This window comes from Hippocampus bargibanti, linkage group LG09 (genome assembly GCF_051943395.1).
Source record: "Hippocampus bargibanti isolate YZ-2025 linkage group LG09, ASM5194339v1, whole genome shotgun sequence".
NCBI classification, from domain to species: domain Eukaryota; kingdom Metazoa; phylum Chordata; class Actinopteri; order Syngnathiformes; family Syngnathidae; genus Hippocampus; species Hippocampus bargibanti.
Window position 1 is genome coordinate 14078460 of NC_142742.1, and position 126541 is coordinate 14205000.

Below are 126541 nucleotides of genomic sequence, written 5' to 3' on the forward strand. Positions count from 1 at the left end.
CATACTTGAGGAGAGAGTGGGAATAGAGTGTACCGTGTTTAACGGTGTATAAGGTGACCCGGAGTATAAGGCGCACCTCCAATGAATGGTGTATTTTCAAACGTTTTCCATATACTGTATAAGGCACACCGGACTGTAAGGAGCACCATCAATGAATGAACAATGTTTTCCCAAATATAACATATAAATAGGTATATGAAAAATTCCCTAATATAAGACACACCACATTATAAAGTGCTACATTAGAGGCTGGGGTTATGCAATACTTCTTCTACAGGGGCAAATTGGCAGTAAGTGCGAGACCTGTTGTGTCTCAATATTACTTCACATATAAGGCACACCAGCGTATAAGGCACAGGGTCATCTTTAGAAGAAAATCAAGGCTTTTGGGTGCACCTTATACACTTCCTTATACGGTAGTTAAGGAAAGTGACACAGCTTTCAAAGTCACCATTTGGACGGGCGTCCTATTGTGCTGCGGATGCTTGTATGCCTAACCCATGGGCGGTTGGCTGGATGGATTGATGGGTGGGTGGACGGATGGATGAATGTCAGACACAGTAGCTTACTCAGCAAACAACAAACAAAAGGTGGCTCTCCTACAGGAGCCTGCATCCCTTCCCATCCAGATGAAAGTCATTATTGTTTGTGGTGGCAGCCATATTGTCTACTAAGTTTCTCATTCGGGTCATGATGGGTTTAGCTGCAGTAGGAGTAGTCACAGAGTTGAATAAAGAGTCACCCTCCCAAAGGACAAACAGGAACTAACTTCAATGTAGCCCAGATGATTAGCGTGTGCTCTTGTGACTGTTGTCTCATCATAGAATTAAATGTTGTTTTGATCGTGTTTTCAGTCAAATGTGCAGAGTGGAGAAAGAAAAAAACAAAAGTCAGACTTTTCAGTCTTTTTGTTTTTCTCACTTTTGTATGTACAACTTGTGTCCGCAACTGCAGCACAAATCACCACAGACTAAATGAGTATAGCATCTATTTTCAACTCAATTGATTTGTGCCTGTGCTTGACTTGCTTATAAGCATCTGTGCTTGTTCCCTGGGGTGCGTCGGAAATGTTCTGGGAAATGTTCACATATTGCGACCGCACAGCCATGCGACAACCTACAAATTGGCCTCTTCTAATGAATTCCTTGGAGCCCAACACACTTCTTTAGCCTTTCACGTCATATGTTAACATGCTCATGGAAAAATTTGAGTTTGACTATCACGGCCATCATGATATTTGTCATGATGAAGCACAAATATGCTAGCACCGTTTTTGGGAGGACAGCTCTGCGGTGATTGTGCTTTTTTTGTGCATGAAATTGGCAGCATTTTCACAGCCCCGCTTCCTTCAGCGGAAAGGTCGGTGCTGTTAGACAGTCTGTACCTGGATTGAGGCATTGTTTGAGGAACCTGCGATGAGAAGAAAGGAGCGTCAGCGCAGAGCGCTGATGCGAATGTGGAATTTTCGCGGCTTGGAATTGAAGCGGATTTATGTGGGACAGGAGTTGTTGTGTCACATTATTTGTTTGTTTTTTTTACTTGAAGATGGCGCAGCGAGAGTGGCTTCCTTGACAGTGGGTCTTGTATTTTGCTTTCCTCTTACTTTTATCTTTGGTGCGATATACTTTGCTGCTGTGAAATGTATATCTCGCCATCGCGACACTAATAAAGGATAGCACACTTGAATGTGTGAAAGAGCAAACAAATCGCGCAGATTCCACAATGGGCGATTTTTCCTGGTTAATCAGCTACAACTCACTCTTGTGGTAGGTTGATCATGTGACCCACACCGAAGGGAAAAACTCATAGTTTGAATTTAAAATACATTTTGTTACACGAGTCCTGTTTGCACTAAAGCGAGTGAAATTTAAAAACTATGTTGTATTGATTTTTTTAATAGAAAACAATACATGCATAGCAATAAATGAATTTCCACTCACTTCAATATTTGTTCTTGGACTAAACTGGTTATACTCCTGTCACAGAGTAAAATAGAGCTTTGAGCATAAACAAGACTTTATATAAACAAAGCCATAAAACAATCGGGTCTGCTATAAGGAAGTTCATTTTGATTCAATAAATACATTTTAAAAAATGAGATTTTTTTATAGTGAAAAGGACTGATTGCTCAATGCCCACGATGCCTGTCACTGCAGATTTTTTCTTATAAAAGCAATTTGTTAAATGTTACTAAAGTGGATTTTCTGTTTTGCCTCTTTAATGTGACAGGTTCCCAGCATAGTTCATCTTGGGGCGGCCCCAATTGACGTGCTTGGGTGAGTGCATATAGTCCCATCTGTGAATAGCAGGAGTTGGCCTGGAGGTTTTCATATCACCGCAAAGGGTACACTGCTGTTGTTGGCATACTCTACTGTTTTTTACATGTTTTGATTTTTGCTTCTTTAGCCTCTATCTTGGCTCAACAGAGAAATTTAATTCACCATCCCTGTCAATCTCGGTGTCCCCTGACGTCACATCGAACCATGGGAACATTGGTCATGACAGTTGGAGAGCCCCTGAGGGAATAGGACAGAAACTTGAGTTGACAGTAACCTAACGGAGGCCCCCAAAAAGCATGCTTTAAAATTGACATCAAATCTGTTCAAATTTCGAAACAAGTTTCTCCTAAACTACAATTAGAATGAAAATCATATTTTTGGGAGTTATTTTAACATTCTCTGTGTTGAACTTTTCTTTTCTTTTTTATTTTTTTTCTACCGCACAGTATTCGACACAACTTCTCAACCCACATTAACTCGAGAGGCGTCAAAAGTGTACCACATGAGACAGACAAATTAACAGAGCTTATTTTAAAATACAAAAGACAGAAACAACAATACTGAAGGAAGTCTCTTGTATTTACCGGTACTTATTAAAGTGTAGCTTTTGGACACAGTATTTCATTATTCATGAAGAGATTGAGGGCAGCAAGAAAACGGACTGCTGCTACAAAGTGGAGCTAAGTCCATGACAATTGTCATCTGTTGTTTTAACTGCTTGTTATCGTGGAGAAAAGCGTTTTAGAGAAGTATTTTATTCAGTGGGCAATTGAGGGCAGCAGGAAAATCAACTGCTGCGACAAAGAGGGCATTGAGAAATATAAGAAGCAAATCCAACAACAGTTTGGAGGTAATGTGTTGGTCGCTCGTTAAAATGACAGTCGTATTTTGGAGGAGAATTTTAGTGCAAAAGATAAAGGGTGACAAAAAAACAATACCAAACTAGATACTGATTAACATAAGGAGCATTTACCGATGCAGTTTCCGTCATTTTATCCGTTTACATCCGTTAACAGGCAGAAGGGTTTGGAGGAACCTTTACATAAAAAAAGGCTGGTGGTGTCCAGAAAATGGGGAGACTGGCATGACGGGAAGTATGTGCACGCGTTGCATTTGATCTTGGATATTATGGCAGTAGAATTTTGGATACTAATTTTATTTGAGCAGTGACTGAGGGCAGAAAGAAAAGGGACCACTGCAGCGGAACCTGTGCTGTATAATTCTGCATTGTCCAGCGCTTTAACACAGCAATAGCTTTTTTGTAGTTGTGTATCCTGAAAATAACGCATGACAAGCGACCTGCGGTTGCACATACTTTTCTTTCAATGTTGGGTTCTAAAGAGGAAAGCTAAACTTTGGAGATGACACTTTACTGCTGTGCTTCAACCAAAATTGAGACAAGTTTAACTTGAATTGTTCACTCCTTCAGAGTGGTAGGATGTGACACTGCTACTTAAAATAGGGACCTTGACGCAAGGAGGTGAGAACACGAGTGTTGATTAAAAGCCAGGATGTGTGTGAGACATCCTCTAATGCACAGGAATTCCCTCATTAAAGAGTGTCACGTTGAAGGCTATTAGGAATCCGGATCTGGGGTAAACACAGGGTGGTCCCTTCTGAAATCTCAAATAAACACAGGAGGTTGTGGTTTCTCAACATGGAAGAGCTTGTTTCACATATGCATTCATTAGATGAATAAATCAAAGACGCTTTTTGACCGACCACATGTATAAAAACACAATTACCTCTCATACATTTCTGAAGATTCTCAGTTCTCTGTTGTTGTGACATTTAGTTACATTCATACATCTCAACCTCAACTTTATATTCAGATGTACCAAATGAAGTCTTTGTCAAATGCATACAGGTATAGCAACACCTTAAAGTAGCAATGTTGGTGGAGTGTTTGGCGCTTAGGGAAGACCTCAGAAAGTCCATATTGCTCATATTTGAGTGTTCTGGATAATAGTTCTATGAGAATCCCAGGTGGCCGTAATTTGAGCAACCATTGCCATATCTATGCCATGTATCGTTCAGTGCATGGGCCGCATCGGGCCCTTGTTTTTGTTGTTGTTTTTCACCCTTTCCTGACTCCCATGTTTGACAAATCGTTTCCAGCTAATTTACAACTCACAAACTCTGGGAGAACAATACCCCACGGACGCAACTCGGCACAAGCTCCGCAGCATGCCCTCGAGAAGAGCGAGGTGCTCACAGGAAACACTTGCTGAGATAACAAGATAGACGGAAGGCAGGGCCATCGAAAGGCCATGCGGAGACTGCATCTGGGGAGGGTGTATATTAGAGGTGGGGGTGGGGAATCATAGAATCACGACAAGGAATCGATCACACTTAATAAAATATTATATCTGTATGTCATAATCCTCCTCCTCTTCTTTTCCTTTCGGCTTTTCCCCTCAGGGGTCGCCACAGCGAATCAATGTCCTCCATCATCTATCCCGGTTTTGTGCATCCTCTTCTCTCACACCAGCTACCTTCATGTCCCCTTTGACCACATCCATAAACCTCCTCTTCGGTCTTCCTCTCGGTCTTCTGCCTGGCCGTTCTAGGCTCAGCATCCTTCTCCCGATATAGTCACTCTCTCTCCTCTGGACGTGTCCAAACCATCTCAGTCTGGCCTCTCTGACTTTCTCTCCAAAGCCTCTAACATGAGTTGTCCCTCTAATGTACTCATTCCTGATCCTATCCAACCTGGTCACTCCCAAAGAAAACCTCAACATCTTCAGCTCTGCTACCTCCAGCTCTGCTTCCTGTCTTTTCTTCAGTGGCACTGTCTCCAGTCCAAACATCATGGCTGGCCTCACCACCGTTTTATACACTTTTCCTTTCATCCTAGCTGAAACCCTTCTATCTTCTATCACACATCACACCTGACATTTTTCTCCAGCCGCTCCAGCCTGCCTGGACACGCTTCTTCACCTCTTTTCCACACTCTCAATTGTTCTGGACAGTTGACCCCAACAGACATCCAAAAGATGAAAAAATCAGCGCGATTAAGGTGGTATATGGATTGCACTGTCAGTATATCTACGTAAAACGGTGCCTTCTCATAGAGCGTCATCAGAATCAGAATCAGAATCAGAATCATCTTTATTGCCAAGTATGTAGAACACACAAGGAATTTGTTTCCGGTAGAACACGCTGCACTAGTATCGTTGTCAAAAAAAAAAACTGCTAAGTGGCACTATACAGTTCCATTTTGGCTACTGTTGAAAGAGTTCAAAGAGTTAATGGCTTGGGGGAAGAAGCTGTTTAAATGTCTGCTGGATTTGGTGCGCATGGATCGGTAGCGCCTGCCTGAGGGGAGTAGCTGGAAAAGGTGGTGGGCAGGGTGCGGAGGGTCCAGTAGGATTTTCCGCGCCCTAGTTTGGATTCTTGCAGTGTGCAAGTCCTCGAGAGTGGGTAGGGCGGTGCCAATGATTTTTTCCGCCGTCCTAACTGTCCGTTGAAGTCGGATTTTGTCCATTTTTGTGGCGGCCCCGAACCAAACGGTGATGGAAGAACACAGGATGGATTCGATGACAGCCGTGTAGAAATGTTGCAGCACCTCCTGTGGCAGGTCATGCTTCTTTAGCAGCCTCAGGAAGTACATTCTCTGTTGGGCCTTTTTCAGGATAGAGTTGGTGTTGACCTCCCACTTCATGTCCTGGGAGACTGTGATTCCCAGGAACTTGAAGGTCTCAACGGTTGACACCAGGCAGTTGGATAGTGTGAGGGGTAGCTGTGGTGATGGATGTTTCCTGAAGTCCACGATCATCTCAACTGTCTTGAGCGTGTTCAGCTCCAGGTTGTGACGGCTGCACCAGAGCTCCAGCTGCTCCACTTGTTGTCAGTACGCAGACTCGTCACCGTCTTTGATGAGACCGATGACCGTGGTGTCGTCTGCGAACTTTATGAATTTGACAGCTGGGTGCGTTGAGGTGCAGTCGTTTGTGTAGAGAGAGAAGAGCAATGGAGAGAGGACGCATCCCTGCGGGGCTCCAGTGCTCGTGGTTCGTGTTGTGGATGATATATTTCCCAGTCTGACCTGTTGTGTCCGTCCTGTCAGGAAGCTGAGGGTCCACTGGCAGATCGTGGGGGACACACCAAGCTGGAGAAGTTTGGGGATGACATCGGTCATGCATATACTTTGATATATTTCAGTATTTGACATTGCAGATATTAAATCTAATGATTTTATTCCCAGTCTTTAAATTCTAGTGGTCTTGATAAAAATTTAGATTGAGTGCTTAACGACTTTGTGTCCATTCTCGGCCTGTTGCGGAATTGTAAAATTATTAAAAGGCCAATTGAGGTGAAGGTGTCTCTTGGCCAGAGGTATTTATTCTCTTTTTGTTGGCAATGGACGATAACCCACAAGGCAGAATACGGAGCCGGTGTCATCACCATGACTGGAAATAAGATATACAAATAAAAAGTGAAAAAGGCCAGCCAAAAACATAATCATTATTAGATGCCTGTCAGATCGATCAGAACCAATAGCAAATGTCCCATTTTGTATTTGATGAAACCATAATAGAACTGAAAAATGTCAAGATAATTAAAAGAAAAGCTTTGTTTGGACAAGCCAGAAGTGCCGACAAATGTCCACTGCAGATGCGTGATTTTAATGTGGGTGTGGTCCATTGAGTGACATCGGTAACATGGCTGCTTAGCCTTTGTTAACCTTCTGAAAGTGATTTGGGCTGCATGAGCTGCTCGGGACTGATGAACGTTAGCGGTAAAAACTGAATGGACATAGTCAAATGATTTGAGCAATGAAATGGTCAGTATGACCTTAACAGTGGCCGTGCAGGTTGCAGTTAAGAAATACAGATGTCAAGGAGAACAGCACGGTTCAGTCTATACAAGGCACGCTAATTGATGGGCCTATTTGTTTTCACTGTGTCTGGATATAGGCACGCGGAGGAAAAGGAAAGCCATCTTCAAGGCCGCCGTGTTTGTGTAGTGGGGACAGAGGTGAAATGTCCGGAAGGGCTTGAGTTTGGGCTCCCTGTTTGCCAGCAACTTCCATCATGATTAAGTGTCTCTTCGGAGGGGATCCTGGTGGGAAAATAGGAACATGTGAAACAGGGAGTCCTTGCAAGATCAATGAATGTTAAAAAGGAGTGGTCCGCGACAGCCAATAGGGCTCAGGCGAACGAGGAAATCACCTGATGTGAGCCGGCCGAGATAAATACTCCACGCGGGCAGGTGCTTCCTGGATCCTGCACGAACTGCCTTGCTTGCAGCGCTTTTCCGAAAGGCACCATTCATGGCTTACTTGCAGTTCAAGCTTCCATCACTGAATGTTTCCTCTTGATTGGCGCACAAGCAAACATGGCCCGGACAGTAAAAAAAGCAAAATGCCACAATAATGACTTAGGCGATGATGAGTAGTGTAACCTGCAGAGTAGCATTTTAGGTAGAAAGGAGAGAAAGTCTATTTTTGCCGATAAAAGGGGAAATTTTCAGAGAATGATGATTGCCAGTTATGAACACAACAAAAAGGGAAACACTTCTTCCTATTGCCCATCTCACTCGATTGCCTTTTTGTTTCCCGATCCCTATTTTCCTCCTCTTTCTTTCTTTTCGGCTTTGCTGCTCGTTGCGTGATTGTTTTGCGCTGTCCAATGAGGAAGGAAACCAGTGTGAGAAAGTGCCTGTTCTTTCAGGACCGACAGGAATTGGCTTCATCACAAGCGGTTCCTTTTTTTGCAACTGGAACAATGCACTGGCGTCACACCCCTCGACTGGACCTCTGCATTTCACATGGAAAAATGCTCACAGAATTCCGCTCCCAGGCTCGGCGTAAAAAGGCAGAGGATGGGATGAGGGTGAGAGGGCGGGAGGTTGGAGAGCGGAGGGTTTACGGCCCGCGTGGGTGAGGCGAGGTGAAGCAAAGCAGCACCCGTAGAAAAATTATGGCATGTCACAAGAAGCAAGTAAAATCCTTTATACTGCCAATGCAAACCCAACTGTCGGCCTAGCAGAGTGCAAATTGATGTCTGTGTAATCAATCCCCATCGGCTCAATCACCACATGGCGCAACCCTTTCAAGAAAAAAAAATTCTGATCAACTTCAACTGAGACTGTTTGACGGGACCATGCAGCGCCGGAACAATCCTTTCCCCAAACAAACAAACAATGGTGCTGCGAGTTAGCCCAATTCATCTCTGGGGTTATGTAAGCTCGTCATAGCAGTGTGTTTATAATTACCGTGAGAGGGGAGACATGGCAGCCGTCTCAGTCTTATCACCAATATTGAACTGAATTTGTGCGCAGTATTTATTTGTATTCGACATTTTTTAAATATACTAAATTTTGAGTATCTATTCCAAAAATATGGATATTAATATGAGTGGTCGTGGACTGATGTCCTCCTCTTTGCCAAATGACAAATATACTTTCCCTCCTTGCAAAACATCCAATGCACCATTTTTTTTATGCAGCTCTTGTTTGTGTAGCATGTAAGATCAACAATTTTGGGTCTACAGTAAAAGATCCACATGTGCACTTATACTATCACTACCATTCATAACTCAGGGTACAAAAAATATTCATGGAAATTAGAGGTAAAATTATTTTGCAAAGAGTTTGAGAGGCGTAACGGATAAAATAGACCCACTTCTGTCTGGAAGTTTTTTTTTAATTTGTGAATATTTCACAATCACTTCTGTCATTTTCTTGCACATATTGTCGAAAGATATTACCTCTGCCAAGCCCAAGAGAGAAGCAAGAAATATTTTATTTATGGCAATATTTCCCTATTTTAGCCAATATATTCAGTCAGACGCAGCCGTATCTGGTAGGTACAATATGGTTGAAAACTCTTCTTGTCATCATTGTTTTGGTGAATGATTTGTGACAAACAACCAGTTCTCCAGTCTGTTTGTGGCCTTCCACACGACATCAGGGGTGTCCACTCTCGTTTTGAAATCATAAATATTGAAGTTAACATTCATGTTTGTCTTCCTTAACAGTTTTCCAATAGATCAACTTAGAGTCTGTGTGTGGCCCGCATTATCATTCGTAGTGAACCAGATCAGACTAACATACAAATAACACAAACCCCAAAATTTGGTTTGTTAGCGGTTTTATCGTACTCCAGGTCTGTCCGCGACAGAGTGACATTTCTACTAAAATGCCACTACAGAGCAAAAGTGAGCAGGACATGTGGAAATTTTCCAGAGGTGTCAATGACTGGATATAGACAAGATACATTGCATTGCAGAGCCACATCAGACGAGTAAGAACGCAAGCAACTTGAGCGAGACGGGGTCAGGCTGGAACAACACTCCACAGCCTCTGGGCCGAGCAGAGGAGGGAACTCCACCGGAGTTACTTCAGAAACCAGGCCAAACATGTGGCTACTTCAGTCGGCTTATGGGAAACGCTCCATTGCCATCAACGTGAGGCCTTGCCGCTGAACGTTGATCCAGCATCATTGAGCCTCCACCAGACAAAAAGACTACATTCGGTCCATTCACCACAGGGCTCCCATCAGGAGGATGAACCAGGCGTCAAAGAGGGCGAACTCCGTACGTTGCTTTGTAATCATGAGCGAAATCTAACAACGCATCAAGCTTGCCAAATTCAGTATCTTCAATCACACCGACTTGAATAGCAATTACTCAGCGCAGCAGTATTTGCATGAGTTGTTTATCTTTTCCGAGTGGTGATGAGTGAATGTCCAGTATGTACATGACGCACTTGTGACGGCAATAATAGTTCAGCCTCACGAGAGGAGAGGATTACATGTTTTACTGAAAACAGATCAAATATGTCTCGGGAACAAGATGTTTGAGAGGCCCCTCAAAAAAACAAACAAACAAGGATCTAAAAGCGTAACTTTTAGACTAAAATGCAGAAATGATAAAAACCGAAGGTATGCATGTAGAGTTATTTAAACGACACTCCCTCTTGTGTGGATATGTTCCAGACCCAAACCCTACATGTGAAAATCCGTGGTATAGAAAGACCAAATAAGCAGCTTAAAAAATAATTACTTTCACAAGGCAAAAGTAAAAGAATGGTGAGCAAAAATAAAGTGATGGGAAAACAGGAATTTAAGTCGAAGCAGTTTCTCCCATGTACACATGTAAACAAACAACGTTCCAGAGGAGGACGTCACATGCTCCGGAAATGTTAGGACAACAGATAAGACATCATTAAGCCCTGATCAAGCCAAAAACACCATCATTGACTGACATGCCACGATTAAATGACGAGATACCAATCACACAGACAGTGTTCAATTTACAGTGAATTTCCTACAGTGCCAGACCTCAAAGTATTTCCATGATTAATGGAATGGAACTTTGATGATACCGTGTAATCAGATGAACTGCACGAGCAAATGTTTGGAGATACAATTAATTGAACTTTAAAGGAGACCAGTGGTTCTCTAACATGTTACACCGAATATCTCCCTTGAATTCTCCCCAAGAACCACTATCATGACCAACATTAAAAGACAGTGACACAGTATGATGAATTCAGGCATGGGCAAGTTCAACGTTGGAGTGAGTGACAAAGTTTCATTAGTGCTACTTGGGGGCACGTAGGACCATGCCATTAATCCGTTCCAGCTTTCCTCCGGTGTAGCCGCCCGCTTCATGCCAGTTTGCCCTTGTCTAAGATTGAAGCGCACCTTTCAAGGTATGATTTGAAACAGAGTGTGAAAATAAAGTGATTGAAAATTCTTTCTCTTAGTAAAATGGCATAATGTGCCAGGTAAATGACATCATTTTTGAGCTACAGTAGGAGATGTGGTGAGACCTCCGCCATGTGACAAAGGTGGAGAAGGCCTGTTGAATCAATGAAAACATTGAGGAAGTGGATGCTTCTTCTGGCCTGCATCATAAAAAACAACCTGGAACACACATACAACTCAGTGTTGTGTGAGAATTACTATATCGGAAGACCTCATATGATGATGCATTCATCCAACTGAGGCCCCAGTGATGAGTCAACATACAATCTTCCACTGACATTCGGCACTTGAAATAAGCCCGTGTTGTTAGTGGGAGTGTTAAGGGTATGGATGAGAGCTGACATTGCCATGTTGTGGCAACACACAAGCACAAGGGTGTCTGGAAAGTTCCACAATTTCCACATGGTCTTATTACAATGACAAGTGGTATGTCAGCTTTGCCAAAGCAGGTTGTTCAAATTGTAAAAGGACATTATGACGAGTGTGTTGACGAGGTGGATGATCAAGGGGAAATTTCACTCGAAATTCAAGGATCTTTTTGGGTAAATTGTATTCACAGAGGTGTTTTAATAAGATATTCATTTGTTTGAGTATTTATGTGAAGAAAAGACTGTATGTTTATTGCCCCCTTCTTTTGTCAATCAGTAATTGCATTGGAGAAACATCCTCGATGATAATACAGGGGTCGTACAGCGTTTATAATGTAAAGTGATTCTACATTATATACACCAGCTAAACTGTAGAAATTTAGTTCATATACTAAACCTGTTTGAACACTTTAATAGTGATATACAGAGGGACAGCAATGCGGTCTCACTGCAGAGCAAGCCAGCACAGTTACCCTAGTCATTGCGCAATCCATGGTGATGCTCAGCCGGCTGGTCCCTCACCGCTCGTCTCTACTTAGTATTTGAACGGTAAATGTGAAAATTCAGCGATTTAAAAAAAAAATATTGAAGTTAAATGGAAAAGAACTTTAAAGTACAAATCACTAAATACATATAACTGTTTAATTATTTTTTTCATTTGATATTTCCATGATGGCAGGTGAGGCTCTGCCTCACCTGCCTCCCCTGACTGCACGTCACTGAACGATGTCATTGCAGCTCTTTCAAAAAGAATGCCCTGACTGAGCGGCGCATGACTCTTTTTATATCTGTAACACAACAGCTTCATCTATACATTTATACATTTCAGTCTTCTGACATTTCTATTATGTAGACATGACACTTTTTTATGCTGTAGATAGCAAATTTCCTCATTGTGGGACTATTAAAGGCTTTTTGATTATGATTGAATGCTGAGAAATGCTGAATGTTATTGACATCAGTCACAAGATTATATATATATTTTTTTTTTGGTTCATTATAAGAGACAAATTGATTTTTTTGAGTTTTATTTATTGAGTTTAAGTTATGACTTTGTACATATTTAATGAGATCAATGTAAATACTTTGTTTAACAATTTATTGCTATTATTATGAGGAGGAATATTGTTTAATTTGTGTTTGATAAGGTTGATTATGGCCTATGTATTTGTCTTGAATGGCTGATTGGCAATTGTAACTTGAGTGTGTCGAAGTAGGTGGGGGGACAATTACGATGTTCAAGCTTAAATGAGTGTAGTAAGAAGCGATACAGTTTTGAGCGCTCGATTTTGCCCAGTGATGGTTCAGTGTTTGCCCAGTGACTGTCTGTTTATTGTGTGATCAACATGCCGGTAAGCCAAGCCTTTTCTTTCGATCAATGGAAGAAACGTTGGCAATTGGGAAAGTGTACAGCGTGTCTACCTAAACGTCACAACTAGGACCAAACAAAGGCCACTTTTCGGTAATAAAGCGTGCACCTTTACTTATGTTAACATGAATTTGGGTGAAAGAGCTTTTGTTTACTCTGCATTGAATATGCAAAAAAAAAAAAACAAAGCTTACGAACTGGTGTAATTTCTCTGAGTACTTTAAATACAAACTATGTTTTTTGGGATCACATTTTCTATTGGACAAGAAAAGTACAGATGACTCTGAATGAACCCTGGTAAAGTCTGACATAAATGCAACATTCGCTGCCTTTGAAAATACTTGCAATTGTTGACAGCACAGCCCAACAGCAGCTGTGAGAACAATAGCATGAGAAGCTTGGTCATCCGGGAGGGGCTCATTGGTCCTGCACATCAAAAGGAGCAAGATGAAGTGGTTTGGGCATCTGAAACTGTACACCCCTTTGGTGTTCTGTTCTGGGCATATCTCAGCGACAGGAGACCCAGAGGACAACCCATAATATGCCGGCCTGGGAGCTCATTGCATTTCCCATTGGAGAGCTTGATGAAGTGGCCGGGGAAACAGAAGCGATCCAACTTTTAATAAGCAGATGAAAATGGTTGGACAAATGAAGATTGTCTGAAAATTCGGATGAGTTGGAAACTTCGTGTTGAACTTTTCGAACATCTTGACTTTGATAGCTCCAGGATTCCATTTCTGAATGAAAGAATATTGATTGTAGACCAAACCAAACAAACTGAATGAAGTAATTTAATATCTGTAGAATGGATACAATCCATCCTACACGACACCCTTACCAACTAATATACATTTCCCTCAATCGGAATGCTGTGTTTAAGGTCTGTAAAACAGCTGAAAGGCCATGGAAAAATTGCGAGTCAGCTTTACAAAACACTGTCACAGAGAAAAATGATCTCCTATTGTGAGTACAGATGAGACCGTAACAGTTCCAAAACTGTGTTTATTCTACAGCTACACTGTCGAAATACGCTGATGAGAAGATTGTTTGCACTGGCCCAAAGTAAATAGGCCATTTTCTGAATGTACTGACATTTAGTGCTGTGTGTATGCCATTTATATTGTCCAAAATTGAAGAAATTTGAGGTGCATTAGCAAGGCACCGAAATCCCCAATTGCTCAGGGCAAAAATTTCAAAATTCTTAGGCCGGCACTAGCTTATGTTTTGGTTATCCTTTTCACAGCAAAGTTTGTACGTTGCACACGAGGAAAGAGTACAAAAGATGCAATTATTAAGAACATGCCAAAAACCGGCCCGGTAGTCGAGTGGTTAGCACACAACGGTTTCACAGTGCAGAGGTTGCCGGTTCGCGTCCCGGTACGGCCTCCCTGTGTGGACTTTGCATGTTCTCCCCGGACCCGCGTGGGTTTTCTCCGGGTCCTCCGGTTTCCTCCCACACTCCAAAAACATGCATGGCAGGCAGATTGAACACTCCAAATTGTCCCTAGCTGTGAGTGTGAGAGTGACTGTTGTTTGTCTTTATGTGGCCTGCGATTGGCTGGCAATCAATTCAGGGTGTCCCCCGCCTCGTGCCCGAAGACAGCTGGGATAGGCTCCAGCACCCTCCGCGACCCTAGTGAGGCATAAGTGGTACGGAAAATGGATGGATGGATGGATATCTATATATATAAACCACTGGAGGGAGACATTTAGAAAATACAACTCATTGGCCAATTACATCATATCTATTTATTTTAGGCTTCAGCACCCCCCGCGACCCTAATGAGGAATAAGCGGTATGGAAAATGAGATGAGATGAGATGCCAAAAACATAAATGGAGATGAAGTGTACTCGTGCCCATTTTTAAGAGCAAAGGAGATGTGCAGAGTTGTAGTAACTGCAGAGTATTAAAGTTTATGAGCCATACAATGAAACTATGAGAAAGAGTAGTTGAAGCTAGGCTAAGAGCAGAAGTGAACATTTGTGAGCAGCAGTATGGCTTCATGCCAAAAGAGAGTACGACAGATGCAGTGTTTGCTTTAAGAATGCTGAGAAGTACAGAGAAGGTCAGAAGGAATTGCATTGTGTCTTTGTAGATTTGGAGAAAGCGTATGACAGGGTACCCAGAGAAGAGCTGTGGCATTGCATGAGGAAGTCTGGAGTGACGGACAAGTATGTCAGAGCAGTACAAGACATGTATAATGACTGTAAGACAGTTGTGAGGTGTGCTGTCGGTATGACTGAGGAATTCAAGGTGGAGGTGGGACTCCACCAGGGGTCAGCTCTGAGCCCCTTCTTGTTTGCTATGGTGATGGACAGGCTGACAGACGATGTTAGACAAGAATCTCCTTGGACCATGATGTTTGCAGATGACATTGTGATCTGCAGCGAGAACGGGGAGCAGGTGGCGGAGAAACTAGAGATGTGGAGATATACCCTGGAAAGGAGAGGAATGAAGATCAGTCGCAGCAAGACGGAATATATGTCTGTGAATGAGAGGGATCCAAGTGCAAGAGTGATGCTACAGGGAAAAGAGATAAAGAAGGTGGAGGATTTTAAGTACTTGGGGTCAACTGTCCAGAGCAATGCAGAGTGTGGAAAAGAGGTGAAGAAGCGTGTCCAGGCAGGCTGGACCGGCTGCAGAAAAAATGTCAGGTGTGGTGTGTGATAGAAGGGTTTCAGCTAGGATGAAAGGAAAAGTGTATAAAACAGCGGTGAGACCAGGCATGATGTTTGGACTGGAGACAGTGCCACTAAAGAAAAGACAGGAAGCAGAGCTGGAGGTACTAGAGCTGAAGATGTTGAGGTTTTCTGTGGGAGTGACCAGGTTGGATAGGATCAGTAATGAGTACATTAGAGGGACAACTCACATTAGAGGCTTTGGAGAGAAAGTCAGAGAGGCCAGACTGAGATGATTTGGACATGTCCAGAGGAGAGAGACCGACGATATCGGGAGAAGGATGCTGAATCTTGAACTGCCAGGCAGGAGACTGAGAGGAAGACCGAAGAGGAGGTTTATGGATGTTGTCAAAGAGGACATGAAGGTAGCTGGTGTGAGAGAAGAGCACAAAACCGGCTTAGATGAAGGACACTGATTCGCTGTGGCGACCCCTGAAGGGAAAAGCCGAAAGGAAAAGAAGAAGATGCCAAAAACATAAATAAATACAAATATGTTCACAAATGTTTTGAAATGAAGGGTGCATGGAAACCCAGTACTTTTTTCGTTGTACTAAATTCATCCTGTCTACTTGATAACTAATGTTAAGCAGATTCCTTACTTACAGACAGTGTATTGAAGGCGGAAGTAGTCGCCGAAACATATCAGGTATTTGAACACCGACAATACACTGTCTGTAAGTAAGGAATCTGCTTAACACCAGTACTTTTTTGTCAGGATCTGAATAAAAGCAAAGAAAAATATACTCTCTATATTGTGATACAGACACTGTGAAAGACTACAAATCATGAACACATTTCAGGAATAAATTGGCATGTTAGAAACTGATAATTATTAGACGGACAGAAGGCGAGAGAGCTAGATGGATGGATGGATGGATGGATTTGGATTTTGGATTTGGATTTGCCTTTATTAGTCTTGCGGTGGAGAAATTACATTTCACAGCAGCAAATATAGCAGATGGACGGATAGAACATTGGCTAAAAACACATGCACTCAAAGAGTGTTTCCAGACTCCAGCCAATTCCAATGGGCTTCTGGCCATCAAATTTGGAAATGTAAGTGATTTGTCTCCTGGTCTAATGTCTTGTCCATTGAGTATTGCAACTGCATGTCTTGTGTATTTTATGAGTTCTTACTCATTTGGCTCTTATTTCTGTCATCATGTTTTTAAAGTCTCATGTGTTTGGCTGATTTGCACTGTTTATTCTTCTGTTGATGTGCATTACCCCAATTTAACTTCATTGCAGAATTTTTAATTGGTCCGAAACTCAAGGAACAAATTTACATTTTGAAATGAATTGCAGTCCCCAAGAGTCGTTGAACCATGGGTGCTATCAGCAGCCATTTTCTCTATAACACCTATTTAAACACATTGGGTGAATACTAATGAGTCATTTTCACATAACTGAGCCTGAAAATTGGGTGAAACCTCTCACTGCTATTTAAAGGCATTATGTTAATAAGACAGTCAACGTTGGGAACATCAAACGTTTCAAATTTACAGTCAATTTCTTCCACTACTTAGGCCCAAATGGTCCATTGTTTGTTCTCTACTTTGGAGTTCCCAAACTGCAAGTCACAGGTAATGAGGGTAAGCGATGAGAAGTCATTGCGACAGGAGAGCTGTGGAATCACGCTCCTTCATAGCCAGGGAACAGTGGCAAAATCCTGTTCCCTCACTCTAAATCCCGCAGGGACACGTTTACCCTGTTGCGGGAGTGATAAAGGACACAATGCTCCGTGCTCAGCATGAGCTGAGAAAAGGTGTACAGTATAAGCCATTTGAATTTGCTCAGAAAGGTTTATATACTGCTTTCTCTTCATTTTTCTCTTCCCCGTTTAGAACAATTGCTCACACTTGAAAGGAGATCAAAGTGTTCTTAAAGTGGAGTGAGTGGATGTTATGTCAAAAAACATGGTGCCCCGACACATAGCAATGACTATATATGGCCATATAGCATATACTATGCTATATAGTATATAGTATATATACCATGCCCCGACACTTTCCAATGGATACAGCGGTGTGATTATTACTGTTTATTTTGTTTCCCCAACCATAAGCAATACAGAGACATATCGTCGTGAATTTTATCAAAAGTGCAATGTCTACGTGCATACAGACCTACAATGCTGATATATATATTTGGATCAGTACCAAAGTTTACACTTCTTCTTCTTCTTTTCCTTTCGGCTTTTCCCTTCAAGGGGTCGCCACAGCAAATCAGTGTCCTCTATCCTGAGAGGTTTGATCCGCATGTTTGTTTTGGCCAAGCTTTTACATGCCCTTCCTGACATTGAAAGCAAATCACTTTCAGCGAATAGTTTTAAAGAAAATGTATGTGTGCTAATTGACTTGTATACATAATTTCATTATACATTTACTGTATTTTCCGGTGTATAAGGCGCACCGGAGTATAAGGCGCACCCCCAATGAATGGTGTATTTTTAAACTTTTTCCATATATAATGCACACCAGAGTATAACGCGCACCTTCAATGAATGACAAAAGTTTTACAAATATAATATAGAAATATATAAAAGTTTTCCAAATATAATGCACACCACATTATAAGGCACTACAGTAGAGGCTGGGGATACGCACCACTTTTTCTACAGCGGGAAATGCAGTCGGTAGTTGCTGGCAGTAGTTGCAAGACCTGTTGTGTATCAATACTACTTCACATATAAGGTGCACCTGCGTACAAGGCGCAAGGTCATCTTTTGAAAAAAATCAAGGCTTTTAGGTATGCCTTATACATCGGGAAAAAAGGTCATTAATCTTCCTATTTATATAATGTAAAAAAAAACATTTTAAAACTGGATGATATGAATTACCATGATATATTTTTCATGCATATCAACAGCAAAAAGCCATTTTAGGGGAAGGATGCTCACTTATACCACAGTTCCAGTTTGTCTCAGCACAACTCGAATTTACAAAACACATGAATATTTTGTTGTCTTGTTTTTGCATTGAGATCATTTTAATCCACTTTAAAAAAAAAGACCCACATTACAAATTGCCCACAATCCATCATTTCTTCAGTCATCATCTGTCATGACGGCCTTTTCATCGATGGACCACTCCTGTATAACTGAGAGCTTACACAGATGAATCCATAATACTGTAGTCCACTTTTGATTGATGCACACGAATTTCCTTGAATATAATGTTTGTGGGGCTTTTAGTACATCAAACATACTGTATGTTCCATGTTATCTCAAAATGGGGGTTACTTCACCAGTTGTTTTCTTAGTGCTATTCCACAGGCACTGACGCACACTCGCACTCATAACACATGAAGAAAGGAGGAGGGTTGGGGCGGGGGGCGCAGATGAGAGGGGGTGGTGTTTGTTGTTATGTTCCTGCCAGCTGGGGCGTATATAAGCTCGAGGCGAGACGCGACTGAGTCCACAGTGGGTGACACTATGCACTGATGCTCGTCCACATGCATGCACACGCATCACTTTCGGCCACCCAAGTGTCCCTCAAGCAGCAGTACAACAGCCACAAAGTAACACAAGTGACCGGCACGATGGATGGACATCACAAAGACCGCAGAATGACTCACTTGTGGATATTGACTATTTTGATATTAGTCTAACCTCTTGTTTTGCACTGGATAATTCTTCCCCCCGAGCTGGAGCTTCTACTGCAGGATTCTATTTATTTGCATTTCGGATCTTCCACCCAGCACCAGGATTTGTGGACGAGAAACTTCTAAGGATACCCACATCAAGCTCTAAAGGATGGCCGTTAGGTTCATGTCTACCCTCGCAATAGTTGTAACATGTTTTACTCAGGTACGGTGGACACTTTATATCAGAAAAGGAGGTGGTTTGTGTGAAAATGTATATTTTTTTCCCCTTGTTGAACTTTCACCTCGTGTCTAGGTCCTAGGGTCAGGTGTGTTCGAGATCGACCTACATCATTTTGATAATTCCAAAAGTTCGCTGGCCAACGGAAAGAGCTGCGGCGTGAGCGGCTGCAGGACTTTTTTTACGGTTTGTTTGAAGAATTTCCAAACGGTGGTGACTCCAGGAGGTTGTCTATTTGCCAAGGCCAGGACGCTTGTGTTGGGCACCGACTCGTTCAGCATGCAGCCGGACTCGAGGTTGCGGTTGCCCCTCAACTTTACCTGGCCGGTAAGGAATTCATACTTTCTGGCCTTTATTAGCTGACATTTATAAATAACACTTGAAGGTGAATGTGGTCTCTGGAGAGAACTATTATTTGTGGTGCAAAGTCACAAAATTACAGCTAGTATTTTTGAGGCAAGTGATAATTGCAATTTGTAGAATCCACTTAATACTGTATAATATATTACACTGAAATGATTATCAAGTCTGTATGATGTGATCTTTAATGAAACTGTACACATATATTATTCATGAAATTCTTTCTTCACCAATGTTTTAATTAGTTCTGTGATGTGACTCAGGTTTGTAATAATAGTATAATAATAATAATAATAATAATAATAATAATAATAATAATAATAATAAATCATCCTCATGATAATAATAATACAATAACATATAATACATATTGATTTATATAGTGCATTAACAAAAGCTGAAGCTGTTACAAAGCACTTAACATGGACACGGTAATAATATCCATAAAAATGTGTGATTACTGTTACAAATGGGCACTTCTAATTGCAAATGTTGTTCTAAAATGAAATGAAAATACAAACCTCTCACGATTTGCTCGAGAGACTCCCAATTTTGACCACAATACTTACTTTATTTTCCCATTGTGGGATGATTAAAGGCTTTCTGATTCTGATTCTGATTTTGATTTATAAAGCAACTATTGACATAATACAGTGTGTTCATTTGCTAGGTGAATCAAAAGAAAATGTAACAAACAAAATACACTAATTGAATGTATAAATAAACAATTATTATTATTATTTTTTTACTACTGATTTATAGTTTTGTAATGCTCATATTATTTTAACATGCCCACAGTCGCATGTCCAAAAATCTCCCGATTTATGATTTCTGAAAATTAACATGTATGACCGTGCTCAACATGTCATTCGTGGAATGAACGTGAAGGAAATGTCAATGAAATGTAAATTTCTCCACTGTGAGACTATTGTATAATGTATGTATCCACATGAATGTGTTTGCGTATATATATATATATATATATATATATATATATATATATATATATATATATATATATATATATATATATTTGGTGACATGTATTTCCCAATTTGTCCATCCCCAGGGTGCCTTCTCTCTCATTATTGAAGCTTGGCATTCATCGGCAGAGGAGCCTGGAGGTAATATTACTTTAAAAAATTATATACAGTAAAGTCTCGTTATATCGATATTCAAGGGAGTCCGAAAAAATATCGATATAACCGGGACTATCGATATATCCGACCCTGTTTGCATGTAATTTTCTCTGTGCGTGCATAGAAATAGTATCGATATAACCGGGACTATCGATATATCCGATATCGATATAACGAGACTTTACTTTTATATATATATATATATATATATATATATATATATATATATATATATATACACTAAAGGCTCGTTATATCGATGTCGGTTATATCGATAGTACCACTTATTACGATATTATTTTCATTTCCCTTGCACATTTCTAGTCTTTTTATGTATAATTAGTACCGTTTAGTACGATACCCGGTTATTATGATAATCCGGTTATTACGGTGCTCCTTTTCATCCCCCGCCGGCCATTTTTGTTGTTTATATCGATATATCCGTCGCGCCATTGGTCAACTTGGTCACGTGTCTTGTTACGTGAGCCGCCATCGGTCGCGCCATTGGTCGACTTGGTCACATGAGCCGCCATCGGTCGCGCTATTGGTCGACTTGGCCGTGTGACTTTGTCACGTGACACGCCATCGGTCGCGCCATTGGTCAACTTGGTCAGGTGACTTGGTTACGTGCCCAGCACCCGTGTAGCAGAGCCATTTTCATTTTCAGACGCTAGCTCGTGTGTAGCAGACGAGATTGAAGTGTTTGTGTTAAAAGGTAAAAATGGGAAGCAGAAGATTGATGACTTTTTTAAATTGTATACATAATAGAGTAAGATGTAAGCGTTGCAGTTTCCCTGTTGTGTTATGTACATGCCCACTGTACTGTATATGAATGCAATCGTTTTTTGCAACAATGTTTCTTGTTTTGTCTGCTGAAGCGCGATGATTTAGAAAATTATTAACATTCCATACTGTGTATTAAAGGACAGCCGATGTCACTTTTTATTCAAATGCAAATAAAAATGTCTTCACGCCAAGACGTCTTGCATTGCTTGTGAATCCAAACAATGGCTTCAGATTCGGATAATATGCTTTCTTGTTACACATCCAGTTATGAATATGTTTCAAATACACTGTAGTTCTGAAGATTAAAGCATACATGTTTACAATCATTAAAGAATTATATGTGCCATTTTGAGGCAACATTGGGGGAACATCTCACCCAAAAAAAAGGGAGCTAATGGCCAGCTCCGTTTCTTATATGGCGCTTGGCTGCCCTCTTTTGGCGGCTTTTGTTTAATGCAGTTCGGCACAGGATCGGATATATCGATAGTCCCGGTTATATCGATATTTTTTCGGACTCCCTTGGATATCGATATAACGAGACTTTACTGTATATATATATATATATATATATATATATATATATATATAAACCAATGGAGGGAGACATTTAGAAAATACAACTCATTGGCCAATTACATCATATCTATTTACCCAAAATTCAATAAGCAGTCTTCGGGCGGGAGGTCACGTGACAATTAATCCAACTGGCATTGTCTCTGCCCTGGACTTGTGTCCACTAGGATGTCTTGTGACTCATATCTCAAGCAAAGATCTCACAATACAATCGCAACTTCCTTCATTTTATTTTGACCCTGTGTGGGAAAGTGCACTGTGTTAAGTGAGCACATGCACCATTGCCAAAAAGGTTTCTCCACCCTTTCACAAAGTCTCCACAATGATCATATTGATCATGAATAATATAAATTACAGGCATGAGACAAATGCCGCTGCTCAAACTAAGAAAAACTTATTCTGTGACTTTAAAGTGTCCTTGAGGGTTTTGAAAGGTGCTTATAAATGAAATGTATTTTTGTATTCTTCTTCTTCTTCTTCTTCTTCTTCTTCTTCTTCTTCTTCTTCTTCTTCTTCTTCTTCTTCTTCTTCTTCTTATTATTATTATTATTATTATTATTATTATTATTATTATTATTATTATTATTATTATTATTATTATATAAGCACCTGTCTTCAGCCACGCCACCATCAGGTGGCCCCCAAGAGCAATTAACAAAGACTGGGCTACTGTGTAGTATTTATTATGTAAGTTAGTTAAACAAAGTAACATAACAAAATATATTTACAGGAAGAAAAAACACTTCTGGGTTTTTCTCATATTCTTAAAACCTCATTATTACGCATTTTATATATATATTTTTTAAACCTTGAAGTCACCTCATTCCAGGTCTCCCTTGTAACTGATGTATATATTTTTAAGCATTTAACTGACATTTTATGACTTGTTATATTTACTACACTGTTTTCTGCAATTTAAGTTAATTTTATATTTCCAAAGGATTTTGTTCGAGCCTGATAGAGCTTATCTTGTTGGTGCGATTTTTTTTTAGGCCTTGCTCAGTGATTCACAAACCGTTGCGCTGGTACATGCAATACTTGAAAGTAAAATGCATAAAATACATGATGTTAGAATGAATGAAAACCTCAAAGTTTTAAATAGTTCTAATTTTGAGTTTAGTAGCATGTAATTAGAACATTTTGAGCGCCTCAAAATCGAATTCTGCCGAGGGCCCGATGCAGGCTTATGAACGGTACTCTTACCATGAACAACTTCTGTATTCTTTCCTCCAGATACCACCCACCCTGAATTGTTGATTGGCTCTTTTGCCATCCAAAGACAGTTGGGAATAGGGAATGAGTGGTCCCAGGATGTGCAGAGCGGGCGGCAGACGGAGCTAAGGTACTCATACCGCTTCATCTGCAATGACAATTACTACGGGGACACTTGTTCCAAAATATGCGCTGCCAGAGACGACCTTTTTGGCCACTACACCTGCAAGCCTGACGGGCAAATAGCGTGTCTGCCAGGATGGAAGGGACAATACTGCCAAGAACGTAAGCACGAGTAAAGACACCATATGGGCACTTTTTCTTTGTTTGTCTTAGAAAGGCACAAGTCAGTGGTTTGCTTGTACGGCTTTGTAGTAGTAGACTTTCAGTTTCTGCGGTTTGTTTTTGTTTTTGCTTTAAATGTGCTGCAAAATGTATTCTGACGTGGCTAAGCCTTTGACTTAGCCAGAGATGTCCAAATGTTTTTACCAAATGCCACGTTAAAAAAAAAAGGATGGACGATGTGGTTCCGAATTATGATTAAAAAATCAATATGCTGGAGGGTTAACGTAAGTAAACAGTCAAACAAAAATATTTCAAATTCCTGCTGAACATATTTTTTAAATAATAGCGTGCAATGAATTTCATTTTTCACTTTAAAATCCAAACCTGTGATCACAGTTACATTTGGATACATTTTTAACTCATTCACTGCTAGACATGTGCAAAAATGTGTCCACTCCAGTGCCAGGGTTTTTGTCATTGTCACTCGAATTCCAGGACCCACATAATATTGACTTTTAGGAATATATAAACATCCAATGCATCGTGAGAAACCTTAGACTCTCTGATTTCAGCAGAAAAAAAGTTAATTCCTAAATTATATGGGTCTGTCTATAATCATCTGAGCTTGAATTGGGGGCGGCTGTACAAAAGGGCAATGCTGACCTCTTGTGGAAGGGAAAAAACATTGCCATAGGCCATTGCCAGAGGCCATGGCCAGCGCTTTATTGGCACCCAAACAAGAAAACAAATTTGGGAATGGCGCTCTGTCATATTTTCAATTCCCGAATACATTCGTGAATGGCAGTGAATGAGTTATTTAATGAATTGCGAGATACCTTTCAACATTTCAACTTCTTCTTGTAACCAGATGTAGTTTTATTTTCAATCAGGTTGAGTTTTAGTGTCTAAAAACACGCAGCAGCACCTGAGACAGACTTTGCCCCCCCCCCCCCTCCCTGCCCCTGAATTAGACTTAAATTGTATGCGCGAGTCCAGTGGCAGTTAAGGGGCCAATGTGAAGAATTGGCGCACTTTCTCTCCGCATTTAATCCAGTGAGATGCTCTGTGAAAAGCACACGCTGGGTTAATCGCGGCATTATAGGCCGCCACGCGCCACAAAATTGTGGCCTCTATTGTTGCCGTGGTACAGGGCAGCAGCTGCAAACGGGGCTCGAGCTGCCCACTAATAACAATGGGGCAGCTGTCACATTTTTTGTTCAGCAGAGTGTGTGTGTGTATGGGAGGGGAGGGTTAAGAACAAGCATCTGCTCTGCACCATAGCTACCGGCCATTTAACAGCATGCAAAATCAATGTCACATGTTGAACACAAGGGGCAGATTGTGCCTTTCCATTCAAACACCAGGAAGCAACTTTGACTAAGAAAACTCTATACAAGGAAAAGGTTAAGCTTTAACATCCTTCTATTATATTTTTTCCACAGCGGTCTGTCTGGATGGGTGCAATGAAAAGAATGGAAATTGCACAATACCTGGAGAATGCAAGTGAGTATTTACAAAAAAATCAGTCCGCTTTTATCGGTGCTTGTGTTTGTCACAGGAACTTTAAAGTACTGACAAAAAAAAATAGTTGATATTTAGGACAGAAAATAACTTGTCATTGAAATGGTAACAATGCAAAAGTTGGTCTTGTAGGTGTGTGTATGGTAGTGAGGGGGTTGGGAGGTCTTGACAGGTTTGTGGTAGAAGCTGTCTAAGCCTCGGGCTGGAGACTTTAGTGTTCTGCGGTGTTTTCCAAGGAGAGGGGTCAGAAAAGTGAGTATGGATATAACGAATGAACTCAATACTTGGCAAAGTTCTTCCCAGAAAAAATGCAGTGGAACATCAAAAAATTGGGATTTTGCGCCGATGGAAGAATTTACAGTATTTTAATCATGGCTCAAACTGTCCCCATTGCAAAACCTTGAAATAAACAGAACGTTTTATTATAAAGTCAACTTTTTTTCAGAGACACAGAAAGACATTTGTGTAAAAAAGTTCAAATGGAACATTCATTAAACACATTGTGATATTTTAGATATTTAGATTGAGTTAGTCCTGTTTTCGATTTTCTATTATGTTTAGGTGATAATTGCATTGATGGCAACAAAGACAGCATTGAAACATTTGGAGTTTGTCAGAAAACTTAATTTATTTCACGTTAGATTTATATGATGGAAGAGTTACAAATCTGTGGTGGTAGTATTGTATTACTCCCGCATGTCTCTGTTCTGAGTGTTGACCCAATACTAATTGTGGCCTTTTACTTGTGATTGTTGTAGATGCAGAGAAGGTTGGCAGGGTGTCTTTTGTGATGTGTGTAAACTGCACCCATCGTGTAAACATGGTACCTGCGCGGAGCCGTGGGAGTGCGCCTGTCAGGAAGGCTGGGGAGGGATCCTGTGCGACCAAGGTGGGTCGACCTTTCCTTTACGGAAGTCAAATCATTTCCAGGGCAAGCAAGCTGAATATGGAGAGTATAACGGCACCCTCTCTTCCCCAGACCTGAACTACTGCACCCATCACAAGCCGTGTGCCAATGGCGCCACATGCATGAACACGGGCCAGGGAAGCTACACCTGCGCCTGCCTACCAGGCTTCACTGGAGTCAACTGTGACTCGGAGGTCAGGGAGTGTGGCAGACGGCCCTGTCGCAACGGAGGCAACTGCTTAGTGAGTGCGGAAGTCCCTCACTCTCCTTTCCCACAACACAGACTTTCCTGTTTTTGTTGTTGCCTCTGCCTATCTGCGAGTCCAGGAGGATGCCATTGATTGTCAAGTCCTGGTTGACCCAGTTCCCAGTTTACAGTGTACTGTAAATAGGATGAAAACTAAAGGATTGATGGGGGCCTTGTTCAGGGGAGCATTTGCAAACAGGATATGAAAAGAAAACATCTGACGCTGAGCTTTTCGATATCGGTCTTTCCTTTTAGGAGTCAGAGGATGGATACAAGTGTGAATGTCCGCGAGGCTTTACCGGCCCACGCTGTGAACAACGGACGCTGACGTGTAAGGACATGCCCTGCTTGCTTGGCGGCAAGTGTAAAGAGACAGAGAACGGTCAGAGTTACATCTGCGAGTGTCCAGCAGGCTACACTGGACTAAACTGTGAGAAGAAAGTGGATAAATGCACCTCGCTGCGATGTACCAATGGTAAGGCTCCACTATGTCATTCACTTGCGGGATCAACATTTTTTTTTCGGCCTGACTCGATGCATCAAAATCCAAAGTTGAACAAGTTTCTTCATAGATGAGAAGGTTTCTTCAGCCGTCATCTGTACAAATTTGAAGGTTTCGGACGTTTCGCCTCCTATCCAAGAGGCTTTGTCAGCGAACTAAAGTCTGACTGGTCGTATCGGCCCTATTTATATATCCCTAATGTCCAGACGTGGCGACGCCGGACATAGCTATGATAGGTCCCTACTCTGCAGAGGAGCAGAGGTCAAACCCCCAACCTGAGAGTAGGGACCTATCATCGCTGTGTCCGGTGCCGCCATGGCTGGACATTAGGGATATATAAATAGGGCCGATACGACCAGTCAGACTTTAGTTCGCTGACGAAGCCTCTTGGATAGGAGGCGAAACGTCCGAAACCTTCAAATTTGTACAGATGACGGCTGAAGAAACCTTCTCATCGATGGACCACTCCTGTACGACTGAGAGCTTACACAGAAGTTTCTTCATAGTAATAATAATCGTCATACACTTAATTTCTAAGCGCCTTTCAAAACTCTCAAGGACACTTTACAGTCACTGGATTTTTTTGTGCGAGCGAGCAGTCGCAGCCGTTCGTGCCAGCGTTCACTCTACCATGAAGTAACACAGCAGCAAAGTTATGAAAGAAAGAGGAAAGGAAAGAAAGGAGAAAAAAAACGAAATAACAAATATTATGACAACACATAGTGAGGCATGACTCCTTCTTGTGACCGGCTCTAACACAGATTGATGTTCTCTGTCCATAAGGTGGCCATTGCATGACGAACGGCAACCTGCGTGCATGCAGCTGCCGCGCAGGTTTCACCGGACTGCGTTGCGAGATCAACGTCAACGAGTGCGCCGCCAATCCCTGCGCTAACGGCTCCACCTGCCAAGATCGCATCAACGACTATCTCTGCTTGTGCCCACTCGGTTACACCGGACGCCACTGCGACAGGCCCACTGACCGCTGCACCTCTTGGGTCTGTCTCAATGGCGGCACTTGCACCGTCGGCATCAAAGGCCGGCCATCCTGCCTCTGCCCCACCCATTATAGCGGCCCTCGGTGCGGGTCTTTGCACGTGCCTTCATCCAACAGCCCCAATACTGGCTGGGAGTCCAGTGACAAGCTCAACTGGGTGGCTGTCAGCTCGGGCATCAGCCTTGTGGTAGCTTTGGTGCTCTCCTGCATGGTCATCATGGTCATGAAAAAGGTGAAGAAGCAGAGAAGCAAACAGCAGGCTTCTGGAACTATGAACAACCTTTCCAAGGCGGATTTCCAGAAAGACAACCTCATATCCACGCTGGAGCTCAAGAATATCAACAAGAAGATGGACTTGGAGGTGGATTGCTCTAGCGAGAAGTTCGACCACAAGCACATCAATCACTTCCGCACGGACTATAAAACCTCCACGGGGTACAAAGATGAACAATGCCTCCTAGACAAGGATGAAAACTGTGAAAAGATGATAGAAGATAAAAAGCATCTGAGTAGAATGTACAGGTAGGTTCGTAAAGACCATAAATACAGTATGAATAAAGCCAAATCTTGACTTAATTGACACATGCATTTATTTTCTGCCCCTGTTGACAATATCCAATATTTGGCAGACTAAAATTCCAATAATGAATTGATTATCTGACTGTAAAAATAAATTAAAAATAAAAATATAAAATAAAATAAAATAACCGCAATTTCTTGATTCCTGAAACTATGAAGATATGAAATTACTCGTCTCACATTTAACTACCGGCATTTTACAAAACTTTGTAAAAATTAGCTAACAGGACAAATGACCAACCAATTAATATGTCTTTGCAGTGAAAGGCCAGAATGCAGAATATCAACAATATATTCCTCCAGAGAGTCCATGTACCAGTCGGTCTTTGTGGTAGCAGCTGAGAAACAGGAATGCATCATTGCAACGGAGGTATGTTCTCCACGGGACACATATGTATTTAATTTTTGTACAGATGACAACCCACCAAATTTCCCAGTGTGACTGCAAAGTGGAAATCAGTTCTAAATCCTTCTTGTTATAATGTATATTGCAAGTTACTGTTTACTAACGTAATACCTCTTATATAAGTAGATAGAGAATCCAAATGAAAATCATATTTATTGGCCAAGTATGTAGAACACACAAGGGATTTGTCTCTGGTAGAACACGCTGCACTAGTATCATCATAAAAATGATATGACAAATAATGTAGTGTGGAGGACACAATTAAAGGTGATTCTAATCGAATCAAATTCCTTGATGTAAGTGATACTTCTCAGGAACAACTTTGAGACAATGTACCAATGTATCAAGCAGAGCTCAAATTATTAAGTAAGTAGAGGAATTTACTCTCTTGGATGTTACGTCTGGGCGGGCCGGTAGTCGAGTGGATAGCATGCCGACTTCACAGCGCAGGGGTCGTCAGTTCAAGACCCGGTCCAGCTTCCCTGTGTGAAGTTTGCATGATCTCCCCGAGCCCACGTGGGTTTTCTCTGGGTCCTCCGGTTTCCTACCACATTCTAAAAAAAACATGCATGGCAGGCTGATTGAAAATTCCAAATTGTTCCGAGACGTGAGTGTGAGGGCGATGGTTGTTAGTCTCTGTGTGTCCTGTGATTGGCTGGCAACCAATTCAGGGTGTCCCCCGCCTTATGCCCGAAGACGACTGGGATAGGCTCCAGCACCCCCAGCAACCCTCATGAGGATTACGTGGCCTGAAAAATGGATGGATATTACTTCATGGTTCCTTTGCCTTTTATCGGTCAAACTATAAAACAAAACATTTATTTACCATGCATGTGATAGTGTTGTGGTACAGATTCATTAATTCCATCTGTTTATTCAAAATAATCCACTGAGAAAAGCGGGGCAAATCAATTTTATTTGCAGTATATATCACAAATTATAAACGAGACAACTCAAAAGTTCAAAATGTAAAAGCATTGACAAACAACTGAAGACATTTGTGAAAAAAATAGCGTTATCCTTCCATTTTCAAAACCACTTATGGGTCAACTAAAGTCTGCAGACCTCGGAGCCCTGCCGGGGTTATATTGAATGATCATTTCCTTCATTTATTTATAACCCTAACCATTCATTCATCATTTATTGATCAGTAACAAGAATTTTAAATTATCTCGCTAGATTTCTCATTTTCAAGTGCCTCTTGAAATGTCTATTAAATTGTAATCACAATATTGAGGAAAACTAATCATTTCAATTACATTATTTTCAAAATTGTTCATACATATTTTGGAATATTTGCCAATTATGTAAATCATTTTGGGGACGCCACATCGTATGTTTAGTGTTTCAATCAATTTTTCACTGTCTTTCCTCGTTTTGCCATTCAGTTCACTGATGTCACATCTTTCTCTTTTGTTTTTAGGTGTGATCAATGACAGATGTATCCACCATTTCTTGTGGACTGTTTACAAGCATGGGGAGGGACTGGGATATATTTAAATGCAAAGTTGCTGCTCTTGAAAACTTGATAACTGGACGGAGCGCAAGCGCTCAACGAATGCAATAGCACTAAAACTACTCAACTCTGGAAGAATGTAAAGACTTTGAAACTGAACGTTGTTCATCCGGATGTTTGCAATTTTATTTTGGACTCCTGTGTTCGTCTGAAGATACATATAAGACCTTGAGGCTCATAGCGTATTTGCATGTTAACGAGGGCAAGAGGACTTTGTTGATGGTGATGCCCTCCGGCTTATTGCAGCAATCAACACATTAAAGAATGTGCAACAAGGATGGAGGAGGAGTTGGCTTTTAGCCATTTGTTTTGTGGCCCCTGACGAAAACAAAAACCTGCTCGTCTTCAAGGCGGTTCATTTTTAGTGGTCAGGTTTGGAAAAAAAAAATATCACAGAATGTCCAGAATGCAGCCTCGAACGCAAAGCCTTATATATTTCAGCAAAACATTTTGCCCCCAGTTGTATCTTATCTTGACTCCTTTGCCCAGATAGGAAAAAAGATGCAAAGCGATGCAACATAAGAATTACATGCAGGGAATCAGGCCTTGATAAGGTTTTAAATTGTATGCAAAAAAAATCACACTTCAGTCAAACAAATAAATGACTATTGTACCAAGGACGCCTTCAATGGAAATTATTGAACCAATAATGTTATGCTATTTTAGTATTTGATTACTTATTTAAGAATATGACGCACTCATCTTTTCTTCCTTTTTGATAGGCTTATTTTGTAAATAGTGTATATTTTTATGTTCAGATTAAAAGTATGTTTGTGAGGTGATGCACCAACGGTGTGAATTTTCATTTTGTTAAGTGATTTTGGTGTTTAATTATTATTATGATTTGGTTGTTATTATATAGATATATAAGGCCAGAAACCTTAACACATATCTGGTACAGTGTTTATTTGTCGGTCTTCAACAGTGGAATGAACAAAGTGGTCAAATAGGGAAGTGTGATTTCATGTCAACTAGAGTCTATTTGGTAGCAGTATATGGGTTCTGTGGCGGTATTTTTAATGGCATCATTATGAGTGTGATGTGAAATCTGTGTGCTAACAATCATCATTCCATAGACTCCTCTATAATTGGCAGCAACCTAAAGATCTACTCAATGAAATATGAAAAGATAGAAAGAGATATATGCATTTTAAATATCTGTATGCAGCAATAAATAATCCTTGTGGTCTTTTAAATCCTCTTACGATATGTTTGTGTTAATTTGCAATTCATTCTAATAAATACCGAGAGATCCGAAGTTGAGACCTTCTCAGCTTCATGAGCAGCATATTTTCTGTGCTGTCACAAAATAGCCAGATAAAGTCAATTTAGCGAATTTCCACTTTTACAATGAGTGTAGTTGTAACTTTTCTTCTATACCTTGCATCTGCAGTCCATGAATATTATTTTTTTTCCTCAGTTGCAGTGGTACATTTCTTAGATCTAAATTGAATTTGAAGTATCTGTTTAACTATCACAAAATTGGCTCTAGTGCACATACAAGAAAGTTTCTCATTTTGTTCATATTCATGAAAATAATTATGAACAATTGTCTGCGGTTTCCAGCTTATGTCACGTTGATCACAATATCTGACATTGGGTGTCTGATGTCTTGTGTCACGCCCATATTTTTGTATTTGCACATTATTGAAGTCTTTAAATGCAAAATGTGAGAAAAAGTAAGCATTTCTATATATTTCCTTGCGGATTGTTTTCTGACAAAGGCAAATGAGCATAAGATCTCTCAAACTCATGGCCCTGGGTGTATTTAAAAACGAATGACCGGAATGTGGAGGGGGAAAAAATCTCGAGTTCCACGGCAACGCCACTACCCACCACTTGAGGGCACTAATTTTAACATGAGTTGTGTGAGGTGATGATTGACAACCAGAAGATGTTTGGAAATCAAGAAGTCATTATTAATTGGCAGTGGGGCTGAAGCTAATTCAGCCATATAGCTGTAAAGTAAACCTATTTGTATAATAATAATAATTATTATTATTATAAATGATATTAGCACTAGCAGGGTGGCCCGGTAGTCGAGTGGTTAGCACACTGGCTTCACAGTGCGGAGGTTGCCGTTTCGCGTCCCGGTCCGGCCTCCCTGTGTGGAGTTTGCATGTTCTCCCCGGACCCGCGTGGGTTTTCTCCGGGTCCTCCGGTTTCCTCCCACACTCAAAAAACATGCATGGTAGGCAGATTGACCACTCAAAATTGTCCCTAGGTGTGAGTGTGAGAGTGACTGTTGTACGTATGTCTTTGTGTGCCCTGCGATTGGCTGGCAACCAATTCAGGGTGTCCCCCGCCTCGTGCCCGAAGACAGCTGAGATAGGCTCCAGCAACCCCCGCGACCCTGATGAGGAATAAGCGGTACGGAAAATGCGATGAGATTAGTACTAGCAGTAGTAGTCATCGATAATTCTTATTATCATGGTTTTTGTAATCCTGAATGTATTATTTTGTCAGTTATCTAAATAGAAAAAAATAACATGCTTACACGTTATGATTTTGATATCAATATTACTTTTCATCAATTCTGGAAGGGGCTGCGAGTAGTGGTTGGTGAATTGGATTGAATTGTCACGTTGTGCAAGGTGGTGATGGCAGGTGCGGATCCCAAAAAAGCAGACAGGAGGGATCAGGAGGTGGTGTTTGACAATTTGTATTAAAATAAAATCAGCAGGTACAAAATCTAAAACATCAAAATCATCTGAAGGGAAAACATATAAAGTATCGAAAGAAAGATAAATAGTCCGCCAAGGTTAAACAAACACATGCACTGCACACAATGCATACATTTGCATACAACAGCATACAATGCGTTCAGCAGCATACAACAGGGCATCAAACAACAATGACATTCAACAATTACCCGACACCGAATGGTCGTGCGGGGAGTCCTTTTAAGTGTCATTGGTTGTAACGACCAGCACCTGTGCAGGTGCAGGCGGGGCCGACAGCGCCACCCGTTGGTCGCTAACCAGATCATGACATGAATGGGGTGTGAACAAGGAAAATAATAATAACAATAATAATAATAATAATAATAATAATAATAATAATAATAATAATAATAATAATAATAATAATAATAATACATTTCATTTATAAGCGCCTTTCAAATCTCTCAAGGTCACTTTACAGTCACAGGATAAATTTTTCTGTGGGTGAGCAGTGACAGCCACACTAGTCAGCGTTCACTCAACCCGAAAGTAACTCAAATAGATAGAAATCTAGCTAGATAGCTGGATAGCTAGATAAATAAATCAAGAAATATTCACACTAAATGCAGATTTCATACCATCGCTTTCCTGATTTATTCGACTTCCGACAAGATGTCTGGATATTGTACTTGACTATCGGCTGTGTTTTTTTTAACAGCTATAAATGAAGAGGAGTGAACCAAAGTTTCCTTGCGCTAGTGTATCTGTCTGAAACCACATTCATATGCTCCAAGCTAAATTTGGAAGTAAAAATGAAAACAAATTGTTTCAAATCTCCTGTCTTGTTTAGATTACGGGGTTAAGAGATCACAGTTACAGTACAAGTAGACTGTTTTTATATTGTATTTTTCATTTTTGGCAAAACAATCCAGAACAGGGGTCGGTAACCTATGGCTCTCGAGCCATATATGGCTCTATTGATCATTGCATCTGACTCGCAGATCAAATAATTTATTCTCGTGTTTTCACTGCTCTGGGCTGCTTTGGGCTGCAGTTGGCAATTTCGATTGGATGCTACTGACCTATGTTGGATATTGCTGTCGAAACAGGTAAACAACCCCTTTAAAAAATGGTGAAAAGAAAAAAGATGACGAGTAATGTACGCTTCAGGTGGAATGGACCGAAGGATTTGCCTTTGTGGGGAGAGCAGGTTCTGCCGTGATTCTAATTTGCAATGAAATAATATCATCGATAAAACAGTCGAACATCAGTGGCACATTCTGAAATCTGTGTGTGCGGCTTTCACAAAAAAAAACATTTCTAAATATTTTGCCTTTATGGCTCTCTTAGTCAAAAAGGTTCCAGACCCCTTTGGACAATATCCATATCGTAACAAAAAATACCTCCTGTCCTGTCCAAAAAGATACAAATTAAGTCTTAACAGAACAAACACTTTTGCTTTTCCTTTCGATTAGTGAATGAAAGTAAGAATTGTGTTTTGTTTTGAGTGATCATTGAATGGGAGAAGCATCATCACTTGGTTGTGACGGGAGCAAATCCCGCCTTCGTCGCACTACCATTGGTCGAAGTCTTCTTGATGTGACGTCACGTCGACAACAAATACACGTGTTCGCCTAAACTGGGGACGCTCTCGTCCACATGTGGCAGGAGATTTTTGAAGATCCTCGAAGTGCTTCTAATTCTTCCGTACGCTTCCAAAATGGCATTTCATTTTTAAAGTAGTTAGAAAGTAAAAAAAAACAACGACGTTTGTTTTGCTGTGAAAAGTTTAGCATATTCGCTGCCATGAAACCTCAAGAGATCTTGCAATGTAAATTAAGCCTGTGGGTTTTCGGTTATGGATCTTTAGTTTGGAAGCCTGATTTTGTCTACCAAAGGCGCATAATCGGCTACATCAAAGGCTACAAACGGCGTTTCTGGCACGGAGATGACTTTTATCGAGGAGACAAGGAGAATGTGAGACATCCGTGCCATTTTTATCATTAACATATACACTTTACATATTCTAAAACTGTAGCAACAAAGTGTACAGACATCAACTGTGCTCTGTATTTCCACAGCTAGGAAGAGTGGCGACACTCGTGGAAGATCAGGAGGTAAGCGTCTTCATACATCGAGGCACACAGATATCCAACTACAACAGTAAAACACACACACACACACACACACACACACACACACACACACACACACACACACACATATATATATATATATATATATATATATGCTATGAATAGCAAGCAGCACATCGTGTCACTTTCTCATTTTACTTTAGACACATTTCAGCCGCTCCAATGATCCCACTGGTGTGCTGTCCGACAAGGTGGAAACCTGTAAATTATTGCTCGATAATAGTTTCATATGAAATAATTATTGAGCTATACTTTTCACGAGTTTATTATGAATCCTCACCAAAGCAACGTTCATATGGAGAAATATGAAATAAGGTCTGTTATTCAATGCCAAGGTGTGGTCATTTTAATTTCCGGTTCTGGAATAGATGAATAGCATTTTCATTCATTTCAGTCAAAACTTGTTGTGTTCAAGCAAATTCGGTTCAGAAATTGAAGATTGCATTGACTCATCCAAACGAGACCCTGAAACCTGATAAGGTGGTCAGATATTTACTCTCAGCGTGTCATAGCTCAATGTTTATGTTACAAAAACAGCTGTGCATGCAAAATTATGAGCCAACTTGATAACGTTTTTTTTTGAAGACGTGAAATATTTGATCATTGGTGTAATGCCTTAAAATTCACATAGCCTAATATATTTTGAAACAATGTATTGGGATGCCACTGCTCACCCGCAGAAAAATTATCCTCTAACTGTAAAATGCCCTTGAGAGTTTTGAAAGGTGCTTATAAATGAAATGTATTATTAATAATAATATTTTATTCTTAGAGTATTTTCACTCGGATACAAGTCCAAAGAATTCAATGTGCAGCACGTTGCAATTAGCGACACTCAAATTAAATTCATAGCAAATTGCAGAACCGTTTCGAAGACATCTTAGTCGTTATACAACTACTCAAGAAAACTGAAAACTGCCAGTACTATATATATATGTATGTGTGTGTGTGTGTATGTGTGTGCAGAGGTGTAGACTGTAGAGGTTCAGCATTCGATTCCAGGCCTCGGCCTTCTTTTGTGACAATTGCATTCTTCCCGTACGTGCGTGGGTTTTCTTTGGAACCGGGTATTCCAGTTTCCACATTCCTAAAACATATATGGTAGGGTGATTTAACATTGTCCCAAGTTGTGGTTGAAAACTAGTTCAGGGTGTACCCCACAAAACCATCTGGGATCGGCTTCAGCATGTGTGAGGATAAGTAGGTCGGAATAGAATCGTCAGATTCAGCAGGATTTCAATGAAATGATGCGATCAATTTATCGTTGTTTTTTTATGGGAAAATTGTAAAAAATATAAACACTTGCGAAAATAATACATTTTCTAATATAGACTTATGGAATCACATCCCGTTGAGTATGACGTGCATAGATAAAATTATTGAATGCTAGGGTTTTTTTCACAACGTAAAAAGCCATTTCAATCTCCTTCATATTGCAACTTTCTCAAATTTGGGCAATTAGATAAAATAATTTTTTTTACTCCTGTTCAACCATTCCGTTTTAGGGATGGAGTACCTACATTTGAAATTTTTCGTAAGAAAAAGAATAGGAGCATGTCTATTCCATAGCTGGGATCGACTGCTTCAAAGCAAAAATCTTGTGACTTTCCAAGCCTCAGTGACCATTCATTTGTTTTTAATAAATGAGCTCAACAATTACATAAGGTGACTGGCATTTTTTGACATTTAATAGTAAGTTCCTGACCACTTCTTACCCGTACAGGCTCGTACATGGGGCGTGGCCTATGAAGTGGCCGATGCACAGATAAATGAGGCTTTGCAGTACCTCAACATGAGAGAAGGAGTGATTGGAGGCTACGTCACAGAGATGGTGGAGTTCATCCCTCGGGAGAAAGACATGGACACCATCCATGCCCTCGTGTACATCGCCACCTCCAACAACCCCACCTACCTGGGCCCCGCCTCCGCTGAGGAGATCGCCAACCAGATCGCCACTTGTCGGGGAAAGACGGGCCACAACATGGAATATCTGCTCCGGCTTGCCGAATTCATGCGACGGTGCTGCCCGGAGGAAGAAGACGAGCACCTCTTCTCCATTGAGGCCGCTGTTTTGAACATTTACAGAGACTGCGAAACACAAAACTCCCTCCTTGTTTGATCTGTCTAAAAGACACGAAGCACTTTATATCACCATGGAGTTTAAATGTCACATACATTAAATGTAGCAGATTGTATTTCCAGAAATATAAGCACTTCATTTTTATATTGTATTTTTGTTTAATGCATGTGATGCATTTTTTTAACGCTACTAAATGCTTTAAATTTCTTATTAAGTATAAGTGTATATGTACACTGATCAATTTTATGTAAATAATAAACATGCCTTCATTAAATGGTGCTTTGGTCCTGCCTGGAATTCCCTATTTTTCTGTCAAGCTCATGCTTACAAATCACGTGACTCAGGAATGTTCAGCTGCACCCTTCTAGGAAATGTTGACATCATCAGAAATGGTCAGAAGCAATGTGTGTGTGTGTGTGCGCGCGTGTGTTTGTGTGTGTGTGCGCGTGTGCGTGCGTGTGTGGAGTGTGTGTGTCCTAAAAAAGCTGCCAGACTTCTGCATGGACAGTCTGAAAGTTTGAACGAAGAAAAGGAGAGGAGTCAAGAGCCCAGCTTGTGTTACTCCCCCGTCATGGACTTTAATCACCAGGTCATAGCTTGAAATGTACACGTGTTGGGTGAAAAAAAAATAGGGGGGGGGCATTGCAGCCATAGATAAACAAGGCACTGGCATACAGTAGGAACAACATTTCTGTGACACGTCGCAATATTTTCTGTGTAGTCCAAGTACAAGTAGGCTAAAGTTCAGTTCTGCAAAGAAACCAATGCACATCATGTACTATAGGAGAATAAAACATTATTCATGCCTGCAAACCTTTTTCATCAAACAAAAACAATCTCAGTGTATTCACAACCAGCATTGGTACAAAGACTACAGAACATAAATGTCAGATGACTCAGAGAATGACCCATATTGCATTCACGTTGTTTTCTTGTTGCTGCTGTTGTGTACAAAATTGTACAAGAACAGCAAAACACTCATGTGGACAATATGTTGTCATATACCAGGTAATTAGCGTCATTTTTGTTAGATTTTTGAAATCAGAAATAAAATTGTCAAGACAACTTGATTAATCTTCACATCAACTAACAGTTCTGCAAATGTTCATACACGTTTCAGCCATTTCATCATGGGCCTCGAATCGTGATTTTATTGAATAGGACATGCATCGAGCAGTGTCTAGATGCGAGAAGCTATAAAATGTCGATGAGTTCCTTTTTTAGTTCTATGGTCCTCATTATGTTTGTTCGCTTTGGCTTATTTTGAACAGAACTGTTTTGGGCTGACATTTTGAACACTTCCGGATTGAGTGAACGCTGGCGCGTGTGGCTGTGTCCATCATACCCGAAATCAAGTGCTCATGGTTGGTCCATTCATACAATGGTTGTTCTTATTGTGAATCCGTACAACAGAAACATAAGATCATGTCTCCTTCATGTTAGATCAAAGGTAACATGGAGTCTGTGTACTTGAACAGCTTCCATGTCATTCAAAGTCCCATCGGTCTTTGCATTTATTGCTCTTTAATCCGCTCTTTTCTCATCCCTTGTGTTTGTATTTGTAGACATGATTCATTCACAGTGGCCTTTCTAATCAATCGGTTTGTGCTAGGACTGTGTGTGAGTGTATCTGGTTTGAGAAAATGGCAGGAGCCATCTCTTTGATCCGACTTCTCTTTCTCTGAGGAATGCCACTTAATTCCATTGTCCAGATCTCATGTAACCCAGGTATTAGTTTGAGTTGGCAATTCATTAATGTTTCTATTACTTAAAAATGCATTAATAATGCTTAAAACAATTTCACAATGTTAATGTATTGAGGATGAGAAATTAGATTACCATATTTTCCGGTGTATAAGGCGCACCCAAAAGCCTTTTTTTTTTTTTCAAAAGATGACCCTGCGCATTATATGGGGCGTGTACCTATATATGAAGTGATATTGAGCCACAACAGGTTTCACAACTACTTTACTGTCCGCAGCCACAGACTCCATTTCCCCCAGTAGAAGAAATAGTGTGCGGTCCGTGCTGGTATATAGAAAACGTAACCCCAATCTCTACTGTAGTGCCTTATAGTGTGGTGTGCCTTATATCTTTATACGTATATTATATTTGGACGACTTTTTCATTCATTCAAGGTGCGTCTTATAGTCCGGTGCGTCTTATACTGTATATGGAAAAAGCTTAAAAATACACCATTTATTGGGGGTGCACCTTACACACCGGAAAATACGGAAGATGAGTCTTTATTATTCTCACAGTGGAGAAATTTACATTTCATAGCAGAAAAAAACAAAACACAGGAGCTGCTGTAAAGGCAGCAACATTCGTGGTGCCATCTTTAAGTCAAAACAACAACAAAAAAACAAAATAACAAATAATGGGACACAACACAAAAGACACAGTCATTCAATCTTAAGCACTTTCTGCACCCTCTTTGTTGCATGAAGCAGTTCTAGATGAAAGAGGAGAGGATCAAAGCCTCCTTTTCACCAGTGGATCAGGGGTGTCATGGTGGAATGGACACGTCTGCTACAAGCTAAGTTTTGAAAGCAAACACCAAGCAGTAGCATCCATTGATGAAAGAGATTGTCTCCCATCTCCTGTCCCATGTAAATCCGCTTGAATTCCAAGCGGCAACACTTCTACATGAGGATCAGTGCTCTGCGCTGACGCTCCTTTCATCTCATCACGGGCTCCTCAAGCCATGCATCCACCCAGCTGCAAACTGTCCAACAGCACGGATGATAGACAATAGACAAAATAGACGTTATCATGTTTAAAAGTTTCATCCTGTTGTATGGTTAGTTGGCCGAACACGTGTCACTACAATACATAATAGTTTCTTGTGCACTTATAAGAACACAACCAGCCTGTTGAACTGTCATCCTCAAGTAAGAAATCTAGCCTTGCGGGAAGGGAGTATTTGTGGATACCTTATACAGGGCAGAAAGGAATATTTGATACACTCCTGCTTTAGAAGATATCATTAGCCAGGTTACAAATCTTATCGACAAATCGGTTCATGGAAAGGCCACAAATTAAAATATCTATGTCCTGTTGGTTTAAGGATGTTGGTGCTTGCACCAAAGTACGACTTGGTGTCACATCCTCATCGCCGTCTGGAGCGCGCTCCTCCCCTCCTGTCTCCTCCTCCGCTGCTCCTCAGAGCGGGCCCCTCCCTTCCTGGCTCACCCGGCTACGCACCTGTTCCCCATTCCCTTAATTGTGCCTTCTAATAATAATAATACATTTTATTTCAAGCGCCTTTCAAAACACCCAAGGACACTTTACAATAAAAACAATAAAACAAAGCACATAACAATAAAACCATAAGTAAAATGATACATAGTAAAATAGCAATAAAAACAATAAAACAAAGCACATAACAATAAAACCATAAGTAAAATGATACATAGTAAAATAGCAGATAGAACTATACATTGAAAGCAATTTTAAACAAGTGGGTTTTGAGGTGAGCCTTGAAAATAGGGAGGGAGTCAATATTGCGGATGTTGGGTGGAAGAGAATTCCAGAGTTTGGGAGCAGAGCGGCTGAAAGCTCTGCATCCCATCGTGGTGAGACGGGCAGAGGGCACATAGAGATGAAGGGAGGATGAAGATCTGAGGGACCGAGAGGGAACAGAGATTTGAAGCTGGTCAGAAAGATAGGGAGGGGCAAGGTTATGGATGGCTTTGAATGTAAACAGGAGTATTTTGAATTCGATACAATGTTTAACAGGTAGCCAGTGGAGTTGCTGGAGGACAGGGGTGATGTGGTGAAAGGAGGGGGCTCTAGTGATGATCCGGCCTGAAGAATTTTGGACGAGTTGGAGTTTATGGAGAAATTTCTGATTGATACCGAAGAGAAGTGCGTTGCAATAATCGATGCGGGAGGTGACGAGACTGTGGATAAGGATAGCAGTGGTGTGAGGGGTGAGCGAGGGACGGAGACGGTTAATATTACGGAGGTGGAAATAAGCAGACCGAGTTATGTTATTTATATGGGACTGAAAAGATAGTGAGCTATCGAGGATGACACCCAAGCTCTTGACCTGAGGGGAGGGGGACACGGTTGAACTGTCAATGGTGAGAGAGAAACTGTTAGTTTTGTGGAGGGTGGATTTGGTACAGACAAGGAGAAGTTCGGTTTTGTCACTGTTAAGCTTGAGAAAGTTATGGGAAAGCCAGGATTGAATTTCTGAGAGGCAAAGTGAGAGGGATGAAGGTGGAAGAGAGGCGTCGGGTTTGCTGGAGAGGTAGAGTTGGGTGTCATCCGCGAAGCAGTGAAAGTGAATGCCAAACTTACGGAAAATATTGCCAAGAGGAAGTAGGTAGATAATAAAGAGAAGTGGCCCCAGGACAGACCCTTGAGGCACACCAGAGGACACAGGAGAGGACCGTGAGGTGAACGAGTTGATTTGGATGAATTGTGAGCGATCAGAGAGATAGGAATGAAACCAGCGGAGTGGGGTATGTGTGATGCCTAGGGTGGAAAGTCTGTCGAGCAGGATAGGGTGGGAAATGGTGTCAAAGGCTGAGGTCAGGTCGAGAAGGATGAGGATGGAGAGTGAACCGGCATCGGCTGCCATAAAAAGATCATCCGTGATTTTTATGAGAGCACTGTATTTACATTCAGTACTGTGGCGGGGGCGGAAACCAGACTGGAATTGTTCGTACAGGTTATTGTGAGTGAGGTGTGAGTGAAGCTGGGACACAACTGTCTTTTCAAGAATTTTGACGATGAATGGGAGGTGGGAAATTGGACATAAGTTATTGAAATCGTTTGGGTCTGAGCCAGGCTATAAAAGCCACACCTACCGTATGGTCATTGTCGGAGTATTCTAGGAAGTTCCCTGCTACTACCACACCACCAGGTCTGTTCAGTTATCGCCCTCATTGTCACCTCTTTGTTTGTTATTTTTGCGTGTGTCTCAGTAAAGACTCTTTATTGGAACTCTGTCTCACCGTGTATTTTGGATCCAACCCCTACCTCCTTCCGTCGTCCCTCGAGTCTGTCACTACGCCTCGAGTGGACGTGACACTTGGAGGGGTTTCATGAACGTCCTGGGGCGTGGTATTCAAAAAATTATTATTATTGTGAAAAAAATGAACATTCCTTTTCTGCAAAGGAATAATGCGCCTTGGCGGCCATTTTTGGGGCGGAGAACTGAGAATGAGGCTTTCTTTACAAAGGGCGGAATAATAAGGAAGGATGTGGTTTTTTTTTAATCCATCCGATCCATCTTTAAGCAGAAGGCGAAGGACACCCTGAATCGATTGCCAGGCAATCGCAGAGCACACACAAATAGACAACCTTCCACGATACAAGAGACATCATGGGACTAAAAATAAAAGGAAATGTCATTTGTTTTTCAGGCAGAAACAACAGTGAACGGTCATCATTGCCAACTCGTTAGCCACAGCGACCCAGGTGTGTAGCGTGTTGGCTTACTAGTTAAATTGACTGGACTGTTCGCTAGCAAGGCATATACAGTGGTACCTCGGTTCTCAAACGCCTCACAGTTCGAACAAATCGGAGTTCGAACAAAATATTCGAGATATTCTTGCTTCGGCGTTCGAACACCGAACGCCAATACGACGCGTGAGTGCGTACGCGAGGGTGGGGTGCTGAGCAGCATACGGGTGTATCACTCTCTCCGTGACCAACTGTTGTCACTTGCGGACGTGCTGCGTTTTGCTCTTGCGTTTAATATAGGTGTACGAAGAGTTTTAGCAACTAATCATGCCTCCAAAGAAAGTAAGTGCTGCTAAAAGTGACAAAAGAAAAGTAGTGCGTACAACTATTGCATTTAAGAAAGAAATAATCGCAAAATATGAAGGAGGTGTGCGAGTGTCTGATCTGGCGAGGGAATACAGCATGGCGAAATCTACGATCAGTACGATATTAAATAATAAGGAGGCTGTCAAGTCTAGTGATGTGACTGTGGGAGTGAGAGCAAGTGTCATTGGATAGATATTTGAAGAGAAAAGAACATCCTGTAGCCGAGTCATCCAAGCTGTCACGTTCCGAGCGAGAGTGACGGCAGCTGACTCGTCGGAACGTAGTGGAATGTTTGGGATCCCAAAGCAGACACGTACTAACTAAGCAGGATGTTTATTCACAAATAAAAGAAAACACCGCGAGTAAGAAGGCAGGGGGTGATCAGACCCGCTTACTACGCCAAAAAGCAAATGGCACACGGGGGTGCAAAATTATGCAATCCCGGAAGATGACATAAATTTACGGGACGCAGGGAAAATACCTCGGACCGGATACACTCGCGCATCGAAGGAAGAGTCCAGGTACGGTGGCGAGGTGAGTCAATCATCCAGCAATGGCGAGGTGATCGCGAAGCGTATAAATGCCCCGTGTCCGTGATTAGAGAATTGACAGCAGGTGGAGAACGGCCGGGAGAGGCAGCCCCCCCCCCCCCCCCCCCCCCACTGTCAACTCGCAAGTGACAGGAGCAAAGAGATGGCTTCGGTGTTCGAACAAATCGCTTTTCGAACAGGGTCCTGGAACGAATTATGGTCGAGAACCGAGGTATAACTGTATAGATTAATAAAAATTCACAATGTGGGCAATTCAGATTATCCCGAGTGCGTGTCTTTCACAAAAGAACAGGAAGAACATGCTAACCAAATAAGACAAATATGTAAAATTGGATAAACAGTCTAAAAATATTACATCACATTTATTACCCTGTAATGGGTATCTTTTTATGTGGTGTATACATTTAGTCTTTAATTTGCATCCAGAGTCTTTGGAACATAGAAGGTGTGTCGGAAAAGTTGTAAAATAGATTGTAAGATTTCTCCACTGCGAGACTAATAAAGGCAAATCCAATCCAATCCAATCCAATCCAATAGATGTCTCAAAAGATACATATCAGAGCAAGATATTCTGTGTTCACTTTTCTCAGTGCATGAAAAGAGGTGGTGTTAAAGGTTGTTCGGGGGTGAAGGAGAATTGCACTGTGAAAGTCCCTGATTTTTGTTTTGTTTTTTGCATCCTCTCTGAAATGGTCAGGTCAGTTGATGGTCAGTATGTGTTAAAGGAACATGAAATTGAAAGTAAAACAACATGCAACAGTTTTCCGTGAATTAGAGCTGGGGTTTGAGAAATGGATTCTTATTTCGGAATCAGTTTCATTTTTACTATTTGTTTGAGAGACTGACCCTATGTCTGGGTGGACAGTGACGTATATAGTGGAAAACATGGGAGCATGTGGAACAGGAAACCTGCAATGGAGAAAAACTGGTGACGAGATGAGGACGGCTTCCTAACCCTTTGATGCGCCTAATTTTGCTCAAGTGGATGGTCAAATTAAAACCATCTTCTATAACGTGTTTAAAAGCATGCACCAGTTGTTTCTGTAAATTGAAGACACAATTGCATGGGTTAACACATTTGTATTATTTTTGTACTTTTTGTTTCATTTTTACTGTTTACAGGCCAGACTGAAGTCCTTTGGTTAAGCACATCCACTTGGACAATGGAAGTCGAGAGAACACAAGCTTCCTGGTGGTACTGGGCTGTCAGGAAACATCTGAGTTCACCTCAGTTGCAATATCAACCACTTGTACAAATAAACGGGCTCTAACCTTGTCTTTCGGCGAGTTTTCAACGGTGGGAAATTCCTTGTACATGTCTGCAACCTAGTCAAAGTAGTATCACAAAATCAGACCTTTCATTTCATACTCTGTATCTGAGTTACGTTATAGAATTGTCTTATTTCTGAAAATCTTGCAACATTATCGTATTGTTCCCTTTCGATAAGTGATTTTCAAAGTGTCGCGCAAGTGACACCCATGCTCCCTCTCGTGCACAGGTGTCAAAGTCAAGGCCAGGCCGGGGGCAAATCTGGCCCGCTACATCATTTTAATCGGCCCGCAAATGCAAATCAAACTTGTGAAATTCTGTGATGCTTGCTGAAGTCCGAATCCAAATTTCAAATTGTCCCACGTAAACGATAACAGTCATTATTGTTTCTTAAAGGACAACCGACATCACTTTTTTGTTTCCTAACTGACATCAGAAAAACGTTTTATAGCATCAAAAATGCCCGACACCAATAAAAATGACTTAAAGTGTCTAAAAAGTACTCGTGGTGTCATGCCAAGACGTCTTGCCTTGCTCGAGAATCAAAACAATGGCTTCAGATTCGGAAAAGATGATTTCTCGTTACTCATCCAGTTATGAATATGATTCAAATAGTTCTGAAGAGGAAAGCATACATGTTTGCAATCGATTAAAGAATGTATTCCGGTCATTTTGATGCATCTGGAGAGAAATGTAATGACAAACTCTTTAGTATTCACAGTACCCAAAAAAGGCAGAAGATGGCGACAAAGCTCAGTGGAAATTGTCTCCTGGGAAGTTTTGTCAGCGAATATCAAATAGTAGTCTTGGTGCAACACACAACGATTCACCATCACGTTATTTATGTGTTTTCCTTCTAATTTTGCCATCAAGACGGATCAACGCGAAGTTTTCAGACCAAACAAAGTCCCGCAAAATGCATTGAGGTGATGCAAGGTATGTCATTTCTCCGTCAGGGGCGTTCCTTCAGTGACGTAGGGTGAGGACTCGTCACCAACTCAAAAACAAGACTTCCGGTATATTCAGCGCAAGTCTTAAAACATAAAATATAGCTAGATGCGGTGGAATCTTTGTAAAATACGCTCAGTAGAAGTCATTTGAAGCGATTTTACAAATTATGACACAACTTGTCCGGAGACGTCGGTTGTCCTTTAATGTGAAAACGAATTACTCATTAATTTGTTGTGCGCTCTATATATAATATGTGGAGGTGATTAAACATTCTAATGCCTTCCCCAAATTCATAATGGCCCCCGAGAAAAAATCGTAACTACAATGTGGCCTGTGGCAAAAAAAAATGTTTGGCACCCTTACTTTAGTAGTGAGGGTTGTGTCAGGAAGGGCATCCGACGTAAAAGCTTGGCTAAAACAAACATGCGAATCAAACCTCTAAAGGTGGAGGATACTGATTCGCAGTGGCGGCCCCTTGAAGGGAAAAGCCGAAAGGAAAAGAAGAAGACTCTAGTAGTGGTTTGTAAAATCATCACTCCATTAAATACAAATCAAATTAAAACATACAATTCAATTAAGCATTAAGCTCAGTAAGGTGCAGGTTTTATTTGTTAATTGTAAGCAAAATACAACAAATTTGCATACAATCTTAAATTGCTGACTGTTTTTAAAAATTGAGTTGAAGCACAATTCCCATTCAATGTTTATGTGGTTAGTGATTCAATGAAAAATCGAACCCTGCACCTCTGTGGGGCCAGTGAGCAGTGACCCACTGTGCCGCCTTCCGGAAAAAAAAACATTCCTTCAAATGTGAAGCTATTGATAAATGTCTTTGATTTCATGTGAAGCTGTCTCCGATGTTTGGACCACTTTGTCAGCCTGAGTGAAAAGTCCCTGGAGATTTCCCGTCATTTTTCTCTCAAGTGTTTTCTCTCAAGCAAACGGAAAGCCACTTGGGGTTTCCCACATGACATGCTCTCAGACCTTTGGTATCAGAACTGCTCCGCAGCAGCTGCAGCAGCTTAGTTTCAGTCGCCATGCCACTGATTCACTTGATTTTATTGTAAATTTGGAATGATGTGTTCTCACAGAAAACATTTGTCCCTCTTAAAACAAAGCCACATTTGAGGCATTTTTATCAAATCCGAATCTGATTTTACGCAATGCATTTCTTGTATGAAATTATGATGATGGCGGTGCATGGGTGACGGATGAAGAAGGAATGTCAGAGATGTCTTAAGAGACAGAAAAAAATGTCCTGGAAATAGAGGGGTCTCAGTGGATGTACCACATACTGTATGGACACATGGTATATATACTACATATACCATGTGTTGCTTTTTGCAAGCAGGTTTGGTAAATGATCCAATTTCTGGATAAAGTTGAAATTCTGCCATCTTGGTCTGATGTTCATGAAATCAGTCTCTGACATGACATTCACATTGGCTCCAGTATCCAATTTGAATTTTAGATGGGTGTTGTTCACTTTCAGTGGAGTGATCCAAACTTTTTCTCCTCTTTCTTCTTTTACAGCATTCACATAAAGTTCCTCTACTTCATGGATCATCTACTGCATCTACCTTGCCTTTTTTTCTTGGTTCTTGCAGCAACGACCATAGTGATCAGCTTTGTCGCAGTTTTCCTTACTTTTCCGTATACTGGATACTGCTTCGGATGTTGCGTACCACAAGTACAAGATTTTGGTTGTCTCACTTCTGCTTTCACATCAGCAGACTTGTTTTTATAGAACATGTGGACATTTCTTTCCACTGCATCCACATTGCAGATAGCATCATTTCATTTCTTTCGCCTAAGATTTCACAGTCTCAGCGGCTCTACACAGCGCCGAGGCTTTCTCCAGGTCGAGATCTGATTCTCTGAGTAGCCTTTCTCTCAGTTTAGTATCTGTAATGCCACACACCTTCTGTCTTTGATCAGTGATTCTGCTAATCCACCAAACTCACATGTCTTTGATCTATTTCTCAGCTCATTTGCATGTTGGTCCATCATTTCTCCAACCGTCTGTACACATTTGAGGACTGTGCATTTAAACGTCACACTGCGTTTCGGAATGCAGCAAACTTCAAACGTTTCCATTATTTTTGAAAGCTTCATCTAGACCAGGGGTGGGCAAACTTTTTGACTCGCGGGCCGCATTGGGTTCTAAAATTTGACAGAGGGGCCGGGCCAGGAGCATTTGGAGGGAGTGTTTGGGCCGGAAATACTCCGAACAAGTTATGTCCATAATTTATAAAATCACTTCAAATGACTTCGACTGAGCGTATTTTACAAAGATTCCACAGCATATAGCTATAGTTTACGTTTTAAGACTTGCGCTGAATATATGAAGTCTTGTTTTCGAGTTGATGACGATCCCCATGTGACGTCACGTTTGGACCGCCCCTGACCGAGAAAGCGACATACAATGCATTTTGGGTACTTTGTTTGGTCTGAAAACTTCGTGTTAATCCGTGTTGATCCGTGTTGATGGCGAAATTAGAAGGAAAACACATAAATAACGCCATGGTGAATCGTTGTGTGTTGCACCAAGACAACTATTTGATATTCGCTGACACAAATTCCCAGCTGACAAATCAGCCCATTTCCAACGGAGCTTGGGTGCAATCTTCTCCTTTTTCTGGGTGCTACATTGCTGTCATTGATGGCGCGAATTGATATGGGAGGACTCCTAGAATCAATTGCAAACATTTATGCTTTCCTCTTCAGAAGAACAAGAACAAGAAAACATCTTCTCCGAATCTGAAGCCATTGTTTTGATTCTCGAGCAAGGCAAGACGTCTTGGCGCGACGTCACGAACAGAGGGGTGGAACCTTCTGAAACTGACCATTTCCGGATTCATTTTGAAGTCATTTTTATTGGTGTTTTTCATTTAACTAAAAATATCAGCCTGCCTGATTTGGGTATTTTAGATGCTATAAAACGTTTTTCTGATGTCAGTGGGAAACAAAAACAAAAAATGGTGCCGGTTGTCCTTTAAATGTAGTATGTACAAACCTCATAGCACAGTAAAAACACTACAACCCAATTTATTAACTGTCTTTCAAATGTGAAAAATATCCCTGATCAGTTAATAAATTTGTCTCAAGGAATATGCAAGATATGGCATTTACAGACTATTTCGCAGATACTTGGAGGAGGAAATGGAAATAGATTAAAATAACATATGCACTGTGATTTATCAAGATTGCGTCTGTTTTTAAGTTTCCATCGAAGGGGCAAAGAAATCAACATTTATTGAAAAATGGAATCACTTTCAACATTCAAAACATATTATTACACAACGAAATATTCAAGCTCAATAATACCTACTTGTGTTAAATTCCGCCAAATCATAGATGGTTTGTCCTGACCGCGCGCTCAACAAACTCCTCACTGACGCTCTCGCCTTCACGCGCTAAAAATACACGTGTACCGTCGCCGAGCACACAAACATAGACTACCTGCAGTTGAAATTTGCATACTCGGCTCGGCAGCCAATCAGAAGCCTGCTTCTTTCTTCCGGACTTTCGCAAGCGTTACAAAGTCGTGCAATTGCATGTAATTTTCCAAAATAGATGCACAGAACCTCAAACTAGAAGAAAGATTCAAAAGAAGCTAACAACATATGTGACGCTACAAAACGTAAATTTAACCGTGACTGTAAAGTGTACGTGAGACTTGTGAAAGGGGCTTAGTGGCTCGTAGGAATCAATGCAAACGTTGCATTGTGCACCACAATGACAATCGACTACTGTAGCAAAATTTACAGCCATCCGCATTTGCCGTAAATTAAGCAAGGTAGCATTTGTAGTTGGTGCATTCTTGATTTAAAAAAAAACTTTATACTTTGTGACAATGTTTCTTAATGGGATTGGTCTCATTTTGCTTCAAGTTGGGAAAAATGGGGCCGGCAACTTTTCAGTTAGGGCAGGGCAGATAACAGCAATGTAGCACCCAGAAAAAGCAGAAGATTGCGCCCAAGCGCCGTTGGAAATGGGCTGATTTGTCAGCTGGGAATTTGTGTCAGCGAATATCAAATAGTTGTCTTGGTGCGACACACAACGATTCACCATGGCGTTATTTATGTGTTTTCCTTCTAATTACGCCATCAACACGGATCAACACGAAGTTTTCAGACCAAACAAAGTACCCAAAATGCATTGTATGTCGCTTTCTCGGTCAGGGGCGGTCCAAATGTGACGTCACATGGGGATCGTCATCAACTCGAAAACAAGACTTCATGAATATTCAGCGCAAGTCTTAAAACGTAAACTATAGCTATATGCTGTGGAATCTTTGTAAAATACGCTCAGTCGAAGTCATTTGAAGTGATTTTATAAATTATGGACATAACTTGTTCGGAGTATTTCCGGCCCAAACACCTCCTCCAAATGCTCCTGGCCCGGCCCCTCTGTCAAATGTTAGAACCCAATGCGGCCCACGAGTCAAAAAGTTTGCCCACCTCTGCTCTAGATGAAGCTTTCAAAAATAATGGAAAATAATGGGCACTCCTGGTCCTGGAGGGCCACCCTCCTGCATGTTTTCCAAGTCTCCCTGTTACAATACACCTGATTCAAATGATCAGATAATCACCAAGCTCTGCGGAAGCCTTAGACTGAACGTGCTCATTTGAATCCGGTGTGTTGCAACAAGGAGACTTGGAAAACATGCAGAAGGGTGGCCCTCCAGGACTTGGAGTGCCCACCCCTGATCTAGAGCTTCCTCTCCCACGACGTTAAAAACACAGATGCTTTCATCTTAGCACTCCTTTCATCAGCTCTAATCGCAGACAAATACAGTTCAAAACTTTTCTTGAATCACTTCCGGTTTTCAGCCACGTTACCTGTTAGCTACAGGTGGACGTAAAGCTTTCATTTTTGCCAGGTTTTGCTGGGGTTTGTGCTCAATTTCGTATTTCTCGCTTTCTTTTTCCTCCGTGGAACCTTCCGTTCCAAGTTCTGTTATCGTCGTCTTGTCTTCCAGACCAATTCTGACACCATGACTATATAATTAAATATGTATTTTATTGTGATATATATTGATACATAAATAGCTCTCAGTGAAATATATTTCCAAAGATTTTGCTTTTAGTCAAAAAGGTTCAGAACCCCTGTTTTAAGAGGTCCGAGTCCGAAAACTAGTGTTTTCTTTGGGAACCCACCCACCCAAACTGTGTGTATAATCAATTCCTGAATGTAACATAGATGCTCAGAGAGTCCAGGTCATATGACGCGTTCTACGAAAGACACACGCATGATAGTTGTGAAGCCGGACTGCCGCATATCCCACAAATCAAATGGACAGATCCCCTGCGGTGCTCTCTGTAGGGTGAAGTCGGATTAGTCCTGTCGCCTCTGGGTCCACGCCGGGGTTTAATGGCGCAGGGGTGACTGAATTGATGCGGATGCTTGTTTTCTGGCCAACAAAGGCCTCAAAAAACTTGGACGTTACTGAGAAATGGGGACATGGGGACAATGGGGCTTGTTTACCCGATGTCGGTTCCCATCCAAATGATATAAAAACTGGTTATGAAATTGATTCCGATTGACTGCAAAAGCACTGGTAGAACAAAACTGTCACAGATGTATTTTTTGTTTTTGTTTTCTTGGTACAAGTCAAATATGCACCTGGTTTAAGGTGGAAAACATAAGGAGTCTCTGATGCACCATAAGACTAACATTTAGATGTTAGAAGTGTAGTTTAGAAAAATGTCACACCCAGGCCTTCAGTAGTGCTATGTCTGAATCAATCCAACCCTTTATAACTATTATATGACTATACGACCTTTACTCCGGCTACAGCTGTGACTGCAACTAATATAAAAAGTGGTGTGATTTACTCCAAGTCCACGAGAAGGTACTCTTAGCCAGGAAATAAGGCCTGCAAGAAGGCCTTGTTGTCGCCAATTCTAAATCTGATTGGTTGAAGCAACAGTTTCATTGACACTTATTTTATGCAACAGAACTGATTGTGAATGTCACATCCTCCTTGGCCCCAGGTGCGCGCCCCTCCCCTCCCTGCTCTCCGGGCTCACTCACCTGATTACCATTTCCTTGATTGTGCCTTCTGGCTATAAAAGCCACGCGTTCCCGCTCGGTCCTTGCCGGTGTATTCTCTCTTGTTACCCTGTCACCCAGCAGTACGCAGGTTGGTCTCGTTCGTCTATTTGGTTACCTTACCTTCTGTTTTGCCTGCGTGTCTCAGTAAAAACCTTTCTTGAACTTATTGTCTCCATCGTGTATTTCCGATCCAACCCCTTCCTATTTTTTCTTCGTCCATCGAGTCCTGTCACCACTCCTCGAGCGGACGTGACAGTGAAGGCGTCCAGGTAGATGTATGACTCTGGTCACAAATGATGGCTGAAATGTGATTGGTTAAATGCTTAAATGCGAAAACACAGACTTGGAAGCAGCACAACAGGGGAAAAGCAATGAAAGGAAACTGAAAGACAATTTGGAATTACAGTATTTAATAAGAATTCATGGACAAAATATAATTAACATCAGTCTGTAATTCAGATATTTTAGGACAGCAGAGAAGGCCTTGCAGGCCCTGACGGTCCACTACTGCAATATACATACATAAAATGACATAGCGGACCTGATCTGGCCCTTGTTTTCTTCCTCTCTTCCTCTCTTGTTTCTGTTTCTGTTTGTGTCACATTGTTTTGTTTCAAACAGTGGTGTGTTCTGTTGCTACTTAGAGTTTGGGGGCTGGGAGGTCAGGATGTTTTTTGCACTTTCAATTTTGCTTTTCCAGTCGACCCATGCAAATATTTTTTGTTAAGACATTTTCTTCGCTACTCTCTGCTTCTCCCGCCTCTCTGCTCTGTAATTCCAACAGAACAGACTTAACACAGATGATGTATTGTAAACAGTATTCATCCAAATACGTGGGTCATGCAATTGTCACGCAATGCCTACATCCAGCCATTTTCTATAGTGCTTATCCAGTTCAGTGTCATGTGGAAGCTGGGGCTTACGGTGGGATGAGTCCTAGATGGATCACCTGTCAGTCGCGGGGCACATGTCACGCAATGTATAGAGGGCAATTAAAACAAGCAATCGGCAGCACTCCAGTTAATCCATCACAATGTCTATGTAGAATTCAAGCAAGCAGGTCAAGCCCTTTGACCTTGAGATTGTAAACAATGGCAGATGAGATTAGGTTAAACATGTGCACAGCAAGCAGCAATACCCCAATCGCGACCATGAAGTCACACCTAAGGTCCAGGAAGGACCATTGCCATAACACAGTGTCTCCGGGAAATGGAAGCGCCAACCCTCTATAATCCCTCGCCCTTAAGAGGCTAGCGAATATCTACTAAAAGTGACATTATGGGGCGAGATGTTATGCAAATGGGGACTTGATCCCTTCATCTCTGTGCCAGCCACTTGTTTTGTGTGCTGTCTGCCATGTGGATCTCAGGCTTAGGTTGGAGTTTAATCTTTTAACACCTATCTGACAGATTCTCCATTGTTGTCAGATGTTAACAGACCATGTTCACATCCAACAATTCAAACCACATACCACACAGCAAACCAATTCAATTGTAGATGCAGTATTTAGATACACACACACCCACAAGTATAATTCAAGCAGGAAGGAAACATTTCGCATTGTTGGAGGGACATTTTACACACAGAGCGAATCTTGATCAACCGGCCAACCTTTAGTAAGAAGATTATCTCTTTCAATCTATGTTAGTATTTCATTTCGACAACATTAACTAATAACCACACTCCATGAAGCGCGTGAGAATACTTAGAGATGACATGATTAGATTAGGAGATGTGGAGTCATCAGACTGCAGACACTGATCGGTGCGCTGCTGACATCTGCTGCAAAGTACATGTAAAGGTCGCAGGTGCAGCAAGAAAAACAGCTGTCTGGTTCACAGCCAGTAAGTCATGTTAATAAGCCTCATGTAGGCCCACTCCCACACAAGGAGTGACGCTGCCAAATTCTATTGTACTCTCACACAGAGTGCGGGCCTCTGCAACCGGTTTTCATGGTTGTGGGAAATTAGCTTTGCTTTGATTCGAACTGTTTACCGTATTTTCCGGCATATAAGGCGGCCCACAATATAAGACCCACCCCCAATTAATGTTGTATTTTCAAACTGTGTCCATATATAAGGCGCACCGGAGTATAAGGGGCACATTTATTGAATGACAAATGTCTTCTAAATATAATATATAAAAATGCAAAAGTTTTCCTCATAAAAGGTACACCACATTATAATGCGCTACAGTAGAGGCTGGGGTTACGCATTACTTCTTCTATGGGGGGAATTAAGTCGTGGCTGCTGGCAGTAGTTGCGAGACCTGTTTACTTCCTGTATTAATTCACATATAAGGTGCATCTGGTTTTTTTTTAGGCGCAGGGTCATCTTTGAAGAAAATTGAGGCTTTTGTAACCTTATACACCGGAAAATACCATGTTTAATAATGAAGGGAAAGCGGTCTCTTTGAGGAGGTATGGTGTGATTGTGGTGGTTGGGGCTGTTTCCTGTGTTGGACATTTACCTTGAGTTAAGGAACAGTATTGTTAGCAACATCTGGCAAGGGGGGTCCCAAGAGTGCCGAGCTGGTAACATGATGGGCGTCAGGGGACCCATATGTTGCCCCTATATCTCAGAAGTGTGTAACACCGCAGGTGGTGGGAAAGAGTGGGAGAGTAAAGCGAGAGAAAGGCTGAGTTTGAAACAACGGCAAACAGGAAGTTGAGACCTTACAACACAATGCACACCCAGCTTCCTGCAGGGCTAGACAGATAAGGGACAATGCGTTGTTTTAAAGTCATATTTTCAGCCCCAAACATTTCCCGCTGGTCTAAAACCACATTTTACAATATGCGTACAATTCACCTTCACCATAACTGTTTCAAAGAGAATCCACAAGTTTGTTACCCATCAACAATAACAGGTCACTACACATTATTACACAAAGCAGTTGTAGCTCATCTCTTACAAGACAGTTGCAACATATTTCCCCTTTGGGATCTGTCAGCTCTATGGTTAATCCATTACTATCATAAAACTTTTATTTCGAGAAAAGCACATTTTTTAACCTTCTAACACTCTGTGGTGTCTGAAAAGACAGACCACGCTAATTTGCATCAGCACTTATCTGGAGCAATTGTAGCATGCTGTTAGCGAGATAGCCCGAACCCCTGAAATTACACCTTCCTGAAGAGTGCCTGTGGTCTGTCCGGCATGCATGTCATGCAGGGGAAAAACACGGAATATCATAGAAAGCGGCGTAACAAATAAAGTCTAAATTGACAGCCAGCACGTGGACCAGGACTTTGAGTGGGTGTGACCACTTTCAAATAAGTCATTGTTGGGTATAAGTGTGGCTGTGTAAAGAATTACCAGAGCGGATGGGGGTTTATTAAATAGCCTTACTCGACAGCCTGTATGTGTACCAGTGCTTGGGATGGATTGGATTGGATTAGCCTTTATTAGTCTCACAGTGAAGAAATTTATATTTCGCAGCAGCAAAGTTACGGAAGGAAGAAGTAGAAAAACTAAATACAGGGCGTGCTGGAAAGGCAGTCACTCTTGCGGCGCCATCTTGAAGTCAAAAGAAGAAAAAACAAAATAAAAAAACAATATGATTACACTAAGACAAAGTCATTCAATCTTAAGCACTTTCTGCACCCTCTTTGTTGTATGAAGCAGGTCTAGATGAAAAAGGACAGGATCAAAGCAGCCTTGTCACCCGTGGATCGACATCATGGTGGAATGTGCATATCTACTACAAGCTATTTGTTGAAGCAAACACAAAGCTGTCGCATCCATTGACAAAAAGAAATTGTCTCACATCTCCTGTGCCACATAAATCCGCTTCAATTCCAAGCCACGACAGTTACACATACACATCGGCGCTCTGCGCTGACGTTTATTTCTTCCCATCGCATGCTCCTCAAGCCATGCATTCATCTAGTCGCAGACTGCCCAACAGCACCGACCTTTCCGCTGATAAAAAAAACAAAAACGGGGCTGTGAAAATGCTGCCCATTACAGGCTCAAGAAAGCACAATCACCCCAGAGCTGTCCAGCGATGACAGTCAAATGGCACCGACATTCCTCCTAATCAAAGACAGTGCTGGCATATTCGTGCTTCCGAGAAGACGCAACCGCTCAGCACAGTCTCCTCCTTGATGACTGATGCTGAAAAACAATCTGTATCCGTTCCACACGGCGCACAACAAGAAAACAAAAGAAAACACAAAAACAACAACAACAAAAAGAAAGTCTCAAAGAGCACTTGCTGACGGATGCCTACTCGGGCGCCATCTTGGATTTGTCGTGGACACTTTAAAATAATAATACATTTTATTTCTAAGCGTCTTTCAAAACACTCAAGGACACTTTACATTTAAGGGATGAGAGCATGCATAGTTGTCAACACTTTAGAAAAGGCCTGGTTGTCATAATGTGGAAAATCCTTGTGATCACCTGGTCCTGGCCTATATTCTGGCCACCAGAGGCTTGAAGCAGAAACAGTTTCACGGCTCCAATATACAGTATATGGTAGTTTTCTGGAAGATTATGAAGGACACTGGATGAGGTAGATCTTTTTTTCCAGGTCATGGTAGATGTTTTGATTTACAGTTGACATGTGAGCACAGAGTGGTCTCTGCACATTCAGCATATAAACCGTCCGTTGAAGAGCGGAACAAATGGAGTAATTTTCATTTGCATGCACGCAAAACTCTATGACGAACAGTGAACCCCCAATTAAAGATACACCGTGATCTTCTGTGTGAATGTTTTAGGACAGTTCAATGCTGTACTGTTCTGTGAAGTTTTCAAATCAGAGCAACACTTCCCTCTGTGTGCCAAAACTGACATTGCATTAGAGAAATATGTCGAGCCAAACCTCATTTTTTAGTGGCGTGTGGGGCTTTTTGTTTTGAATGATTGAATTTGTTGTTCAGCTAAACCATCCATGTTTGTTCTATTTAATCTTTTTTTTTCCGGGATTATACTGTGAGGAAAATTAATCTTGAAAATGAATGGAACCGATCGTTTTAGTTGAAATTGAAACAAAAGTACAGTACTTCTTTGCATTGTAGTTTATTCAGTTATATTTTCCTTCTCGTTATTTGTTTGTTTTTGTTCATTCATTGGTCCATCTTCTGCTTATCGCAACTTGGGTTTCACGTGTGGTGGGCTATTTATTGTACACAAAGGAAAATGCTATAAAGAAATGTATGAGAACCACACCAAACAATGAAAGTGGGCTTGACCATGCAAATGAGGAGCAAACGGAATCGGACAGTGACTGTTGGGCTTGGGCATCACTCGTTTCATTGGCTGCTTTTGTTCTTTTAAACTGGAAGTGTCTATTTTCCTTTTTAGGGGGGCGGATTGGCAGGGAGGGAGTCACCAAAAGGCAAAACATCTCTTCATTACATGTTATGTGACCATCCTCCTGAATGGTGTGGCATGCCGATGATGTGTTGAATATACAGGGGAAAAAACAAAAATACAAACAAAAATAAACAGATGGCACTACAGGTTCCTCAGAGGCACGAAAAAGTCAGCTTGCCAAGGGAGGAGTTGAGCTGCCTCCTGGTTGGGGATAGAGCTGTGGGGAAGACGAGCATGATCATCAGCTACATCTTCAATGGGTACAACCACGAGTACAGGCAGACGGCCTTCGACGTGTTTACTGGTAGGACAAGATCATCAAAAAATGTTGATAATCGACCATTACTGATTCAATGTTCCCTACCGGCAATTTACAGGTTTGGTTGATGTAAATGGTGTGCAAACACGACTTAAACTGATCGATACAGCTGGACAGGTAAATACGCCATTGTGACTGTAAAATTTATTTTGAAATTATCAGTGATTTTATGTGTCAACAGGATGAATTTGGCCATCTTCGCTCTCTATGCTACGCCCACGTGGATGTCTTCATCCTATGTTTCAGCCTCATCAATCCTGTTTCATTGGAAAACATCACTTCCAAATGGGTCCCACAGATCCGTACACAGAACCCCACCTCCCCCATCGTCCTGGTGGGTACCCAGTCTGACCATTGCCATAACGCAGACATTCTCGTTCATCTTGCCCGACAGCATGCCAAACCAGTTGCACCAGGCCAGGCCAAGAGGCTGGCACGCAGGATCCGAGCTCACAGCTACATGGAATGTTCCGCTCTGACCCAGCATAGCCTCAAAGATGTGTTTGACACTGCAATCTTTGCTGCCATCAAGCACAAACACAATGCTGAAAAAAGCAAAACGTATGGCTTGGTTACATGCCTGAAGACTTTTCTTGAATGTGGATGGAGGAGAATCTTCAAATTAATGTGAGGAGATTGACTACTCAAACTCGGACTGGAGTGACAAACGTTTTCTCACTTGTGTAGATTATAAACATTTTGGGCTTTTGATAACGGTTCCTCTTAGCTTTTATTTCTTTTTCAAATTGATGGCCCATGAGCATTAATACGCTTGCTTTTAAAATGGAGGCCACATACTTTGAAATAGTTTTCTTCAACTTCTTTGTTTGATTCTATTTTGTCATTCATTTTTTTGAATGTGTAGAATAGATGTTGAATAAATTAACTATAGAGTCGATCACATTTAATTCCCTTCTCTTTTATTGTTAACACCAAATTGAAAAGAACAATTGTGTGTGAGATGCTGATTGTGGGGAAAAAATGGAGGGAAAGCAGCACCGGGTAGGTATCATTTAGGACAAATAGTCACCTGCTGACACTTTGAAGTGCTACTTTGCAAGACAAAGATCATTTCAAGTCACCCATTGTTGGAAAGATTAGGTCGGGGCATGTTCTCCTGAACCCTGTTAACCCATGACACTCAAAGAAATACTTGGAGATTCCCTGCTATGAAGACTTTTTTTACTCAATTCACATTAAGTTTTCAAATCCATTTCATGTACTGTATCATACTTTGAGAGTGTGTTAGTCACTGATATTTGTATGTTTCTTATTATACGTGTGTTTATTATAAGGTCATGCAAGCATCAAACCAGCATTTTCCTTTTATATTGTCGAAATAACAGGTGGCGGCCCAATAGTCAAGTGGTTAGCACATTGACTTGTGACAGTGCAGAGGTACCAGGTTCAATTGCAGCTCCAGCCTCCTTGTGTGGAGTTTGCATGTTCTCCCCGGCCTGTGTGGGTTTTCTCCGCGTTCCTCCGGATTCCCCCTACATTCCAAAAACCATGCATGGCAGGGTGATTGAACATTCCAAATTGCCCCTCGGTACAAGTGTAAGCGCAAATAGTTGTTTGTTTCTGTGCATCTCGCGATTGACTGGCAACCAGGTCAAGGTGTCCCCGCGTGCTGTCCAAGGACAGCTGGGATACGTTCCAGCACCCACTGCAACCCAAGTGAGGAGAAAGCGGCTAAGAAAAATGAATAAATGACTGAATAAATCACAAGTGTCAAAGTGATAATAGCCAGGCCTAGCCTGTTACATTTTATGTGGCCTGTGAAGGCAATCAAGCTCAAGCAAGCTTTACCTCCATGGTGTATGCTAAAATCTGTGCCAACATTTGAAATGCTCACATGTAGTAAATAGTAATGTTGAGATGTTGCAATCATTTCTTTCCTATGTTATTACAATAACATGACCAATACCTGAATAAATTATGATTCTTGACTTCTGGGTTCTACTTATTTCTAATACTAACCATCAATTTGTTGTGTACGGTGTATATAATAATATAAATAGGTAATAAGTTGCTTGTTCTGTAGCCACAAAGGGACATAAGTCTTCTTGTGCCGGTCCCAAGCCCGGATAAATACAGAGGGTTGTGTCAGGAAGGGCATCCGACGTAAAAGCTTGGCCAAAACAAACATGTGGATCGAACCTTTAAAGATTGAGGACACTGATTTGCTGTGGCGACCCCTTGAAGGGAAAAGCCAAAAGGAAAAGAAGAAGAATAAAGCATTTCGACAGATTCAATCATCATGGCTCTCTGTCAGTGACGTGCGGTGAGGTTCATGACTGGTGAGGCACTGACGTCATCACAGTCAGATTTACAAACATATGAACTCTACAGAGTAGCTTATTCACCATTTGATTGGCAACAGTTCACGTGTTTTGTTTAAAATGTCATGTCAGCATTCTTTATATAAACTGTAGCATAGAAAAAATGAATTAAAAAATGTGATTATCGTGTTACCATTACTTATAAATGAAGTCCATGCGCCGCTCCTTCTGTTATTGATGCAACAGTTTTAAAAGTCTCTCTATTTCTTTCAATTAAGATATTTAATCCTCCATTCTTAAAATAAGGCCAAGCAACACGAAAAAAATGACTGGATGGTTGCACTTAACTTGCTAACTGTTTACTGTAGCTTGCTCTCACTAATTCTATTATTCTGCAGCCAAGGAGGTACAACAAAAAGCTGTAATCACCAGCGCCCCCTGTCATGAGGCAGGAGAACTGTGTGCATCACCTATGCACACAGGTTTGATAAAAATAAAATAAACACTGTAGTACAGTGTTTATAATATAAAGTGGCTCTATATTATATACACCAGCAAAACTGTAAAAATTTAGTTCATATACTAAAAGCTTTTGCACACTTTAATAGCGATATGCAGAGGGACACCAATGCGGTCTCACTGCAGAGGAAGCCAGCACAGTTAGTGTAGTGATTGTGCAATCCATGGTGAGGCTCAGCCAGCTGCTGCCTCACCGCTCGTCTCGACTTAGTATTTGAACAGTACATAAATGTGAAAATTCAGCAATTTTGAAAAAAAATCCAAAAAGTGTGAAGTTAAATGGAAAAGTAGAAATCACTAAATAACAGTGACGTGCGGTGAGGTTCATGGCTGGTGAGGCACTGACGTCATCGATTACATCACCGCTCGTCTCTCCTTGAACGGTAAATGTGAAAATTCAGCGATTTTGAAAAAAATCCTAAAACGGTGAAGTTAAATGGACAAGAACTTTAAAGTACAAATCACTAAATACATCTAACTGCTTAATTTTTTTTTGTTTTGATATTTCCATGACAGCTTTCCATGATGTCAGGTGAGGCACTGCCTCACCTGCCTCCACTGACTCCACGTCACTGCTAAATAAATATAACTGTTTAATTTATTTTTTTATTTGATATTGCCATGATGACAGGTGAGGCACGGCCTCACCTGCCTCCCCTGACTGCACGTCACTGCTCTCTGTAACATATGTGGCCCTTGACAAAAATTTGTATGACATCCTGAGCTTATCTCTGGTTTTCTGTATATGATTTTAATGTTAGTTTTTTCTCCCAAAATTAGGCATTACTGTAATAACTACTGAAACCATGAAACAATTGTCTTGTAATGTCTGATTTTAAGTACTTGGGGTCAACTGTCCAAAGCAATGGAGAGGGTAGAAAAGAGGTGAAGAAGCGTGTCCAGGCAGGCTGGAACGGCTGGAGAAAAATGTCAGGTGTGATGTGTGATAGAAGGGTTTCCGCTAGGATGAAAGGAAAAGTGTATAAAACGGTGGTGAGACCAGACATGATGTTTGGACTGGAGACAGTGCCACTGAAGAAAAGACAGGAAGCAGAGCTGGAGGTAGCAGAGCTGAAGATGTTGAGGTTTTCTTTGGGAGTGACCAGGTTGGATAGGATCAGGAATGAGTACATTAGAGGGACAACTCATATTAAAGGCTTTGGAGAGAAAGTCAGAGAGGCCAGACTGAGATGGTTTGGACACGTCCAGAGGAGAGAGACCGACTATATCGGGAGAAGGCTGCTGAATCTTGAACTGCCAGGCAGGAGGCGGAGAGAAAGACCGAAGAGGAGGTTTATGGTGTGAGAGAAGAGGATACACAAAACCGGCTTAGCTGGAGGACACTCATTCGCTGTGGTGATCCCTGAAGGGAAAAGCCGAAAGGAAAAGAACAATTCTTGTAATGTCTGTTGCTTTAATTTACACTAGCCTTTTATTATTGGCATACTTCGTGAATATTTTTTTCTTTGACTTCTATTTTTATATGGCCAATCTCACCATTTTAAAAATCAAATATGGGCTTTGTGCACACAATCCTGATAAGTGTACGATGAGTAACGGCTTGAACGTCTGCCGTCGTAGAACCACATTTCCCATAATGCACCAACGACCCGCCCTCATTTGACCCTGTGACAAAAAATAATCTGATCAGCTGATCTGACTTGGCGACAAAATATCGGAGCGAGTGAAATCTGTTCGGGAGGGGACACACGAACAAAAACAATGACTCGGCTCGGGTGGATTTTACAAAACAGCTCCACTTTTTAAAGACTTTTGAAGGATCGTCGGAGGGATCCCTCCCGATTTGATGGTGTCCGATGTTGTCGGAGCTCATCGACATCTCCTGACTGCAGTTTTGTTGATGTTTTGAAGTATATGTCGTTAGCTGCTTATTTTTTGGCTGCTGCTGCTGCGAGGATCGCTTACTCAAAAACGACGGGCTTGATTTAGACAAAGCCTCGGTACGCACAAAACCGAAAAACGGAAAGCGTTTCTTGTCTTGATGCCAAATAATATTGATCGTTTTAATCGGCGAGCTATTTTTTATGACTAAGGGCCAGTCTGGTTGCTAGCTTGTTGTTACCTTGATTTGCACATTTCGTCATTCTCAAGAAAGAGTGTTTTCTTGGTTTGCGAACGGTTTCGCACACATCTTTCACCTGAGTTATTCTTGGGTGTTGTTACTTAATTTGTATGCTTTGTGTTTAATGGTAACTTTGAGATACAAACAAGCGAATTGCTTGTTCCAAGTCGGGGCTATTCTCATTGGTTAAAATAATAGCAAATGCATGTATATATAGCCAATTTGTATATGCTTTATAAGCACGCCAGTTAAAATATTTTATTTGTTGTGCACAAAAACAACTTTCCTCTTGTGAGAATGCTGCTAATTTAAGTTGATTTAATATTTAGTAATTTAGCCAGTATTATCACAGTGCTGTCGGAAATTGCTGGTGCTACAGTTGAAGCATTTCCAAAAGGCAGTCAGTTGTATTTTTAAGGTGACAGAAACGATGAGTGGGCATGGCTCATCATCTTCTGAAAAGGGAGTCGATAAAAGTCTAACATGTCAAGTGAGTTATGTCTGTGCATGCTCTGAGCAGGCCGCTTTTGATTGTGAAGAGTGCAGCACCTTGCAGTGTGTTCGTTGTGATCTCGAGCTTCACAATCAGAAGGGCTTCCAGAACCACGAACGCCTCCAGATAAACCCAGGCCACGTCCCTTATTGTGACAACTGCAAAGGAGGGGACAATGGAAAGCGCGACAGATCGGCCGTCCGTTGCCAGAACTGCAAAGTAAACTTGTGCCAAGAGTGTCAAAAGCGCACTCACAGTGGAGGGAACAAGAAGAAACACCAGCTCATATCATATTTTCTGCCACCGAAACACACAGAGCTCAAGTTTGTTCAAGCTTCTGTTCAGCGTGCTCTCCAAATCGCTGATGAGCAAAAGTCACTAAAGGCAGAACTCCTGGAAAATGTGTCCAGTTTCCTCCTTGTTGATGAAAATGAGGAAATGCAGGTAAGCTGTACAGAAATAGTGCATCATAGAGGGAAATCAAAGTCTTATTCCTCTTATTTTAATTTTCTCAGATAAAAGATGATGTTGCATTTGTGAAGAAGCTGAACTGCGGCGCCAGCCAGCTCCTTAAAGTGGTGTCTATCTTTGGTAACACAGGAGAGGGCAAATCCCACACCCTCAACCACACCTTCTTCATGGGCAGAGAGGTGTTCAAAACTTCCCCCACACAGGAGTCCTGCACGGTTGGCGTGTGGGCGGCCTTTGACCCCTTCCGTAATGTAGTGGTCATTGATACAGAGGGGCTTCTGGGGAACAGTTCCAAACAGGGCCAGAGGACCCGTCTCTTGCTCAAGGTGCTCGCCATCTCTGACCTCATCATTTACCGCACCCACGCAGACCGCCTCCATGATGACCTCTTCAAGTTTCTTGGGGATGCCTCGGAAGCCTACTTGAAGCATTTCACCAAGGAGCTGAAGGCCACCACGGCTCGCTGCGGTCTGGATGTTCCTCTCTCTACTTTGGGTCCCGCTGTGATCATCTTCCATGAAACTGTCCACACAAAGCTTCTTGGTACAGGAAGGAATTCTGGTATCTCCGCTTACAGTATATTTGCTATAACAACAATGGATATTTTTTTTATTCCTATATGGGACATTTCTTTTTTTTTGATACTCCGGTGAGGGTACTACTAAATTTATAAGAGGGAGGGAGGGGGTTGCAACAATTAAGCATGAATTGAATCCCCACAGCACATCTGCCTTATGGTTCTGTGGTTCGCAGTTTAAATTAGGGCAGCTACCTTCATCCTGGCGTGTGTAACCATTTTAAAACAATTTATTTTACCCAAATGACTGTTGACATGAAGCTGATTAAGCTTATCAGCTCCCCTAAAATCTGGCTGTATTTTTCTAAATTTTATCATTTATATTTTGTGACAATCGTATACATTCTCACACTGACGGATGAACACAATGTTTGGACTTTGCAGCAGTTATTGTTTAGTTTTCCCATCAAAAACCTGTCCACAATTGTTCTGAAGCAGTCAGACTAAAACTTTCTGCATTTATGAGTTCCATATTTTACATCTAGTGCCATGGTGGGGTGCTAAGGCCTTGTAAAAATGTGAAGTTTGTGCATTGTAATTATTGCTTTAGTTCATACTGTATTTTTTTCAGCTATGCAATGCAATATACATCTTTTTTGCTTTTTGCAAATTGCATATAAGGGGCCACACTGCAACCGGCCTGTGTGAGAATTTGGACGGTTGGCAGGAAATGCAAAAAGATAAATTCGGACAAATATAGCAGGAGAGCTGATAAATTTCATCAAGAAGAAAAATACACTCTGCGGCTAACATCAGGTCTCAACATTATGCTAACCTTATGAGGCGCCTTATGGCGGAATGCCTATTCCTTTGGAGAAAGGAAAGAAACAATTGTTAGAAATAATGGTCAAACATATAGCTTGTGCTTTATTTCTATAATAACACAAAACCAGCACAGTATTTGTACACTTGACACATCCTTGTTTTTTGTTTGTTTGTTTGTTTTTAAGGAAAATCACACGAATCAGTTGACCGGCTGTTGTTGGAGCGTTTCAAAAAGGTTTCCCGTTTCCCGGAGGCATTCAGTTCTGTTCAGTACTGGGGCACGCAGACTCTCACTCCTCCCACTGACTTCTGCGGCCTGCAGAATAAACTGGAGCATCTCCTGGACAACAATGCCACGCGGTCTCCGCGCACACCTGTCGTCATCTTCAAAGCTCTGCTGGTAGGGCTGCTTAAAACATTTAAAGATCTGAACGTCTCGTGTTAAATTAGGTTATCAACATGAATGTCATGATAATGTTATTTTAAAGTTTTTTTTAATTTCCTGATAGGCGTTAAGTGAGCGCTTCAGTGGGGAAATTGGAGACGAGCTAGTAGCCCACAGTTGCTTTTTCCCTGATGAGTACTTCACTTGCTCCAGCTCGTGCCTCAGTTGTGGGTCAGTGTCTGTTGAATTCCACCCCTCTGCCTCCTTCAGTCGCCTACTGTTGGTATTTGTTTAACATTCTGACCCACCAATGTCATTGCAGATCTGGTTGTAGGAATAGTATGAACCACCTTGGAGAAGGAGTCTGCCATGAGGCAAAGCAGCGTTGCCGATATTCAGTTCAACATGATAATCGCATTTACACGTGTAAAGTAAGCGCAGTCAAATATGTTTGTTCCCCATGTTTACTTTCACTCTACCAACACAATGCGGAAAAAAATATCAATACACAAAGTCATCACACATAATAACTGAGAAATTCAGGGTTGTTATAATAGACTTTGTTTTGTGGAACAAATGCAATGGTGGAACACAAACAGAATGCCTGCTTAAATTTTTCCACCAAAGTGTAACCTAAATATGAACAATTTTAAAACATTTTGCTAAGATGTTATGTTCTGCTATCCCAAACATTTCTCACACAGGAGTTAGACGAGATTTGGTGCCTGGACTAACAGTTATAATAGAGCAAATATTTGTCTGAAAAATGTTTCTATCACAAATATAAACTAGCATAAATAAGTGTGTTTTTTTTTTTTTTTTTTTGCACCTGACAATGCGTGTATATGCCACAGCGCAAACTTGTTTCTTGAACAGAATTTGGAATGTCAAAACTTCCTATGGCGGGACTGGGAAAACAATTGGCCCTTGTGTAGTGGATGTCACTGTATTTCTGTAATTTAAGGTCAAAAAGTAAAATAACGTGTTTGTTGCATTACTTAAGGCTTGTTATGAAGGAGGCAAAGAAGTGATTGTCATCCCGAAGACCTCAGCTTCCTCGGACTCTCCTTGGATGGGCCTTGCCAAATATGCCTGGTCAGGGTAAGTAGGGTGAGCCGCACGGTCAGGGTAAATAAACTTTGTCGGGGTGTTTGTTACCTTGTGTGAACTTGTTTTCCAGTGATTTTAATGCAGTTCTTTCACAAGCATGAACCAGTGGAGCGCTTGTTCCATCCATCCATTTGGGACAGTCGCACTGTTATGCCACAAGTCAGATTTCTAACCAATTATTCATAGATTTTTTGTTGTTGTTGTTTTCATTTTCAGGTATGTTATTGAATGCCCCAACTGTGGAGTGATCTATCGGAGCCGTCAGTATTGGTATGGGAACCAAGACCCAGTGGATACAGTAGTCCGCACCGAGATCCAGCATGTTTGGCCAGGGGTAAGAAGAACATGTTATTTCTTCTAAAAAGAGAAAGAAAACACCTGTGCTGAATTTTAGACGATCATTCGTCTTTATTTTTATTATACGGTGATACCTCGGCTTACAAACTTAATTGGTTCTCAGAAAATGTGTGTAAGGCGAAAAGTTTGTCTGCCAAACCTTTATTTCCCATAAGAAACCATTAAAAATGAGAATAATCCATTCCCAGGTCCCCATAAAACATAATTTTCTATTAAATAAGCCTTAAAACTACACAAAACATACCTTATTTTCAGGTATAATAAATGTGCTATTGTATTGTAATTAAAGAAATAAACTGTACTGTATAATAAAGTCGTTTTATTTACCTTTGTGATGGCCGTTGATGTAGTTGCCTCTTGATGATATCTCAGTGAAGTTGCCGTGCTTTCTCGCCGATAATACCCTCACTCACACGGTCCCCTGATAGGTGCTTTTCGTTAATCCAAATCAACAGAAGTTTTTCAACCTCTTCTATTGCCTGAGACTGTTGCTCAGACAACACAGGAACACCCTGAAGTCAGGTCAGTTCCGACTTTAACGGCCTTGTTTTATTGATCGATACAAAAAAAAAAACGCTTCAGTAGAGACTGCTAAGCAGTTCCATATTCCGTTCCAATTGTAAAACTGAAGGAATAATCCTACACTGATCAGCAAACAGCAGAGTTTCTCACCACCTTACATATCCTTACATATTTGTACAAAATAACACATTCACTGCCAGATGTGCAAAAATGTGTCCACTCCAGTGCCAGGGTTTTTGTCATTGTCACTTGAATTCGAGGATCCACAGAATATTGAGTTTGAGGACTACATAAACATTCAATGCAGCGTTAGAAACCGTACACTCTCTTCTTTCATCAGAAAAAAAAAGAGTTACCGTATTTATTCGAGTATAACGCGCACACATGTGTAACCCCTAATTTTCAATTAAAAATCAGTCTACATTTTTTTTCACTTTTTCTCAGCTCAGACCAAGCATTGTAAGTGAAAACACAACGTCCATGATAAAAATTATTTATTGACAATGTAAACTCTGGATATTGGTAATTGTGGAAAGGAAATGAAGCGTAGCTGAAGAAATGGTAATCAACAATTAAAAAAAAAATCGAATGCGCGTGATCCGGGTCTTTCCGAGAATCGAAACTAAAGGGCACCTTAACAACAGCTGAAGGTGGAACAAAGCACGACTATGGAGAATAGCCATGGAAATGCTACCCCATCTTGGAAGGGATAAAGCATTAAATATATATGAGAACATTTTCCCAGGCCTCGTTTATAACGCACACCCAAACTGAGTTATTTTTTAGGTAGAAAATGTTGTGCGTTATACTCTAATAAATATGTCCTGAGTTTTCTGGGTCTGGAGAGTGAGCTTGAAATGGGGGGGGCTGTCCAAAATACAATACAATGCAATACATACATATTGGTTTATATCGAGCTTTAACAACAGCTGAAGCATAAAAAAACAAAACCCAAACTAATTCGAGAATGGCGCTCTATGTCATATTTTCAATTCCCGAACACATTCATGAAAAGCAGTGAATGAGTTCAGTCTTCCACTCAGATACCTTGCTTGCATTGATTAACTTTCTGAAGTTGGGTTAAACACCCTCACCTAATGTCGGAGGAAATATTGTTTGAAACATTCATTTCAGTCAAGTTTGGCATCTTATTTTTGTAGAAATAATTGAATGCCTCTGTTGTGCAGTCGGAGGGCTTTTTAAAGGACAACAGCAATGCAGCGCAGCGTGTTTTGGATGGAGTGAATTTGGTGGCCCAGTCTGTATCCGAACTCAGTGTCAAGCCTGCTAAGATCGTCACCTCCTGGCTGACAGACCAGATCGCCCCCACCTACTGGAAACCCAATTCCCTTATCTTGGTGAGCGACCCATAACATATCCACCCCCTGCCACACGACACCAGTAGCCTTACCCAACACTTCGTGTCCCGAGCGACGTTTACGTGGTGTTCTGTACCTGTTACATAACTTTATGTGTGCTCACAAGATAAAGTGCGGACATTACGTCCCCACCCCAGCCCCACTACAGGGAAGGTCTTCGTAAATACATAACAGAGACTTGTTTGTCTCTCCCATAAGCTTTGCCATAAGTGTCAAGCGGTTTTTCTGGAGAATGACACAAAGCATCACTGCCGTGCCTGTGGTGAAGGCTTCTGCGATGGCTGTTCTTCCAAAGCGGCTCCCGTCCCCGAACGTGGCTGGGGTCTTGGCCCTGTTAGAGTTTGCGACGTATGCTTTGAGCAGAGAGCCTTACATGCAGGTATAGCCGTCCTCATTAATGCCACGATGTCAGTCTCACCTCACTGTTTTCTTCGGACAGTAAGTGCACCTCATTAAGCATTTTGACATCATGCAGCTCTCGAGGACGAGGAGGAAGGTGGAACACTCGCCAGGAAGGTTGGCGAGGCGGTGACCAACACCATAGGGGTTGTCGTCACCGCTATTGACATCCCACTTGGTGAGTGTTTTCCAAAGCAAAACATTGAGAGGATTGTTGTGTGGTAGGAGTCAGTCACTGTCAACATTGACGTATGACTGCATTGCCCTCTGGCGGCAGAGGTATATCGTGTTTACAGTCGTGGTGTAGTCTCCTTTTCCAGCTTCATTGCGCAAGAGCTGCCTGCAAACCTGCACTCAGGAGAAATTTAAGATGTTATCACTTCTAATGTATGATTTTTCTGTTAAAAGGTCCCAAATGCCAACACTAACTTTGAAGATATTATAACGCCTGCATGGCATTCAGCTCTGTTATTAATTGCGCAGTCTTATTGGAATTGAGAGATTTGGCAGATGCTCAATGACTTCTTGGCTTCTTTAATTTAATTTTAAAAGCCCTTGTTTCAAATTCACTCTCATTGTACATAATTTCGTCGTTCTAACTCCAACGATTTCATGTCGGGGATTACATTACAGGGTTTGTTGCTTTGACTTTCCAACGGGAAACATCCCATAGCAGTAAATGGTGAATGTATTGTTCCTGTACACACACTGGCCATTTCCTTAGGTAACACTTTTACAATTTAAATCCTAAATACATTTTATCAATTACGATAAATATCCACTGCAGTTCTACATTAATGAAGTCAGTATCACCACAAGAAATGAATGACTTCAATGAATAATCATTCATAATTGTTAATATTTGTTATCATGCGCATTCTTTCCTCTCTCCAAGCCCACTATTATCACTCCATTTTGAGTGGTTGTTAAATATACAGTAAAGTCTCGTTATATCGATATTCAAGGGAGTCCGAAAAAATATCGATATAACCGGGACTATCGATATATCCGACCCTGTTTGCATGTAATTTTCTCCGTGCGTGCATAGAAATAGTATCGATATAACCGGGACTATCGATATATCCGATATCGATATAACGAGACTTTACTGTATATACAGTACTGGTAAAACTGTACTCAGAAAATTGGAATATCATGACAAAGTTGTTTCATTTAAGAAATTCATCTTAACTGGTGAAATGATTCTATTATTCAGACTCATAACATGGATATGATTTTTTTTATTTTGACTTCAAGATGGCGCCGCGAAAGTGGCTGCCTTTCCAGCAGCTCATGTATTTTGTTTTTCTACTTTCATTCCTTTCATCACTTTGCTGCTGTGAAATGTAAATCCCTCCACTGCAAGACTAATAAAGGCAAATCTTATCCAAATTCAAACCAATTCTGATTACAGTTTATGAAAACCGCAAAATCAGAGTCTCAGAAAATGTGAATATCCCATGAAATAAACAGAAAAATGAGTTTAAATCAATAAAATGTCAGCCATCAGAAAAGTATAATCTTTTTTGTACTCAGCACAAAATGATTATAGTCTCCTGATAGCTGACATTTCATTGATTTAAACTATTTTTTTCTGTTTATTTCATGGGATATTCAATTTTTTACAACTGGTTTTGCAGTTTTCATACTCTGTAAACCATAATATTCAAAATTCGAACAAATAAAAGCTTGAAATATATTGCAATGCACGTTATGAGTATACATAATATATTCATTTCACCTTTTAAGTTGTATTACTTAAATGAATGAACTTTTTCACGATATTTGAATTGTCTGAGTTTTACCTGTATAATAATAAATAAAAAAAATGCACCCTAAATGCTGGAAGTGGACATCATTTTTCACTTCCTAAACAAATGTGTGACATAAATGCGATTTTTAGATATGGACTAATGGAAGTGTACGTGCATGTAAAAGATACACTCTTTGAACCAAATTCCAAGAAGCTTAAAGCATTAATTTCATACATTATCTGGTTTTTCTTCCCAGTGGAAAGGTATTTCTTGCATAAAAAGTGCCATTCAAGGAAGACACAAAACTGCTGATGAGGAAAGCAACATCAAGTGCCAGAAACTCATCTGGTGCATTTTTCCTAAAAAAAAAAACAATTCTAAATGTTTGCATGATTGAGGCAATCTGTTTGTCCTGCATATCATTCTAAATAATTATTAGGCCTTATTATTTTAGTTTTTGTAGTTGTTCTTTTGACTTCAAGATGGCACCCCGAGTGTTGCTGCCTTTCTAGCAGCTCATGTATTGTTTCTTTTTACTTCTTTCATTCCTTTCATCTTCCTTTCACAACTCTGCTGCTGTGAAATGTAAATTTCTCCACTGCGAGACTAATAAAAGTATATCCAATCCAAAGCTCTTTAAAACAAAAACCGCTGTATACAAAGTGCTATATATGCAGCATTGCCCACAGCCTTTTGGTCGCACACCCCTGAATTACGATCAATATTCTGTACTCCTTGAAGGGCTGGTGAAAGATGCCGCCCGTCCTGCCTACTGGGTGCCCGACCAGGACATTCTCTCTTGCCACATCTGCCAACGCGAGTTGACTGCCAAACTGTCTAAGCACCACTGCCGCGCCTGTGGGCGAGGGGTGTGCGATAACTGCTCCCCGGAGCGTCGAGCGGTGCCGTCTCGCGGCTGGGACCACCCTGTGCGCGTGTGCGCCAGCTGCAACCAAAAAGCCGGAGAACTTTAACAGAGATGATCTTCCTTTCCTCAGAATACTTGGCCAGAACCGCTCCGCTTCTCCAGTGGTCTTGTTTCTGTCGAGGGGGCGTGCTTAGGTACATAGGATACGTCTGTGTAAGCTCTCAGTCGTACAGGAGTGGTACATCGATGAGAAGGTTTCTTCAGCCGTCATCTGTACAAAAGTGAAGGTTTCGGACGTTTCGCCTCCTATCCAAGAGGCTTCGTCAGCGAACTAAAGTCTGACTGGTCGTATCGGCCCCATTTATATACTAATGTCCAGAGGGATATATAAATGGGGCCGATACGACCAGTAATCAAATTTGGAAAAGTGAGCGTTCATGTGGCCTTTGTAGAGCAACCAGAATCTGTGAGTTACTTGACTGAGGGTGTAATATGCATTTCCTTTCTTGATTATTCAATGTGTATATTGGAACTCTTATTGATACATGTCCATAGTGTGTATGATATATGTCTGACAGGCTATTTTTCTACTAGGCGGAAATATTTTTTTTTTTTAATATAACATTTCAAAAATACTAGGTAGTTGAGAGTGTTATTAGATTCCAGCCATTCTTTTGTCAATGAATATTGTTATAACATATGTGTAATGGACAAGAGATGTTTTATATGCGCGCAGGTTACATTGCATGCATGCTGTGTTGCAACTTTTTAGTTTTTGCACTAAGCCTTTCTTCAGCTGTTATAGGTTGTTGCTAACCATGGCCAAAATAACAGATGTCCAAATTTTGAATAGATCTGCCGTGCCAAATTATTCAGGTCATTCATTGTCTCTGCTGGTATGATGTGTCATGATGTTTATATTTTACCGAGTCAGTGGTGGGTGTATGATGACGAAGAACTGTTTGCAGCTTGGAAATGTAGTTGTTTGTGAATTGATATCGAGACAAAAAAAGCTGTGATATGCATGATGATATATGAGAGCCTTATGGTCACTTTGTTTTTTGTTGTTCCTGATTGAATGACTATCTTTTTTTCCAGACAGTACTTTCAAAAAACGAATCTGCTAATTTAGATTTTTACCGTTATTATCAAGCTACTTTATTTTTGTTTTGCTTTTTTTGTCTCCGATTCTGTCGTGATCTTTGTCCCTTGCTCTCAAAAAAATCCCCAGTTTTAACTAATTTGGAAATATATTTTGCAATTTTCCCCAAAATTTTGCAGTTTTCCCGAAACTGTATTTTATTCTCTATTTCACATATTTATTTGAACTTCCACTTGAACAATATGAAATGGCTGAGACGCCATGTATCTTGTTTGTTTTGCATCACAACACGTTCTGTGTCACGACCTAATTAATACAAGATCAACCCCTTAGGAAGATTTGTATTTTAAATGTAAGTTGTAGCAGTTGAGGAATGAGAACACACGGTCGATTGGAGTACGTCTTTATTCCAACTGCTAACAAGGAGAAAGTAAAGTAAAACCGAAACTGCAGTGAAATATATGTGACATAAACCCGCCCCCTCCCGTACACCTGCTGGGTGAGATGCCCGGTCCCAGTGCCCGCCACACAGCCCCCCCCAGAACACCCAGATAGACAGTCAAGGCGAAAATCTTGCAGGGGGCTTGACCAGCCTGCCACAACGACTATGCAGTCCGTCGTTCGGTGGTAAAGGTGAAATTGCTCGGGCAGGTGATCCGGGTGAGAACTGAGTGGGGGAACGACACTCAACCCTGGCATGCCGCGGAGAGGCTGGAGGTTTTGGAGGGCGTCCGCGACGTGGGACCTGGGCCGGCGAAACGTCCTCGCCTGCAATTATGTGAGCCGGCTTGAGTCTGTCTATAGAAACGCCCTCCCTTCTCCCACCCATATCGAGCACAAAACTCTTTTCCCCGTGTTCGAGCACTCTACGGGCCATCATACGGCGGCCGGAGGGGAGAGCGGTGGGCATCATGACGCACGAAGACGAAACGGGCTGACCTGAGAGCAGACGGAACGAATATTTTGGGGACGCCGTGGTGAAATGGTGCTGGAGACAGGGGCTCCCCTGGCAAAAGGGGGAAAGAAGGTGCACCCGAAGCTTCAGGCAGGAATTCACCAGGGATGCGGAGTGGCTGACCGAGTACTAACTCTGCCGGAGCGGCGTTAAGGTCTTCTTTAGGAGCTGAACGTAACCCGAGCAGGACCCACGGAAGCCGGTCAACCCAGTTACCGTCCGATAGTGCGGCCCGTAGCGCGGCTTTAAGTGACCGGTGGAAACGTTCACACATCCCGTTAGCCTGTGGGTGGTAGGCCATAGTGCGATGTACCTGCACACCAAAGGACTGCGCCATGGCCGACCAGAGCTCGGACACAAACTGGGGGCCTCTGTCCGAAGTGATATCGGATGGCGTGCCGAAACGTGCGACCCAGGATGACAGAAATGTGCGGGCAATGTCTGTCGAGGTTGTGGAGGACAGGGGACAGCTTCCGGCCACCTAGTGGTCCGATCGACCATAGTGAGGAGATGTGTGCAACCCTGCGAAGGAGGGAGGGGCCCGACCAGGTCCACATGGACTTGGTCAAATCTCCTGGCCGGAATCGGAAACGTTTCTAGGTTCGCCCGGGTGTGCCTGTGGACTTTGGCGCGCTGACATGCCACGCATGCAGCTGCCCACTTCCTGACGTCCTTTCTTAACTCAGGCCAGACAAACTTGGCCCCAAGTAGTTTGACTGACGCCCGGACGCCAGGGTGTGAAAGGGAATGAATTGAATCAAAAATTTGCCGACGCCACTCCTGCGGAACCACGGGACGAGTGCGACCCGTAGACACATCGCAGAGGAGAGCGGGACCCCCTTCACACAGTGCCACCTTCTCAAGTTTCAGGGCCGTGCCTGCTGCCTTGAGTTCGTGGATGTCCGGATCCTCAGATTGGGCCGTGGCCATCTCTGAGAAATCCACCCCGAGCTGGACTGGACAAACGATCGTGCGTGACAGGCAATCGGCCACAGGGTTACATTTGCCGGCCACATGCCGAATGTCTGTTGTGAATTCGGAAATAGCCGCTAGATGCCGTTGCTGTCGGGCCGACCACGGTTCGGTCACCTTGGACATGGCGAATGTAAGGGGTTTATGATCTACGTAGGCGGTGAACCGGCGCCCCTCGAGGAGGAAACGAAAATGGCGCGTTGCAAGATAGAGTGCTAACAACTCTCTGTCGAAAACACTATACTTGCGTTCGTTATCTTGCAGCTTCCGACTGAAAAATGCAAGGGGCTGCCATTCGTTCTCCACAAGCTGCTCAACCACCGCCCCTACGGCAACATCAGACGCGTCGGTAGTCAAGGCCACTGGTGCGGTTAAGATCGGGTGGACCAGAAGAGTTGCACCCGCAAGAGCCTCCTTGGCTCGTTCAAAGGACTGCACTCGTTGCGTGGCCCACTCGACGGGGTCATTAGCCTTCTTTTTTCTCAAGGCGCCGTAGAGGGGTTGTAGGAGGTCGGCTGCGTGAGGAAGAAACCGGTTGTAAAAATTTATCATGCCCAAAAACTCCTGCAAAGCTTTAACTGTGGCTGGGCGGGGGAAATTCACCACAGCCTGCACTTTGGCGGGTAAGGGGATGGCACCCTGTGGAGAAATGCGGTGCCCCAAGAAATCGATCTTGGGCAAACCAAATTGGCACTTCACAGGGTTAACGATAAGGCCATGCACATCAAGACGCTTGAAAACCATCCTTAAGTGCGACAGGTGTTCCTCTGGTGAAGGGCTGGCCACAAGAATGTCGTCGAGGTAGACGAACACAAAATCTAGGCCTCGCAAGACTGAGTCCATCAGTCTCTGAAAGGTCTGTGCCGCCCCCTTCAGGCCAAAAGGCATACGGAGGAATTCAAAGAGGCCAAAAGGGGTTATTACTGCAGTTTTTGGCACATCTTCTGCCCGTACCGGAACCTGGTGATAACCGCGAACGAGATCAACTTTGGAAAAGATCACGGCTCCGGCCAAACGTGCGGAAAAGTCCTGGATGTGCGGAATTGGGTAACGGTCGTGTGTGGTTACATTATTAAGCCGACAAAAATCACCGCACGGCCGCCAAGAACCGTCACTTTTGGGCACCATGTGCAATGGTGAGGCCCACGGGCTGTTGGAACGCCTCACGATGCCCAAGCGCTCCATCGTCGCGAACTCCCCTTTCGCCATTGCCAATTTTGCCGCGTCGAGGCGACGAGCGCGGGCAAAAACTGGCGGGCCAACCGTGGGAATGAAATGTTGTACCCCGTGTTTTGTATCGGCATTGGAAAAAGCGGGTGGGGTTAACGACGGATAATCGGTAAGCAGGCGTTCATAAACGTTACCTGACGTTAAATAATTTGCGTGCGTCAACGCTCCAAGCCCTCCAGCCTCACATGGGAAAGTGACGAAAGAGATGGCGTCGATCAAACGACGGTTAGCAATGTCCACAAGCAGTCCATGAGCGCATAAAAAATCCGCGCCGATTATCGGAACTGTAATCGAGGCCACAATAAAGTCCCACTCGAATTTTCGTTCGTGGAAACACACAGTTACCGACCTGGTGCCAAAGCTGGCGATGGGCGAGCCGTTAGCTGCGCGCAGGGGAGGCCCACATCCACCTGCCGTCTTGTCCGAGGCCGTGGGCGTCAGCAGGCTTACTTGTGCCCCGCTGTCCACCAGAAAACGTCGACCTGACGAGGAGTCTGTGATAAAAAGCAGCTCGCTTTCGTTGCCGGCACCCACGGCCGCTATTGGGTGCCGGCGCTGGCGTTTCCCGGAGCCTCGTAGGTGCAGGGTGGTGTGCAGCGTCGGGCCTTGGCGCCAAACCGCTGGTGGAAAAAACAGAGGGCTTTCTCGTGTCGCTTCCGCGTGACCACTCCGGCTACTAGGGTCGGGTCGATGTTCGCTGCCGCTCCGCCAAGGGGTTCAGCCGTCACGCTTTGCACGGCGAACCTCCGTGTCGCCAGCAGCACCCGGTCCGCTTCTTCAGCCAAACCTCGGTAGTCGCCGGTGGCTAGGCACGTCGAGTTGGCTAGCACGGCGCGCACAGAGGCCGGTAGCTGGCGAAGGAACACGTGGGGGAACAGGAATCCGCCATCATCCGAACCCAGTAGCGACAACATTTTGTCCATCAGGTCCACTGCTGTTCCGTCGCCGAGTCCGGGAAGAGAAAGAAGCCTGTCTGCTCTCTCAGAGGCCGACAACGTGAACCGTCGGAGCAGCAGGTGTTTGAGCGCTGCGTATTTTTCGCTCGGTGGAGGTGCACGCAAGAGAGGCAGCACACGACGAGTCGTCTGTTCGTTGAGAGACGCCACGACCAGATAATATTTCGGCTCATCTGTCGTGACGCCTCGTAGGTGGAAAAGCGCTTCCACATGTTGGAACCACGAAGCCGGGTCGCTACTCCAAAACTCGGGCAGCTTCGCGGCGTAGGCGGCAGCTGCGAGCTGAGGCGCCGGTCGTGGCGGCATGGCCGTGGAAGATATCTCTTCGTCTGCTGTCATGAACATTTCGAACGTCGGGGTCACCAGTGTAGCGGTTGAGGAATGAGAACACACGGTCGATTAGAGTACGTCTTTATTCCAACTGCTAACAAGGAGAAAGTAAAGTAAAACCGAAACTGCAGTGAAATATATGTGACATAAACCCGCCCCCTCCCGTACACCTGCTGGGTGAGATGCCCGGTCCCAGTGCCCGCCACAAAGTGAATGTAAGTCAGTCAGTCGGCCATACATAGCCATGAATAATAGGACACTAATCAACCTTTGCCCGGCAAATTGTCTTTGTTCAAAAAATGCCTCCTGCGTGACTGGATTTGACAAAATGTTGTATCGCACTCCGACATGATATAGCGTTGCGCAGGATAGAATGGACTCCGGTCGCGCCACCCTCGACCCGCAAAATTGAAGTCAAGTGCGCCACCAATGCCATTGTCAGATTGCATTACGGTAGCCTTTGAGTCAGCGAGCGGTGTTTCCGCCTTCAAAATAAAAAAATCAAATGCATGCCGGTTGTGGTTTCGAGATTTTATATTTTTAGATCTATCTCAACTTGAGAACGCTTCCTGGCATGGTTCAGGGCGTTGTTATTCTTCCTGAGTGAACATGATGTTACCTGCCAGCCAGGAAATTACTTTATATTCGTGTTTATTTCTTTTAATCCAAATGTGCATTTGTTGAGATTCTTTTATTTTGAAGGTGGCGTACACCACGAAATTACTTATTTCATAAAACGTTTATTTCTTTTAATCCAAACGTGCATTTGTTGGTCTGCTTTTATTTTGGAGGTGGCGTACGCCGCTCGCCGGCGGCAGGCTACCATACTTTTGACAATCGCAGTGGCGGCTCACTTGACTTAAATTTTGCGAATGGATGCTGCCTTAACCGCAGTTAGAATCCGACTACCTTGTCCCATATAACGAGTTATTTCCTCAAAAAATAAGCATCCAATCTGTTGCTACACACATCTTCTGTTGTGTTTTACAAACGCGTGCATGGGTGAAAATAATTGACAAACATAAAAAGTGTCAAAACATGAGTGGGATCGCCCTCTGCTTCTCATGTGTGTTCTGGAGCGTAGTTAACCACTAACGGCAATCCTATGTAGGAGGAAAACTGTGTTTGCATTCCTTACTGTATTTTCTCTCGCCGCTGCAGGCGCCGATAAAATGAGGAAAAGCATTCCCTTCGAGCTTATTGGTGATGCCAATAAATAATTAATAATCAGGTGAATGAATAATTAAACACACCTTTCTTGTGTGCACTCTTTGACGTTGTTACATGTTGTGGTATGTCAAAAGTAACTTACCACCCTCAAATGGTGACTCTTTAGCTACATACACTTTGCTACGGCGAGTTGTGTGAAAATAAATAGTGTAGGAAACCCCTTGAAATTATTTTGACAGTTTACCACTACCAGGCCACGCCCGATCAGCACATTTCGCACGCCTATTGGTCGACGAACACATCCAAGCTTTCATAGGTCAATTTCGATAGGTTTCCCTCAGAACTGCAAGACGCCGATATTGCTTTACATTATAGCAAAATGGCGGCTCTCATTCAGAATCCACTAAAAGCGTAAGTAATCTAGACGTTTTGAGTTTAACTGTGATTGGTGAATTTGTTAGAAGCTGGCGTTGTGCAGCTAGCCGTTCGTGCAGGCTAACCCTGGTCGCGAGTGCTCGGCCGCTACGGCTGTCTAATTTCATGTTGGTGTACTTATTGCATGGTAAAGTAGCCTCGATACAGTTGTTTTATTTTCACAAAGATTCCAATGTGTCGACTGCAAAAGTGATATTACCTTGGCACGAAAGCAGCTTCTTCGGAGAATGTCGCTTTCCCCAGCGGTGTAATTTTAATGTAACCCAAGCAAAGTGTCGACATGGTGACTCTCCGCTGCTTTCGAACGAATTTAGAGCGATTACAAAAAAAAACTCGGTTGGTTTTTGTCAAGCAACGCGGCGAAATATCAAGTGACATTCCAAGAGTGCTTCCTACTTTTGCAATTTGTCGACATGTCAACTTTGGCTTGTCGGAGCGCAGACGTGGTCGGGAGCCGGAGGAGGGGGAGGCGGCATTTTGTGTTTGCATGCTTGTTGGCCAAATCGACTAAAGTGCCAGCACAGACAGACACTGGGGGAGGGGGGGGGGACATACATTTCTGCCACACTATTCTGTGAAATGTTATTCATGCTCATCCCGTCAACGCTGCAGTGCTCCACCTTACTTCTCATGGTTATCCTTTGTTCACACGTATAGACTCCAGAAAGCAGGTGGTTTTCTTTTTTAACTATGTTGTTTTGCACACTGACTCAGTTCATCCTCCTCCTCTCCCTCCTCCTCCTTCCTCTTCCTCATCCTCCTGCTCCTTCTCGTCGTCCTGCTCCTGCTCCTCCTCGTGCAACTAAAGCAATTGTGCTCCACTGTGCCTTTAAGTAGAGGAGTGTGAGAGATTAGCTTGGTCTGGTCCAGGATCCTGGGCCCATCTGTCAGAGAGATGCTCCAACAGGGAGGAAGTGTTGAGTACAAGCGGGAGAACCATCTGCTCCTCCAGAAAGAGGTGTCCCTCAAGCTCCATCCTTTTTTGCTTGGTTCGGAGCTTGGTGGACCTCACCACACCTTGCCCCGTCACCATTGTTGCCTGCACGCATTTCCTTTTTGCCCAGCCCTTTTCGAAACGTTTTGTGATGAGATTGTTGATCAAATATACGCGGCCTACACAACATATGGGATATGTCGTATTTTGCAGTTCACATCTATGGGCGAGACAAGCCACCCGATTGTAATTCAACATCTAATTTATGGTTTGTAATGTCTGTCGTCTTGTTCCATACATGTAGGTGCAATTATATGGTCATTCTTAGCAGAACAACCCCCACCGGTATTCCCATCAGCAGAAAATCTCTCCTAAATATGTTCAGGGGCCTGTGAATTTATTACTAAGTGTGCAATAAGCTCTATTTTGTTGGCAGCTAAATGGCTCAAATCAGAATCAGAAAACCTTTATTCGTCCCAAAATGGGGAAATTTGCAGTTCACAGCAGCAATTTGAAAGGGGATGGGGTGGGGGGGGGGGTGAAAGGATCGAAAACAAGATATTCTAAGCATAGCAAAATAAAATTGTCAACTGTATACTGTAAATGTGCAAAACCGTTTCATAGAAAAAATAGTGCAATTATCAAGAAAAGCATATTGATATATGTAACAGTATGGAGGTTACTGATTCGCTGTGGCGACCCCTTGAAGGGAAAAGCCGAAAGGAAAAGAAGAAGATTGCATCAACCCATATTTACAAGTGCCCAGTTTTTTTCCAAAGCAGTACTTGACGTTAAGACCAGAACAAAACCCAATTAATACTTTCAATTTTTACTGCAATTGTGTGTGTTTTTTTGTGGTTAATCTTGACGACTTCGAAGCACAAACTTTTCACTGTTATATTATTGTCAGTGTCAAGTGTTACGTGTGAGGGCCTCGCTGAACAGAATAATTACGAAAAAGTGTTACGAATAAAAACTTGTATAATATTCATCGGGGGGAAAAGTGTGTCAAAGTTAAAAAAAAGTGTCCCGGTAGTATGTGTATAAAGTAAAACTTAACAAAAAATCCCCTAAACACCTTGTAATGTGACAAAAAAAAACATAATTTTTGAGGTTCAAAGTCAGTATGAAGATATTTTTTGAGAGAAAAGTCATAATAGTTTAAACAAATGATAGAATAGATAGCAGCCTAATGAAAATCATATACAGTAAACGTTGTACTAAGTTCATCCTGTCTACTTGATATCTAATGTTAAGCAGACATGTCATGTAAACATGTCAGGTATTGGAACACCTACACTCTCTGTAAGGAAAGAATCTGCTTAACATCATATACAGTAAAGTCTCATTATATCGATATTCTCGGGAGTCGGAAAAAATATCGATATAACCAGACTATCGATATATCCAATCCTGCGTCATGTAAATTTTCTCCTTGCGTTCATAGAAATAGTATCGTAATAAGCAGTACTATCGATATAACCGATATCGATATAACGAGACTTTACTGTAAATAGTTTGTTTTGAAAAAGGTAATTTTAATGCTTAGCTGGGAACATATCACTCATCATATTATACTGCTGGTACCTATAACTGTTTTCGTTCACTAACCTCCAGATGTTTTTTGATAATTAGTACAAATGTTAGGGCGGCCCGGTCGTCGCGTGGTTAGCACACCGGCTTCACAGTGCAGAGGTTGCCGGTTCGTGTCCCGGTCTGGCCTCCCTGTGTGCGGTTTGCATGTTCTCCCCAGACCCGCGTGGGTGTTCTCCGGGTCCTCCGGTTTCTTCCCACACTCCAAAACATGCATGGCAGGCAGATTGACCACTCCAAATTGTCCCGAGGTGTGAGAGTGACTGTTGTCTTTGTGTGCCCTCCGATTGGCTGGCAACCAATACAGGGTGTCCCCCGCCTCGTGCCCAAAGACAGCTGAGATAGGCTCAAGCAACCCCCGCGACCCTAATGAGGAATAAGCGGTACGGAAAATGAGATGAGATGAGTACAAATGTTCTTAAAAATCTAGCAAAACTATTAGTTTTAATAATAATGTATTTTCTTCCAGATGGTCGTTTTATTTTGATATTCCAAATAATATTCCATATAAATTTGGTATTTTACACTTCTACTGCCCAAAGACAGCTGAGAAAGGCTCCAGCATGCCCATGACACTCGTGTGAGGATAAGCGGTTCAGATAATGGATGGATGGGTGATTATTCCAGGTCATACCTTGTTCCTATAAACTAAACATAATGAAGGGTTTTAATCCGCCATTCCAGGATTCTGGTTTCTAACTTCAATTCACACTTTAGTCTTGATTTATAATTAGTAGCACTTTCCGCTAATTGGATTTTGCTCTAGAGAACCAGCGTCACCCTTTTTATGTATTAAGACAATGCACGGTAGGGAAATAGTTCAAAATTGGACTGGAGAGATTGGGAGGACACCCTTGATGTGAGATCTTGGTTTATCAGAGAGGACAATAATCACTGCAATCAGATTAATGTGAAGCATCAAATATTAATTGAATCCATTTACACATCTTGCGACTGGAGTCAAATCACAGCCGGCAAATATAGCCCATATGTCACATCCCAACTAAGTGATAAAACTCGAGTTTTGGTTCACTTTTTGAATTATTTGAAGCAGTAAATCATTACCTTTTTTATCATGATGTGTATCGACATGATGACTGCCGGCTGTCTCTTCTCAATCCATCGTAGATAAACGCAGTGTAACACAGAAAAACGCAGTAGCCAATGGAAAATATCACACCATGTCTTTTCTTTCTATTCTTTCTTGACTTGTTGTTTACCTCAAGAAAGAGAAGCAAATGACAATTGACCCAATGACTGTTTGAAACTAGGTTGGCTTAACATTTCAGATGTAGAAAATGCCATCTTACAGATCACTTGTTTTGTTGCCATGTAACTTTTGATTCTGAAATTTGACACACTAAGCAAAAGATCATTGTAGCTATTGTGGGGCTATGCTGTAAGTACACACTTTTGAATGAGATCCTATCAATCTGTGTTCTGCATGCTAAAAAAATGTCTGGCAGCCATGGTAGACTGATGAGTAAGAATCATATTGTGTCCCCATTGGGATACAATTCTCCACCACCAGCCAAGTGATCAGAACAAAGAATGGTGTCACTCATGTGGGGTTACGCCATTTGTATTGGCATTGATTCAATGTTGCTTAAGAAGGCATGCAAATGTTTCATCAGAGCCGAATTTGATTGTTTTGTTGAACTACTTTCATGGTACATATAAGCAATTATTTTTTTACCATTTTCATGACAGTTATTCAAGGTTATGAATGGTACTCGATGAATTACTTTGCAAAGTGGATTAACAATATGTTATTGCACACATATTGTGTGACATGAATAATCCAAATATCTGCAAATCTATGTGGATAGGAGTCACTCAAAAATGTTTTGGAGGAGGATATCATCACATTGCAGGAGAAGAAATGCATAGTTACTGCTACGCTGACCACTTTTAATTGAAAGGCTTTTTTATTGCGGCATTGAAGTGTTGTTCACCTGAATTTTGTCAATTTTTTTGGACAATATGTTAAAATGTTCATACTTTGCATGATCCGGCGACTTATACTCAGAAGTCACTTGTATGTATTAAAATAAGAGCTCTGACTGGCACTCAAAATTCAATTTCCAAAATCATGTTGACTCTGTATCACCATCACTTTTCCCCCCACCTGCAGTAATGCAGCAAAAATATTTGTCAGCTTTGAAAAGAACAATTGAAGAAATGAATGATTTAGCAGTAGTAGACATGCATGATTGCCAATGTCCACACGTCTTTATAGTACGTTCAAGAAGTTCGTAACACGTTAGCTAACTGTTGAAAAAGAAAGTGAGAAAAGAAAGAAGTGAAACCAGTAATTGTCATGTCAAGGCGTTATTCATTCAGCATCATTATCCCACAACACCAAAAGACATACACACCCCCCACCACGGCTGGTGGAGTAATCTTTGGCGGAAGAACACCAAAACACATGACCGAACAGCGGCCCAGCCGGCCTACCTTTCCACACCCCCTTTCTATGAGTGCACACGTCGATCGTCTTCAACGTTACTTTTGCTGTTATGGTTGAGAAGGTTTCTTCAGCCCTCATCTGTACAAATTTGTACAGATGACGGCTGAAGAAACCTTCTCATCGATGGACCACTCCTGTACGACTGAGAGCTTACACAGACGTTTTGCTGTTATGGGACCGAAAAAGACCCCACCACAGGCTCGTGTTCAGCCGAAGAAGACACAAAACAAAATTACAGTCGAGGAGAAGAAAGAGATCATTGAGAAACACGAACGAGGTGTGCGTTTGTGGCATCACAGGTGCGCACCACGGCTTTCATGTGAATATCAGCCTGACACATTTCCCACGCTGTGTGTCACTTCCCTGAGAGTAACTTTCTACTACCATTCTACAAATAAAGAGCCCGGTACCGATATGCTAAATCCACCATTGCTACCATCCTTCGCAACAAAGCTTTACACAAAGGAGTTATTTACGGGGTGCTTTCACGTGACTAATGACACCGAACTTGTCACGTGCAAGTTGACAGCTCGGGCGGGGCCACCGCTCCCGACCTCCGCCAGCTGCTATCAATCCCCTAATCATCGATGCTGGGACATTTTAACGAGTCGCTGTCACCTCATCAGTGACATGAATACGACGCCTCGCACCTCGCCAGTGTATTGGACTTGCCAGCACAAGAGTTTTCTTCGCCCGAAGTGATTGTTAGCCGTGATCGCGTAAATTTGTTGCTTTCCGGGATCGTGAGGTTTTTTTCACCCCCGCGTTTATTTTGCCTAGCTTGATAGACTGGACGCATTGCCCCCGCCCGCCTTCTTTTTTTCTTCCGGGTAGGTGGAATCATCGGACTCGCGCCTTTTGTTGTACTAAAATCTCTGCCAGCACCTACGTCTCTGCCGCCTGCTTAGGGATCCAACTGCTTTTATTAACGTTCCGACGAGTCAGCTATCCCTGTCACGCTCGGAACATTACAGTATCATTGTGTTCAGCTGATAGAAAAGGCTTGGCATGATGTTACCCTTCGATCCTTAAAAGCAGCATGGAAGAATTGGTGATGTGCAGGCTTTTATTGAACATTTCGATCCAGAAAAGACTGTGGCTATGAGAATCATCTAAATGATGAATTATAATGTGATGCCTCCGTTTCGTAAGACCTTACAAGTCAGAAAGCAACAGGTGTCATGAGCCATCAACGACCATCACAAATGTAAATAAAGTGACTTTATCATACAGTGCAGTGTCTTTCATTACAAAACAATAGCACATTTACTATACATAGAATAAGGTATGTTGTGTGTACTTTTAAGGCTTATTTAGTTGAAAAATATATTTTATGGAAACCTGGGAACGGATTATTGTCATTTTAATTGTTTCCTATGGGAAATTATTTTTTTGGGATACACACTTTTCACCTTACACACTCTGTTTGGGAACCAATTAAGTTCGTAAGCAAAGGCCCCACTGTAATTGACCAGAATTATAACACATTTTAAATAGAAAAGGAAAAGTTTTCCGCAGTGAGAACAAACTTTCTTCCAACTCATTTGCTTCCATCATTGTGACGTCCTCCCATTAATTTCGAAACGCAACCCAGGTCCTGTTTTCATTTGTATTGCTTGATCATAACTTGGCTGCTGTGAAATGTAAATTTCTCCACTGCGAGACGAATAAAGGCAAATCCAATGCAATCCAATTTACCGGGTTCCGGCACTCAATTTTTGAGGTACTTTTAATAACCGAATGGCACACCTAAACAACACTCTAATTTTTCCAATGGTTTAAATCACAGGTGTCAAAGTCAAGGCCCGAGGGCCAAATCTGGCCCACCAATTCATTTTATTCGGCCCGCGAAAGCAAATCAAACTTATGAAATTCCATGACTCTTGCTGAAGTCCGAACCAAAATTTCTAATTGTCGTATGTAAATCACAATAACAGTCATTATTCTTCACTTCAGATTTGAACACGAGTCATTCATTAATTTGTTGGCACTCTATATGTAATATGTGGCGGGAATTTAACATTCCAGTGGCTTCCCCCAATTCATAACGGTCCCCGAGAGGAAACCGTAACTACAATGTGGGCCGTGGCAAACAATTGGTTTAAGTGAATCTGTGCACGTTTGAAATATATTTCCCAACATATCCACAATTAGGCAATATAGATTTTGGAGGCATGACCAAGCTATATTGTTGTTTCCTTTTTTGTAAAAAAAAAACAACAAAAACTGTATGTATACAAGTCCAAAATATTTCCATCACAATTGCATGATGCAATGATATTTTCAGCTATAGTTGGTACTATATCGCCGAATACTCAAATGTAAATTTGAGGCCTGAGTCTGAAAAAAGTAATGTTGGTGCATCATAGATGTAATGTTGATAAAATGGTTACTTTGGAGTGAGTCACATATGCTGTTGATTAGCCCTCTCGTGTGGTGATATGTGGTCTAGTCTAATGCTGTTCACGTTGTAGTTGCATTTCCTGTGATTGGTTGTGTTGGTGTGGTAGCTGCAGCTTCCTGCAAATGAGCTATGCACCTACAAAATTTCGGAAAAAAGTAAGACTTCTCTTCTGGTTTGTGTGTTGTAGTTGTGTGTGTCTCATTGACAAGTCCCCATGACAAACTAGAAATGCAGAGTGACACACAAAATGAGTGTTGACGCATTGTCACATTACAGGCTGTAATGGGGGCAAACCGCTGACAGGAACACACTGATAGTGGCGGGTTACGCTGGCTATATGATTAGCTTTTGCTCAATTTCATGCAGCCGCTAACTGTATGATGTGAAAGCTGTGTTGTACATGCCACTTGCGGAGCTGAAAGGCTCACTCAACCATATGGAATTATTACTTAATTTTGGCACTGGAAGTGACAAGAAGAGATTTGATTGGCCCAAAACACTTCATTCGGTGCAAAGGTTATAAAAAAAAACAGTGGCAGTTAGTTTATTGTGAATGCCACCATTCAGCATTTATGTTAGATTTGTGTCAAGTTTGTGATACGTAGTTTGTATGTTCAAAGTCTATGACAAATGTTGCAAACTATTCTTATGATAAACACTGCTGAAAAACGTCTCAATTCCCATGTAACTGATAGCTTTCGGTTTAAAAGTGTATTTTGTAAGCTTGTCTCTTCGTCTGTGCGATTTTAGAGATGTTTGTTTGTTACCCGATGCTGGTGTACCTTTAGAGTCCTATTTCACGGTCACCCTTCCATGTTAATGTCCACATGCTGTCCTCGGTTACGTCCGCCTTCCCTCTAGGTCGGGACCATATGGCTCGCGAGCCATATATGGCTCTTTTGATGATTGCATAAGGCTTGCCGATAAAACTAAATACATATTCTTTTTTTTTTTCGCCGTTCATTTCCTGTTGGGGCGGCAGTTGGCGGAAAGTGCAATTTGATTGGATGACACTGACTAAGGTTGGCGGAGAGTGCAATTTTGATTGGATGATATTGGCCGTCTAGTTGAAACAGGTAAACGCCCCTTTAAATGAGCCCGACGAGTACACTTCAGCTTGACTGCACTGGAGCATTCGCCTTTGAGGAGAGAAAATGTTCTAATTCTAATTTGCAATGAAACAATTCCATCGATGAAACAGTCGAATGTCAGTGACATTTTAACAAGCCCCATGTGAACGTTAGCATCAATATACTTCTGCGAGAAGTATATTGCTGATAGCAAGTGTGGAAGCTTATGAGCCGTGTGCAGGCTAGCTAGCAGTAACTTCGCCTATGGACCCGATCGTTTGCCTGGATATTTACCAATCACGAGTAACGGAATACCATCCATGTTAACGGTGAGTACTATCACAAAGTTATTTTAAATAATACATTCTGGCATTTTGTTGAAAAGTGGCCGCGCGTACGTGCGTGTTTGCGTGCGTGCGCGCGCGTGTGTGTGTGTATGTGTGTGCGCCCGCGTGTGGCTCTCACTGAAAAACATTTCTAAATATTTTACTTTTATGGCTCTCTTAGTCAAAAAGGTTCCCGATGCCTGCTCTAGATCACGCAACGTCAATCAGTTAAGCAGACCCCTCATCAAAATCACACAGCAGCATTCAGAGTTTGGAACTCATGAGGCAACCCGCATCATTCGGTCCCTGTCCATTTTGGAGGAAATGTAAGATTTATAGTCATGAAAATACAGTATTTCTATTCCAGTGGCTACAGCCCAAAATGTTGCTCTTACTTTCCTGTATGACTTTGTCCTGTAGTTCAAATGAGGAGACAGTGCAGAGTAATTTTCACTTTGGCAAGTAGTGTTTGCTGTTTTCCAAGAGACAACGCAGGGTAAACCCTTGAAGGTGTCATTCTCATCTGAAGAGGGTGACTTAAAATGAGAAACATTCTTCCATGTCACTTAATTAAGTTGAATACAGTCAGACTTCAGACTTTTAATTGAAAAAAAAACAATCCCTTAAGTGCTCAATGAATTTTTGAATTACATTAAAAATCTTGCCATGTTAAGTTTATTCACAGCCATGTTGTGTACCATCCTGAAATGCAGGTCAGAGGTCCGGTTGGACATGAGAAATGTTGAATTTTGCTCAATAAAAATGTTGTCAATCATGGACAATTTGATGGACAATTAGTTTACAACATGGTATTGTTTATGCCCTGAGGTGCTGGCAGTGTAATGGAGGTCACTACTTGACAGCAAACAGGAAGCCTGCCATGCATGTTTTTTGAAATGTGGGAGCAAACCGGAGGACCCGGAGAAAACCCGCGCGAGGCCAGGCAGAACATGCAAACTTCACACAGGGAGGCCGGACCGGGTATTGAACTCACGACCTCTCCACTGTGAAGCCGGCGTGCCAGGCACTCCACTACCGGGCTGCCTTTTCTGTAACTGTTTTTTTTTTTATGGAAAAAAAAGGTGGGGAATTACTGGACTTTGATGGAAAAAGTAATGCCAGGGATATTAATTATTTCAGTTCAACTTTCATGACATTTGTTGACTATGTGAAATGTTTGACTGTTCAAGCCTTAGTCGCCAGCAAAAAAAACAGTATTTTGCCAATGTTAATGAGTAAAAGTGGGTTAGAAGACTCTCCTCCTAGCTTGCGTCTGGGGACTCTTTCCTTAAGCAGCCCGTGCCAACCACCAATACTTTTAACCACATATTTGTTGTCTCAACTTGACCCCCTGCCTACAGTGAAAGGCACTCGCTGAGCCTGATTAGTATCCGGCGTTCAACTTGAGTGGTCTCAAGAGCTGCTTCCATGTGGCATGCCTTTCGAGTGGGCCTTCAAAGCCGAGCCCACTTCAGGGACCATTTGCAGCCGGTCTGTGCTTTTGTAAGCTGATATGTCGTGTCACGTTCCATCAGTGATGTGTGCTGATGTCGAGGAACGGCAGTGAAACAGACAGCCTAGAGTTTGATGTGCATTTGGAGATAAGTTTCACATTTAGGGATTTGCTTTTGAAGTTCCATGATCGACTGTGTGAAATTCACAATTTATTATTTGATTTTTTTTAGGTCCCAGTGACTGTCTGTGTGTTCTTTTGTTATTTTGAAGCTTTTTAACCATTATTTTCGTGGCGTACCTGACAGTATATTTACTCACTCATGCCTTCATATGTGGCAAAGGAGAGTAATTGTTACCAATGCCATTTTCAGCTGTTTATTGAATAGTATTTGGAAATCAATAAAAACATATATGCAATGAGCACACTTTTCTGTCTGAATGATTATCTGCCACAGCTCCTGCCAAGATCTCATTCTCGAATGATCTGCTTCTTGAAGACACATTTCTCACACAAAATGTGTGAGAAATTTAAATTCTGACCCCAAATCCATCAAACCATCCTGCTCAATTTGTTGGAGTTGGCAAAACCCACCATTTTGTGTGCTATTCTTTTTCTGGTTAATTTCTCTTGGTGTCATCTTGGTGCCATTGTTTACATGTTTGTCATTTTATCCTTCTCAATTTTACCTATCTATTTTTCTATTTAGCTTTCTAACTCCCTCTTTCAAATGTGCTTCACAAATAAACCCTAACCCATAATTTATTACAGAATCAATGTGTACAACATTTTCTATACATTTTCCACCAGCATTTTTTATATGTTGGTGTGTTCAAATACTGAATGTTGAAAAGGTATGTTGTCATGAGTTTAGGTGTTATTCGATAAATTGTAGTTTTCATACCTCTTCGTACAACATATTAATCTATTACAAATTGATCTAACATATATTATCAATATGTATTTTTTTTACCTGAAACAACTCTTGTACAAAGAAACACCAATTATTGCAGAAAATAATACAGTACTCTCAGTACTAGCGGAGTTCTACAGTCATGTATTAGCCACCCACTGTACATCTCACCCTCCTAAATGTTATCTTGGAAGATTTAGAACAACAATCAACAATCATATATTATTTAGATTAATGAATTTGGAACGCAGTTCAGATTGCGAGTTCCGTCTGTAGGTAATCAAATAGTTTATAATAGTTTCAAATTTTTTTTTTTTGCTTCTTGTCGTCTTAGAATCTCGTGTACCTGTGATTTTCGCCGCTTGTTAGCCATGGCCTCACACACACTGTGGCTTTGTCCGAGCCGCAGTGTAGAAGGCTTTGTGCGGACAGCATTCCTGATGCGATTGTTCATCTGCTGCATATTGTCTTGTCAGGAGCTAGGGCTGGAGGCGGAGAAAGCGGGTGAGGCCAGGACAAGCAAGTCTCCCACCTTACCAGGTCCACTTAAAGGACAACCGACGTCACTTTTTTGTTTTTTAACTGACATCAGAAAAAAACGTTTTATAGCATCTAAAATACGCAAAACACGCAGTATGATATTTTTAGTCACATGCAAAACACCAATAAAAATGACTTAAAGTGTCCAAAGTCTGCAAAAAATTGAGCTGCGAATTGGGCATTTTCAGAAAGTCCCGCCCCCAGTTCGTGACGTCACGCCAAGACGTCTTGCATTGCTGAAAAATCAAAACAATGGCTTCACATTCGGAGAATATGCTTTCTTGTTACACATCCAGTTATGAATATGATTCAAATAGTTCTGAAGAGGAAAGCATACAAGTTTGCAATCGATTAAAGATGTTTTTTCCGTGTCAATTTGAGGCAAACGGGCGGGGGGGAATGTCGCACCCAAAAATGGCAACTAGCTCCCGTGAGGAATGAATCAGCCCGTTTCCACAGGCTGATAAATTCCTTCCATGGAGCTCTGACGCCCTCTTCTGACAGCTTTTGGGTGCAACATCAAGGTTTTCAGATAAACAGTACAGCAAAATACATTGACGTGATGGACTGCTACAATGTGTCTTTTTATCAGTCAGGGGGGGGTCCTTTCATGACGTAACGTGAGGACTCGTCACCAACTCAAAAACAAGACTTCCTGAATATTCAGCGCGAGTTTTAAAACGTAAAATATAGCTATATGCGGTGGAATCTTTGTAAAATACGCTCAGTAGAAGTCATTTGAAGCCATTTTACAAATTATGGACACAACTTGTCCGGAGACGTCGGTTGTCCTTTAATGATTCCAGACTCAGCTGGCAGCCATCAGCTCATTAGTTTGCCTTCAAAACGTCTGTCTTGCTCATATCCTAATTGAAAACATGTGCAAGAAGCTTATCGTGCCACACTGATGTGGAGATGCCATGTTGCAACTAGGACGAACCCTGATCACGGTTTGCACTGTCGGCCTCCCCCAGTAGACAACAGATGATAAAAATCGAACATGTTGTACTTATTCACGAGCCCCAGAATTTACCCTCCATTCCTGACATGGTTAAATTAGAACCTGCCCTTGTGCGCACCACTGGGCCGGGATTAATTAAGTAGGCTAATTACCATAGCAGGCATGTGGCAGAGATTGGGAGTTTGACTGTGAAATATCCTTCTCTCTGCAGCTCTGAATATTAACATTGAAACGCTGAGGGACAGCCCAAGTCTCAGTGGTGCTCAGGAAAGTGGAACTAAGTCCAAGAGTCTTAACCGCTCTCTCGTCACCAATGACACTTAATATGGGAAACAAGCCTGGCAAAGAATCCTTCAACTCAGTTGTTTAAGTAAATCAATCATCTTCATTTTTTATGTAGTCATTAACAATTATTCTTTTAGCTCGTTGTTTTTAATCTAAATATTTATTTCAATTTATTCGCTGCCATTCCCGAATTTATTTGGGAATTGAAAAGTGTGACGTTGATCGCCATTCCCGAATTTCTTTATTCTGGCGGGGTGTGCCGATAAAGCGCTGGCCAGAGCGCTGGCCAGAGCGCTGGCGATGTTTTTTTCGTTCCACAAGGAGGAAGTTTTTGTCTTTTGTCCGGGTAGCGTTTTGTTACAGCTTCAGCTGTTGTTAAAGCGCTATATAAATCAATATACGTATTCTATATGTATTGTATTGTACTTTCTACAGCTGCCCCCATTTCAAGCTCATCTAACTCCAGACCCATATAACTTGGGAATCAACTCTTTTTTTCTGATGAAAGAAGAGAATCTAAGTTTTGTAACGCTGTATTGAATGTTTATGTAGTCCGAAAACTCAATATTCCGTGGGTCATGCAATTTGAGTGAAAATGACAAAAACCATGGACACATTTTTACACATCATCTGGCAGTGAATGAGTTAATTTATTTTTACAAAATGACCAGTTTTTCCCCCAGAAAATTTCATCTTATCTTTTGTTATTGCCCCTCATTATTTATATGGATTTGCTTTGCTCCTTTTTCACATGATATCAGCCAACATGACTTGAAGTTAGTTAAATGATAATTAAATCCAGTAAATATCAAATCAACAAAATCCCTTTCTTGTGGCTAACCTTGTGGTTTACCACTTTTCAGATTGGGTGACCGATTCTACAAAGACGCCATAGAGCAATGCCGCAGCTACAATGCCCGGCTGTGCGCGGAACGCAGCGTTCGCCTACCATTCCTGGACTCACAAACCGGTGTGGCCCAGAACAACTGCTACATATGGATGGAACGCCATCAACGCAGCCCAGGTGGATACACACACAGGCACACAGACTATAACAATTACGGAAATTACACTTGTATTATAAAGTCATCATTATTCATAACTTTGCATAGACATTTCAGCTGGGTGATATGACGATATGTGTTGCTTAGACCACATGCGTCAAAGTCAAGGTGTGGGGGCTAAATCTGGCCCGCCACATTATTTTATTCGGTCTGCGAAAGGAAATCAAGCATCTCAAGTTCCAATTTGCTCACATCCAAAACAAAATGTCAATTTGTCGTATGTAAACCACAATAACAGTCAATATTTTTGACTTCTGATTTGAAAACTAGTCATTCATCAATTTGTTGTGCGCTCTATATGTAATATGTGGTGGGGATGAAACATTCTAATGACTTCCCCAAATTCATAATGGCCCTCGAGAGGAAACGGTGACTGCAATGTGGACCGCGGTAAATAATTTGACACCCTTGACTTAGACAATACATAACAATGCACCACCTTATCGTCATTTGTTATCTGCAGCAAACTGGAATACCCCAAATAAGTTTGATTTGATGGGCAGCTTTCACATATCGTGTTTCTTTGTGTGTGCGCGTGCGCATGCGTGTGTGTGTGCGCGCGTGCGCGTGTGTCTTTTATGGTGTAAGAAAATCTGCCGCAAAACAAGTGGATTAGCAGGTACTCTATTCTCTATTGTGCAAGTCCTGAATGAGTCTTGTTATGTGTGTTCAATGGTTATGCAGGGGTGGCAGCCGGGCAGATGTATACGTATCCAGCTCGTTGCTGGCGAAAGAAGCGACGGCTGCACACCGCCACTGATCCCAACCTGGGCATCTTTGGTCTCAAGCTTGGTAAGTTTGTCGCCCGTTGCGGTTCACAGACACTCTCTCTTGTGGGGTCTTTTCTGTGATTCTGTGGAATCATCTCACGAAAAGTACAATGTAGCTCTGTATGAGGGTTTAGAGCAAAAGAGGCTGCCATTCATTTTTCCACACAATGAGCCATGGCCATGTTTACCCGGCTGTTGAACTTGTTTTGTGAAGAGAACATATAATTAGCTTTCCCGGTGTTGAACGCTGGTCCACTGCAGAGTGTATTCTATCATAAATATTATGGAATAAAAACTCTTGAGGGTATTTTCAAATGATCAGGGCACACTGAGATTTTGGGTAGCAGTACATTCTGTATTGTTCTTGGTCTCAATTTTCATATTAACTCATTCACTGCCAGATGTGCAAAAATGTATCCACTCCAGTGCTAGGGTTTCTGTCATTGTCACTTGTATTCCAGGACTCACAGAATATTGAGTTTTAGGACTACACAAACAGTTAGTACAGCATTAGAAACCTTAGACTCTCTTCTTTCGTCAGAAAAAAAGTGAATTCCTAAATTATATGGGTATGGAGTAATGTGATCTTAAAATGAGGGTGGCTGTCCAAAATACAATGCAATGCATATATATATTGCTTTATATAGACCTCGAACAATAGCTGAAGCTGGAACAAAGCGCTAACATGGAAAGAAGGGAAATGCTGCCATGGGCAACGCTTTATGAGCACCCAAGCATGGAAAAACAAAACCTGAATAATTTTGGGAATGGCGCTCTGTCATATTTTCAATTCCCGAATAATTTGTGAATGAGTTAAATACATTCTCCCTGAAGATGTGACTTGTACTCTGGGTGGACTTGAGTATGTTTTTTTTCTCTTTGTTGTATTTTTTAAATGGTGCAACTTATGCTTCTGATTAGCTCACAGTCTGAAAAATACCCTTACAATGAAAAACCCCTCCGATGCTCCACGAGCTCTCTACAAAGCTTCCTCAAAAATCTGAACTTGTTTGGGGTGAATCGCAGGCACTTATCATGGCAGGTGCGTACTGACTGAATCCACAAAAGTGTGACCTTAAATGTACATCTACTACAACCCGTATGGATTGATTGAATCTTTCTCTGCAGCCAACGAAAAACAATGAGCTTGTTCACTATTCAGGTTGAGCTGCGATTTATCCATGTTTTGTTCTATGTTTTGGAAGTCAAACACAAACTGGAGACAGTGCAACTCAACTAGGCCTTTGTTTCTCAATCACTTCTCATTCTTGCCTTTTGTTTTCCACTGAGACAGACACCCCCTCCCACATCCCCGCTTTCTAACAACAACTGTGCTGTGGCAGGGGTAGCCCAGCAGAGGCGACATACACACACACACACACACACACACACACACACACACACACACACACACACACACACACACACACACACACACACACACACACACACACACACACACACATCGACTTAGACATCGTTTAGAATGCTGAGCACGTTGTGCATCTGGCCAGAGGTGGATCAGCATAAGGAAGTCAGCCGGCAAAGTTGTGCTACGGCTAGCCAGATTACTGTCCTGCTGATGGTGTGGTAATGTGGCTTGTGCTGCATGCACAATCAGTTCCATGCTGCAGGCGGCAGCCGGCTCTATTTTTAGTCCACCAGATCCCATGGGTGAGTAACGAGGGAGGGGAGGTGGGCCCGTCTCGTCGCGGAGAGTTGAAAGTCAGACACAATGGTGTGCGGCTGCAATGGGCTGCAATGGTCTTGTGTTTCTTTCCCACCTATACAGGCTTCTGTTGCTTGCGCTGCACGAGGTGTGTTGGGTTGCGACAGCTGGTCGGAGCAATGTAGCTGACATGCGTCCACTTGTCCAACCTCCATAAAGCATCTGCATTGCTGTCACTGGTGAAGAGACTTTTCAAATAACATGCACAATGTGCATCTCATAGCTTTTTATTCACCCTACCTACACCTGCTGCCTCCTGCACACTTTTTTGTTGGAGGCAAGAGCTGCCTGCCGCGCTCAGGCCCAAGTGACAAATTTGTGAAGTAAACGTACCCAATAGGAAAGAGATCCATCCATCCATTTTCCAGACCGCTTTATCCTCATTGGGGTCACGGGGGGTGCTGAAGCCTATCCCAACTGTCTTCGGGCACTAGGCAGGGACACCCTGAATTGGTTGCCTGCCAATCACAGGCAAAGAGCAAAGCAGAGATGCTCCAGCAAATTATGACTTGCTTTTTTTCAAGTAGAGAGTGGCCAAAAGAGAAGAAGATGAACGGACATATGCTGATCGAACAATCACTTGCAGAGGTCAATGATTTTAGCCTTGCATGTGGTAAAAATTACCCTTGGCACACACTCATGCACACAGTTTCAGTTTTGTGTGAAACCTGCGTTGAAATTTTGATTGTTCTTCACGTGTTGCCGTTTATTTGTTTTTTTATGTTTGTTTTTTTTTTTTTTTGCCAGACAGCAGCCACATTTCTAAGGACACATTGCCCACCCAGAGCACAACTCTCGAAGCTCTGCTAAGAGGTGAAGGTCTAGACAAGAGGAACTCCAGGAATGATGAAGAGAGTTTGCTGGAGATCCAGGTGCCTTCATTCAAACCAATTTTCTGTGCTTGTTTGACAATATTTTTTTTGTGGTAGATCAACTCAGAAACAGAGCTCAGACCTTCACATTTTGCATTAGGCACACAGCACTTTGCAAAGTCGGTTACAGTTGAGCAAAAAAATAAATCACAAAAGTGTAGGTTGGTGCGAGCTGCCGAGAAAGAATCCTTTAAAAACTTGTAGCCATTGAGGCAAAGGAGCTCAAAAATTCACTCAAACCTCTTTTCTTCTCCACAACCCAACGCATGTCTCTGTTGGATTGTCAGCTTTTCCTTTTTAAAATACTACAAAAAAAAAACAAGCTGGAGTGACAGAAAAGTATGTCAGCGAGGTGCAAGACATGTATCATGACTGTAAAACAGTTGTGAGGTGTGCTGTCGGTGTGACGGAGGAATTCAAGTTGGAGGTGGGACTCCACCAGGGGTCAGCTCTGAGCCCCTTCTTGTTTGCTATGGTGATGACAGGCTGACAGACGATGTTAGACAAGAATCTCCTTGGACCATGATGTTTGCAGATGACATTGTGATCTGTAGTGAGAACAGGGAACAGGTGGCGGAGAAACTAGAGGTGTGGAGATATGCCCCGGAAAGGAGAGGAATGAAGATCAGTCGCAGCAAGACTGAATATATGTCTGTGAATGAGAGGGATCCTAGTGCAAGAGTGATGCTCCAGGGAGAAGAGATAAAGAAGGTGGAGGTTTTAAGTACTTGGGGTCAACTGTCCAGAGCAATGTAGAGTGTGGAAAAGAGGTGAAGAAGCGTGTCCAGGCAGGCTGGAGCGGCTGGAGAAAAATGTCAGGTGTGATGTGTGATAGAAGGGTTTCAGCTAGGATGAAAGGAAAAGTGTATAAAACAGCAATGATGTTTGGACTGGAGACACTGCCACTGAAGAAAAGACAGGAAGCTGAAGGTAGCAGAGCAGATGTTGAGGTTTTCTTTGGGCGTGACCAGGTTGGATAGGATCAGGAATGAGTACATTCGAGGGACAACTCATATTAGAGGCGTTGCAGAGAAAGTTAGAGAGGCCAGACTGAGATGGTTTGGACATGTCCAGAGGAGAGAGAGTGACTATATCTGGAGAAGGATGCTGAGCCTTGAACTGCCAGGCAGTAGACCGAGAGGAAGACCGAAGAGGAGGTTTATGGATGTGGTCAAAGAGGACATGAAGGTAGCTGGTGTGAGAGAAGAGGATGCACAAAACCCAAACACAAAAAAAGATAGATGGAGGACATTGATTCGCTGTGGCGACCCCTGAGGGGAAAACCGAAAGGAAAAGAAGAAGTTGCTTAAATAATTAATACACAGAAAGAGGGTTGTTCTTTTTTGTGTTTTTCATTTTTATCCATTTTTAGTGATGACCAAAAAAGCAACATCGGCCATCCGTTATCGACTCAGCACTATTATTAAAAATATAACCATCGCAATTCCACAACCCATCTCTTGGTTATCCTCCACAAAAGCCCTCTGAATGATGTTATGTATTTTCCACAACTTGATACAGTCCAAGCTCCAAATTATATATTTAAATTTTAATCAAAGTTGAAGCAGAGCTCAACCAACTTGCTTGTTCTGACAACTTCCTCATGTGTATCATTCTCATGTCAGAGAGTCCTCGAGGCAGACGCGGCAGAAGATGCTTTCAATGATGATGACGACTACGAGGTGGACACACCCAAAAGAAGACACCGAGGCAAAGGCAGGGTAAGTGACTCAATGACAAGGTGATGCGTTCAATGTGTGCAGACTACTGCTCGTATGTCTAAGATTAAGTGGATGGTCTCGTGTTCGTCTTTAGGGTCGGGGTTCAGGCCGGAGGAAGGCTGAAATGGATGATGACAAGCCATACGTCTGTGACAGTAAGCGGACATTACATCCTGTAATTTTGACCTTGCATGTGAGTAACTGAATCCTTGAGCTCGGTTTTAATATATCATCATGTGTTAGACCTCACACATGATGAGGGGGGAATGGTCTCCTTGTGTGTTCTCACATGATGATGTCTGTTGTAATACCAAGGTTGACCATTGTAGAATGGTGCACTCGGCAGCATTGGGCATCCATCGTGGTGGAAAATAAGAGTAGAAAAAGAAACAAGAACAGCTTGGCTTTGTTTGCTATTCGATGCATTGTCATTCTCCTTCTCATTTTTATTTTGGTAAATAGGTACATAGAAATGTTATTGTCATTTTCACTCAAATTCCAGCACCCGCAGAATATTGACTTTTAGGACTACATAAACATTCACTGCAGTGTAATAAACCTTAGACTCTTCTTTCATCAGAAAAAAGAGCTAATTCCTAAGTTATATGGGTCTGGAGTAATATGAGGTGCAAGTGAGGGCAGCTATATAAAAGGCAAATGCTGCCCCCTCGTGGAAGGAAAGAACGTTGCCAGAGGTCTGACCGGCGCTTTATCGGCAGGACCCACGCAAGAAAAAGCAAAACCCAAACAAATTCGGCAATGGCGTTCCACATCATACTTTCAATTCCTGGATAAATTCAGGAATGGCGGTGAAGGAGTTATAGGTTCCAGTGAGTATGTAGGACTCCTCATTATTGAAATATATCGACTGTGATTTTACAGATTGAATTACTATTCTTGTCGGAGGGTCGGCTATACTTTGCATGTGTGACACGTGGATAATGGAGCTTGGGGTTTATTCACATCGTACTTGTGATTACAGTACAGTTGTGATCAACACTTGCTCAGACTGATTTATGTCATCTTTTCCTTTCCAGACAGATACAAACAAAGGAATAATTCCAAATCATCAACCACAGGTAAACAGACTTAGTTTATCAATTGCTGTGTTTTAGCAATTTAATGTGTATAGATTGAAGAGTTTACAGGATTCTTTCCTGTGCATGTGTGTGGCAGTCTACGCGAAGCGCTACAGGAGCCGGACAGGACTAAGCTACCACTATACAAATTCCCACCTTGCCGAGGAGGACAGAGCCGAGGAGAGGACCTCTGTCTCATCAAGGTCTCCTTATGTACAGCCCACTGACAGACATAAAGGTTAGAACTGCTGTCGCTAACTCGGTCTTCCTTTCAGTGCTGAAGTGTGCGTTGAGTTTTTTTTTTTCAGAAGTACGTAAAATAAGGTATTTTTATAAAACAGCAAAACCCTTCACTTCATCGCCATGATGGTGTGAGGTTTAATTTGGATTGTGCTTACATCAGACCACTTAGATTGTTATCACATAGGCTTAGTCATGCTGATGAGATGATACCAGAGTGAATGGGGCAATCAGGGTCAGTCATAGACAATGTTCCCTCTAATTTTTCATGTGTCTGAGCAGACACACAAGCTCCCTGAGCACACTGAGGACCACTGTGAGCGACATCAGATGTGTACGCTGTGGCCTGTAACCTGAACAGCACGTATGGGCAGGGCGGCATTATTCGCTGGACACCTGTTACTCATTGAGTTGCATTGCAAAATGGTACAAAAAAAATGCTGCATAGATGTTCTTTTGCGCTGAGTATGTGCAAGCAGTGCGTGATTGCGCACGCGCGCAGCTTAGAGGGAACATTGGTCATAGACTATAATCAGTCAGGACAAAATAAATAATTAGTGTAGATTCAGGGAATAGTCCTCTGCTCCCCCCAACCTTAGAGCAGGCACCTATCAGAACAGAGGTCTGGCACCGCCACCTCTGGACAGTAGGGATATATATATTCATATGTATATAGGGCCGGATCTACCAGCAAAATTTTAGTTCGCTGACGAAGCCTCTTGGATGAGCGATAAGCGAAACGTCCGACACCTTCAAAAAAAGTACAGATGACGGCTGAAGAAACCTTTTCATTAAAAGTTTAAGATGTTCATCTTTACTTGCATGGCTTATGGCGTTCCACGGAGGAGCAATACGACCACTATTTGTCTCCTAATGATTTACCAACTCCTATATGCAACTCCTACAATTAGAGTATCTGCAGAAAGAATTTCATGTTTTATTTTCTACAGAGTGAATGCCAGAGTAAATGAGTGGTTAGTGTGTCTGCTTCTCTTTGCTCGGGTTCACTGAATTAACATTTTTTTAAGTACATTTTTGTCAACATGTCAAAATTAATAAAACTGACGGAATAAAAAAAAAACTGAGCGAGGCTCCAGCAACCCCGTGTCCCTCGTAAAGATAAGATCGATTTCAGACTCGTGTTGAATGCATACGATTCAATATTTTAGCTTATTTTTGGTGGTAAACTGTTTTTTCCCCACTTTTTTCATCAAAACAACTGAAATGTTGACAATGTGATGTGGCAATAATCATAACAATTGTCTAAATATGCGGAAAAGTCACATTTGCATATATTGGAGACATTTTATTTATTTACCGTATTTTCTGGTGTATAAGGCGAACCCAAACGCCTTGATTTTCTTCAAAAGAAGACCCCGCGCCTTATATGCAGGTGCGCCTTATATGGGAAGTAAAATTGAGCCACAACCCCGGCCTCTACTGTAGCACTTAATAATGTGGTGTGCCTTATATTTGGAAAACTTTTATAGATTTACATATTTGGAAAACATTTTTGATGCATTAAAGGTGCTCCTTATCGTCCAGTGTGCCGTATATATGGAATAAGTTTAAACATACACCATTCATTGGGGGTGTGCCTTTATTCCAGTGCGCCTTATACACCAGAAAATACGGTATTTACTTTTAGCATTTCTTTCAGGTCCAAAGGTGCCGAGTGGGGCCAAGATCCCCAACCGATACTGTGATAAATGTCAGAATGCCAACAAGAAGTTTATGAAATCCGGCCCCCCATGCACAACTTGCCAATGCACACGTAAGTTGGAGTATTTACTGTTGTGTTTATTGTCAGACATTTCCCTCTTCTGTTACCACCTTCTGTGATGTCATCTTGCGGAAAAAAATAAACACTCATGTAATGCTCTTGATGCGCATTTAGCTAAAGTCCCAAAAGATTTGACACCTGCACTGTAGATTGTACTACTCTTGGATATGATACTCTCAATTTGTTTTTTTTAATACAAAGAGGAATATTAGAAAATTGTCAATTTAAATGGCCTGATCTTAAACCGATTGATCATGCATTTTACTGAGATGAAACTGAAGAGAAGATGCCCCTCAAATTGAAGACTGTTGTAGTCTGTCAGAAATGCACCAGGGATTAATTCCAGAATCGGGTGATGTACATGTTCCAAACTTTCAACTGTAATTGACTGATTTGCAAGTAAGGACAAAATAGGGAAAGTTAGATTTATGAGTACTCATGTGTCCCATTCCTTTGGATGAATGAAACAAATGCTGCTCAGTCTTTTTTTTTGGGGGGGGGGGGGGTGCATCCTGGACTCCTTGTGTCTTTTTGATTAAGGTGTCAAGTAAAAATGAGGTACAGTGATACCTCAGTTTATGAACTTAATTGGTTCCCTGAAAGTGTCTGTAAGGCGAAAAGTTCGTCTGCCAAACATTTATTTCCCATAAGAAACCATTAAAAATGAAAATCATCCGTTTCCAGGTCCCCATAAAACACGTGTCAAAGTCAAGGCCCGCGGGCCAAATCCGGCCCGCCACATCATTTTTTTTCGGCCCGCGAAAGCAAATCAAACTTGTTAAATTCCATGATGATTGCTAAAATCTGAGCCAAAATTTCATATTTTTGGATGTCAACCACAATAAAAGTCATTATTCTTGACTTCAGATTTGAAAACGAGTTATTCATTAATTTGCTGTGTGCTCTTTATGTAATATTTGAAGGGATTTAAACATTCTAATGGGTTCCCCAAATTCATAACGGCCCTCGAGAGGAAACCATAACTACAATGTGGCCCGCGGCAAAAAATGACTTTGACACCCCTGCCATAAAACATAATTTTCTCCTAAATACGCCTTAAAACTACACAAAATATACTATATTTTACGTATAATAACTGTGATATTGGATTGTAATTAAAGGAATAATCTGCACTGTATAATAGTTGTTTTATTTACCTTTGTGATGAATGAAACAAATGCTGCTCAGTCTTTTGGGGGGGTGTATCCTGGATTCCTTGTGTCTTTTTGATTAAGGTGTCAAGTAAAAATGAGATACAGTGATACCTCAGCTTACGAACTTAATGGGTTCCCAGAACGTGTCTGTAAGGCGATAAGTTCGTCTGCCACTGTGTAATAGTTGATGTAGTTGCATCTTGATGATATCCGAATGAAGTTGCTGTGCTTTCTCGGCGATAATACCCTCACTCACAATGTCCCCTGCTCACTGCTTTTTCGTTAATCCAAATCAACAGAAGTTTTTCAACCTCTTCTATTGCCTGAGACCGTTGCTTCAACAACACAGCAGCGCCCTTCGCCACACGTAGCAATGGTCGACTTAGCGTAATGGTACTGAGACGCTAAATCCCACAAACGCACACTTCGTTTGTGTTTTTCAATAATCTCCTACTTCTGCTCCACCGCAATTTTCTTTTGTGTCCTCTTCGGCTGAACACTAGCCTGTGGTGGGGTCTTTTTCGGCCCCAAAAAAGCAAAAGTATCCACTCGATAACAAACCACGTCTGCACTGAGTGCACTCAAACAAAGTGGCTGTGGATAACTAGTCCGCCAGCCACCGTGGTGCTGTTCGACCGTGTGGTTATGTGTTCTTCTGCCGAAAACTAGTCCGCCAGCCGTTGTGGCGCTCCATGTGTTTCACGAAAACTATTTTGTATGCCAAGATTATATTCTCGCGAATTTCGGAAGCTAAAGCGTTCGTAAACGGAGGTATCACTATAGTTTCTGAAAATATCACAATAAGTTATTTTTATTTTCCTGGACCACTTGCAGTTACATCACCAACCATGACGCTGTAGTCCTAGTTTGGATTCATTCTTGGTAGAGGAAGTGCACAGCCGCTTCCTTTTGTCTTTCCGTCAGACTCACTTTGCTCCTTTTTTTTTGTCCCACGAGACAGCTGACGGCGGTGAGGAGAAGGAGGATGGCGGTGGTGGCGCCGAAGAGCTCTTTGCCACGACGTCGGAGAGCGATGCCTCCACCTTTCCCGGCTTTGAGGATGATGACCTGGAAGAGCCCGCCGCCAACAGCAATGGATTATCCAGCCGGCACAGATAGACACACTATTTTCCATCTACAAAAAAATCTGCTGCTGCTTTTTTTTCTTCCCCTCCCCCCCAAACTTTTTGTTTGCAGAAAGCACAAAGTGATCACTTCAGGACAAAAAAAAGAAGATATAAGTTGTATTTTATCTACTGGACTTTAATTTATGACATTTTATTTATAAACATCTATAAATTAAGTCAATGAATGACTTACGACCCCACAGCCCCTTTTGGAGCAGAAGGAGTATACTATTGTGTGAAGAAAAAAAAAATAACCCCGCACTGGAGCAATCAAAAATTTGAACAAAGTAACTTTTTAACATTTGGAGGCTGTTTGAATGTCATTGAAAAGCCTTGACTGGATCTTTCTGAAGGATCTCCCTATGACTGTTGTTGTGCTCCTTGACTCCGGATGATATTTTTTTCTTCAAACGTGAAGGAACCAGTGAACGGACTGCCGCAAGCAAGCCAATGGTGATGTTTGGATATGAAGAAGTCGATTTATTTTCTTGATAGACAACAAGCTGCATAGTGAATGAAAGGTAAGCAGATGTGATGAAAATAAATAATCAGCCAGTGAGCGCTGTTGCTCTTACCCCAGATGCCCCGCCACCCTCCCCATTTCTTTTCCCACTTCACTTTTTCCAGCAAGGGATACAGACAATTCACTTTAGCTTGTCACAAAACACATGACATATGTTTGTGTGTGTTGGGGGGGGGGGGGGTTTCGTGTCAATTCAAATGAAATTTTCGAGTGTCGTTATAATTTCACGACACAAAAGTAGTTGCGCTGTAGAACAACAAAACAATTCGGAGTAATTTGTTTCCAGAATTAAGTCTTCGTTTCAGAAAACAAATGCGGACATTCGGTAGAATTCACACACAGGATAGTTGTTCATTTAAGGGGGGAAAAATCGTTCTGGTATTTTCCTTCCAATATGACAACTTTAGCCTTGGAATGTTGACTTTAGGTTCATAAAAATACAGCTATTCTTGCAATACAATGAATTGTTTATGCCAAGATTCTTATAATTTATCCTGGGACTGTAAAGTGACCTTGAGAACTTTGAAAGGTGCTTATAAATGAAATGTATTATCATTGTTATAATTATTATTATTATTTATTATAAGTGAACTTGCGTCAGTTCTAAAATCGTTACCTTAATGTCATACTTTTTTTTTTAATAAAACACACTTTTGTCTTGTTATCGCACGGTGTTGGGTAGCAATGTTTTTTTTTTTTTGCTATTATAATGTTCCATGATGGACTTTTTTCTTCTTTTAATGACGTTTTAAAAATCCGCTTTATTATATAATGCCCTTCATATTGTAGTGAAATGACATTTGCAGTCATTCCCATTTTTTTTTTTGTTTCAGGAAAAAAACTATTTTTTTTTTCCTTACCGCTTTATTCTTGCATAAGTTGGATTCTTATATTCTTGACAAATTTGAGGATACGTACTTACCAAGTGGTTTGCACATCAGCTCACAGTCCGCAGGTTGTGACTATTACCGCCTTCCTGTATCAAGTTACATGTTGGTATGGATTTTTTTTTTTTTTTTCATGGTGATTGTGATAGAAGATGGTGCGATGAAAATAGAAATCCAAATTTTCCTTCATTTTTCACTCAGCTTGTTGCAGAAAATAGTCCTCCAAGTCAAATCTCACGTGTGCATATCCGGAAAAGTTTGGCCAAAACAAACATGTGAATCAAACCTCTGAAGATGGAGGACACTGATTCGCTGTAGCGACCCCTGAAGGGAAAGCCGAAAAGAAAAGAAGAAATAGTCATGCGCAAGAGGATGTCACAGTGAAGGAATGCCCATCTTTGACAACTACTTGACATTTCTGTATTTATTTTGTAAGGGAGGTTCACAATGGGATATAAACCATAGCCTACGTACATCATAGCTGTGTCCGGCGCCACCAGGTCTGGACATTAGGGATATATAAATGGGGCCGATACGACCAGTCAGACTTTAGTTCGCTGACGAAGCCTCTTGGATAGGAGGCGAAACGTCCGAAACCTTCACTTTTGTACAGATGACGGCTGAAGAAACCTTCTCATCGATAAACCATAGCCTAGTTAATATATATATTCCTTTTGGTTTCCTGGTCATATTTATTGTTTTTGTTTCAAATTTAATTTTTCTTGAAACTATTACTGTTCTGGTCATATTTAGGCTCTCAAGAAAAAAAAGTAGTAATTTAAAAAAGACAACTTTACCCATGGATAAAAATTAAGGTTCTTGAAAAATCAATTCTTCTCACGTTCCAACTTTTTTGTGTTTCATATGGCGTAATTGGAAGCTAAATCCCTGTGTAAAAAATACTCCATTTGTCTTGGGTCTTTCTAAGGAACCTTACTAGTGTTGGAGCTTCAATTTGTCAGGCCGTGCCATGGCTTTATCTAATAGGAAAACAGGCGTGGCTGCCATCTTGTGGCTCGCATCTGCAATTACAAGATATTGGTGCATATATCTTCTGATCATTGTTTTTATTATTGATTTACATGTATATTTATTTATTTATTTATTACGTTTGCTGTTATTCAATGTATTGAAGAATCTTGTTGCGTGTGTCTAACTTGATTTTCTTGTGTTGTAGGGGCACTTTTCAAAGAAGAAGCAGGCATGGTAAACACAAGGATTGACCAAGACTTCCAGATTTGGGCCTCAGTGTATGCAACGAGGAGCAAATGGTCCGATGTATGACTTCCAGGATGTCCTCGAGACCATCGGGATAGCTCATCTCTTCACTTGGAGGGAACAAAAAAAAACAGGACCAACCACCACTTGGATCGATTTAACCCACGTTTTTGAGGTTTGCTCATTTATCCCCCAAATTTAACTCGAATGAGTAGTGGTACTCAGCCAGATTTTTGAGATTTCTTTTGCACAAAAAAGAATTTAGGGTTGCAACTGCGTGGTGAGACTGCTCTTGATTTAAGGTCAACCTGAGGCTGACACCTGAATTCTGTTCACTCTAAGAACATCCATCCATCCATCCTTTTTCTGATCCGCTTAAACCTCAAGCGTCGCGTGGCGTGTGGGAGCCAATCCCACCTGTTTTTGGACAGGTGGGGGCAGGGCCATCTTGAACCGATTGTCAGCCAATCGCACAACACGCAGAGACGAACAATAATCCGTGCTTACACTCACACCTTGGGACAATTTAGAGCAGGGGTCGGGAACCTATGGCTCTTTTGATGATTGCATATGGCTCGCCGATAAATCTAAATAGTACATCTTCTCGCTATTTTCTGTTCATTTTCTGTTGGGGCTGCGGTTGGCGGAAAGCGCAATTTTGATTGGGTGATACTGGCCATCAGTTGAAACAGGTAAACGCCCCTTTAAATGAGCCCGAGAAGTAAAAACAAAGTACACTTCAGCTTGAATACACCGATTTGCCTTTGTGGAGAGAAAAGGTTCTGATTCTAATTTGCAAAGAAACAATCCCATCGGTGAAACAGTCGAATGTCAGTGACATTTTAACAAGCCCCATGTTAACGTTAGCATCAATATACTTCTGTCAGAAGTATGTTGCATAGCAAGTATGGAAGCTAATGAGCCGTGTGCAGGCTAGCTAGCAGTAACTTCGCGTAAGGAGCCGGCAATCGTTCCGCTGGATTTTTTACCAATCATGAGGAACGGAAAGCAATTCGTGTTAACGGTGAGTACAATCACAAAGTTTTGTTGAAAAGTGGCCGCGCGCGTGTGTGTGTGTGCGCGCGCTTGCTCGCGTGTTGTGGGTCTCACTGAAAAACATTTCTAAATATTTTACTTTTATGGCTCTCTTAGTCAAAAAGGTTCCCGATCCCTGATTTAGAGTGTTCCATTAACCTGCCATGCATGTTTTTGGAATGTGGGAGAAAACCAAAGCACCGAGAGAAAACCCAGACAGACACAACATGCAAACTCCACACAGGAAGGCCAGAGCTGGATTCAAACTGGAATCTTTGCACTGTGAGGTTGATGTGCCAACAATAGTTGGATCGAATGTAGCTCAAGTTAGGTCAAAAGGGACCAACCCAACTTCTGGCATTGTTAATTTAACTCATTCACTGCCATTCACAAATATATTCAGAAATTAAAAATATGACGTAAAGCACCATTCCCAAATTTGTTTGGGCTTTGTTTTTTCATGCTTGGGTGCTGATAAAGTGCTGGCCATGGGCTCTGGCAATGTTTTTTTTTTCCTTTCCATTTCCGTTTTCCATGTTTTTCCATGTTAGCACTTTATATGTTTTATATAAACAACAGCGAAAGCTGGAACAAAGTGCTAACATGGAAAACGGAAATGGAAAAGAAAAAAAAACATTGTCAGAGCCCATGGCCAGCACTTTATCAGCACCCAAGCATGAAAAAACAAAGCCCAAACAAATTTGGCAATGGTGCTTTACGTCATATTTTTGAACCAATATGTTTGTATCGCATTGGATTTTGGACATACGCCCTCATTTCAAGCTCATATAACTCCAGACTCATATAATTTAGGAATGTACTTTTTCTGATGAAAGAAGAGAGCTTAAGGTTTCTTACGCTGCCGTCAGTGTTTATCTAGTCCTAAAACTCCATAGTCTATGGGTCCTAGAATTCAAGCGACAATGACAAAAACCCTGGCATTGGTGTGGACACATTTTTGCACATCTGGCAGTGAATGAGTTAATTGAATTCCAGTTGTTGCAATTTTGTGGGTTATTTCTTTTATATTTTGGGTTCAAAATATAATGTAACCCAAAAACTTGCGCCGGCTTCCTTTTGGTCATATTTTTGAGCCAAATGTTTTTAAAACACCCCTTTTCTGCGCTGAGGAGCTTGTTGGGTTTATGGTCCTCACATCATGCAAAAACGCGGTTGTTTTGTGCACAAGTGTTGTGTGTGGTGATTGATTTGACTCAACTTTGCAGGAAACAAAAAACCCAAAAAGCTGGATCAGATTGATCCAATTGTATCTAGTCACTTTTGGACCGCTAATTAGGTTACTTTTGATTTTAGAGTGGAGCTTTGGAGGGCGGGGGACTTTGGGTCAGTTCCATTTACACTGAGAACTTCAGCAAGACTAATGAGAATGCCTTTGGGCTCGTCAGGCCTGGACACCACCTGCCCCTCTTTTCCAACCGAATGCCGTGTGAGTGTTCGTGATCCGACGTGACACAAAGATGTCACTTCCCCTCCACACTGTGCCAGCCTGCCTGCCGTTCTGCAATGCAAACTGGCTCTGACAGCCATCCCCCCCCCCCCCCCCGCTCCCACACACACACACCGCCTCCCTTCAACATGATTGGACCAGTGAACAGCCCACTGGGCCCCCAGCCCTAGATTCGGTGCTCAACTCGACCACTTGTACAAGCTGACCTCTGAATCTTTTCGCTCTTAACTTGACTTGAAGTCGTCACGCCTCCTCGCTGTGCTTGCGCCTTTTCATTTTTAGGATTTTTGCAGGAGCGGTCGCAAGATATACATCTGGCCGCCAAACTACTCAGGCATCCTTTACAAACGCTACGCTGTTGATTGTGCAGCCATTGCCGTTGTAGGCCAGAATCGTGTGATTGTATTGCGCTGGCGCGGAGAAACAACGAATGCCCCACACGGGTGGCCGCGATGATTGCGCAGGAGTAGCAGGAGCGCTGCTGAAACACTGCAATAATTCCGTTGCTGTGCTTGCGTGTGTATGTGTGGGAAGAAAGCTCAATAGAAGTTCATTCCTTTAATTGTCTCCTTTTAATCGGATGGAGAACGTCTCCTGTTATTTATTTTTAAAGGAACTGTATTCATATTCTATGTTCGTCTGTCATCGGTTTACCGCCAACCCACCATAACAAAAAGAATGCTGTTTTAGTTTTGTAAGTGCAAATGTTCATTTGTAACATGACTTAATCTCATATTACAACTTTTTCATAGTTTTACTTTTTCTTGGAATAAACCATCCTCCAAAAATGTGACCTTATTTTGGCAATGTAAAAGCTTTTCCTTGAATTTTTCCTTTTTATAACTTCTCCCCCAAAATGTCATGAACTCGTACAGGGTCACGGGGCGGCGTTGGAGCCGATCCCAATTGGCTTGTGGGGGGGGGGGGGGACGGGACGACAGTACAACCTGAACTGGTCACCATGCAATCAAGCGCGTGGCAGAGCATGTTAGCTCACTGAGGTAATCGGTTTCTGTCGCCCTCTACCGTCAAGGATAAATAACTGCTACAGATACATTCTTTTTTTAAACAAAATATCAAAACCGAGTATCAAATAGGTTGAAGCAGAGTATATAATTAACAATATAATTATATATAATTAACAATATAATTATAATTAACAATAATGTGGCAAGAAACAATGCCCTTGAAAATGAATTTATCAGTGTTCATATAAACACGTTCAGCGTAAATAGTTAAGAACCTCATTCTGATATTTCTACTTTTTTTTAATAAATGCATTGAAACAGCGCATTGTTTGACGTGATATGACGTGAACTAAGTTTTTACAATGATGATTATCAAGATGATTATAGAATTCAGGAAGGCCTACCTTGTTACTTGTAAACAGATTTTACAAATGCAAACAAAATATCCTGCCTTTTCCCACGTAGTATTAGTGAAAATCTAAAATGAGAACCATGCATTTCATAATTGCTCTCGTAATAGTCTGTGGTACATTTTAGCATGTTTGATCATGTGAATTTAGATGAACGGCAAATGAAATGGCAGATAAATGGCAAAGCAAGACATGAAGGGACAACTAGCAGGAATGAAATAAGGATAATATCTAGTGTGTGTGTGTGTGTGTGTGTGTGTGTGTGTGTGTGTGTGTGTGTGTGTGTGTGTGTGTGTGTGTGTGTGTGTGTGTGTGTGTGTGTGTGTGTGTGTGTGTGTGTGTGTGTGTGTGTGTGTGTTTATTTCACAACATACCAATCTTTTAATGGTAAAATACAGACACAATTTAATCAATCACATGTACATGATATGTCAATGGTGTGTTAGATCAAAATTAACTCATTCACTGCCATTCTTGATTTTATTCAGGAATTGAAGTGTGGCGTGGAGAGCTATACCCGAATTTGTTCAGGTTTTGTTTTTTCTTGCGAGGGTGCCGATATAAAGCTGGTCAGACTTCTGGCAATGTTTTTTTTCCTTCCACGAGGGAGCAGTATTTGCCTTTTATCCATGTTAGCGCTTTGTTTCAGCTTCAGCTGTTGTTAAAGCTCTATATAAACCAGGATGTATGGATCTCATTGTATTTTGACCAGCCACCCTCATTTAAAGCTCATATAACTCCAGACATATACAATTTAGGAATAAACTTTGTTTTGTGATGTAAGAAGAGTGTCGAAGGTTTCTTACGCTGAAGTGAATGTTTATATAGTCCTAAAAGTCAATATTCTGTGGGCCCTGCAATTTCAGTGAAAACCCTGGCATTGGAGTGAACACATTTTTGCACAGCATCTGGCAGTGAAAATCTCTTAAAACAGAAGGGCATTTAACAAAATCACAATAAACAAGCTAAAATCAAATAAATACGTAATAGGTTCTGACAAAAAAAAGAGCATTTTCTTGTTATATTTGTCGTGGTTTTAATCTACGGTGACAGGATGTATATTTTACCTAATTGTTTACATTTGAGGAGAACTTGTTTCGTTTACCTTTGAATGCTCACGGCCTCTCCATCAAAGGTGGTCACCAAAGTCATTTCTCTGCTAGCCTCTGGGCAATGCCATAAGGAACATGACAGGCGACCGTGCCAAGCTCCGCTGCCCCTTCCACGTGAAATATCTGGTCGTCAAAGAAAATGTGTGGCCTGATCTTCTCCAGCATGGGGCCCTTCGGCGCTCCGGCTAGAAAAAGTGCCTCATCGATCTCCAAGCCCCACGAGCGCAGAGTTTTTAAGGCTCGAGTCCCGGAACTGGCGGCACTGCGAGCCGTCACCAGGTAGGTGCGAATGGGGCAGTCCATGCGCAGACCTTTTTGGAAAAATTTTCTCTGCAATTTTCCCAAAACCTCCAGGAAGCCCTTGAGTGGGCCCTGCAGCAAGAAGAAAGAGCAGCATGAAAACATTTCCGGTGAATCGGCTAGAAATTGATCATATTTCATCCATCGCGTGCCACAGTTCCCTAAAAAACATCAATAATACACCAGCCACAAAATTGAAAAACAACAAAAACTTCACAGGTGAATTTAACTTGACCACCCCTAAGCATTGTAATTAAAGTAAAGTCTCGTTATATCGATATCGGTTATATCGATAGTACTGCTTATTACGATACTATTTCTATGAACGCAAGGAGAAAATTAACATGCCACAGGATCGGATATATCGATAGTCCGGTTATATCGATATTTTTTCCGACTCCCGAGAATATCGATATAACGAGACTTAACTGTATTTCTTTGAGTTAATCCAGAGGATTGGTAAATCGGCCTTGGCCAATTATTTTTCTTTTATGTTAAATGTTCTGTAAAGTGCTTTTTTCCAGCTCCAGCAATTGTACTGTAATATCAATCTCTTTCTGTCTTGTAGTGTTGTTGCTGAACAACACCGTTGCTCAAGGCACCCGGCCTCGATCCAGATCTACTGTCAAATTTTAGACTTTTGTTTCAAAGATTCTGGAAAAAAAGCGGTGCGCAGGCAGTTAAAAGCTTTCTTGGGTGATCATGCCACAAAGTCAATGCACTGAGTCAAGGTTAGATTTGAATTTCGTCGTCCTGGCAAATGACACTGAAGATTAATTGTCCGGTTTTGTTGGATTTAACTGCAGCATTTGATTCGGAGGATAAGGGTACTCTGTTGGCTTGGTTTGCAAGAGCAGGTAGGCATTTGTGGGAGCACCATTGGGTGCTTTAGGTCCTATTTTGCTGACGGAACCTTTTGTGTGAGCCGTGGTTGGTTTGGTGTTTCACAGGGTTACATTTTAGGGCCTCTGCTGTTTTCATTGTATCGTTCCACTTTGAGAAACAATATGCAATACCAAAGCAGGGATGCATCTGGGAAATTAAAAAAGGGGGTGGGCAGTTGCCCCCCCTTGTGTCTGAAAAGGGGACCAAATTCTAAAATTAATGGGCCGGATTAAAATAGATTGCAGAAGAAGACAAAACGGATTGAAATAAACCCAATTACATTCATTGGAACATGATATTTCTAAATTGCAAATAAAAATATTTGACAAATCTATTTTCCTAATATATGACCAATTTTAATTCAAGTAAAATAATTTATTCATACATAAAATAAACACATTTTCTATGTTCTTTAGTTACGACACAATCAATCCCATGCTATTTTGATATTCTACGGTATTACAGAGAAGATAAGGAGAACAGGCTTAGCACAATATTTGTTATTAGTGTCTACCTAAACACATTTCTTTGCTTTGAAGATTTTCAATGTGCCTCAACGTCTCTGAAATCTTTGCCATTATCCACTAAATTTGAAACATTCACAGCAGTTTGCTGCACCAAATTGTCAAGACCTGGTGGCGCCGCTGCTCTTTACAATTTTCATTCTTACAATGTATGGAATAAACTACATTACTTTGTTTTTCATTGTAGCCTATCTTTTGGATGCACTAATTTTTGCCTTAACGTGTTTATCGGTTTGAAATAAGTAGGAATTTTATGTTGCCACTTGTTCCTACTTATTTCAAACCGATAAACACGTTAAGGCAAAAATGCTGCCTGTTTTTAATGTCTTTTACAGTTTTACTCCTGTTCTCACGCTCCATCTTGCAGCCATCGATGTTGACGTCGTTCGATGTAACTATGGCAATGCACCATGGGTAAATCAATATTCCGATTACAGTAAAGTCTCGTTATATCGATATCGGATATATCGATAGTCCCGGTTATATCGATACTATTTCTATGCACGCATGGAGAAAATTACATGCAAACAGGGTCGGATATATCGATAGTCCCGGTTATATCGATATTTTTTCGGACTCCCTTGAATATCGATATAACGAGACTTTACTGTATCTCTTTCGGCATTTTCCGTCAGTTCACGGAAAAGCCCGAGATATCCTCGACCGTGACTATTGAACGCAGCGAAACAAATGCAAGGCGATTATGGCTCTATAAAGTGACCTTGAGAGTTTTGAAAGGCGCTTATAAATGAAATGTATTATTATTATATCACAAAGGCAAGATGACAGATGACGACGTTAAAACCTCTGAAGGAAAACGAACAGTTTTCAATTGCTGTTTAACTAAATTTACATTAGCTATTTTAATAGAAGTATGTGATACGTGCCGTAGCTCATGTAGCAATATGCGCCGATTGTAATCGATTTGTGCTGGGGCAGTGGAGTTATAAAATTGCGCCAGTGGCTGTCAAAATGCGTAAATGGCACAAGAGCGTGGCCCAGATGCAGCCCTGCCGAAGCAATGCATATCTGCTCCCTTTGGAAACATTGTATTTCACAATTTCAACATTTTCATAACTATCATGAACCTTTGCTCTCTGATTGGCTCAACTGTTGTCTACGAAGGTGTTTGTCCGCCATTTTGGGAAGCTCAATATTGTTCCTCTCTTCTCCATTGAATGGCTACAAATAAAATGCCATTTGTGCATAGCATTCATTGAATTGATACTTTACATGGTCCAAAGGCATGTTCTCATGAGCCTTCTCGTGCTCAAAGAACTTGTCGAGTCCGTGGGCCTTGAAAATGCGTTCCGACTCGTCTGAGAAAAGGACAGCGTCGCCATCAAAGGCCACGCGAAGCTGAATATCTGACACTTCCTTCATCTTTTCTGGGGTGAACATGGTGGCTGCTGCAATACCTGACACGGACACACACACACACGCACACACACACATTTATATTATTGTTGCATATTCTATGCATTTCAAAAGAGGATCTAAGTAAGATACAGTGATACCTCGGCTCACGAACATACTAATTGGTTCCCAGAAAGTGTGTGTGAAGTGAAAAGTTCATCTTCCAAACATTTATTTCCCATAATAAACCATTAAAATGAGAATAATCCGTTCCCAGGTCCCCATAAAACATAATATTTGACTAAATAAGCCTTAAAACTACACACAATATACCTTACTTAATGTATAATAAATGTGATATTGTATTGTAATGAAAGAAATAAACTGTACTGTATAATAAGTCGTTTTATTTACCTTTGTGATGGTAGTTGATGGTATCATGGAATGGAGTGGGAGCAGGAGGGAGGGAGGGAATTACCCTCACTCACATTTCCCCTGATAGCTGCTTTTTGTTAATCCAAATCACCAGACGTTTTTCAACCTCTTCTATTGCCTGAGACCGTTGCTTAGACAACACACGCGTACTGGTACTGGGATGCTAAGTCACACAAACGCACACCTCGTTCTTGTATTTTGATGATCACCTTCTTCTGCTTGACTGTAATTTTCTTTTGTGTCCTCTTCGGTTTAACACTAGCCTGTGGTGGGGTCTTTTTCGGTCCCAAAACAGCAAAAGTACACTCGATAACAAACCACATCCGCACTCAAAGAAAAGGGGTGACGAAAACTAGTTCGCCAGCCACTGTGGTGCTTTTCGGTTTGGTTCGTCCGCCGAAAACTAGTTCGTCAGCCGAGACTATATGCTCGCGAATTTAATGTTCGTGAGGTGAAAAGTTTGTGAGCTGAAGCGTTGGTCAGCGGAAGTATCACTGTACTGATTTTACACCTTAGCACTGACCTTCTTGTAAAGCTTCTCGCACCTTGGCAGAGTCAGCAGAAAGGTACAAGTTCGTGTGGTAGGCCTTCAAGTAACCTATCGGGCTGTTCCCGCCAGTCATACAGAAGCGCTCAATGAGTAAGTCTAAAGTAGAATCAAACGGAAAAGTTACTTAGTTCAAGGGTGACAATTTCTGTAATTTATGGGGGGGAAAAGAGAATTCAGTTGGGAGTGTGTATGTGTTGGTGAATGTACACTGTAGGACTGCGTGTTAATACTTCATGTGAGCCAAAAAAAGTGGTGCATTTCCAAGAATATTTGGATCGTGTTTATGTTGTGTGAATTTTTGAGTTGTGTGCATGAGGGCATTTCAGTCGTGCATGCGAGTAGAAAAAGCATCCCGACCAGGCTATGTGAGAGCACTTTATAGTCAGTTAGAATGGACAAAAATGTTAGTAGGGTGTGTGTGAGAACATTTCAGAAGTTTATCTATTTATTGTGTGTGTGTGCATGCGGGGGTGAGGCAGGGTGCTTTGTTAATAAGGTATTTTTTTATTATTCCATGAACTCTATTTTATATTTAGTTTGTTCTTTTTTTTTTCTTTTGACTTCAAGACGGCGCGAGTGGTTGCTTCTGTGAAATGTAAATTTCTCCACTGTGAGACTAATAAAGGCAAATCCAATCCAACTCCATTTGGCTTTTTCCCCCCAGTCGTTTTCTATTTTTTCTGCACTCCTACCTTGCCTTCCTTCATTTGGTTCCTCCATTTTTAACTCATTCGCTGCCATTCCCGAATGTAATCGGAAATTGAAAATATAATGTGGAGCGCCATTCCCGAATGTGTTCGGGTTTTGGTTTTTCTTGCAGGAGGGGGGGTGCCGATAAAGCGCTGGTCAGACCTCTGGCAATGTTTTTCCCTTCCGCGAGGGGGCAGCATTTGCCTTTTGTACAGCCGCCCCCAATTGAGTCTAAAGTTTCTTACGCTGCATTGAATGTTTATGTCATCCTAAAACTCAACATTCTGAGGGTCCTGGAATTTGAATGTAAATGACAAAAGCCCTGGCACTGGAGCAGACACATTTTGCATGTCTGGCAGCGACTGAGTTAACAACCAATTCAGCCCTTGACTAAAACGGATATCACAGAGCCAAATACAGTATGTTGAGAGCTGTGATTTTTTTTTTACACTCTGCCTGATTACACCATAGATGAATGGCTGTGGGGGTCCCATATTCTCTTGGGTCGCATTATTTGTTGTGTGGACCATGAGAAAGATTTCATTTTAAACAGTGAACTGGGAATTGGTCGCTCAGGGACTTAAAATGTTAAAATGAAAATCCAGACCCACTTCCTAAAACAGACAATGTTGGGGTGTGACTCCCTGCACGCAAACACAGGGTCATGGCATCTGTGTGTGCGTGTGCATGTGCGTGTACGTGTGTGTGCATGATATGGTATGGTTTGTAACTCACGATGATGATTGATGGTATTGATAAGGCGGAGGCCCACGTATGCGTGGTTGTTTGTCACGAGCACCACGTCAAACAGCTCCTCGCTGTGTGGGTAAAGCTCCCGCAGTCGACTGTTGACAGCCTCCAGAGCCTGGGAACAATACCAAGCACACATTTAAGAGAAAAATATACAAACCTCACGAATCACCGTGTCTATTTGTTCTTTCATCCTGATTTTTCTTTAACGCCCCCTGATGTACGAAGCAGTGTGTTAAAGCGCTTTGTGGGGGCGGGTTAAAGGCTCGTTTTTGGCATGCCGACATGTTTGTGATGGATGATTTATGAAGTCAGTTCGCATTTATCCAAAGGGTACATTACCCCGCACCTCCGCCATGGTTCAACATATAAGATAAACTGAAGAAAATATGAATGATAATTCAAGTGGTGGCCATGTTTTTGTTTCGGTTGCAGTCGGTTGGTTTGGATGACAAGGACGTCAATGACATTTTGGAGGATTTATATTACGTGTAAATTGTAATATACATTTTCCAGTGTGCCTCGCATTTGAACTGTACCAACTGCCAAAAAATGCAAATGGGAGAAATCCATATTTACAACCTAAACAGATTACTGTATTTTCTGGTGCATAAGGTGCACATAAGTATAAGGTGCACGCCAAATGAATTGTGCATTTTCAAACGTTTTCTATACATAAGGCGCGCCAGATTATAACGCGGACCTTCAATGAATGACAAAAGTTATACAAATATATAAATATATCAAAGTTGTCCAAATATAAGGCACACCACAATATAAAGTGCTACGGTAGAGGCTGGCATTATCCACTACTTCTTCTACAGGGGGAAATGGAGTCGTGCTGACAGGAGTTGCGAGACCTGTTGTGGATCAATATGACTTCACATATAAGGCGCACCTGCGTATAAGGTGCAGGGTCATCTTTTGAAGAAAATCAAGGCTTTTGGGTGCGCCTTACACCGAAAATATACGGTATACTATACGGTAGACTGTGTTTGACCTGATCAATGCACAACTATCATTTTTGCTGCATTATGCAAGACTCTTTCTTACCTTGACGAAAGAGAAAGCAGGGCCGGGACTGAAAGGCTCGGTTTCATGCTCCAGCTGGTACTTGAGATACTCCTCCATGCCTTGCCGCTCGTAGATCTGCTGCTCACGCTCCATGTTGAAGAGTACCCGTGATGACACGGCAATGGTGATGGCATTCTCCGGATTGGGCTGACAAAATAGCTAAGTACATGAGTTTGTTTCTGTGTTGACAACTGTGCAGGTGGCAAATGTGATTCCTCTCTTTACTTAGAGTGTAAGAGGTATTTGTATGAAGAAAAAAACAATGGTCAAAGTAGACACACAGATTCAACATCTCTATTTCATTTTGCCACATGTGTACTTTACATATTCAACTGTGGATAACTTTTAGCTCCCATTAAGAGGATGTCTTTGTTACGTCATGTCATCAAAGGACATTGAAAAATAGAACAAACCGAATTTGACAAAGTGAGAGGTAAAACATACAATTATCTGTTTTGAATTGTGGAGGGTGACAGTAAAGGCACAGAAGCCTTTATTTCAGTAACACATCTTTACTTCAGGTTTAAAACAAAACAAAACAGAATCACTCATTCCAGCACTGTGCTAGCTCAGAGGTGACATTGTAAGAATAATAACTGTAGTAACAATTTCATTATGTGTACACAAATATTTTGGGGCATTTTTCTAATCACTTGTTTGATTGTGTAGTGATGCCACAGAATCGGGAGAAAAGGGGGGTTCAGAATCTTGTTTAGGAACGCGACTTTATGATCACAATGGTTGAAGCTCAAACCTTGAGGTTAAAGACGCCAAAGCAGCATCAAAGCAGTATTATAAAAGTGAAACCCAATTACAATTGCAGTAATGTTATTTTAGAGTCATGATTATCCAATGGTGGGCCGTCAGGGCCTGCAAAGCCTTTTCTGCAGGACTAAAAATATCTAATTCTAAGTCATTTTCAAGACAAAATTGACATTTTTAAGAAAGGTCGGAAAATAGCAGAAAATAGCAAATACTATTGAAATTTTATGAGGTTATTATTGATGCTTTGTCATCCTGTTATTCATGCTTATCTGCAGTGTGAAAGAGTGACTTCCGTCCCCATATCATGAATCCACACATTCATGGTAAAAACTCGAACAGTTTAATGACAGTATTTCTTTCTTCACAAGTTATGTATTTCCTGGCTAACGGGACCCTATAGTAAATCACACCACACTTATTTACAGTCGCAGCTGTGGATTGATTCAGACATAGCACTACTGAAGGCCCACGGGTGATATGCATGGCCTGCCACTGTAATTATGCTTCCATTTTTGAGCTTTTTGTCCAAGAAAATACGGTTGAATTCACTTGTGTTATTTGTCATCAAATCAAATATTATTTTAATTTCCTAGTGGTTTGAGTTACCGTATGAAACGTAAATCATCATTCCTCAAACTGCTACTGCCAAGAGTTATTTGTTATTACAGGTAACCGTGACACCAAGCACTTCATCCCCTTAGCAAATGCCACATATCACAACGTCTAAATGTTAGCACAGTGAACTTTTGTACGATTTATTGATTTATAGTTTGGCTAGTAGAAAAGAGCCTATCGGCCTTAGTCTCGAGTAGTTTCAAGTTGTAAAAATAATAATAATAATAATAGTTATCTTTCACGTACTAATCCAAGATGGTGTGTGTGTGTGTGTGTGTGTGTGTGTGTGTGTGTGTGTGTGTGTGTGTGTGTGTGTGTGTGTGTGTGTGTGTGTGTGTGTGTGTGTGTGTGTGTGTGTGTGTGTGTGTGTACAATACAATACAGTACAGTACATAATGATTTATATAACGCTTTAACAATAGCTGAAGCTGTAACAAAGCGCTTTAGTATAGTCATGCCAAAGATTCAGATACATCCACAGGTTCCTAAATGGAGTTAAGGAAAAAACAACGAACACCGAAAGCATTTAGTGTACTTACAGGTTGAGGCTTCCTTGTCGGAGTAGATGGCTTAACAGCTATCTTCGTATCTTGTCGGTTGCTACTTGCATCATTTCGTTTCTGTCCATTGACACCGTTGCTTAAATTCATTCTTTAACAAACAAAAACACTTTCCTCACCCTTTCGCGTCCTGTCTAATCTGCCTCTCTCTTTCTCTCTGCTCAAAGTTGCCACTGAAGTGCGGTCTCACTCTTGCAGGGGAGCAATTTGAGCTTCTTCTCCAGTGTGTTCAGCAAACCAGATCAGTCACACTGCAGGAATAGAGAATAATAATATGCTGACGAATGGCCAGCGACGTGTAGTCATTTCAGGATTACAGAATCCACAAATACAATGTCGTTTGTATTTGCCTTTCCTTTCTCATCCACACTGGCTTTTGCAGTCGTTTGTTATCTTCCTCCTGATTTTAATATTTTCCGTGTTGCGTTTCCTTGAGCAGCAGAGCATCTAGTTCAGCGTGACAGACGCTTGTTGCATGACTAGAAGACGTCGAGTACACTGCTGTGACAACAACGTACGTTGCATATTTCCCATGTTTTTGTATGTTGAATTATTTTTTTAAACGCTGATATTTGTAAACATTTAGATGATGCCTTTTTATGCTCTTATGTTAATTCTGATTTATGCGTCATCTATTGCCACACTCGGCTGCTCTGCCGTATGGTAAATGTAGTCCTATATGACTAATTTACTTCCTGCACAAACACACCCTCCACCACCACTCCCCTACAACCCCATCCCTCCACCCTCGCTCTTTTTGTGTCCCTTCTAAAGTGAGCATACTGCTTGATCTTGCCAGTAAGGCAGCACTCTCTGTTGCCCGGCAACAGCCACCGACTGACTGGGATGGTGTTAGAACAGTTTGTAAAATAACCGACCTTAGTGTAAATGTCAGGTAGCGACATAGCATGCATTACATTAAGTACATCATTCTCTATCATTTAGTTGTATTAAGTTCATCCTGTCTACTTAAAGAAAAGAGTCTGTTTAAAATTAAATTCTCTATCATTGTTTTATGATGTACATCGTGTCCCTGTACTGTACTGCGCTGCATGTGGCGTTAGTCAGAGAAACACACACATCAAACACAAATGAAAGTCTCAATTGCGCTTTGAAGGTAGTAAATGTATTACAATATAATTTAGATAAACACCAATTTAGAGGAGCATGGGCGGGATGATGCTGAGCAGACATCTTTGTATAGAGCCGCTAAAAAAAAGATAGATTCTTCCTGAACATCCATCCACCGTCATTAGCCTTGTCATGTTCAATGTGACCGCAGAACCTGGAACCCATCCAAGTGGACTAAAGATAAAAGGTGAACTACGCTTTGAATATCGTCAGGCAATGGCAGGGCGAATGAGGACTTTGTTAACCACCCAGCCAGTCTGTGGATGTAAATAATTTTAGTTTTGTACTTGTGGTTGGAGTCCCCATCTCTGCTGTACTCCAGCCCTTCCTTCAAGAGGCTATTACCTGCCACTCTTCTGGGATGAGATTTTCTGTTTTTCAGTGTGTTTTGTTTTGCATTATCCAGTACATTTGTGCTGTCATTAATGTGGAAAGTGTGCCATAATCTCTCTTCGGTACTACACATTAAATAAATCACAACAGTGTTTGTCATCCACAACCAAAAATTTGTACACTGGCTTTAGCTTGGTAGTTGAGTGGCTAGTTGAGTTGAGCTTGAGTTGAGTGGCGTACCGCTCCAGCCTGCCTGTGTGGAGTTTGCATGTTCTTCCCGGGCCGGCGTGGGTTTTCTCCGGGTCCTCCAGTTTCCTCCCACATTCCAAAAACATGCATGGCAGGCAGATTGAACACTCCAAATTGTCCCTAGGTCTGAGTGTCAGAGTGACTGCTGTATAATAATACACTTCATTTATAAGCGCCTTTCAAAACTGTCAAGGACACTTTACAGTCACAGGATAAGTTTTTTTAGTGGGTGAGCAGCGGCAGCCACAAGCGCTAGCGTTCACTCAACCCAAAAGTAACTCAAATAGATATAAAGTATGTCTTTGTGTGCCCTGCGATTGGCTGGCAACCAATTCAGGGAGTCCTCCACCTAGTGCCCGAAGACGGCTGGGATAGGCATCCATTGAGGAAAAGAGACTGTCTCACATCTCCTGTCCCACGTAAATCCACTTCAATTCCAAGCCGCAACAGTTCCACATACGCAATGGCGCTTATCATGGGCTCCTCAAGCCATGCATCCACCCAGCAACAGACTGCCCAACAGCACCGACCTTTCTGCTGGACAAAGCAGGGCTGTGAAAATGCTGCCCATTACAGGCGGAAAAATGCACAATTGCCCCAGAGCTGCCCAGCGAAGTGTACACCGAGACACTGTCATGTTAGGACAGAAAATAATGTCCTCCAATCTGTTGCAGCAAAGTACACAATTCTCCAAGATGCCTTGGTGTAATAAATAAAAATAATAATAGATTTCATTTATAACATAGAGGAACTAATTTCTTGTTGGTCTGAAAGCAGTTTGAACCCATTTACGCACAGATAAATTCATTTTCAAATGCATTAATGTTGTTTCTTGCACATTAATTATTGTAAATTATATATAATTATATTATTGTTAATTGTATACTCTGTTTGAACCTATTTGATACTCTGTTTTGATTTTATTTTGATTTTTTTCAAATGAATTTATCTGTGTTCATATGAACACCCTCGGTTAAAATAATATATTATTTTGATTGCTACTGTGCTAGCTTTTTCTTCGCAAATCAAGATAGTACAGCCCAATTGGGAGCTGCGCACCCCTTTCACCACAATGTTTCAAACGTGACTGCACAGACAAGTTGACACGTAGCTGTAGCTAAGTCCACTGACCTCTCAGCATGACAGTTATAGTTTTTGTCATGGTTTGCATGGTGGTGATGGTGGTGGACCCCCCCCCCCCCAAAAAAAAAAAAAAAAAAAAAAAAAAAAAGCAGGCAGGAGGGAGCAGCAGGGTGTAATTGTCAAATTGTATTAAATAAAGTCAGCAGGAACAAAATCTGTTAGGGTGAAGCAAACACATACAATGACCTGACAACAAAACAAAACCTGACAGTTTTAATCCAAATAAAAATCTAACTCAATAGAACATTTTTCAATTTTTCTGCAAAAGTGTTTTTAAATGCTGTTTTATTATTTCAAAAGCAATTGAAGACCTCCATGATGCAGTATATTGTGGTTATTCTGTTTTTCAGAAATGGGACAGTAACTCAAATACATTTTGCAAATAAATCATGTATTATGAGAGTTTACCAACTGCCCTGCGTATTGCTTCCAAAAACAATGTTCAAATATTTAAAGAAAATTATTAATTATTTTCCTTTCAGCTTTTCCCTTCAGGGGTCACCACGGCGAATCGGTGTCCTCCATCTTCAGAGGTTGAATTCGTATGTTTGTTTTGGCCAAGCTTTTACGTCGGATGCCCTTCCTGACACAAACCTTTGTATTTATCCAGATTTCTAAAAATGTGAAATTTCCAACCCCACTCAAAGTATTAACTTGTAATGTTTCTTTAGCGTGGGGGTCACTGCCTTCAATTAAAAATAATTCAACACTTACAAGGTGTTTTCTTTCACATGTAAATATAGTAAGTGATATTTGGAATACAAAATAACATCAGAAAATACATCAAAAATAAAATTACTCAAATTTGGAATGGCTAAAATATTTTTACATTCCCAATTACCGATGAAAAGGTTTCTTCAGCCAAGTACAGATGACGGCTGAAGAAACCTTTTCAACGTACAGGACCACTCCTGTACGACTGAGAACTTACACGGACGTATTCCCAATTACCATAATTAAGAGGAAATGTATAGTTCTGAATATATTCAAGTCACACTGATTGGTCGAACAAATGACAGAAATATAAATACAGTACAGTGATACCTCGGTTTACGAATCCCTTGGCTCACTTATGTACAGGGGAAAAAAACAATAATATTACAAAAAGGGGGGTTACTTTGTAAAGTATGTTACAGCCGCTAGAGGGCACTTGAGGACAGGCGAGTCTGTCAATTTCAGGCGCGCAGTTCTTTGTCTTTCCGTCAGCACCCAAAGACAGACAACCATTCAGACTTTAAGGACAAGAGTTCTTAACAATATGCATTTTGGAAGGAAGGTGGGCTGGTGGTGGAGAAAATCTGAAGTAATTGGAGAAAACCCACACAAAAGCATCGAGATGGCGTGCAAACTGCTTACAGGAAGGTGACGAAAATTCTGAACCGTGATCTAAATGACAACAGTTCAATTAACACCTTAAATGAACTGTTGTCATTTAGATCACGGTTCAGAATTTTCGTATTACTGACACAAGTTAATCACTCCAATAAACAAGTTAATCACTCCATGCATCAAAATTTCCTTCGCCTGAACCAAAATAAAAATGACATGATTGTTTTTCGCAATAGAAGATTGTTGCTAGAAATAGCCAAAGGCTGATATGAAATAGTAAACATTGTGATCAAATTATCTGCCATATCGCCCAGTTCCAATTTTCAACGTTATAGTTTGATGCCTTATTATATTATATTATATTATATTATATTATATTATATTATATTATATTATATTATATTATATTATATTATTTTATATTATATTATAATTGTTATCGTGATTATTAATGAGACCTGTACCTAAGTAAAGGTTGTGCCTGATGGGCTGGAACTCGGGGGAGGGGGGGTGAACAGGACACGGAGACAGTTGGGGCGCACCCACTGAGCAGATTTACATAACGCAGGCGCAGTTATGCGCAGCCAGCCTTTCCTCATACCGGCTGAGGCCACGCCCCTCTCTGTGCAGTCCGATTGGCGGGAAATGACCGACTAAAATAAACACCTAAAAAAATCCAAGAGAAGCGCTCGTGTGGCTCACCTACTTCACGCCACCTGCACTGGTTGCCCTGGAAACATGCCAGATGGAATAGAATGTGTGTACCTTGTGAGAGGGTAGAGCTGCTACGCCAGCCATCCTGTCTCAGTGGGCGGGAACAAAAGCAAGAATGAGAGTGAAGGAGACCACAACAAAGAGGGTACACTGACCACCGATCAAAAACCTCCCATTGTTACGTTCACTAAAGGTTTCAAAAGTAATCACACAAGTAAGCTCTGTTTAAGTATACAACTACAGTATAGATACTTGACCAGAAAGAAACCAGAAAGAAAGAGTAAAAGTAAAAAGTTTCAACCTTTAGTCAAATTAAAGTCACCCAATGCGCAGTAGGTGGGGGACACCCTGAACTCATTGCCAGCAAATTGCAGGGCACACATAGACAATACCAGAATGTATTTTATTAATTTGCATAGTGCTTACACTGAGAAGGGAAAAAGTCAGAAGGTAAATTCTGTGACAGGAAAATTTAGATTGAAAGGACAACAGGAAACAAAACGTTACAACCTCACAAAAAAAATGATAAAGTGGGGGACAATAACTGAAATAGTATACAGCACAGGTGTCAAAATCAAGGCCCGAGGGCCAAATCTGTCCTGTCACATTATTTTAGCAGCATCGAAAGCGAAAGCAAATCAAGCATGTTAAGTTCCATGATTCTTGCAAAATTCAGACCCAAATTGTATTGCATGTATGTACACCACAATATCAGTCATTATTTTTTATTTCAAATTTGAAAACTAGTTAATCATTAATTTGTTGTGCGCTCTGTATGTAAAATGTGGAGGGGATGAAACATTCTAATAACTTCCCCAAATTCATAACGGCCACCGAGAGGAAACCGTAACTTCATTGTGGCCCGCGGCAAAAAAATGAGTTTGGCACCCTTGATATACCTTATTTGAATGTGTGTAGGAGTCAGGGGATTTTAAAAAATCTAAATCGCAACCATTGTTGATCGTAATCCTCTATTTGCGTCTTTTTTACCTTGTAGGTTCTCTACGAAAGTTTGAAAAAAAAAACCAGTCTATTTTGATAAAAGGTAAGCAGTTAAAAGCGCCAATATCTGTTTTCATATGTAGCCAAATGTTGTTCATTCATGTGCATTCAAGAGATGCCCACGATGGGAAAGATGCCGTGCGTACAAGTACTTTGTGTACAGCATTACGGAGCCCCAGATTCCTTGACAAGAGCAAGCGCGGAACATACATCAAGGCATGTTCAAATTAGGTAACCGGATAGCGTTTGCAATATTCAGGCTGGAAAAGCGGAAACCCAGCTGTCTTATCAGCTTTAAAAGAAAGTAATAATTGCATTTTCAGGTTTTGAAAACCCAAATAAGTGTACAGTATGTAAGCATATTCATTTTTATTCCACAAATACAATGTCGATCAGAACCAGTGGGGGTACTTGCAACATGACTTCCCTTTAAGTACAGCAACAAAGAATTATATTGACACAAATGCGCAGATATTCTAAAGCAGTGGCGGGCTGTGGATTCCACCGCAAGGCCTTCAGCAGTGCTACTCTGAATCAATCCAGACTGAAATAAGTGTAGTGTGATTTACTACATGTCCACTAGAGGCTACCATTAGCCGACCTTTCTTAATGATGACCATTTTTTCTCAAAAAGCCCATCTTGAAAGTGGCTTAACAGTAAGTCTCCAACCAAATCCATTTATTATCCTCTTCCAGCCATTGTATGTTGACAAAACTGCATTGGTACCCCTTTTGGGTTGCCAACTTGAAATCCGATTGGTTAGAACAACAGTTTGATCGACACATTTGATGCGACAGGGCCCGCAGAACTGATTGTGAAGGTGTCCAGGTAGATTTCTGACGCTGGTAACAAATAATTGGTAAAATGCTTAAATATTAAAACACACGTCTGGAAGCAGTGCAACAGGTGAAAAGTAATGAAAGGAAGCTGAAAGGCAATTGGGAATTATCTAATAAGGATTTATGGACAAAATATAAATACATCAGTCCCTTTTTTATATTCATATATGTTTAGGCCAGCCGAGAAGGCTTTGCAGGACTTCACGGTCCGCCATTGTTCTAAAGATGTGCGATCCCTGAAGGTCACACGTCATGCACATATCTCTAAAAGCATTGGCAAGCACTCGAGTCCTTTAATTCAATTTGTTTCCATTGCTTTTCTCAAATGTGATTGTCCAGCCAAACAAAGCTCTTCTACAATAGATCACCAATGTCTGCGGGTCAAAGTCACAGAAAAGCAGTTCATCTCACTTCCTGCCTCCATTTGGCTCAACACAAAAACAGGAAGTGTGTGCTGCCTGTGTTTCCTGGGCCTTGTAAGAGTTTTAGGGTATGGGCGCTTAATACACAGCTTGTATAGTAGGAGACATTTTTATTACATAAGCTTCACTATGGCAATCGATGACCCCTATTGACTACAATAACCGTACCATAAACATTCCTCCTCTGGTGAAAAACGCTGCATGAGTTGAAGCTCTGATCTGCGTTAG

General features: G+C 41.6%; 7 protein-coding genes across 13 annotated transcripts; 5 read left to right on the forward strand and 2 right to left on the reverse strand.

Moving 5' to 3' along the window:
• The first annotated feature begins 18843 nt into the window (after nt 1-18843).
• Nucleotides 18844-31523, forward strand: LOC148893733 (delta-like protein 4). Its single transcript, XM_089004733.1, has 11 exons — nt 18844-19220; nt 19311-19562; nt 20665-20719; nt 23327-23590; nt 25033-25093; nt 25870-26000; nt 26091-26260; nt 26521-26740; nt 27551-28286; nt 28605-28713; nt 30173-31523. The coding sequence occupies exons 1-11, from the start codon at nt 19167-19169 to the stop codon at nt 30176-30178; spliced, it is 2058 nt and encodes a 685-aa protein (XP_088860859.1). The 5' UTR covers nt 18844-19166; the 3' UTR covers nt 30179-31523.
• Nucleotides 31524-34581: 3058 nt separating this feature from the next.
• On the forward strand, nt 34582-37454 carry LOC148893734 (glutathione-specific gamma-glutamylcyclotransferase 1-like). Its single transcript, XM_089004265.1, has 3 exons — nt 34582-34905; nt 35010-35045; nt 36808-37454. The coding sequence occupies exons 1-3, from the start codon at nt 34735-34737 to the stop codon at nt 37201-37203; spliced, it is 603 nt and encodes a 200-aa protein (XP_088860391.1). The 5' UTR covers nt 34582-34734; the 3' UTR covers nt 37204-37454.
• Nucleotides 37455-57221: 19767 nt separating this feature from the next.
• On the forward strand, nt 57222-59249 carry LOC148893735 (rho-related GTP-binding protein RhoV-like). The gene is made up of 3 exons (XM_089004529.1): nt 57222-57408; nt 57482-57540; nt 57605-59249. The coding sequence occupies exons 1-3, from the start codon at nt 57240-57242 to the stop codon at nt 58052-58054; spliced, it is 678 nt and encodes a 225-aa protein (XP_088860655.1). The 5' UTR covers nt 57222-57239; the 3' UTR covers nt 58055-59249.
• Nucleotides 59250-61893: 2644 nt separating this feature from the next.
• On the forward strand, nt 61894-71578 carry LOC148893736 (zinc finger FYVE domain-containing protein 1-like). Of its 2 annotated transcripts, none has more exons than XM_089004826.1 (11): nt 61894-63244; nt 63316-63832; nt 64799-65013; nt 65123-65229; nt 65321-65429; nt 66002-66099; nt 66325-66442; nt 68175-68345; nt 68565-68745; nt 68842-68943; nt 71261-71578. In XM_089004826.1, the coding sequence occupies exons 1-11, from the start codon at nt 62738-62740 to the stop codon at nt 71491-71493; spliced, it is 2358 nt and encodes a 785-aa protein (XP_088860952.1). In that variant the 5' UTR covers nt 61894-62737; the 3' UTR covers nt 71494-71578. The 2 variants fall into 2 exon arrangements, with proteins under 2 accessions (XP_088860952.1, XP_088860953.1); XM_089004827.1 differs by having other exon boundaries at nt 63316-63814.
• Nucleotides 71579-74881: 3303 nt separating this feature from the next.
• On the reverse strand, nt 74882-78964 carry LOC148893737 (uncharacterized). The gene is made up of 2 exons (XM_089004081.1): nt 78737-78964; nt 74882-77026 (listed from the first exon to the last, which is right to left on the reverse strand). Exon 2 carries the CDS (start codon nt 76945-76947, stop codon nt 76186-76188), a length of 762 nt encoding a protein of 253 aa, XP_088860207.1. The 5' UTR covers nt 76948-77026; nt 78737-78964; the 3' UTR covers nt 74882-76185.
• On the forward strand, nt 78434-107185 carry LOC148893738 (zinc finger protein DPF3-like). Of its 3 annotated transcripts, XR_016115947.1 has the most exons (11): nt 78434-78513; nt 92350-92510; nt 93235-93342; nt 95797-95921; nt 97547-97642; nt 97737-97797; nt 98680-98721; nt 98819-98959; nt 100622-100735; nt 102860-103546; nt 105613-107185. XR_016115947.1 is itself a non-coding variant. In XM_089004079.1 (10 exons), exons 1-10 carry the CDS (start codon nt 78482-78484, stop codon nt 103015-103017), a joined length of 1038 nt encoding a protein of 345 aa, XP_088860205.1. In that variant the 5' UTR covers nt 78434-78481; the 3' UTR covers nt 103018-105606. The 3 variants fall into 3 exon arrangements, 2 of the variants coding, with proteins under 2 accessions (XP_088860205.1, XP_088860206.1); XM_089004079.1 differs by lacking the exon at nt 105613-107185 and having other exon boundaries at nt 102860-105606; XM_089004080.1 differs by lacking the exon at nt 105613-107185 and having other exon boundaries at nt 102856-102972.
• Nucleotides 107186-107364: 179 nt separating this feature from the next.
• On the reverse strand, nt 107365-119790 carry LOC148893739 (cytosolic 5'-nucleotidase 1A-like). Of its 4 annotated transcripts, none has more exons than XM_089004077.1 (7): nt 119270-119789; nt 119130-119210; nt 117190-117357; nt 116122-116251; nt 114670-114792; nt 113589-113773; nt 107365-111018 (listed from the first exon to the last, which is right to left on the reverse strand). In XM_089004077.1, the coding sequence occupies exons 3-7, from the start codon at nt 117301-117303 to the stop codon at nt 110683-110685; spliced, it is 888 nt and encodes a 295-aa protein (XP_088860203.1). In that variant the 5' UTR covers nt 117304-117357; nt 119130-119210; nt 119270-119789; the 3' UTR covers nt 107365-110682. The 4 variants fall into 4 exon arrangements, with proteins under 4 accessions (XP_088860203.1, XP_088860204.1, XP_088860202.1 ...); XM_089004078.1 differs by having other exon boundaries at nt 117190-117369; XM_089004076.1 differs by having other exon boundaries at nt 119130-119790.
• Nucleotides 119791-126541: the final 6751 nt, after the last annotated feature.

Bases quoted from the DNA above. Each gene is read 5' to 3' on its own strand.
- LOC148893733 (XM_089004733.1), top strand. From the start codon at position 19,167: ATGGCCGTTAGGTTCATGTCTACCCTCGCAATAGTTGTAACATGTTTT. The intron at 19,563-20,664 runs GTAAGGAATTCA...GTCCATCCCCAG, and splicing joins CCCTCAACTTTACCTGGCCG to GGTGCCTTCTCTCTCATTAT. The intron at 20,720-23,326 runs GTAATATTACTT...TCTTTCCTCCAG, and splicing joins ATCGGCAGAGGAGCCTGGAG to ATACCACCCACCCTGAATTG.
- LOC148893734 (XM_089004265.1), top strand. From the start codon at position 34,735: ATGAAACCTCAAGAGATCTTGCAATGTAAATTAAGCCTGTGGGTTTTC. The intron at 34,906-35,009 runs GTGAGACATCCG...GTATTTCCACAG, and splicing joins ATCGAGGAGACAAGGAGAAT to CTAGGAAGAGTGGCGACACT. The intron at 35,046-36,807 runs GTAAGCGTCTTC...TTACCCGTACAG, and splicing joins CACTCGTGGAAGATCAGGAG to GCTCGTACATGGGGCGTGGC.
- LOC148893735 (XM_089004529.1), top strand. From the start codon at position 57,240: ATGGCACTACAGGTTCCTCAGAGGCACGAAAAAGTCAGCTTGCCAAGG. The intron at 57,409-57,481 runs GTAGGACAAGAT...GGCAATTTACAG, and splicing joins GGCCTTCGACGTGTTTACTG to GTTTGGTTGATGTAAATGGT. The intron at 57,541-57,604 runs GTAAATACGCCA...ATGTGTCAACAG, and splicing joins TGATCGATACAGCTGGACAG to GATGAATTTGGCCATCTTCG.
- LOC148893736 (XM_089004826.1), top strand. From the start codon at position 62,738: ATGAGTGGGCATGGCTCATCATCTTCTGAAAAGGGAGTCGATAAAAGT. The intron at 63,833-64,798 runs GTATCTCCGCTT...TTTGTTTTTAAG, and splicing joins TGGTACAGGAAGGAATTCTG to GAAAATCACACGAATCAGTT. The intron at 68,944-71,260 runs GTGAGTGTTTTC...TACTCCTTGAAG, and splicing joins CGCTATTGACATCCCACTTG to GGCTGGTGAAAGATGCCGCC.
- LOC148893737 (XM_089004081.1), bottom strand. From the start codon at position 76,947: ATGTTCATGACAGCAGACGAAGAGATATCTTCCACGGCCATGCCGCCA.
- LOC148893738 (XM_089004079.1), top strand. From the start codon at position 78,482: ATGGCGGCTCTCATTCAGAATCCACTAAAAGC. The intron at 92,511-93,234 runs GTGGATACACAC...ATGGTTATGCAG, and splicing joins ACGCCATCAACGCAGCCCAG to GGGTGGCAGCCGGGCAGATG. The intron at 93,343-95,796 runs GTAAGTTTGTCG...TTTTTTTGCCAG, and splicing joins CATCTTTGGTCTCAAGCTTG to ACAGCAGCCACATTTCTAAG.
- LOC148893739 (XM_089004075.1), bottom strand. From the start codon at position 119,240: ATGAATTTAAGCAACGGTGTCAATGGACAGAAACGAAATGATGCAAGT. The intron at 116,252-117,189 runs GTAAGAAAGAGT...TATTGTTCCCAG, and splicing joins CTGCTTTCTCTTTCGTCAAG to GCTCTGGAGGCTGTCAACAG. The intron at 114,793-116,121 runs GTGAGTTACAAA...ATTCTACTTTAG, and splicing joins CAATACCATCAATCATCATC to ACTTACTCATTGAGCGCTTC.